The sequence below is a fragment of the Cryptomeria japonica genome, chromosome 11 (genome assembly GCF_030272615.1).
Source record: "Cryptomeria japonica chromosome 11, Sugi_1.0, whole genome shotgun sequence".
In the NCBI taxonomy this organism is placed as follows: domain Eukaryota; kingdom Viridiplantae; phylum Streptophyta; class Pinopsida; order Cupressales; family Cupressaceae; genus Cryptomeria; species Cryptomeria japonica.
This window is the reverse complement of record NC_081415.1, coordinates 543,802,829-543,947,007: the sequence shown is the minus strand read 5'-3', so window position 1 is coordinate 543,947,007 and position 144,179 is coordinate 543,802,829.

The following is a 144,179-nucleotide window of genomic DNA, read 5'->3' as shown; positions in this document are numbered from 1 at the left end:
TCTTGTATAAATTCTCCTAAACAACTCTATAGATAATTAACTACCAAGAACTAAAAAAAATACTAACAAAACATTTTGATACTAAAACTAAATAACTGTAATGAATTTATTAAAAAAAAACTAAACCTTTCATTTTCTAAGATGAAATGGTTACAAGATAACTTTTTGAATGGAAACAAATTGCCAACTTAAATTGGGTTCATCTTATGTGACATTACCGAGAGAAGCCAATGCAGTACAAAGTGGGAGAAAGTAGTTGGCATACACCTTTACGACTAAAAGTTTGTAGGATAAATGGCTCATATTGCATTGCCTTGAAAACTATGGCACACATTGAATTGGACAAGGGAAGCTATAAGGTATTTGGTATGACCTATAGGTTGAAGACATTTTAAACTCTCTGTTAAACTATGCAAATTTCCCACAACTTTGAGAAATAATTTTGTCTCAAGTTTGAATGGGCTAAGCCAAAGATGATGGTCATAAGCTCAACTATACATTGGGCATGGCTTCATAAATATGGTAGGTTCACTATTGAATTCATCAATACATGTGGTGTTATTCAATTCATTCTCCATTCTTGAAGGCTCACTATTAATGCTCACACAGGACTTGATTAAGTGCATTAGACTAAACCATCAAACCCAAGCAAGGGTCAATGGTGCACGTTGCATGACTCATGGTGTAAATTGTAGGGTGAATAACCCACCCATTGTGTCAAGATGAATGACAATGTGACATATAGCTGATTTAAAAATGTTACAAAAACAAGGTTATGGAGACATCAATAGGATTAGGAGCATTTCAACTAGGCCTATACTTAGGAGGCATGAGCTAATTGCCGATCATTTTTTGGTAGTTGAGAGGAATCGATAGGTTAGTGTAGTGACTTAGAGCTTAGCTCTTTGATGAGGTGAACTACTGAGCTTTAGTATGGAAAACAACTTAAATGCATGGAATTTGTAGTTAGTGCTCAAACTCATAGATATAATATAAAGCATGTAATGATGGATTTAAAATATATTGTTTTCTCGACCTCTTTTTTATAATCCAATATTTTGATTAACTATTTTGTAGAAATAAATGTATATGAAATTGATGTTTACTCGATGTTACTTCAATTGAATTTGTGAATTTAAGTTAGCACTCAACTCATTGACATAACATAAACCGTGTAACAAAATATTCAAAATGTTTTGCCCTCATGACTCTTTTTTATAATTCAATGATTTTACCGACTACTCTATATACATGCATTTATATGATCTAGATATTTAACAGATATTATTAAGCTCTTCCAATTTAAAATGATCTCAATTTAAACACATGCAATTTTCAGAATTTTCTGTTCAACACGGCAAGCTTGTTGACCTGTCACTATACAAGTTAGATTCATTCATACCATTGCAGGTTGAGTTTCCTTTTAGAAGCTTCGGTGATAGTGATGTATGTGATATTCTGAATGCTTACGCCTTTCTTTGCCCGAAATTTGTATGCTCGACTAGTTAACGTTAAAGATGTTGACTATTTACATTCAAAATAATAAATAAATGTCTTATATTTAATTGTTAAATTTAATAATATTAATAATTATTTCTTTATACAATTTATTTATAAATTGTTAAGAAAGTTTTGTTAAAATATTCGAAAAAAATAAATTCTAATACGATGTTATACAATAATATAATTAAAAAAAAACTTAAAATTAAATATTATAAGAACATAAATTTATTTTGTGTTTTTGGTGGGTGGTTTAAGTTCTTTGCTTTTTGTTTCTGTGTGTGAATTTCTACTCTCGTTTTATATCCGGTTTAGTGTTTGGTGGACAACTGGTTTTTCTTCCTTTTTGACAATTGTTTCTAGCTTGTGTTGTAGGGAGTTTTTAAATCACATTTTCTACATGCTAAATTTTGGTGAATCGATTATGTTCTTAAGTGCAAGTGTTCTATCTTGGGATGTTAGAAAAATTGTAGGCATTTAAATATTGCAAAAACTAAGCTATTATTTACAAGTAACACCAAGACATAAATATAATATTAATACTTTAGAATTTACAATGTATTGTGAAAATGCTTATAAGACATTACATTCTCGTACAATTTCTCCTATACTATCACATGAAAAATTATTTCCTAACAACTAACACAAAAATAACTAAATATTATATTACTAACACTAAATCAATATGGCGACTTTATTACAAAATATAAACTCTAATTTTTCAACACCCCCTCTTAAGGTTTACATTACAAAAAATACAACAAATAGAGAAATAGCATAAGTGATTGTAATAGCCCATTTGAACATCTATGGAAGAACCTCCAACAACTTTCTCACCATCTTCAACAAGTCATACTACTCATGTCTAGGTAAATGTCCTAGTTGGCCATCAAATTTCTCTGTAAAACACAACAAAAATAAAAAGTGATGACCAATTGTAACCACATATTCTTTAAAAGATTTTCTTTGAATTTTTTTCTTGAACTAGGTAGAACTCCATTATTTTTTCTCATAATCCTTATAAAGGTGCAAATCTCAAGCTAAATACTTGAACTTTTGATTTACCGCCTTCTAAAATCCTCTTCTCTCCCTAGATTCATAAAGGTACAAATCTCCTCATAACTTAGGAAAGGTCCCATGTCCTCTTCTTTCCCTCTTCCTCAAGTTGAGAAAGAGTAGTTTTTTGTTTGGGGTCGACACCATTGTTACCTATCAGTTTGAATCTCCAATTAAAATCTTATTCTTTTCTTTCTATTTGGTTTCTTTGGTAGTCTCGCATATTGTGAGATCCCTCATTTCTACCTAGTTGGCTATTATGTACATGGGTTTGGGCCCTCTCCCGATTTACTTAATCACACCAGTCCATGTTGAGACACACCCATAGTTCTCTGTCAAGTTATCTCATGACCTTTGCAAGTGTATGATTCCCAGGATCAAAAAACCTTGACACAATTTGGGTAATAATCCATGTTGATTTTTATTTACACCAGGTCCCTTCTTTTCTAAAAAAAATAGACTTGTTAATGTATAAATCATTTAACACTATGAACATATAGAGAAATGAACACAAAAACAAAAATAATTTCTTAAACAAAGCACAATCTTTGAGTAAGAATTTGGATTGAGATGATAAGATTCCTTTAACCTTTGGTATTTGCCAACCTCTTCTATGACAAATAATGTTCAAGTAGATGCTATCAAAATGTGTAATAAAAATTCAATAATTGGCTAGAGCATATCCATTTGTCATCCAAAGGTATTTTAATTTGGTTTGAATCATGTCTTGAATTCATTTTTTTGATGCAATTCTTCTTTTTTCTATATTAGATGTGAGTGTGATTCAATTTGGAGTTTATATTTTATGTGTTGAAATATCTCTTTTATTTTGAATTTTATGTTTACGATTGGACATTCCTAGTGGGACATACCTACAATTATTCTAGTTAGTTTTCATAATAAAATTTAGAAGCTTTAATATAGATTTAAGCATTATGTTGGAAATTTATAGCAAGAGATCAAGCACTTCATATCAAAATTTGAACACCCTCTCTCTCTAACCAAGGATTTCTATCACTATTATATTTAAAGATTCTTCTATCTAGGTTTAAGATTTTCCTTTTAATTATTGTGCAATATAGCATACATATGCTCATTCGGTGCTCAATTAGTGTTGTAATCTCTTAAGATAATGGTTGGGCTTGTAGCTTATGTATGATAGTTCGTTAAACATTCATTATGTACTTAAGTATAAGAATTATATACAAGTGAGATGTTAAAATAGCGTGGGCATAAATATTATAAAAAAATAAGCTATTGTTTGCAAGTAGCAACAAAAAATGAATTTAATATTAGTGCTTCGGGATTTATGATGTATTGTGCATTTTTTTTATAAAACACATATTCTTGTACAAATTTTCCCAAATTACCTTATATAAAATCAGCTCCTAACAACAACTAACATAAAATAGCCAAATATTTTAGTACTCACTAAGACACTATGGTGACTTTATTACAAAATGAAAACTTTAAATTTTTAACACCCGCTCTTAAGGTCTTCATTACAGAAAACACAACAAATAGATAAATTAAATGAATGAATATAGTAGCCTATTTGGAAATCTATGGAAGAACCTCCACCAACTTCCTCATGCCCATATTTGACACCCCATATTGCTCATGTTTAAGAAAATGTTTTGGCTAGCTCTCAAATTTCTCTAGAACACAACAAAAAATTGATTATAATTGCATATTCTTCAAAAGATTTCATTTTTTTGAACTAGGTAAAACTCCATCGAGTTTCATAATAATATTCATAAAGGTATAGCTCCCAAGCTAAATTCACTAGCTTTTGGATTATCACCTTCTTAAAAACTCTCAATTTATAGATCGCCTTGAAGTTATTTGACATCAATTCATGTTGAGCTACATATATAATGCTTCGTCAAGTTGTCTCACATGGAAATTCAGAAGTATAATTTCATATCTTGAAAATTGTCCATATTAAGTTTTATCTACACTTGATCCCTTCTTGTCTTCAAAAGGTGACTTCTTAATATATGATTCTTTTAACACTATTAGCTCATCTAGAGAAAAGAAAATACAAACAAAAATAGATTCTTCTCACATTAAGCACAATATTTGAATGATAAGATGGCTTGAGATAACGAGATTCCTCTAACCTCTAATGTTTGCTATGCTCCTCTATTCAACACCTTTATGGTTTATTTTCTGAATAGGTCTTAAGTGTCTTGAAAATTACTATCAAGGGTAACATGGATGATCCAAAAAATACAAGCACTATACATGACCATATTCGAATGCAAAATATTGAGTATTGATTTTGATTGATAAACATCAATTCCTTAATATCTTCTTACAATCATATACATATCTTTAAAAACACTTTTATCACACCTTATAAATCACATCCTTATGGTAGCATATTAATTGGAAATTGGGTCCATCATTGCCAAATGTTAAGTATGCCATTTTGAACAATTTGAATATGCAAAAATTAAGCCAATTGATTGTATGTTCAAATCTAAGCTAATGTTGCATCCAACTACTTCAACACACACTTTTGTGATGTAGAATAAATTATAGAAAAAATTAAGCCATTGAATTTGATATCATGTTCGAAAATAATACAATCACAAATATTGCAAAAACCAAACCATTATTACACATGTAATACCAAAAATTAGATATAATATTTAACATTTTGAGATTTGCAATGTATTGCACAAATATTTATAAAGCATTGCGTTCTTGTATAGCCCCTCCTAAACAACCCTATAAAAACTTAACCACCAACAACTAACATGAAACTAATTAAACTTTTTAATACTAAAACTAAATATCTATAATGAATTTATTAAAAACAACTAAACTTTTCATTTGCCAAGAAGAAATAGTTACAGGATAACTTTTTGAATGGAAATAAATTGCCAACTTAAATTGGGTTCATCTTATGTGGCATTACCAAAAGAAACCATTGTAGTACAAAGTCAAAGCAATTAGTGGGTATATACCTAAGTTATCACTAAAATTTTGTAGGATCTATGACTCATATTGCATTGCCTTGAAATCTATGGCACACATTGAATGGGACAAGGGAAGTCATTAGGTATTTATTTTGGCCTATAGGTTGAAGATGTTAAGCTCTTTGTTAAACTATGCAAATATCCCACAACTTTGAAGAAATAGTTATGCCTAAAGCTTGAATGGGTTAAGCCTAAGATGGTGGTCATAAGCTCAATTGTACATTGAGAATGACTACATAAATATGGTAGGACCACTATTGAATTCATCAATACATGTGGTGTTATTCAATTCATTCTCCATTTTTGAAGGGTCACTATTAGCACCCGTACATAAATTGATTAAGTGACTAACCCATCAAACCCAAGCAAGGGTCAATCTTGTGAATTGCATGGCCTTAAGATCGATAGCTATAGGGTATCACTCATGGTGTAAAGTGTAGGGTGAATAACCCATCCATTGTGTAAAGGCGAATGACATTGTGACACATAACTTTGATTAAAAAATGTTGCAAAAACAAGGCAATGGAGACATCGACAAGGTTAGTGTATTGGGCCTGTATGTAGGGGCATGGATTGATTGCCTATCTTTTTTTTTGTAATTGTTTGATGAGGTGAGCCCCCTTATAACCTCTCGAGGTGACCAAATGGATGTTAGTAAGGGAAACAACTTAAATACATGAAATTTGTAGTTAGCGCCCAAACTCGTAGATAAATTATAAAGCATGTAATAAGGGATTTAAAATATTTTCTTTTTTGTGACCTCTCTTTTATAATATATTTTGATTAATTATTTTGTATATGTGCATGTATATAAAATTGATGTTTAGTCTATGTTATTTCAATTGAAATTTTGAATTTGCAATTAGTGTTCAACTCACGAACATAACTATGGAACAAAATATTTGAAGTATTTTAGGTCCTCATGTCTCTCTTTTATAATCTAATGATTTGACCGACTACTCTATATAAATGCATTTATATAATCTAGATATTTAACAAATATTATTTTCTATGAAGTTGAAATTATAAATAACTTGCGACTTAAGCTCTTCCAATTTAAAATGATCTAAATTTAAACACGTGATATTTCCAATTAGTGCTCAGCTCATAGATATAATAAAAAATTAAAATGTTTTTTATTAAAGGAAAAGCAGGTTTTGAAGGGACTTGAAACCCTTTACAATTAGATTTTGAAAGGATCTGGAACCGACGACCAAAAAGTTGTCCAAACATAAAGAACATGAAATTACAAACAAACAAGGGAAAAAAGACTGCAAAAAGACCAGCTTGCAACCAACCACCCTAAAATAGGGTTGCAAAGAGAACAACTTGCAGCCAACCTAAAGCCAATCCCCAATCTAGAACCATCAAGATTTACCTTTAGATCTACTCTTATGGGAGCAGAGAGTCATGTCGAAAGAAGGCTTAGAAGATTTAGCTTTCTTGCCCTTGACAGAAATCCATCCCTCTTCCACATGCGCTGCCTTGTCATGCCAAACCATCTCACTAAAATTTGGTGACTCAGAGCCAGCAGCCAAAGTCTCAAAATAATCCTTTGCATTTCTCCCAGCAAGCGTGATCATTTCAGAAGAGCCACCATAAATGATAGCCAAATCGCTATCACCAAAAGAAGCCACCTATGGCCCATTCACTCTATTAGGGGAATCAACAGGAGACACTTGCATAGTTTCAATAGCCCCACCAAGAGAGACAACCGAAGGGGATGCCCCAAGATCCTATGGTTCCAAAGAAACCACCTCAGAAAAAATCCTAGGTTGATTAGATTTCTTCGAAACCGTATAATGTTGTTCAGAAGCACCTTTCCACCATGTGGCTTTTGATGCCTTTTTTCTCAAAATTGCAATGCTCAACTGCATGCCCAGTTTTGAAACATTTTCTACATCGAAAGGGAATTTCTTCATAGTCCAAAGATTGGACCCAAGAACCATTTGAAGATTTGAGTAAAATCTCAGCAGGCAGCCCATTTGAAATATCCAAATCAACAAGTATGCAGGCAAAGGTGGAGTGGAAAATATCAAAGAATTCATCATCCAGCATCAGAAAATCACCAAGGGCATTACCCACTTCCTCTAAAAGAGAATCATTCCATAAATAAAGGGGAAGATTAGGAAGCCAAACCCAGATCCAAATCTTATTCAACATTTCAGTAGAAGGGTTGAAATCAAAGTGCCAAGGCTTAATCGTCAACAAAAATTTATCCACCCAGCTAAAAAATGATCACATAAGCTTTGGTTTCTATCCTAAGCATTATCAAACTTTGCAACGAAAACCCCTTAGCCAGGGGAAAACATGAACTTTACCCGTGATAAGAGGCTCCCAATGTTCAGATATCCAAGTGTGCAGCTGAGGAGAGAAGGCCAAAAACCCCTAAACCGGCAGATCACACCATGTAAAGAGAGAATAGAAACATTATAGACAATTTCCTATGCCATATCATCTTTCAGATTGATGGATATGGCATTAGTTACCGGAATGAACCCACCAAACGGTTGTCTAAGCTGTGACTTCCTGGTCACACCATGCCCAGCAGGCCGCACACCAGCAGCACTGGGACGTGAGGAATTGTCCACTGGGGAGGAACCCTTGGCACCCAAATACCCTGCAGAGGCTACGGAGGCCGAGGGCCAAAGGGCTCCACCCCCAGATTTAGCAGACGCCCCCTGGTCGTGAAGATCCACAGCAACGTTCTCATTCCGAGCATCACACAATGTGTCACCATGCGCAGCCAGCACTGCAGAGGAGCCATTGCGAGCAGGGGAGGGAGAATTTGAAAACGCCTGGCCGGAGACATCACGGAGATATTCTATATAATAAAAATTTAAAATGTTTCATCCTATGCCCTCTCTTTTATATTTGATTGACTGCTTTTTATACATATATAAACTAAAACCAAAATTACAACTAACCAGTAACTTAAACTCTTCCGATGTAAAAGAACCTCAATTTAATATTGTGCATCCTGTATAGACTGGATTAAAACAAAGCGAACCCAATGTTTTGTGCAAATCTCATTGATCAAAAGGCTAAGGTATGTAAATGACATGGAACTATGACACAAGGGTGCCAATAAAATGCTTCTGTGTATGCATTGAAAATTATATAATTTGCCATGCATAGGGAATACACGAAGCATTCTTGCACACTTTGATGTAGTAAAAATTTGTGTATAGATTAAAAATGGTTTTTGCAAATATTTCTTGATTAAAAATACACATCTTAACTTACAAAAAGAAAAACAAATTACAGGTTAAGCACTCCACAATTAATCATCATTTAGAAACGTGAACAATTACAACAATAATATGCTTGTTGCAGCAACTAATTACTAAGAAATATCAATGACAGAATTGTGCTGAAAAGATCTGAATTCACAAACAACGAGAAGATTAAATATATCCATTTGATTGGATTAAGACCACGCAACCAACAACGCTGCAAATGGCAAATGCAATCTCAATATACATTAAAAAAATTGTTTCAGAAACACACATTTTCTCGTGAGGATGGCAAAACATGCCAGCAAATTCCCTTGCATTTCCGACCCACAGATGAATGAAAAGTTATGGCGTTTTTTTCACTTCTGGACCTTGCAAACACACGAAACAGAGCCATCCCCACGGCAGAGAACATGGTAATGCCTCCAGAAATCTTCAACAGGCCAAACCCAGAAATTTTTCCCTGAGATAACAATCCAAGATAGACAATCATCTGTATGATTAAAGCATTGATGACCCACATGCTCCTAAATCTAGAAAGCAACAATCCTGCCATCTCAGAGCTTTGCCTCTCCATTTTCTTCTTGATTTTTCTTTGCCCTCAAAGGTTTTTCCTTTTCTTTTTCTAAGATATGAATTTGTTTGCCTGAGAGGGTGCAGCAGAAAACAAAATAGGTAAAATGGTTATTTGTGAATTGGAAGAAGAGAAGAAAAGTTATTTTAAGTTGTGGGTCAATGGGCGGAGAGGGATGCTTTTTCTGCCTTTCATTTCTGTGTAAGAAACGTGTTGGTAGTACGAAGAGAATTGTATCCACTCATTTTTTTTAAAGAGTTTAGAATTTTCTGTTCAACACGGCGAGCTTGTTGCCCATTTTACTATACAAGTTTGGTTTGCTTGACATGGTTTCATTTGAATAATAGTTTGTTTTCTTTCGTTGGTTAGGTTTATCCATACCATTGCTGGTGGAGTTTCCTTTGAGAAGCTTCGCTATAGTGATGTTCTAGATGTTTATAGCTATTTTGACTAGTTAACGGATGCCATTTAAGATGTTTGACTATTTTTATTTAAAAAAATGAATAGTTGTCTTATATTTAATTCATTAACTTTTATACAATAAATATTGTTTTCAACTTGTTTAAGATGGAGCACTTCTAGGGTTTTGGAAGGAGGAGATAGAGGAGATGATGTAGAGGAGGCGGATGAGGAAGACAACGATGGAGATGAAGGGAAGGATGGTGCTAGCCTCGAGTTGCTTGTTTCAACCCTATTCTTTTTTGGGGTTTTGGTATATGGTGTTGTTCTTGGTGGTCCCTGTGTTGCCTCCCAAAGGTTTCTTGCCCTGTTTTGGGTAAGATCTTTTGTGCTTGGGAAGGTTGTTTCCTTTGTCTTTCACATGCTTGTGATTTTATAGGAGGTGGCCCTTTCTTTTCTTGTCTCAACTAGTGAGGTTGTTTGCCCCATGCCATTGTTCTTTGTGAGGTTTGCTGAGGGGGTTCATGTTCCTTTTCTCATGTCTTGTTCTGGGTATTGTTTGTGAGGCCTTTGTTATGTGTGCTATGTGGCTAGGTAAGGTGCGAATTGGGGGCTGTAGCTTGATGACTCCGATGGTTGTTTTTGTTGCATCCCATTTTGTTTTGCCCCAGTCGTGCAATGTTTTCTTGTTTTGGGTTGTGTTAGTGTTTTTAGTGCCTTTGTTTTCTACCCCTATTGGTGGGTTTAGTTCCAAGATGGCATGTTCAATGGATCTTTGGATCTTTTTCTTGAGCAATAGAGCTTCATGGCTATTAAGGATATTGTTCAGGAAGGCTACCTCTATTGGAAGTTTTTCTCAAAAGAGGAGATTGCCTTTTTGTGGTTTGTTTAAGGTCAGTGACATTTTGGGGTCTAAGTATTCTCGATGCAAAGGAGATTTGCTACGGGAGTTGATTCGTTATTGTTAGATGTGGATTGGATGCGGTTGGGTGTTGAAGGCTGGTTAGCATATTTATTGGAAATTGAACATTGTTAAGCCAAATATCCAATAGACATAACTCCACTTGGCCAATGCTGCTTTCTGTTTAAGTTTATGCTTTTGCCTCTACTGCTACTCTAACTCTAGTGTTTCTTCTGGAGAGAATAAGTTTGTGGATTTTGATGGTTGTTTGGGATTCAAAGATTGATAGAACCCATTTTATTGATGTCCATCATGCTTTGGCTATTGGTAGTATAGATTGTAGTCCTATTGAGGTGGGCCAAGATATTTTTTTTGCATGGATTAACTCTAGTAAAAGGTTTAGGGATGAGCTTCAAAACCCTCTTGGTTTGTTTTCTATTATCCATTCTGTAATGATTCTGGTTTTTGTTCATCTAGAATGGATAAGTGTTTTTTGTATTTTGAGGTTTTTGGGTGCCTTACAAAACTAGATGTTGTTGAGATCCTTGTGGTCTCCTCCCTTTTCAAAAAGTGGATCTGGTGGGGAAGGTCCTTCAGGAAAAAGGTTTAGGGATGTCTTTCAAAACCCTCTGTTATCTCTCTAGTTTCTTTACCATGTCTCTATTCGTGCAAGGGTTTTCATTTGGCTAGTTCAAGGTGCTCTCCTAAACCCCTTCCTTTTGAGTATGTAAGCCTTTGAGGGTTTGAGACCCTTGTTCCCGTCGGTTGGGTTCTCCAGTCAAAAGCCTCTCTTTAAAAAAAGAGGTTCCCTCTTTGTTGGTGTTGGTGGTCTCACTGCTTGTGAGTTCCCCCTTGTTATGTTTTGGGTTTGGGCCCTCTCTCACTTTAATTAATCAGAACTATTATACAATTTATTTATAAATTTGTTATGACATTCTTATTAATATATCAATAAGTTTTATTACTATATTTATTTTTTTAAAAATTAGAGATACTATTTTCTAGGTATTTTTCTACCTAAATTAAAAAATAAATACCTTTAAAATGATATTTCTAAACAATTTTACATTGTATTTGTGTCTACCTTTGTTTCTATTCTTTAGATGGTTCTGGATTTTTAAGTTTTTGGCTGGTCTTAATGCTAGTTTTTCTCACATCCTTAGGTTAGCATATTTATTGGAAATTGAACATTGTCAAGCCAAATATCCAATATGTAGTTTTGAATTATATGAACATGTTAAAATGAAGCCAATCAATTATGTGTTCAAATCTTAGCTCATTTTGCATCCAACTACTTCAACACAATTTTTTGTCATGTAGAATAAATTATAGGAGAATTTAAGCCATTGAATTTGATATCATATGGGAGAAAATACAAACATAAATAGCATCAAAACCAAACCATTATTACACATGTAATACCAAAACTTAAATATAATATTAGCATTTTAAGATTTACTATGTGATGTACAAATATTTATAAAGCATTGCATTCTTGTATTACCTTTTCTAAACTATTCTATATAAAATTAACTAGCAACAACTAACACATAATTAATTAAACATTTAATATTAACACTATAGTAACTCTAACTTAAACAATTAAACCTTTCATTTTTCAAGATGAAATGATTACAAGATAACTTTTTACATGGAACAAATTGCCAATTTAAACTAGGTTCATCTTATGTGTTATTAACAAGAGAAGCCATTGTAGTATAAAGGAGAAGCAAGTATCGGGCACACACTTTTATCATTCTAAGGGAGAACTGGCTCATATTTCACTACCTTGGAATGCATGGCACTTGGTGAATGGGACAATGGAATTTGTGATGTATTTTCTTTGTGCAAACATCTTACAACTTGGAAGAGACAATTTTTCCTCAAGTTTGAATGGGTTAAACTAAATATGGCATCGTAAGTTCAATTGTACATTGAGAGGATGGCTACATAAATATGGTGGCCTACCATTGAATTCATCAATATATGTGTTATTCAATTCATTTTCTATTCTTGATATACATTTGATTGTGTTTATTAATTGATTACAAATTGAAATACAATATGTTTTTCTTATTTTTAAGTTATTAATAAATATGATTAAATGTACATCTTGATGTTTGGATAAATGTTGTTGGACTCAATTAAATGCATTAGATTGACCCATCAAACCCAAGCAAGGGTCAATGGTGTACATTGTGTGACCTTAAGATCCATGGCTAGAGGACATAACTCATGGTGTAAAGTGCAAGATAAATGACCCACCCATTGTGCCAAGGTGAATGATATTTCTAATTAAAGATTTAAAATGTTTTATTTTTGTGACCTCTTTTTTATAATATAATATTTTGATTACTATTTTGTGTAAGTGCATGAGTATAAAAGTAAAGTTTAGTTGATGTTATTTCAATTGAATTTAAAATTACAACTAACTAGTAATTTAACCTCTTTCGACTTAAAAGGGCATCAATTTAAATATATAAAATTGGTACTCAATTCTCAATTCATATAACTAACATAAAACGTAAAACAAAAAGATTTAAAATGTTTTGCCTTTACAACCTCTCTGTTATATTTGACTGATAGCTATATATATATATATATATATATATATATATATATATATATATATATATATATATATATATACAATATTGACATTTAAAACTGAAACCAAAATTACATAATAATAACCAATAACTTAATTCTTCCGATTTAAAATGATCTCAATTTAAAATGATTAAAACAAAGCGAACCCAGTGTTTTGTCCAAATCTCATTGATCAGAGGGCTAAGGCATGGAGATGACATGGAACAATGATAGTAAAATCTTATCTGTGTATTGAAAAATGGTTTATGCAAATATTTCTTGATTAAAAATACATAACATAACTCATAAATTATAGATTAATAACACCACAAATAATCATCATTTAAACACCTGAACAATTACAATAAGAACCTGCTTGTTGCAGAAACTAACTTTTGAGAATCATCAATAACAGAATTGCGCTGAAAAGATCTGAGTATAATTACACTATAAATCATCTGTATGATGCCAATGAACAAGTTGCAACTATAACCTTCAAAAATCCCAACTCAAATTGCAATGTTGTTACACGTCGCGGCAAAGTTACCATCAAGGCAGCTCCACAAGGCACCACCTCCATCCCAAAGCAGTACAATCTTGTGGAACAATTAGACAAAACCCCTACACTTATATCCATTTTAGAGCTTCAGCGCCTATCACCCTCTCATAAAACTATCTTGGATCAAGCACTCCAAGAGGCGTTAGTCCCTGCAAATCTGAATACAGACCAATTTCAAGCCATGGTTGGAAGTCTAAAGTCATCACCTTGTCTCACTTTTTCTGAAAGTGACAACTCTTCCTTCCAGCAACCGCATAATGCCTCACTCCACATTGAAGGATTTATTAACTAGCATCGGATCAAGCGAGTCTTGATCGATAATGGAGCAGGCCTAAACATTTGTACACTGCAGTTGGTCACAACATTGGGATATGCGGTCGAATCAGTGGATCCTCATCAGAAGATCACAATCAAAGCCTATGACAATGCGGAGTGTTCATCCAAAGGCACTGTGGTACTATCAATCTGAGTGGGCCCCGTGGTAAAGCACATCATTTGTCAGGTTCTGGACCTTCCTCTGCCATACAATCTATTGTTAGGAAGACCTTGGATACATGCCATGCAAGCCTACCATCAACCTACCATCAATGTATCAAGTTCCCACATAACGGTGTAGAGATCACAATTCTGGGTGACGCAAATCCCTTTGCATATTGCCATAATATCAACCATCAACCAAAGATTACCATTCCTAATAATAGAGAAGCCATTTCCTCCACATCATATATAAGTCCCGCCTCTCTTGCCCGTTCAAACACCACTATACCCAAGCAAGAAAAGCTTAAGATGAAGATCACAGAGGAAGGTCCTGGGGAATACAACTTGAGTCAACTCTTTTGTGTGGGGCAAATGCCCACTTCTCCCAGAACACATGGTAAACCATAGCAGGTACTCCAGCAACCACTAAACATACCAGCATGTGCTTTGACGCTCTTCGTTCTTGGAAAGAGTCAAGAGGAAGAAACACAAGATGAGGACCTAGTGCAATGGATCTATAAAGATCCCATCACCACTGATATACCTCGAGTTACACTTCCTACGGAACAATATGGCAAAGGTCTCCTCATTATGCAACAAATGGGGTATGATGGTCAGAGTGCTTTGGGATATTGCAAACAAGGACGACATGAACCCCTGCTGCAGGCCTAGGCTTTGAAAAAGAGATCTTTCCTAAACTCAAGTTCAAAGGAAAACCCAGCAAACAATTTTGTCCACCTACGGCAAAAAAGATGCCTTTTATCATTAAAGCAGCCTCAAGCACCATCCCAACTGCCCCACTGAGGCTCAAAACCCCAACACAGCCATCACCAATACCACTCATCCCACCAAACGAACCAGTAATCCCATCAGCAACACCATTAGCAGCAACAACTGTATCAGAACCTGCAGCAGCATCTATGGCACCAGTAGTTCTAGCAGAAGCCACTGAGTCAACATTACCAATACTCCCCGTACCAGATCCTTTAATCCCCATCGACCTTCCTGCAGCACCGATCATTACAAAGGTACATCAACCAATCACACCTGTAGTATTTAACTCAAAGGACATCCCAGTATGGTATAGTAATCGAATGCTGGAAAGTGATTCAGAGACCGACTCACATGAATGGGAATTTGATTTGGTACAGCTTAACACTTCAAATGAAGAAGACACATCACCACCTTCACCACATAAAGATATCCCTATTTACGGAGAAGCACAGATAAAGACCACTTGGGTTCCTGAACTGGAAACATCTTCCACAGACCCTACGTCTCATCCTACGCCTGATTCTAACAGGGAAAGTACCATCAACGACCTTCACCATAACGTCTTAACCCTCACTGATACATCCAATGCACTTAACCTAATCGATGAAGTAATGCCCATTATCCACCCTGAACTCATCGAATGGAACCAACCAAATCCCCCATGTCTTGACCTCTTCCAAAATGATGAGGCCATCATTGACTTTTTGGAATTAAGGGATAACCTACCAAGCGGGGATCACAAAGCTGGATTCGCCATTGAACTTAATAGCGTAGCATACTTCGGGGCAGATGCCAAACCTTTCAGCTACAAAAATATAACAATAAAACATGGATCTTCCAGTGAAAACAACACTATGGCACTGTTCGATCCAACAAAAGTAAAAAGAAAGAGCGTATCCAACGGTGAAAACCTCTCTGAGGCGCCTGAGGATGAAGGGTTTGACATTCTCCCTGATAGTACACAACAGGAATGATCAACGATTCTCATTGAGGAAACCAAAGAATACAATGTGGGGACTCCTGAAAATCCTCATCTCATACATCTGGCATCTCTTCTCACTCTAGAGGAACAGCCTAAATTTATAGAGTTCTTCCAGAAGCGTCAGATCAACTTTGCATGGTCATATGAAGACATGCCTGGGCTTGATCCTGATTTAGTCATGCATCACCTCACAGTAGCAGAAGGAGCCAAACCTGTCAAGTAGAAGCTTCATAAGATGCATCCTCAGATTGCAGTGCTAGTCAAAATAGAACTCAAGAAACTCCTAGATGTTGGCTTCATTAGGCCAATTGATTATGCAGAATGGATCTCCAATATTATGCCTGTTGGCAAACCAAAAGGGGGCATCTGCATTTGTACTGACTTCAGAGATCTAAATAAAGCCTGTCCTAAGGATGACTTCCCCCTTCCAAATATCGACATCATAGTGGATCTAACAGCAGGACATGCCATGCTTTCACTCATGGATGGTTTTTCAGGATACAATCAGATAAAGATCGCACCAGAAGATCAACATAAGACCGCCTTCACATGTCCATGGGGCACATATTGCTGGAATGTAATGCCCTTTGGTCTCAAAAATGCAGGAGCAACCTATCAAAGAGCAATGACCACCATCTTCCATGACATGATGCATACTATGATGGAAGATTATGTGGATGACTTACTAGCAAAATCACTCACCAGAGAAGGGCATCTCCACATCTTAGATAAAATCTTTGATAGACTGGAACAATACCATGTTCGACTCAACCCAAAGAAATGTGTCTTTGGAGTAACCTCCGGGAAACTTCTAGGATACATTGTCTCAAGCAAAGGTATTGAGGTCAATCCAGCAAAGGTTAAGGCAATCATGGATATGCCACCACCAAAGAATATCGGCCAGCTAAGGACATTACAAGGCCGACTTCAATCCATCCGAAGATTCATTGCACAATTGGCTGATAAGTGTCACCCATTTACACATCTACTACACAAGAACATCCACTTTTAGTGGGATGCCCGGTGCCAGCAAGCATTTCAGACGCTTAAAGACTATCTCATGAATCCACCATTGTTGATGCCACCAGATCCAAGTAGACCATTGTTACTCTATATCTCGGCAACAAGTACAGCATTAGGTGTATTACTAGCACAACATAATGCAGAAGGCAAAGAGTGTGTTGTATACTACATCTCTCGCACACTGGTTGGCTATGAACTCAATTACACACCTATTGAGCGAGCTTGCCTAGCAGTGATCTTAGCAGCCACAAAATTGAGGCACTATCTGTTGACACACAAGGTACAACTCATTGCAAAGATTGATCCACTTAAGTATTTACTCAGCAAAGCAGCGTTAACAGGTCGCTTGGCCAAATGGGTGATGATTCTAAGTGAATATGACATCGAGTACGTGGACCGTAAAGCTATCAAAGGTCAAGTTATTGCAGATCAGTTGGCCGATGCACCTCTCATAGGCGATCATCCTCTTATTTCCAATTTTCCAGACGAAGAGATATTCATGATCACAACAACACAACCATGGAAACTCTACTTTGATGGCTCGTACACTAGGCATGGCTCGGGGGCAGGTATTCTATTTATCACACCCCAAGGTGACAGTATCCCGAAGTCTTACAGGCTCGCATTTCCATGCACAAACAACATAGCAGAGTATGAGGCATTGATCACACGACTCAGGCTAGCCGTACAATGGAAATTACAAGAACTACAAGTATATGGTGACTCACAATTGGTCATTCGACAAGCAACAGATGAATATCAAACAAAGGATGATAAACTCATGCCATATAAGAAAATGGTGGACACTCTAAAGACATCATTTACTACTATCACTTTTGAGCAGATACCAAGAGATCAGAATCGAGCTGTTGATGCTATGGCTACCATCGCATCTCTCCTAGATCTTCCACAAAATTCAACACGCTACGAGTTCTTGGTAGAACAACTTTGGATCCCCGCTTATGATATCCCTGAATCTGAGATGATATATCGCCTTGTCGGTTTTGAATCCCCATGGTACGGTGAGTTCTACACCTATCTCCGTGATCACACCCTTCCCCCCAACCAATCAAATAAGCAACGTAAAACCTTCATTCGCCAAACTGCTCGATATACCATTATTGCCGAAACCCTATACCGACGCGGTCTTGATGGTACTCTCCTTCGATGTTTGGAACAAGATGAGATAACAAAGGCTTTGGAAGAAGTCCATGAAGGCATTTGCGGGACTCATTCAAGTGGTCCATCACTCGCCAAGAAACTCCTGCGCAATGGATACTATTGGCCATCTATGGAAAAAGATTCCTACTAATTTGTCAGAAAATGCAAGAAATGTCAAGTTCATGGTGACCTGATACATGCACCAGCTCAGGAACTGCAACCAATCACAACACCATGGCCTTTTTGTCAATGGGGCCTTGACCTTGTGGGTAAAATCCATCCATCTTCATCCAATGGCCATAAATTCATTATTACCACCACCAAATATTTCACAAAGTGGATCGAAGCTGTTCCACTTACCCAAGTCACCGGTCAGCAGATCGCCTCATTCATCCTCAACTACATCATCTACCGGTATGGTGTACCCATGTCCATCATCACAGATAACGGTCTTCCTTTCAAAAATCAGGATGTCCACGAACTTTGTGAGAAATTTCATATCCAACACCGCTTTTCCACTCCCTATTACCCACAAGGCAATTGTCAGGCCGAAGCATCCAATAAAAACATATTGAGGATCCTAAAGAAGACAGTCTATGATGCCGGCCGTGACTAGCATGTTCAACTAAATCCGGCACTATGGGCATATCGAACTAGCATTCGAACCCCTACAGGTGCAACTCCTTATTCATTGGTCTATGGTGCAGAAGCTATCTTACCTATTGAGGTTGAAATACCATCATTACGGGTTTCCTTGCATAATCTGATAGATGATGAAGAATACAGAGTATCCCATCTTCAGGACTTGGAGTTACTAGATGAGAAGCAACAAGCTGCATACAACCATCTCAAAGCCTATCAGCAGCACATGAGCAGAAGCTACAATCACCGAGTTAGACCTCGTACATTTGAGGTAGGTGATCTTGTTCTACGAGAGAATCCTCGCAACCAACCAAACTGAGAAAAGTTTGAATCAAACTGGCTGGGCCCATATGTTGTCACTGCTGTGTTCAGGTCCGGGGCATATCAGTTGGCTACATCAGAAGGAGAACCACTTGCAGATCCAATCAACAGCATGCACCTCAAACGGTTTTATACCTAAGCTGTACAGAGCATCAGGCTCCCCTACATACCAAAAAATACCAAAAACATTCAGAAAAATGTCCTGAAGAAAATACAAAAATATTCAAAAAAAGTAAAGAAAAATCATGCATCCAAATGGTGAACAACCACTCCGGTGGCACCTTGGGTAAGTACGGTGGTGAAAACCTGGCAAACAGGCGCCACTTGTAAAGGCTATGGCTCCATTGTCTTTCAGACTTGTTGTGATCACATCTACTTCATACATACATCCATCCATCCAAAAACCATGGCTTGTTATTTCTCTGCAATTATGATAAATACTTCATGCGTCTAAGCAACCTGCTTTTTCATAGTCATGTCTAAAACTGGGGGCAATGCCCTTAACCTATTGATGGAAGTGGATTCTACATTGTATTATGATTCATTAAAGTTCTTCATTTAAAACTATCTCACAAAATCCAAAAAAAATTCAAAACACTTCAAAAAAACAAAAAATTCAAAAACAATACAAAATCCAAAAAACATCCAAAAACATCAAAAATAAAACAAAAACATGGCAACACATTGTACATACTCATCCGCACATATACCAAACAAACATTGTGATATACTCCACAAAATGACCACTTATCAATCGACCACACAATCAACATCAACACTCAAAACTGTCTTCAACAAGGATGCATCCTTCCTTACCAAAACAAAGACAAGATGACATTTTCTTTGACAAGAAAATTCTGTTTATGCTATCAAATACTTGGTTGATTTATGGTCTAGTAATTTATATCAGGTTCCTACGGCATTGTTTGTGTATCTTCGACACATTATTCCGATGAAGTTCTGGGGCATGTACTAATGGTGTCTACGTGGGAAGTTCACTAAGCCACGTGATCATAGGCAAAAATACAGTCATAGATCACTACGGCTTGCTGACTACAGCGTATACCTCGACCATATGAGCATGAACCATTACCAAGGATCCTTATTCTTTATTCTTTATGTATATATTGTCTGTTTGCAGGAACATTGCTCTTCCTTTGGTTCCTCCCCCCCTCATCCAATTTGGATAAAGGTTTTTATCTCTTAGTACGGTATGCACTTGTCTCAGGATATGATCAGCCTAAGATCAAGGAGGATGATCCAAGTCATGCATGAAAGGAGATAATCCTTGTCTGTTCCGCAAGCAATACTCTGGTCAACCTGATCCATTATATCAATTTGCTTGTATTAACTTGCTATATCAAAATTCATGTAAGGAATACATAAGTCATCTTGAATCTTTATGTCAAGTTGCTTGTATTTTCTTACAACATTTTAAAGCTCAATGATGAAAATAGAGCACTATGGATCGTCATCTCATCTCATCTGTATATATTGCATTTTGTTGCATTCCACCCATCCATACATTCATAATAGTTGCATATCATGCATACATAGTCATAATAATGCATACTCTATTTTACTCATCTTCTTCCATAGGACTTGGTCCTAGTCCTCCATATCTTCTATCTAACATCAAATTCCCCCTCACCCTCCCTATCTTGATCATCAACATCATCCTAATCCCTTCATCACTTCCCATCCTCACTCATCCACAAAATTAAGCTAGTTACTCTATCTGCACAGATACATCGACTCACACACATCTAGACTATCAACAGATACTCTGATCAAGTATCTTCGGGTCTCAACAGGTAATCGATTATGGTAATCCTAGACTACATCAGGCATTTATCATAATGACCTAGTCTCAACGAGGCTGCCATGATTCCCCACAACCATCCATCACACGCACACACTATCAATTGATCAACCAATCAAACACAATCCAACAGACAATTACATCAATTGTCTACGTCTCAACGAGTATTTTGCTTCATATACCTTGACTTCATCAGGCAATTATATCAATTGTCTAAGTCACATCAGGTCACTTTGATTCACTTACTCAGACTTTATCATGTCCAAGCGACCAACTGACATCAACTATCACGCTTTGACTTGACTAGGGCAATTAAACTGATTGCACTAGATTGTCCAACCAATTTTGATCAATTGTACAACATCAATCCAAACCCCACACTACATCTGCTATGTATCTCTTGCATGACCTCAGGGTACTCGCTGGCTTGTTGTTTCTTCATATTCACTCCATTTTCTCTCATTCTTTCATTATTAGTTCTAATTTCTTCTATTCTACATCCCCTCCACTTTTCATTCTTTTTCGAGAGACCGCCCGATTTTTCAAAAAAAAATAAAAAATAAAAATTTGGCCCATCTCTCGAGGGGGCATACCACCCATTAAATTTACATTTTATGGGGCATTTCTTCACACCTATTTTTCTTTCTTTGAAACGATGCGATAAACCGCACCGTCTCAAAGAGGGGCAAATGTAGTCACATAAATCTGTCCACTTAATTAAATGAATACTTAGTATTTATTTGATTATTTAACCATCAATTAATAATTAATTAAATTAATATTTAATTAATTCATCTTAACCCTCTTCTCCTATTAATTAAATAAATTATTCAATTTATTTGATTTAATTCACTTGACCAAATTCAGACCATTAATTAAATAAATAAATCATATTTATTTAATTAAATCTTCTCTCACATTTAAATAAATTAATATTTATTTAAATTCCCCCAAAATCCCACCTCTCACATTTAAATAAATTAACATTTATTTAAATCACCTTTATCCTCCACCCACTTGTATTTTCCTACAAATGCAAGTTGCACAATTATTTTAAATTAACATTTATTTAAATCACCTTTATCCTCTACCCACTTGCATTTTCCTACAAATGCAAGTTGCACAATTATTTTAAATAAATTATTTATTTAAATCACCTTTATCCTCCACCCACTTGTATTTTCCTACAAAAGCAAGTTGCACAACTATTTTAAATAAATTATTTATTTAAAATCCTATTTATCCTCACCCACTTGAAACCTTTAATGGTTTCCCTTAAAGTCTTCAAACTTGATGGCTTTAAAGTCTTCAAACTTGATGGCTTCCTTCTATAGTCTTCTTAAGCCTTTAATGGTTTCCCTTAAAGTCTTCAAACTTAATGGCTTCCCTTAAAGTCTTCTTAAGACTTTAATGGTTTTTCTTAAAGTCTTCAAGCCTTTAATGGTTTCCCTCAAAGTCTTCAAGCATTTTAATGCTTTATCTTCCTTTTTCTCATTTAAATAAATTAATATTTATTTGAATATTTATCCAAATGCACATTACACCATTTAATTGAAATAAATGATTTTATTTTAATTGAAAATACCAAAATTCTTCCCACTTGCATTTTCCTACAAAATCCACTTGCATGCCTAAACCCCTTCTAGATTCTTCTAAACCTTTCCTAATTAACCTAATCCATCCCCTAAATATTGTCACATTCCTAAGCAAATTGGAGTCACTTCTCAAAGACTCCAAAGTTTTTGAAAAGCAATTAATGCTTTGTGTGTTCAACAAATTAACCTCTAAAGTCTTCCAAACCACTTATGGCTCTTACATGACCATTAATGGTTAATTCCACTTGCACCCATGGTTAAGGACTTTGACCCCTAACTTAACCCTCATGTAACCCATGTGTCTCTTCAAAGCATTTATTTCTTTGACTAGGGTAACCATCATGTCCCCTCAAGCATTTAATGCTCCTTATCACTCCTCTCAAGCCTCCTCATGGTGACACTTGTCAACATGGGATTGGGTTGAAAGTCTCACATGGATTGAATATCTTTCAATCCTAACCCTTGTTAAGATTACTCAATCTTAACCCTTCATTTCCCCATTTCTTCTATAAATAGAACCCTTCTCCTCAAGCAAAACAAAAGCATTAGAGTATTGTTGTTATACTGGTATTAGCATAGAGCTTTTTCATAGCATCACTATCTACACTTGCATAGCATTTTCTTATCATATTCAACCATCTTGAATCTCCATATGGCATCCATGGCTAGTGCTAAAAGTTGAGAGCTACACTCATTTGGGACTTGGAGAGGAGAGGAACAAGGGAGGAGCAACTATGAGCATCTTGATTAGCTATTTTATTCTATGTTTATATGCTTTCTATTTCATGCTTAATATCTCTCTTGATATGCTTGTTTAGGATAATCTTTTGTTGCTAACACTAACATTTGTTTCTTGTGCTCTTGTGTGTGTTGCCATCAAACAGATTTTCTAATCCTTTTTGAAGAGCATCAATATATATATAGGCACAAGGGAGGGAGAGGAAAGGAGAGAAATAGAGAGAGGAAAAAGAAGTGGAGAGATATAAGAGGGATATAGAGAGAGGGAGACAATGAGAGGGGGAGATGGAGACACAAAAAGATAAAGATACAAGAAGTGATATATAGAGAGAGGTAAAAGGATATATTAGAGAGAGAGTATGAGAGATGGTGTGAATAAAAGAGAGAGACAAGGAGATATAGATAGAGGGGGGGAGGGAGAGATGGCAAGATACAACTAGAGAGATAAAATAAGAGATAACTGAGGTAATAGAAAGAATAAGAAAGAGGGAGAGAGATAGAGATAGAGATAGGGAAGGAGAAACAAGGAGCATGCGTGAAAGTGTGAGAGATATTGAGATAGAAATGAGGAGGAGTAACAAGGAGTGTGTGGGCAAGAAAGAGAGATAGATAGATAGAGGATAGAGAAATAAAGAGATATAGAAAGAGGGAATGACACACAAGAGGGATAGATAGGGATAGAAAGCGGGAGTGATCGAAATAAGAATAGTGGGAAAGATAGATGGAGAAGAGAGAGATATAGATGTACGAAGAGGTAAGGAGATAAAGATAGGAGAGAGGAATAGAGAGGAATGTGTAGATGGAGAGGGAGAGGAAAAGGACAATGTCTATGTAGCACCTAAGATGCACTTTTGACTACATTTATTAATTAATTAAAAATTAGAATAATTTTTTTTTTAATTAGTTACTAAATACATTCAAAGGTGGATCCTAGGTGCTACATAAACATTTTGGAGGAAGATGAATAGGAGAAGATAGAGAGATAGAGAGAAATGGAGAGATAAATTTATTATATAAATAAAAATAAAAATTCAAAATATAGCTATTCTACAACAAATTAAAATTTAAATAAGATAAATAATTGTAAATTAAATTAATTCTAATTTTTAACTATTATTTGTAATTTCACAAAAGACAAATAATTAAAAAATAAATTTCAAACTTAAATCTAAATAAAAAATTAAAATATAATAAATCAAATGCAAACTCAAAATATATAAAAATCTAAATATTAATAAAAATAATAATTAAAGGCAACACCATATTTTTAATGTATAAGTTCCTTTTATTTTCAATATAATGGGTGCTGCCGGTTAGCATCTATTTGACTATTAAAAAAAATTAAAAATATTTAAAAAACTTTTAGTCAATAACAAAATATTTTAAATTAAAAATGTAACCTTTTTAAAATTTATTATAATTAAAATATTAATAAAATATGTACCTAAAAAATATAATTAGTAGATTACAAACAACATTAACATTAACTGGATTACAATCCAGATTCTAACCCTAAGATTTATCATATCTTGAATATTGTATTACGTAGTTAGTTAGGGTATGTTCTCGTATTGTTTCAGATCTTTGGGTATTATATTTTGCCTAATAACATAGATATAATTGTGTTTTTTATTTATTTTTCAATTGCTTAAAATTCCATTTCTTATAGAACTTTTTTTGTGCACCTTAGGCTATAATATTACCATAAGTAAGTATTATAAGAGTTATGGTTAGAATTATTAATCTCTTAATATCAATTTATAAATTTGACATTAATAATAAATATTTTTTAAAAAATTAAGTAGTTTTAAGTACAATTTTATTTATATGTGGGATTAAGTATTATTGAATTTAAAATTATTAATCAAATCACCACAACATATATAAAGCTTACAATTAACTCTAAAATCATACTAAATTGTAATTTTTAAAATTCATACAATATTTATCATCTAATACAATTAAATTAAATAAAACAAACTGTTCATTTAAAACATTTCATAGATAAGCGGTCAATCGATCTTTAAGGTCCCTTGGAACATCCAAAAAAACTTCTCCATTGGTTCTTGAAACTTTGATCTTCTTTTGTGCATGTGTCTGCAAATGAGTTAATTCTCACTCTTGTGTTCACTAAAGATCCTTAGCATCCTATATGACTAGCTACGCAAAGTATTCTAACTTTAAAAGCATCCCGAATAGAGCCTCGCTGCCAGCAAGCTTTTAGAGCTCTGATGAGGTTATAGACTGTAATTTCTCAAATATTGCTCTATTACCAACAGGTGTCCATAGCCCTGATGGAGTTACTCACATATTCCCATAGTCAAGCTTTTTGTCGCACTTTGTATGCATGATATTTCAATTATATATCATTTATGTTTTGCCTTGAGATGAATATTTGGCATGACACTTTTTCTTTTTTATTTTCTTGCCTTGACTTGTAAGTAATGAAACCTACTTGGGTGTGACAATTACAACGGCGGTGAAGTAGAATTTTAGGTTTTTCACTAGTCATATGATCAACTAGGTGTCTAGAATGAATTAGAGATTTTGTTAATGTGTTTGAAATATAGAAATTGATAGATTTTGGGTTAACAAGTCTCAAATAGTGAAATCACTACCCAACCATAAGTAAAGTGTCGTCAGAGGGTAACGTTGAAAATGAATGACCTTAGGACCTCAAAGACTCTATGTCTGAATATCTAAGAAAGGAGATGACCCTTGTTTCTCTTGAATGCAAATAAATGATAAACTTGGACAGTTGCCTAGTTTTATTAATGCTGCTAAATGCTAATGCAGATTTTTTATGCCATGAAATTTGTGAATGGGATGTTCTTGGAAAGAAACTATATGTGATGCAGTTCTTTGAATAAAATGAGATGCAATGCAGAAAGAAAAACATAAACTAACCCGACCCTTAGATATAATATTTTTTAAGGTGCATGTTGTTCATTTTGTGTAGGTAGTTCATTGGTCTTTGTTTGAAGAGTCGGATAAAGATGTCTTTTCTAATAGGATATAAGGATTCAACTAAGTGTACATGTTCAGCATCTCCAATGTTGATTTCCTTACCTTTTGGATTTTGTGGATCATCAAATGGAAATCCATCTTTGGAACCCATGATTTCAGCTATAGCCTTATCATTTTTACAGAAATCCAACTGTGGTAGATTCTCTTGCCCCTAGTCTATCAAGTGTGCGTGTATAAGACAAATTGATTTTGGTTTCGAAGTTGTGACATGAGCGGGTGCTATGCCTATTTTTATTGATGCACTTGAAGAGTATGATGAAGCCAACCAGGTGTCAATCTCATTAGCTGGTATTATGCTTGTGCATGAAGAAGATGATGAAACAATTTGGGTGTTGATTTCATTAGCTGGTGCCATGCTTGTTTATGTCACCACATTGGCATGTGATGATGTCTCACATGTACAATTGTTAATAAATTTCTCTATGTAGTATGATCTGGACTAGTGATTTTATTGATAAGGGGTTCATGAACAACTTGTGTAGAGGGATTGGGATCACTAGGAGAAATGGTAAATTCATTTGAGATGGAATCTTGTGAGGACCATGGAGGATTATGGCATGGAGATGAAGGGATGGAGGGATCTTCATTAGGATCTAGAGAAATAATGGGATCTTGCTTAGGACATGAAGGTAAAGGTATGTTTTGGTCTTGACTAGGAAAGGGATTATTAGGAAGGATGGAAGGGATGTCCTGATCTTGTTTAGGAGGTGGATGTTTGATGGGAATTGAAATGACACTTTGTTCTTGAGACAAAAGGGTATCATTATTAATGGAATAGAAAAGAGCGAGGGGATCATCATAAGATTCTTGGTTGGTGGGATCTTGATCAAAACTTGGGTAGGATGGAAGGGTTTTGTCTTGATCTTTATTTGTTTTGGGACTCATTTCTTCTGATTTTGGATCATCCTCTTGACACGAGGAAGGAGTTTGGATATGCATGGGAGATTCTTGGAATGTTTCAACTAATTGGCCTGATGAGAAAGTATTTTGAATGGGACTCTCTATGATAGGAGTATATGATGTGATTGAGTCTCGAATTTCTGAAGCATGGAAAGGACTAGCATCATGACTTGGATTGGATTGAATTTGTATTATGAATAGCCCTTGGGAGGTTGCATTATTGAATAAAGATGGTGTGGACTACTCTTGTGTGACTTCAGGGTATGAGGAAATGATGGAAGATATGGAGGCTACTTGAGGTGGAAAGTCTTGATGGGAAGAGTCATTGCTAGACATGGGTGGATGACCTTGTTGCATGATAGGTTACACATTGACCATGTTCGATTGATGTCCAAAGGATGACATGTTTGTAAATACACTTGCATTCATTTGGGAGACCCTTGGTGGTGTATTTGAAGATATAGGAGGATATTCACAGACATGTGATGTGATCGAAAGCAAAATTGACTGTGCGATTGTGTGTGACTTTGGTAGTGGTTGACTTGTTTGCATAATTTGTGGTGCTGAGAGTTGTGTTGTTTGTTGTATTGGTTGTTGGATTTGCATTGTTGGATGTGTTTGCTATTGATATTGGTTTCTCATGTTTATTTGTGTGAGAATAGTTGGTATGTCTGATTTGATAATAAGAGGTAGTTTCTTGAGCTAGTTTCTCTTCATGTGATGAAGAAATAGGTATGACACTTGTTTGTTCTTGATAGGTTTGATGCACATTTTGGAACATGTATATGTTGGATTGAGATAATTGATTGTTTGGTTGCAATGACATGGTCCCATGAAAGCTGGAAGTTTGATAAGGGTAATATTGTCTACTAGAAGTTTGAGAGTTTGTTTCAACCATTGCACTACATGCCATTTTGTTTTATTTTTTGAAGTTTAGGGATGAAATGCAATGCTACTAAAGGATGAAAATGCAACCCTATTTTTGTAATTTTGAGAATTTTGAAAATGGAAAAATGCAACTGAGGATGACAAATGTAACCTATGTTTTTTAATTTTTTTTTGACAAATTGGATTAAGGAATGACAAGATGAAATCCTAATGAACGACAATGCAACCTATGGACTTGGACTAAGGAACAATTTAATTTTTAAGATAATGCAAAATGGAGATACTGATTTGACCATGTGTCTTATGAGAATGAATACTATGAAAGGACTAAAATTGGGATTATGACGACTATGCAAAGACTTATGCAAAGATTATGATGACTATGCAAGGACTTATGTTAGGATTATGATGACTGTGCAAGGATATATGTGAAGATTTATGCAAAGACTATGCAAGGACTTATGTGAGGACTATGATGACTATACGAAGATTATGATGACTATGCAAGGAGTTATGCGAAGATTATGATGAATATGCAAGGAGTTATGTGAAGATTTATGCAAAGACTATGCAAGGACTGATATAAATGAGGATGATAACGAGGACTATGTAAGGACTAATGCAAAGCCTAAGGATGCAAATGAGTACTATAATGAGGATGATAATGAGGACTATGCAAAGTAAGGACATAAATGGGGACTATAATGAGGACTAAGCACGGACTTATGCAAATTCCAATGATGTGAATGAGGACTATAATGAGGGTAATAATGAGGACAATGGAAACTCGAAGGACTCTAAGAAAACCTATGGTCACAAGAATGCAAAATTTTGGAGGCTATAGGACCGTCTGATGTTTCAAGTAATTCTATTTGTAGGACGAGTTTGTTATTTTTCAAATCTGAGAACAGTTGTTTGAAGACAAGTATGGCTGGTTGAACTGTATTCTAACCAACTCTGAGAATTCAAAGATATGTAAGATAGGGCCTGAAATAGCCAAAATACTGACTCAATACTAGTCTGGAACAATGATACACATAAAGCACAGAAGACAATCTTAGGTTGGAAAGTGGAAACCATTCAATGAGGCCCCCATAGCAAAATATGGAAACAAGACAAACAGATAGAGAGTTTGGCAGCATTGGCTCCACTCCACAACACACACTTCTCGGACATTCCAGTCTCTCTTACCCTGAAGATCCAAAGATCTTATCACCAAGGGATTGTTGTCTCCTAATGCAAGGTACATGAGGGGTATCTATGGGGTACAATTCGCACTCACAGAATCACTAAATGTGGGATTTGGGCTACTAAGTTGGTTCTTATTGTAAATTTTGAGGGATCCTCATCCAATGATGGATTCTTTGAGAAAGCCACTTAATACTTTAGTTAAGCTTATCGGTGCAGGGAAGACCCCCACATAAGTCTAATCCACTCAACACTCTAGCCGCCTGACCAGTATATTTATATAGCAGCTCAAAAAACCTGCTCGAGAGTACGCTGGGAGAGATGATATCTCCAACGCATCCCAATTCAAAGTACCTCTGTGGGGTGATGAAATCCCCAGTCAAAGATATCCCTCACTACTAAAATAAAAAATTGGGTGTTGATATCACCATCTCCCTTTCTCCCAAGACCTCAAAGGCAGATGGAAAGGTAGTTGATGCAATAGTAGGACCACCCCAAACATGATAAAAAGTTCTTTCCCTTAAAAAAAAAAAAGAAATATGAGTTATTCTATTGAGAAGCCCGATTCACATTTATTTTAAGACACAAACTTAGGTGTGAGATACGCATGTGCATGTCAATTTTAGAACACCAAGCTAAAGTGTGAAAGCATGCATGTCAATTTTAACCACATTTATTTTAAGCCCAAAACTGAAGTGTGAAAGCATGCATGTCAATTTTAACAGTGTTTATTTTAAGCCCAAAACTGAAGTGTGATAACATGAGTGTTTATGATTCAGTAATTATCCGATCCTCTCTATAAATTCACCACATGCTACAAACAGATTATCAGTAACCCAAGAAAATCCACAGAAACTGGAAAACCTAACTATGAAAAAAATGAAGGCGTAATGATACCTGAGCGAATGTGTGATACAGTATGAGCGATTGCATGATCATAACAGAGCGAGTGCAAAATTATGACAAATCAAATGCATGATATTGATAGAGCAATTGCGTGAAAATATCTAGGCAAATGCGTAAAACACAGACAAACCAAACAAAAATAATATAAAAAACATATTGTGATGCCCTAGCAAGATCTCTCATCATCCATTCTATATTAAGCAAATCATATTTTTCTCTATACGAGACAAGTAAGCTGTTGTATCTATCAATAGTTGGTTGGTCCTCTAGATCTTGTATCTTCTTTTCTACCTTTTGGATTCATTGATAGCGTCTGACTTGTATTCTTTGTTCCTTCATCCTCCTGGCACCTAAAATCCTAAATTGTACCTTACATGCCATAAGATGTCATAATTAAAGCATGCAATAAGGGTAAACAATGTTCAGATTTAAGGAATTTAATATAGAATCAAGACAGAACAGAGTGCAGATAATGAGAAAAATAAGATAAATAGAATGCATAAACTAGCCAACGAATACGTAATAGGATTTGATCGATTGCGTGACAGGATCTAGATGATTGTGTGATGGGTTCCGCACGAATGCCTAACCCTGAGTTATTGGTTGCATGATGCTCTCTATGCGATTGCATGATTCTATAAATGAGATTGTCTGATTGTTGAATCTGCTGTGCAATCTGTACAAATCAACAAAAAAATAGAAAAATTTGTACAATCTGCAAAAATCACACAGAAAACAGAGAAGATTAATTAGTTGTTGTTCACGCCAGGTTCACCAAAATGTCGTATGTAAAATTCATCATTATAATCAATTAGAAATAGAGGGAAATCATGAATCCCTATCTAATCAAAGAATTCTAAATAAACTCAATAAAAATAATACAATCAAAGCAATGGGAATGTAAATATTCAATAAAATCTCCCTATCCCATGTCTGCATGTAGCTTCCATTGCTCTTCTTCTTTTTGTGGTATGGTGGCTCATAGATATCGTGCTGACAACCTACAAATGACACAAAGATTCGAAGTTCATGATTCAATTGAAAATGGAGATTGAATGCTCAATTTATAGATAATTGGAGAGGATTGAATGAAAGGTGGAACAGATTGAACAAGAGGTGGAACTCAAGTGAGCTCACATGTTGATTGATAGTTGAACTGCTGATTTAGAAGTGGAACAAAATATATTTGACAAGAGACACTTGCATAGTTTCAGTAGCACCACCAAGAGAGACAACCAAAGGGGATGCCTCAAGATCCTTATATGGTTCCAAAGAAAGCACCTCAGAAAAACTCCTAGGTTGATCGGATTTCTTTGAGACCATATAATGTTGTTCAGAAGCACCTTTCCACCATGTGGCCTTTGATGCCTTTTTCTCAAAACCGCAATGCTCAACTGCATGCCCAATTTTGAAACATCTTCTACATCGAAAGGGAATTCCTTCATAGTCAAAAGATTGGACCCAAGAACCCTTTGAAGATTTAAGTAAAATCTTAGCAAGCAACCCATTTGAAATATCCAGATCAACAAGTATGCAGGCAAAGGTGGAGTGGAAAATATCAAAGGATTCATCATCCACCATCAGAAAATCACAAAGGGCATTACCCACTTACTCCAAAAGAGAATCATTCCATAAATGAAGGGGAAGATTAGGAAGCCGAAATCAGGTCAGAATCTTATTAAACATTTTGGTAGAAGGGTTGAAATCAGAGTGTCAAGGCTTAATCATCAACAAAAAATTATCCTCCCAGCTAAAAAAATGATCACAAAAGATTTTGTTTATATCCTAAGGATTATCAAACTTTGCAATGAAAACCCCTTAGCCATGGGGAAAATATGAACTTTACCCATGATAAGAGGCTCCCAATGTTCAGATATCCAAGTATACAACTAAGGAAGAGAAGGCCAAAAACCCCTAAGCCAACAAATCACACCATGTAAAGAGAGAATAGAAGCATTATAGACGATTTCTTGTGGTTTAGCATCTTTTAGATAGACGGATATGGCATTAGTTACCAGAATGAACCCACCAAATGACTGACTAAGCCATGACTTCCTGGTCATGCCATGCCCAATAGGCCACAGACCAACAACATTGGGATGTGAGGAATTGTCCACTGGGGAGGAACCCTTGGCACCCAAATCCCCCGCAGAGGCTATGGAGGCCAAGGGCTGATAGGCTCCACCCCCAGATTTATTAGACTCCCCCTGGGCGTGAAGATCCACAACAACGTTCTCCTTCCGAGCATCACACAATGTGTCACCATGTGCAACCAACACTGTAGAGGAGCCATTGCATGCAGGGGAGGGAGAATTTAAAAACACATGGGTGAGAGACACCATGAAGATATTCTATATAATAAATATTTAAAAGTTTCATCTTATGCCCTATCTTTTATATTTGATTGACTGCTTTTTATACATATATAAACTACAACGAAATTGCAACTAACCAATAACTTAAACTCAAACTCTTCTGATGTAAAAGGACCTCAATTTAATATTGTGCATCTTGTATAGACTGAATTAAAACAAAGTGAACCCAATGTTTTGTGCAAATCTCATTGATCAAAAGGCTAAGGTATGGAAATGACATGGAACTATGACACAAGAGTGCCAATAAAATGCTTCTGCATATGCATAGAAAATTATATTATTTGCCATGAATAGGGAATACACGAAGCATTCTTGCACACTTTGATGTAGTAAAAAATTGTGTATAGATAAAAAATGGTTTTTGCAAATATTTCTTGATTAAAAATACACATCTTAACTTACAAAAAGATAAACAAATTACAGGTTAAGCACCCCACAATTAATCATCATTTAGAAACGTGAACAATTACAACAATAATCTACTTGTTGTAGCAACTAATTACTAAGAAATATCAATGATACAATTGTGCTGAAAAGATCTAAATTCACAAACAATGAGAAGATTAAATATATCCATTTGATTGGATTAAGGTCACACAACCAACAACGCTGCAAATGGTAAATGCAATCTCAATATACATTAAAAATGTATATTGACTATTGTCTTATATTATTTGGTTTTTGATGAGTTACAGTCAAAGAGTATCTTTAGCTTTTCTCTGGAGCTAAGAACCAATTACAATGTATCGTTCAAATACTTATAGAACATTACAATCTTGTACAAGTTCTCTTAAACAATCATATGAAAAATTATCTCCTAACAAATAATACAAAAATAATTAAATCGACTTTATTACACTCAAGAAATCTCATCCTTATGGTAATGTGTTCAAATCTAAGCTCATGTTACATCCAACTACTTGAGAACACTTTTGTGTCATGTAGAATAAATTCTAGGAGAAATTAAGTCTTGAATTAGATATTATATTTGCAAAAATACAAGCATAAATATTATAAAACCAAACTATTATTATACATATAATACCAAAATATAAATATAATAGTAACATTTTAAGATGTATAATGTGTTGTACAAATATTTATAAAGCATTACATTCTTGTATGATCTTTGCTAAACTATTCTATAGAATTAATTACCAAAAAGTAGCACAAAATTAATTAAATTTTTTAATACTAACACTAAATCATATATATTACTCTAACTTTGAAAATATAAACTTTCCATTTTCCAAGATGATATGGTTACAAGTTAAATTTTTATATGGAAACAAATTGCCAATTTAAACTAGGTTCATCTTATGTGGCATTACCAAGAGAACCCATTCCAGTACAAAGTAGAAGCAAGTTGTTGGTGCACACTTTTATCACTCAAAGGTTGTAGGGACCAATGGCTCACATTGCATTGCCTTGGAAACTATGACACCCACTGAATGAGACAAGGGAATCTATTATGTATTTGGTTTGGCCTATAAGCTCAAGAGGTTAAGTTCTTTGTTAAACTAGCAAACATCTCATAGCTTGGAAGAAACAGTTTTAACTCAAGATTGAATAGGCTAAACCAAAGACGGCGGACATAAGTTCAACTATACATTTAGAAGATGGCTACATAAATATGGCAGGCCCACCATTGAATTTATCAATACACATGTTATTCAATTCATTTTCTATTCTTGATGTACATTTTATTGTATTTATTAATTGATTAAAAATCAAAATACAATGCGTTTTTCTTATTTTCAATTAATTAATAAATATGATCAAATGTGCATCTTGATGTTTGGATAGATGTTGTTGGACTCAATTAAATGCATTCAATTTACCCATCAAACTCAAGCACGGATCAATGATGCTTATTGCATGGCCTTAAGATCCATGGCTATAGGAAATCACTCATGGTGTAAAATGCAAGATAAATGACGCACCCATTGTGCGAAAGTGAATGACATTTCAAATAAAAGATTTAAAATATTTAGTTTTTTTACCTCTCTTTTATAATATAATATTTAGATTACTATTGTAAGCAAGTGCATGTATATAAATTGAAGTTTATTTGATGTTAATTGAAGTTGAAATTACCACTAATACTTTAATCTCTTTTGATTTAAAAGGACCCCAATTTAAACACATGGAATTTGAAGTTAGTGCTCAACTCATAGACATAACATAAAGTATGTAACCACTCTTTTAAAATTTAATGATTCAACCCACTCAATACATGTATTAATGTGATATAGATATTTAATTGACATTATTTCTACTGAAGTTAAAATTACCACTAATATATGACTTAAAGCTATTTTGATATGAAAAGATTACAATTTAAATTTTTAGAACTTATACCCAATACTCAACCCATATAAATAACATAAAAGCCAGAAACAAAAGATTTAAAATGTTTTTGCCTTAATAACTTCTCTAAAAGATTGACTGCTCTATGTACGTAAATCCATACAGATCCAAGATTACAAATAAACCATATGATATACGTGCATATAATATTGACATTTTAAATGAAACGGGAATTACAAAGAAGCAGTAACTTCAACTCTTCCCATTCAAAAGGACCTCAATTTAATATTGACCACTCTGTACTAGACTGGATTAAAACAAAGTGAACCCGGTGTTTTGTCCAATTAAAGGCTTCTGCGTGTGCATTGAAAAATTATATAACTTGCCATGCATAAAGAAGCATTCTTACACACTTTTGAGGAAGTAAAAATGGGTTTTACAAATATTTCTTGATTTAAAATTACACGTCTAAATCTACTTAAAAAAAATAAAAATTATTGATTAAGAACTCCACAATTAATCATCATTTGAACATCTGAACAATCACAATAATAGCCTGCCTGTTGCAGCAACTAATCACTGAGAATCATCAATGACGATTTTACTATACAAGTTTGGTTTGCTTGACATGGTTTCATTTGAATAATAGTTTGTTTACTTTCGTTGGTTAGGTTTATCCATACCATTGCTGTTGGAGTTTCCTTTGAGAAGCTTCGCTGATAGTGATGTATCTGATGTTCTAAATGCTTATAGTTATTTTGACTAGTTAACGTATGCCATTTAAGATGTTGACTATTTCAATTAAAAAAACAAATAATTGTCTTATAAATTTAATTCTTTAACTATTATACAATTTATTGTTGTCAACTTGTTTGAGATGGAGCGCTTCTAGGGTTTTGGGAGGAGGAGATAGAGGAGATGATGTAGAGGAGGTGGATGAGGAAAACGACGATGGAGATGAAGCGAAGGATGGTGCTAGCCTTGAGTTGCTTGTTTCAACCCTGTTCTTTTTTGGGGTTTTGACAGATTGTGTTGTTCTTGGTGGTGCATGTGTTGCCTCCCAAGGGTTTCTTTCTCTATTTTGGGTAAGATCTTTTGGGCTCAGGAAGGTTGTTTCCTTTGTCTTTCACATGCCTATGACTTTATGGGAGGTGGCCCTTTCTTTTCTTGTCTCAACTAGTGTGGTTGTTTAGCCCATGCCATTGTTCTTTGTGAGGTTTGCTGAGGGGATTCATGTTCCTTTTCTCATGTATTGTCCTAGGCATTGTCTGTGAGGCCTTTGTTATGTGTGCTATGTGGCTAGGTATGGTGCGAGTTGGGGGTTGTAGCTTGATGGCTTCGATGGTTGTTTCCGTTGCATCCCACTTTGATTCACCCCAATTGTGCAATATTTTCCTATTTTGGGTCATGCTTGTGTTTTCAGTGCCTTTGTTTTCTACCCCTATTGGTGGAATTAGTTCCAAGATGGCTTGTTCTATGGATCCTTGGATCTTTTTCTTGAGCAATAGAGCTTCATGGCTGTTAAGGATGTTGTTCGAGAAGGCTACCTCAATTGGAAGTTTTTCTCAAAATAGGAGATTGCCTTATTGTGGTTTGTCTGAGGTCAGTGACATTTTGGGGTCTAAGTATTTCTCGATGGAAAGGAGATTTTCTATGGGAGTTGATTCGTTATTGTTAGTTATGTACTGGATGTGGTTGTGTGTTGAAGGTTGGTTACCCCGCGGGCATCTAATTAGAAAGGGCTTCGTTCCCTTCTTACCTACTCTTATGGTGGTTTTCAACTCCTCTTGGGCAATGTTGCTTTCTGTTTAGGTTTATGATTTTGCCTCTACTACTACTCTACCTCTAGTGTTTCTTTTGGAGAGAATAAGTTTGTGGATTTTGATGGTTGTTTGGGATTCAAAGATTGATAGCACCCGTTTTGTTGTTGTTCATCATGCTTTCGCTATTGGTACTATAGATTGTAGTCCTATTAAGGTGGGCCAAGATATGTTTTTTGCATGGATTAACTCTAGTAAAAGGTTTAGGGATGCCTTTCAAAACCCTCTTGGTTTGTTTTCTATTATCCATTCTGTGATGATTTTGGTTTGTGCTCATATAGAATGGATAATTGTTTTTTATATTTTGAGGTTTTTGGGTGCCAAGTACAAACTAGATGTTGTTGATATCCTTGTAGTCTCCTCCCTTTTCAAAAATTGGATCCGGTGAGGAAGATCCTTTAGGAAAAAGGTTTAGGGGTGTCTTTCAAAACCCTCTATTAGCTCTCTAGTTCCTTTACCATGTCTCTATTCGTGCAAGGGTTTTCGTTTGGCTGGTTCAGGGTGCTCTCCTAAACCCCTTTGTTTTGAGTATGTAAGCCTTTGAGGGTTTGAGACCCTCGTTCCCGTCAGTTGGGTGATCCAGTCAAAAGCCTCTCTTTAAAAAAAGAGGTTCCCTCTTTGTTGGTATTGGTGGTCTCATTGCTTGTGAGTTCCCCCTTGTTATGTTTTGGGTTTGGGCTCTCTCTCACTTTAATTAATCAGAACTATTATACAATTTATTTAGAAATTTGTTATGACATTTTTATTAATATATCAATAAGTTTTATTACTATATTTAAAAAAAAAAAATTAGAGATACTATTTTCTAGGTATTTTTGTACTGAAATTAAAAAATAAATACCTTCAAAATGATACTTCTTAATAATTTTACATTGTATTTGTGTCTACCGTACCTTTGTTTCTGTTCTTTAGCTGGTTTTGAATTTTTAAGCTTTTTGTTGGTCTTAATGTTAGTTGTTCTTACTCCTAGTGAGACCCCTTTCATGTGCCACTTAGTTGTTATGTAAAGGTTTGGGTCCTCTCTTGCTTTATCTAATCCAAATACTAAATCATTGTGGTGACTTTACTACAAAATATAAATTTAAATTTTTTCTCACCCATTTTTAACACCCCATACTACTCATCTATAAGATTATGTCCTAGCTAGCCATCACATATTCTTTAGATTGATAATACACTAGTTCATTAATCTCTTCTTACAATCATGTACCTATCTTAATTTTTTTTATTACACCTGAGAAATCACATCCTTAGGCATCCAGCTACTTCAACACAATTTTTTGTCATGTAGAATAAATTATAGGAGAATTGAAGCCATTGAATTTGATATCATATTGGAGAAAATACAAGCATAAATATTGTCAAAACCAAACCATTATTACACATGCAATACCAAAACTTAAATATAATATTAGCATTTTAAGATTTACAATATGTTATACAAATATTTATAAAGCATTGCATTCTTGTATTACCTTTTCTAAACTATTCTATATAAAATTAACTAGCAACAACTAACACAAAACTAATTAAACATTTAATATTAACATAATAGTAACTCTAACTTAAAAAATTAAACCTTTTATTTTTCAAGATGAAATGATTACAAGATAACTTTTTACATGGAACAAATTGCCAATTTAAACTGGGTTCATCTTATGTGGTATTAACAAGAGAAGTCATTGTAGTATAAAGGAGAAGCACACACACTTTTATCATTCTAAGGCAGCAGGGAGAAATGGCTCATATTTCACTACCTTGAAAAGCATGGTACTTGGTGAATGGGACAATGGAATTTGTGATGTATTCAGTTTGGTCTATAAGATAAGGAGGTTAACCTCTTTTTTGAATTGTGCAAACATCTTACTACTTGGAAGAGACAATTTTTCCTCAAGCTTGAATGGGCTAAACCAAATGTGGCATCGTAAGTTCAATTATACATTGAGAGGATGACTACATAAATATGGTGGCCTATCATTGAGCTCATCAATATATGTGTTATTCAATTCATTTTCTATTCTTGATATACATTTGATTGTATTTATCAATTGGTCACAAATTGAAATACAATATGTTTTTCTTATTTGTAATTTATTAATAAATATGATTAAATGTACATCTTGATGTTTGGATAAATGTTGTTGGACTCAATTAAATGCATTAGATTGACCCATCAAACCCAAGCAAGGGTCAATGGTGTGCATTGTGTGACCTTAAGATCCATGGCTAGAGGACATCACTCATGGTGTAAAGTTGTAATAACCCACCATGATTCATCCAACAAAAATTGAGTATAATTTTTTTTTTTTCTTTATTATGTTTTATTCAATTGCATACTCTGGGCATCCATCCAATAGGATTGGGCATTCATCCATTCGGGAGGAGCTTCTAACCATACGGGTTAGGCAATTGTCCATACGGGACGTAAATTCCATCTATCCAATACGGGATAGGCATCTACCCATACGGGGTAGGCATCCATCCAAACGGGATAGGAGATGCTCTGGCCAGAGACTTAGACTCATCGGGACCATTCGGGTCCTGAGCCACTCACTAAGTACTACATTCCTCTAACAAGAATGCACCGAGGTCGCCGTCCTTAGGAGTAATAAGAAAATAATACAAGCTTGAATTCCGCCTCGGAATTTGGCTTAAAGCCTCGGGAAGTCAAGCGAATCCATACGGGATTCCTTCCGAGTATGCATTGGATTAAATTTGATTAACTTATCTTTCAATTAGGATTCTTACTCAACCAAGCCTAGACCCCACCCACGAACGCCTGAGTACGAGGGACAACTCCATCCCAAGACTGCCTACATACCCGCTTCGGCACGGGATCAAGGCGTAAAGTATGTAGTTCTATTTTCTAATCTATGGTTTGATGTAAACTGATTTTTGTGGGTACGCAACCCTTTCTAGGGTCAGTGTCCCAGACAGTTTCTCTGCGGTTGCTACCCACGAAGGTAGCATTTAAGCGAAGGCTCAAGATGGCCCATTGCTTGTGGCCTAACAAAATAACTAGAACCTAATTCTTATCATGAGCGTCACCCAATTGCAAATCACCAATATCCCTTCGAGGTGAATAATTAAATAAAATAAAAAAATAAGTAAATTTCACGAGAGCTCTTAACTTGACCATCCCTAAGAGGGGTTTACTATGGTTTATCTCAACGGATGTGGAATTCAATTAAAAGTTATCTTATTAAATTATCGATCCAAGAGGGATTACCCGCCCCTTGGATTTTTAACTTCCAAATGTCCCTTATTACTCCCCGACGATTTATAGGGACGATGCCACAGACGTCGTTAATGCAGCTTTATTAGGCGTTAAGTGCAGTAGTTCAACACGACGGCATTACCCGTAAGCGTGACCCAGAGGCACCGTATATACCGAACGCTGCTAGTTTTAGTTTTCCAACTCCATTTGTTTAGTCTTCTAAACTAACATCATACTTGAATATAATTATGAAATGGATGTACATAATTTTAAACCTTAAATACTATTTGAACAAAGAATATCATTATTCTACAGTTAATTAGATTAATACATGTATTGGCATGGTAAAGATAATTGTGAACTTACAAGTAATCGCATGAAAATTAAGGAATACGAAATAATCATAATGCAATGCAAAAGTAACGTCATTTATATTCAAAATGCAGAAATGTTTTTCTCTATCGCAAGACTTAATTAGTTATAAGGTTACAAATTTCTCATGAGTGACCAAATTGAATAATAATGAGACTTTACTTATCTCAAAAGTTATGGGTCAAATAATCCATTCATTTCTCTAAGGATTTGAAATAATACATTGAATTCAACTCTTGTTAATTTTAAGGAAATTAAATTTAGCTAAACAAATGTACACAAAAAAAAAGAAATTAATTTAATTTTAATTTAAAACGATACACAAAAAAAATACTTAAATGTTAAATCGAATGTTAAACTTCCATCGAAATTTCCCATAGCAATCTCGTTTTAATTATTGTATATAGAACCGGGGGTGGGGACCACGGGTCCCGCCACTCCCTACGGTCCTGCATGTGCAGGCCCGTAGGGGTTGACGGGGCCACGTGGTCCCCTCCACTCCCCTGCGGCCACTTGCAGTGACCGCAGGGTAGTGGGGGTACCACTAACCCTGCCGGCTTACGGTAACGCCCTTCTGCGCTCGAATGGTTATTTTCGGGGTCTGTGCGTACGTGCGGTTATTTTGGGGTCTGTGCGTACGTAGTGATTGATAATGTATCATTTAAATTGCAAATTGACAATGGGGTTATATAATCTATATATATATATATATATATATATATTTGTATATATATATATATATATATATATATATATATATATATAAATATATATATGGTTTCAAATTCTTTACAGGATAATTTTTATTCAAGAAGGTAAGAACAGGTAAAATAACTGAGTAATTCTTGGTTTGTCTCCTTACAGAAACCAGACCTTTAATGTATGTATATATATATATATATATTTTTTTTATAAATCAGAATCACAGAAAGAGAGAGAGAAAGATTTATCCAGCCATTACAGGAAGGGAGTTGTTCTCAGACTTCTCAGGAAATTGGTTTGTTTCCAGGGTTATTCTCAGAGTCCAGGAGGATTTATTCAACTGGTCATTTCAGTGAGCTCTTTATTCAATCCACAAAGAGTTTTCAAAAAGAAAATAATAATAAGAATACTCCTTAAATGAGATTTGGATAACAATAACCAGAGAGATGAAAGATGGTTCTTCTTAGCCAGAATCAAAAAGAATAAGAGGAACAATTTAAATCTGGATCTAGATTTAATATTACATTATATTTTTAAAAAAAAACAATGAATCTAATTCTTTGTCAAGCAAATTTAATCTACTTCCTTATCAAGAATCTGAAACTATTAATCAACAATTGTTCTATTCTACTCCAAAATTTAAAACTAAATTTTATCAAAGTTTGAAACAATGAATCAACAAAATTTATTTTTCTTTCTATCAAACAATTTAATCTACTCCAAATCTGAACTAAATTTTATCAAAATCTGAATAATGAATCAACAATTTATTTTCCAAAATCAAGAATCCAAACAATGAATAAACAATTTAAAACATTTTAATCTAATTCTTATCAAAGTCTGAAACTAATTTCACGAATGAATTTCATTTTCATAAAATAATCTGATCTAATCTACAACAAGAACAAGATGCACAAACTAAGCTTGAAGGAACCTGGATGCTTGCAAAAAAAATGATGTAGAGTCTTCCTTGATCCTCCAAATTGAAGTGAAATACTCCCAGCAAAACCTTGGCTGCAAATGAAAAATGGACTACAAAGGAGAAATTGCAGAATTTTCTTATGGAATAGCTAGCTTTTCTTTTGAAACTTGTACCTATTTTATAAAGCAAATTTCAAATTCCCACTACCTAATTTTAAATTGAAAAAAAATGAGATTCTCTCCCAATTTGGCCTCCATGCAAATTAATTGGGCTTAGTGGGAGGAGTTACATGCAAGGAGGTGGAGAAGCCTCTAGAAGCTTCTTATTCCTCCTACAACATGTGCCTTAATGTGAGGGAAATTAAATAACTAAATTAAAAATGCATTTTCCATGTGTGTGTGGTTTATTAATTCAATAATTCATCCAAAGAGTATAAATAAAGTTTTGTATTTAAATCAAAAAAAGAAATGATAAAGGAGGGTTGTGACATCCTCCCCCCCTTAATCTGTGCATCGTCCCGATGCACTTATTAAATGCATTCAAAGAGTTATAGTTCATGTTCAAAATAAAAAGGGAAATAGCTGCTGCATCTCCTTAGTATCCTCCCACGTGGCATTCTTTTCGTCGTACTGGTCCCATTGCACCTTGCACTGATCAACCTCTCTGTTGCGCAACTGGCACTGGCACCTCTCCAAGATTCTGAATGGCTCTATCATTATTCCCCCCATTTCTTGGACCTGCAAGGCATCCCAATTCAAAATGTGTTTCTCGTCAGCTACATACTTCTTAAGAAGAGATACATGGAAGACATCATGGATTCGGCTCAATTGGGGAGGCAAGGCCAACCGATAAGCAACTAGATTAATTCTTCCCAGTATTTCAAAGGGTCCAACATAACGAGGTGCAAGCTTAGTCTTTTTCCCAAATCTTATAGAACTCTTGTGTGGCCTAACCCTTAGGAAGACTTTCTCTCCTACTCCAAACTCCCTTGGTGTTCTGTTTTTATCTGCATAACTTTTCTGCCTATCTGAGGCTTCCTTCAACCTTTGCCTAATTTCCTTAGTTTTCCTTTCCATTTCTTTCAACATATCTGGCCCAATAATCACTCTATCCTCAAGACTATCCCAACTCAAGGGTGTTCGACATGGTCTACCATACAAAGCTTCAAAAGGTGCCATTCCCAAAGATGTTTGATATGTATTATTGTAGGCAAACTCTACCAAAGGTAGGTACTCTTCCCATTTTCTCTGTTGGTCCATGCAGTACATACGAAGCAGGTCTTCCATAATCTGATTTGTCCTTTCTGTCTGACCGTCCGTTTCCGGGTGGTATGCGGTGCTAAAATTTAGTTGAGTCCCTAGAGCTGATTGAAGAGTGGTCCAAAACCTGGAAGTGAATCTTGCATCTCTGTCTGATATGATTTTCTCTGGTACTCCATGCAACCTAACTATCTCCTTAATGAAACGTCTAGCCAAGGTGGGTGCATCATCTGTCAGATTTCCTGGTATAAAGTGTGCCACCTTAGTGAGCTTGTCAATTACTACCATTATTGCATCATGCCTAGAAGGTGACATGGGTAGCCCTTGTACAAAATCCATACTAATAACTTGCCACTTATGCTGGGGTACATCGTGCAATTGTAACAATCCAGCTGGGTGCCTATGTTCTGCCTTTACTCTTTGACATTCCAAACATTTAGCTACATACTTGACGATATCGCTCTTCAACCCTTGCCAAAAGTATAATTTCTTTAGATCTGCATAAAGTTTGTTAACTCCTGGGTGGCCTGAATAAGGGGCATTGTGAGCCTCCGATAAAACTACTTCCCTTAAATTCCCTGAATTAGGAACATAGATTCTGTTATTGTATCTGAGTAGTCCATCTTCATCAAATGTATACCCTTCGACCTTAGGGTCGGTCGGGTTGTGTCTTATAGTTAATTTGACTTGCTCATACCATGGGTCATGTCCTTGCTCATCCATTACTTGCCCTTTGAAGGAGGTTTTGAAGGTTGCTATAGTCATCAAGTGCCTTCTCCTACTTAAGGCATCTGCCACCCTATTTTCTTTCCCTTTAATATATTCAATCTCAAAGTCATATTCACTTAGAAACTCTAACCACCTTCTTTGTCTGGCATTTAAGTGAGGTTGGGTAAAGATGTATTTTAGTCCTTGGTTGTCCGACTTAAGCTCAAAGGGCTTCCCTAGTAAGAAGTGTCTCCACTTTTGCAGGGCATGCACAATTGCTGCCAACTCTAAGTCGTGGGGTGCATAATTGACTTCATGAGTTTTTAGCTTCCTAGATTCATAAGCCACTACCCCTTCATCTTGGACAAGTACTCCTCCTAACCCTTCAATAGAAGCATCTGTTACAACTGTGAAGTGTCCATTTGGGTCTGGTACCTTTAGAATGGGTGCTGAAGTTAGTTTTCCCTTCAAGATTTGAAATGCCTTATCACTTTGCTCGGTCCATACAAACCTTTTGCCCTTCCTTTGCAACGAGGTGATGGGATTTGCTATCTTAGAGAATCCTTCCACAAACCTCCTATAGTAACCTGCTAGCCCCATAAAGCTTCTTACCTCTGAAACATTCTTAGGGATTGGCCATTCTACTATCGCCTTTATTTTATCTGGGTCGACTGCTATTCCTTCCTTTGATATTATATGCCCAAGATAGTGAATCTTTTCCTCAAAGAAGGCGCATTTGGACAATTTTCCATATAACTTATGTTCTCTCAATCTTTGCAAAACAATTTGTAGGTGTGCTAAATGTTCCTCTTCATTTCTAGAGTAAATCAAAATGTCATCCAAGAATACCAAAACAAACTTATCCAAGTAGTCATGGAATACGCTATTCATCAGGTTCATGAATGCAGCTGGGGCATTAGTTACTCCAAAAGGAACTACTGTGAATTCATAGTGTCCATATCTCGTCCTGAAAGCTGTCTTCGGAATGTCTTCTTCCTTAATTCTGAGTTGATGATACCCTGACCGAAGATCTATTTTCGAGAAAACTGCCGCTCCTTTCATTTGGTCAAAAAGGTCCTCTATGCGAGGTAAGGGATACCTATTCTTTATGGTAACTTTGTTCAACATCCTATAGTCGATGCATAGCCTTAAGGTTCCATCCTTCTTCTTAACAAATAAAACTGGCGCTCCCCATGGTGATACACTTGGCCTTATTAATCCCTTAGCTAAGAGTTCCTCTAATTGCATTTTGAGCTCCTGTCATTCGGTTGTGTTCATTCGGTAAGGTGCCTTTGATACTGGTTCAGCTCCTGGGAGTACTTCGATAGAAAAGTCAAACTTTCTCTTAGGGGGTAACCGGGTAGTTCTTCTGGAAAAACATCCCTAAACTCCTTTAAGAAAGGGGTATTTTCAAAAGTTGGGGTATTTTCCTCCTTTCCTTCATCAATTTCAACCATAAAGATTTGTCCTCCTCTTCTCCTTTCCTTCTTTAATTGCATTGCTGAGATAGTTTCTATATTAATGGGTTTAAACTTTCCTTGGATTTTGACCCTTTTCCCCCCATCATCCAAACATTCCACAATTTTGCTATAACAATCTACATTAGCTTGGTGGTCTGCTAACCAACTCATTCCCATAATTACATCATATAGTCCTAAGGGTGCCACATAGAGATCTACCCTTGTTTCGAACTCAGGGAATTGTACCTTTGCCCTTGGTAAACACTTGGTTACTTCTCTAGTTGCCTTATCCCCATATTGAACCGTCCATGATGACTCCATTTGATTAACTTTTAATGCATATTTGTTCACTAATTCAGGTGAGACAAAACATTCAGATGATCCAGTGTCAATTAGAATTGATATTGGTTGTTCAAATAGTGTACCTGTAGTTTCCACGGGAACATTCTGGTATCTCCTTCTTTGGTTCCTAACTGCTGCATGAATCCTCTGTTGGGGCCCTTGTTGGGGTTGATTGGCTCTAATTTGTCCTTGCATCCTGGGGCAATCTCTAGCAAAATGGTTTTCCCCGCACATAAAGCATCCGCCTGGAGGACCTCTCCTACCTTGATTTCTAGGGGGATCATTCCTTGTTTCATTTCCCCTGGGTGGATAAGTTATCCTGTTCTGCTGGTCATTCCTGTTATAGTTGCCTCTGTTATCATTGCCCCTGTTATTATTGCCCCTGTTATCATTGCCCCTATTATTGTTACCCCTGTTATTATCATTTCCATTCCTCTGATATTGATTAGGTGGTGGTCTCCTTTCGGAAGAGTTATTCCTTTGACCCCTGTTGAAGTTAGTGTTTCCATTGAATTCTTGCTTCCTTTTGAATGAGTGATTCCCATTATAGTTCCGTCCTGCTAGTGTCTGAATCTTCCTCTCTTGCCTTAGGGACTTTTCAAGTACTTCATTCATATTTCTGGGTCCATGCATATCAACCTCTGCCCCTATGTTGGTATTCAGCCCCAAAATGAACTTCCTTGCTTGGCCTTCTTCATCCCTTTGGTACATAGGCACATACTTAAGCAACTTGGCGAATTTATCCCAATATTGTTGGACGGATAGGGACCCTTGACGTAGGTTATGGAATTCTGTCACTTTCTCATCAAAGAATAATTGAGGGAGCCACCTATCTCGAAAATGGTGAACAAATTGATCCCATGTGATTGTATCCTTGTTATACCCATTTTGTTCCTTGGTGTTGGTCCACCAACTAGCCGCCTCCCCTGTGAGTTGATAGGAGCCCCATAAAGCCTTAGTTGTTTCGCTAAAATCTCTTAACTCAAAATATTTTTCCATTTCATTTAGCCAATTCTCAGCCCCTTCACCAATTTGCCTCCCATCGAACTTAGGAGGGGTGATTTTCTTTAAATCCTTGGAGAGTTCCAATATGTTATTTTCCTTCCCATTACCCATCACATTTCCTTGATTGCTACCAGGGTTTCCATTCTCGGTACCACTTCTGTTCTCATAGTCATTCTGCCTTTCTCTAAGGTCCTGCAGTGATTGTTCCAGGAAGTTGATTTTATCTCTTTGTTCGGTTAGAAGGTCGATTATAGCTTGGACCCCATCTCCATTATTCCCTAGGTTGTGTCGAGCCTCTTCATGGTCTTCCTCATGGTTCCCTTCATGGTTTTCCTCATGGTTTTCCTCATGGTTTTCCTCCCTTTGACTCCTAGTACGTCTTCCATTACCCATTCCTATTCCTCTTCCTCTTCCTCTTCCTCTTCCTCTTCCTCTTCCTCTTCCTCTTCCTCTTGCCATTCTAGGTTTTACCTGAAAGTTAAATTATGTAGTTAGTTTTCTTTTTGTGGAATAAAATTTAATTTCTATTATTGTAAAACATTCCCTTAGTTGAATAAATTGAAGTGAGCACAAGGCCTAGATTTGAAACTTGGCTCCGATACCACATGTAATAACCCACCATGATTCATCCAACAAAAATTGAGTATAATTTTTTTTTTTTCTTTATTATGTTTTATTCAATTGCATACTCTGGGCATCCATCCAATAGGATTGGGCATTCATCCATTCGGGAGGAGCTTCTAACCATACGGGTTAGGCAATTGTCCATACGGGACGTAAATTCCATCTATCCAATACGGGATAGGCATCTACCCATACGGGGTAGGCATCCATCCAAACGGGATAGGAGATGCTCTGGCCAGAGACTTAGACTCATCGGGACCATTCGGGTCCTGAGCCACTCACTAAGTACTACATTCCTCTAACAAGAATGCACCGAGGTCGCCGTCCTTAGGAGTAATAAGAAAATAATACAAGCTTGAATTCCGCCTCGGAATTTGGCTTAAAGCCTCGGGAAGTCAAGCGAATCCATACGGGATTCCTTCCGAGTATGCATTGGATTAAATTTGATTAACTTATCTTTCAATTAGGATTCTTACTCAACCAAGCCTAGACCCCACCCACGAACGCCTGAGTACGAGGGACAACTCCATCCCAAGACTGCCTACATACCCGCTTCGGCACGGGATCAAGGCGTAAAGTATGTAGTTCTATTTTCTAATCTATGGTTTGATGTAAACTGATTTTTGTGGGTACGCAACCCTTTCTAGGGTCAGTGTCCCAGACAGTTTCTCTGCGGTTGCTACCCACGAAGGTAGCATTTAAGCGAAGGCTCAAGATGGCCCATTGCTTGTGGCCTAACAAAATAACTAGAACCTAATTCTTATCATGAGCGTCACCCAATTGCAAATCACCAATATCCCTTCGAGGTGAATAATTAAATAAAATAAAAAAATAAGTAAATTTCATGAGAGCTCTTAACTTGACCATCCCTAAGAGGGGTTTACTATGGTTTATCTCAACGGATGTGGAATTCAATTAAAAGTTATCTTATTAAATTATCGATCCAAGAGGGATTACCCGCCCCTTGGATTTTTAACTTCCAAATGTCCCTTATTACTCCCCGACGATTTATAGGGACGATGCCACAGATGTCGTTAATGCAGCTTTATTAGGCGTTAAGTGCAGTAGTTCAACACGACGGCATTACCCGTAAGCGTGACCCAGAGGCACCGTATATACCGAACGCTGCTAGTTTTAGTTTTCCAACTCCATTTGTTTAGTCTTCTAAACTAACATCATACTTGAATATAATTATGAAATGGATGTACATAATTTTAAACCTTAAATACTATTTGAACAAAGAATATCATTATTCTACAGTTAATTAGATTAATACATGTATTGGCATGGTAAAGATAATTGTGAACTTACAAGTAATCGCATGAAAATTAAGGAATACGAAATAATCATAATGCAATGCAAAAGTAACGTCATTTATATTCAAAATGCAGAAATGTTTTTCTCTATCGCAAGACTTAATTAGTTATAAGGTTACAAATTTCTCATGAGTGACCAAATTGAATAATAATGAGACTTTACTTATCTCAAAAGTTATGGGTCAAATAATCCATTCATTTCTCTAAGGATTTGAAATAATACATTGAATTCAACTCTTGTTAATTTTAAGGAAATTAAATTTAGCTAAACAAATGTACACAAAAAAAAAGAAATTAATTTAATTTTAATTTAAAACGATACACAAAAAAAATACTTAAATGTTAAATCGAATGTTAAACTTCCATCGAAATTTCCCATAGCAATCTCGTTTTAATTATTGTATATAGAACCGGGGGTGGGGACCACGGGTCCCGCCACTCCCTACGGTCCTGCATGTGTAGGCCCGTAGGGGTTGACGGGGCCACGTGGTCCCCTCCACTCCCCTGCGGCCACTTGCAGTGACCGCAGGGTAGTGGGGGTACCACTAACCCTGCCGGCTTACGGTAACGCCCTTCTGCGCTCGAATGGTTATTTTCGGGGTCTGTGCGTACGTGCGGTTATTTTGGGGTCTGTGCGTACGCAGTGATTGATAATGTATCATTTAAATTGCAAATTGACAATGGGGTTATATAATCTATATATATATATATATATATATTTGTATATATATATATATATATAAATATATATATGGTTTCAAATTCTTTACAGGATAATTTTTATTCAAGAAGGTAAGAACAGGTAAAATAACTGAGTAATTCTTGGTTTGTCTCCTTACAGAAACCAGACCTTTAATGTATGTATATATATATATATTTTTTTTTTATAAATCAGAATCACAGAAAGAGAGAGAGAAAGATTTATCCAGCCATTACAGGAAGGGAGTTGTTCTCAGACTTCTCAGGAAATTGGTTTGTTTCCAGGTTTATTCTCAGAGTCCAGGAGGATTTATTCAACTGGTCATTTCAGTGAGCTCTTTATTCAATCCACAAAGAGTTTTCAAAAAGAAAATAATAATAAGAATACTCCTTAAATGAGATTTGGATAACAATAACCAGAGAGATGAAAGATGGTTCTTCTTAGCCAGAATCAAAAAGAATAAGAGGAACAATTTAAATCTGGATCTAGATTTAATATTACATTATATTTTTTAAAAAAAACAGTGAATCTAATTCTTTGTCAAGCAAATTTAATCTACTTCCTTATCAAGAATCTGAAACTATTAATCAACAATTGTTCTATTCTACTCCAAAATTTAAAACTAAATTTTATCAAAGTTTGAAACAATGAATCAACAAAATTTATTTTTCTTTCTATCAAACAATTTAATCTACTCCAAATCTGAACTAAATTTTATCAAAATCTGAATAATGAATCAACAATTTATTTTCCAAAATCAAGAATCCAAACAATGAATAAACAATTTAAAACATTTTAATCTAATTCTTATCAAAGTCTGAAACTAATTTCACGAATGAATTTCATTTTCATAAAATAATCTGATCTAATCTACAACAAGAACAAGATGCACAAACTAAGCTTGAAGGAACCTGGATGCTTGCAAAAAAAATGATGTAGAGTCTTCCTTGATCCTCCAAATTGAAGTGAAATACTCCCAGCAAAACCTTGGCTGCAAATGAAAAATGGACTACAAAGGAGAAATTGCAGAATTTTCTTATGGAATAGCTAGCTTTTCTTTTGAAACTTGTACCTATTTTATAAAGCAAATTTCAAATTCCCACTACCTAATTTTAAATTGAAAAAAAATGAGATTCTCTCCCAATTTGGCCTCCATGCAAATTAATTGGGCTTAGTGGGAGGAGTTACATGCAAGGAGGTGGAGAAGCCTCTAGAAGCTTCTTATTCCTCCTACAACATGTGCCTTAATGTGAGGGAAATTAAATAACTAAATTAAAAATGCATTTTCCATGTGTGTGTGGTTTATTAATTCAATAATTCATCCAAAGAGTATAAATAAAGTTTTGTATTTAAATCAAAAAAAGAAATGATAAAGGAGGGTTGTGACAAAAGTGCAAGATAAATGACCCACCCATTGTACCGAGGTGAATGACATTTCTAATTACAGATTTAAAATGTTTTATTTTTGTGACCTCTTTTTTATAATATAATATTTTGATTACTATTTTATGTAAGAGCATGCATATAAAAGTGAAGTTTAGTTCATGTTATTTTAATTGAAGTTAAAATTACAACTAACTAGTAATTTAACCTCTTTCAACTTAAAAGGGCATCAATTTAAGCACATGGAATTTGTAGTTAGTGCTCAACTTAAAGACATAACATAAAACAACATAAAGCGTTTTACAAAAGATTTACAGTGCTTTGCTCTCATGACCTCTCTTTTATAATTTAATGATTCAACTAACTATTCTATACACATATTTATATGATATAGATATTTAATTGAGATTAAAATTATTACTAATATGTGACTTAGAGCTCTTCAATTCAATAGGATTTCAATTTAAATATATAAAATTGGTACTCAATTCTCAATTCATATAACTAACATAAAACGTAAAACAAAAAGATTTAAAATGTTTTGCCTTTACAACCTCTCTGTTATATTTGACTGACAGCTATATATATATATATATAATATTGACATTTAAAACTGAAACCAAAATTACATAATAATAACCAATAACTTAATTCTTCCGATTTAAAATGATCTCAATTTACTAGACATGATTAAAACAAAGCGAACCCAGTGTTTTGTCCAAATCTCATTGATCAGAGGGCTAAGGCATGGAGATGACATGGAACTATGAAAGAGTACCAATAAAATGCTTCTGCGTGTGCATAGGGAATACAACAAGCATACTTACACACTTTTGAGGTAGTAAAATCTTATCTGTATATTGAAAAATGGTTTTTGCAAATATTTCTTGATTAAAAATACATAACACAGCTCATAAATTATAGATTAATAACACCACAAATAATCATCATTTAAACACCTGAACAATTACAATATGAACCTGCCTGTTGCAGAAACTAACTTTTGAGAATCATCAATAACAGAATTGCGCTGAAAAGATCTGAATTCACAAACAACGAGAAGATTAGAAGATTTCAATCTATTTGATTAGATTAAAACAACGCTGCAAATGGCTTTAAACTGAGAAGATTTTTTAAAAGCCGAAGAGGTTTCATAAGGTTTAATGTTTATGAGATAAATTTATCTTCATTCTAAATCTAGAATTTTTTTGCGACCTTTGGAATTAGTTTCTCTTTCTGTACATACTCAGAGATTTGATTTCATACTGTCTGTCCTAGATCCTCTGCGCTTTTAGAAACCTAGACTTTTATGCTGTAATCTCTTTTATTAATCAATATATAAATATGACCCTGCTTTTATGATTAAAAAAACAACGCTGCAAATGACAAATTGCTTAAAAACACTTTTCTTGTGAGGATGGCCAGCAAATTCCTTTGCAATTCCGACCCACAGATGAATGAAAAATGACGGCTTTTTCTATACTTGTTGACCTTGCAAACACACGAAACATACCCATCCCCACAGCACAAAACATGGTAATTGCTCCAGAAATCTTCAACAGGCCAAATCCAGAAATTGTTTCGTGAGATAACATTCCAAGATAGACAGTGATCTGTATGAGTGCAGCATTGATGACCCACATGCTCCGAAATCTAGAAAGCAACAATCCCGCCATCTTAGAGCTTTTCCTCTCCATTTTCTCCTTGATTTTTCTTTGCCTGAAAGTTTTTTCCTTTTCTTTTTCCAAGATAAGAATTTGTTTGCCTGATAAGGTGCAGCAGAAAAGAAAATAGGAAAATGGTGATTTGTAAATTGGAAGAAGAGAAGAGAAGTTATTTTAAGCTGTGGGTCAGTCGGTTTCTTCTGCCTTGCATTTCTCTGTAAGAAACCGAGTTGGTAGTACAAAGAGAATTTTGTCCACTCAATTTTTTTTCAGTGTTTTTGAATTTTCTTCTCAACGCGGCGAGCTTGTTGACCTGGTTATCATACAAGTTTGGTCTCATTTGAATAATAGTTCGTTTTCTTTCGTTGGTTAGATTTAATCATTACCATTGCTGGTGGAGTTTCCTTTTAGAAGCTTCGCTGATAGTGATGTGATGTTCTAAATGCTTATATCTTTATTTACTGTGAATTGGTATGCTTGGCTAGTTAACGTATACCATTGAAGAGACCATTTTTATTAAAAATATTAAACAATTGTTGTATAGCAAATTTTTAAGATTAAAAGATTTGTTTTTTGGATTTTTTTATATTTAAAGAAATGTCTATTTTAAATAGTTTTTAAATATTTTATATTATTTATAATATTGTAAACAAAGTGATTTTTTTATATAAATATATTAGCAGTTGTATTTTGATGTGCAATGGGTACAACGAAGAGGTCTGAAAGGTCAATTAAGGAAAATTTGGTATATTTTGTCTACATTTTTTTGGTGCAAAAGTTTAATTGGTAGGTCATTTAAAAAATGGTTTTGTTTGTGCAAGTAAGGTCTTAATTGAGAAGATATAGCTTAAAATCAACTATGCATCTAGTTATAGCGATCCAAACATGATGTGAACATGACTAAATCAAAAAATTTGAATGAAGAAGATAACCAAGTTCCATTTCCAATAAGATCATGTTATTTTTGCAATAGCTAGAGAGAGATATATATATAAATACGCAGATAGGGAGGGAGATCATGAAAGGAGAGAAATAGAGAGAGGAGAGAGAAGTAGAGAGATATAAGAGGGATAGAGAGAGAGGGAGACAATGAGAGGGGGAGATGGAGACACATAAAGCTAAAGATACAAGAAGTGATATATAGAGAGAGGTAAAAGGATATATTAGAGAGAGAGTATGAGAGATGGTGTGAATAAAAGAGAGAGATAAGGAGATATAGATAGAGAGCGGGAGGGAGAGATGGGAAGATACAACTAGAGGGAGAAAGTAAGAGATAAATGAGGTAATAGAGAGAATAAGATAGAGGGAGAGAGATAGAGATAGAGATAGGGAAGGAGAAACAAGGAGCATGTGTGAAAGTGTGAGAGATATTGAGATAGAAATGAGGAGGAGTAACAAGGAGTGTGTGAGCAAGAAAGAGAGATAGATAGATAGATAGATAGATAGAGGATAGAGAAATAAAGAACCAGAGCCAACTTGAAGAATACATCCACAAACCAAGAAACCAAGGTCACAGAGGCCAAAGTTTGTACTAGTTTCTTCCTCTTTGCTATCTTTTTGTTGGTCTTTTGCCAACTCTTGGCTGCTATTTTAAAATGGGTATATCTTTATGCAGCTATTTGTGGTAGATCTTTGTTAAAGGGTTTTGGGTCCCCTCAAAACCTGTTTGTTTTGTAATGAAAAAACATATTAATTATATTTATAGGTACACATTTTTTTAATATTTCAATCCTAATAAATTATAAAATTAGATTTACTTTTTCATTTAATTATTTGTTAACTTAATAAATTTAATGTATTATCAATTTTTTAAATTATTATTTTTGATGTATTTTAACTTTACTTTTAGTTCAATCTATTTTACTTTTTAACATAGATTCAAGTTTGATTTTTTTAAAATTATTTTCTTTATTTTATTTTATTTGAGAACTAATCTAAACAAATGATAGCAATTTTTATGTATTTGTCCACATCCCTCTTACTGTCCCCTTGTGCACATCTCTCGCTTCTTCTATCAACTCTATTGCTAGGAACTTGACACATTGTGTCCCTTGTTAACAATTAACATGTTCATGCTATCACACTCCACCCTATACTACCACTATAATTATGCCTCTCCAATTCATTATATTATTAAGCGCAAACATTCTATGCTTGGGATGTTAAGAAAAAATATAGGCATAACTATTGTAAAAATTAAGCTTTTGACAAGTAACACCAAAACATAAATATAAAATTAATAGTTTAGAATTTACAATGTATAATGCTAAGCTTATAAAACATTTCATTCTTGTACAACTTCTAAATTATCGTATGGAAAATTATATCCTAATAACTAACACACAAATATCTAAATATTATATTATTAACACTAAATCACTATTTAGATCGTCGGTTCATGTCTTCTTGGGGTGGTCTTTTTGTTGTTGTTCATGGCTGGGCTACTTTTTGTTTGCGTCTATCTTTGTTTTTTTTTTCTTTGGCTAGTTTTGGTTTTTTGAAGTTTTTGGTTCATATTAATGTTGGATGTTCTCACTCCTCATGAGACCCCTTTCATGTGATTCTTGGCTATTAAGTAAGGGTTGAATCCCTCTCTTGCTTTATCTAATCTAAACACTAAATCACTTCGATAACTTCATTACAAAATATAAATTTTAATTTTTCCTCACCCATCTTAAAGACCCCATACTACTCATGTCTAATAAAATGTCCTAGGTAGTCATCACATATTCTTTAGATTGATAATACACCAATTCCTTAATCTCTTCTTACAATCATATACCTATCTTAAAGAAAAAATTTATTGCACCTAAGAAAACACATCCTTAGGTTAGCATATTTATTGGAAATTTAACATTGTTGTCAAATATTTAGTATGTAGTTTTAAACTATATGAATATTTAAAAATTAATCCAATCAATTGTGTGTTCAAATACAAGCTCATGTTGTATCCAACTACTTCGACACACTTTTTTGTCATGTATAATAAATTATAGGAGAAATTAAGCCATTGAATTTAATATCATATTAGAGAAAATACAAACATAAATTTGTAAAAACAAACCCATTATTAAACATGTAATACCAAAAAACTTAAATATAATATTAACATTTTAAGATTCACAATGTGTTGTACAAATGTTTATGAAGTCATGTATTCTTGTATACCTTTTTCTAAACTATTCTATAAAAAATAACTACCAACAACTAACACAAATCTAATTGAACATGTAATGTTAACACTAAATCATATAATTACTCTTAACCTCAAAAAAAAAATTAAGATGAAATGATTACAAGATAACTTTTTATATGGAAACAAACTACCAACTCAAACTGGTGGCACAAAACCCATTGCAATACAAAGTAGAAGAAAGTAGTAGGCACACACCTTTATCGCTCAAAGGTCGTAGGAACCAATGGCTCATATTGCACTACCTTGGAATGTATGGCACTTGATTAATGAGATAAGGGAATATGTGATGATTTTGGTTTGGCCTATAAGTTGAAGAGGTTAAGCTCTTGTCAAATTGTGCAAACATTTCACAGCTTGGAAGAAGTAGTTTTTCCTCAAGTTTGAACGGGCTAAACAAAAGATGGTGGTCATAAGTTCAATTGTAGGTTGAGAGGATGGCTACATAAATATTGTGGGCCTACCATTGAATTTATCAATACCTGTGTTATTCAATTCATTTTCTATTACTGATGTACATTTGATTGTATTTAAATTAATTGATTAAAAAAATTAAAATATGTCTTTGTTATTTTCAATTAATTAATAAATATGATTAAATATGCATCTTGATGTTTGGATAGATGTTGTCGGACTCAATTGAATGCACCAGATCATTCCATCAAACCCATGGAAGGGTCAATGGTGCGCATTGCATGACCTTAAAATCCATGGCTATAGGACATCACTCATGGTGTAAAGTGCAAGATAAATGATCTGCCCATTGTGCCAAGGTGAATAACATTTCTAATAATAGATTTAAAATGTTTTATTTTTGTGACCTCTCTTTTATAATATATATTTTTGATTGACTATTATGTGTAAATGCATATATATATAATTGAAATTTAGTCCATATTATTTCAATTGCAATTACAACTAACTAGTAATTTAACCTCTTTTGATTTAAAACAACCTCAATTTAAGCACTTAGAATTTGGGTGAGTGCTTAACTCATAAACATAATATAAACAAGTGCTGCAAAGCAACGAATTTCCTGCCAGAGTGAAAAAATGATTTTTCTTTTATCGGAGAAGATTTTGTCAAGCTTTTAATTATGCATTATAATTAGTGAATGTGGATAGTTGAACTTCACCAGAATCTATAAAATTTGTGATATTATATTGTGCAACATATATCTACTAAATAATTTACCTTGAAAATGAAATACTGGATTATTAATTAGTATGGACTATGGAGTTCTTTTCAGGCATCTAATGTGAATGGATTTCATAGTTTTTTTTTTAAGAGACTTTAGTTGTAGCTGTAATGAGAAGCTACTCATGCTAGAAAATATGTAAATATTAGTAAATCATTTTTTTGTAATAAGAAGGTTTTTTCTGAGCTGCAATTTGAGGAGTTTTCAAATTAGGGAGATGATTGTCATTTCATTAACATGGTTTTGACCTATAATTTGGAAAAATTGTACATTAGTGCTAGGGACAAACCGAAGTGGCATTGATTGAGATTAAAAATCATTTGTTGACCTATGGATGGCCCATGTTTATTGATGGTACTATAGAATCTACCAAGCATATATTATAGAGTAGTTTGCTTAAGGAAAATCAAACAAACCATTATCATATTGTGTAATAGGGAACATTGTATAATGAATCGATAAAAGATAAGAGGGTTTACTATAATAGAATATTATCAAGTAATAGACGAATGCATGATTATGGGCAACACTAGATCCTAAGATATTTTGTGGGGATGATCTCTTGGTATATAGCCTTGGAAATTTAAAGACTAAATATATTGCCTTGGAAATTGTAAGATTGAGCTCATATCCTTTTGACATTTGTGAATCTAATTATCAATGATGTAAATTCTTTAATGGTTTAACTTGTGGAAACATGGTAAATCTATCTTTAGGGAGCTTCTATGAGAGGTTAGTGAAACAACTCAATCACTTGATTTCTATCATGTTAGGATTATATACCTCTTAGTCATCATTTGTTGACCATGCTTGTCATCAAAGTTAGAGGACATAGTTTCAAGGAAGTTGAATCAATCATGGTTAGAAAACCAAGACTTGTCAAGCCTATTTTTTATTTAGATTTAGTGAAAAAATTAGATCATTAAAGAAAAAACACAAAAAAAATAGATTTTAGGAAAAAAATAGTTTCAATATGCAGTCCATATCAAAAAACCAAGGCTAGTCTATTCTGTTACTTTTTCCATAGTAAAATGTACAATAACAACATAATATGAAGGAAGAGGTAGAGAAATATAGAAACAAGGTAGAAAATAACCAGACAAAATAGAACAGCAAAACACCAAATATTTTACATTTCTAAACTGAAATTTATACAAAAAAGATCCATATTAAAAATAACAGAGAGATTCTGCTCCTTTTCTCATGCATATACAACCAAAAAAAAAGAGAACTATAACTCCATTTTCATTTTAAAATTTTTAACAACAACAAAATCCCCTATTTTTTATATACCCTTCAAAATTGCCACAACAAACTGAGATTTTTTTGCCTTTCTTCTTCTACAATATCCTAGAAAATTATCCCCTATTCGTATGCCCAACAAAAAGATAATAAAAAACACAAAACATTTAATTGCATTTAATTCTAATTCTTCTTCCAATGAGGGAAAATCTCAAAATGAAAATTTGGCAATTAATTTTTAATTGTTAAACTGTCCTAATACTGTGAATGAGGGAATAAGAAAAATGATGCAAAGCTAGAGAAGTGTAGTATTGCATGTGAGAGAGGTTGGAACGAGTTGTCAATAGAAAGAGAGGAAGATGAGTATACGAAGGGTGGTAATGGGTAGTAGTTGGGATTAATCCCAACACTCCCCCTTAATCACAACTACCATCATTTGTGATGCCCAATCAGTCTCTTTGATGTTCAAGATTTTATTTCCCTAATGCCTTGATAAAAATGTCTGCACATTGATCTTCAGACCTGGAAAATTCCAAAAATGTTTCTCCATTGTTAATTAGTTCTCTAATGAAAACATAACTTGTGTCAATATGTTTACTCCTTTTGTTAACAATTGGATTCTTGAACAATATTATAGCTGAGTTGTTGTCACAATAGCTCTGCATTGCCTCTTCTTGTTCATGCCTGAGATTTTGTAACATCCTTCTCATCCAAACTACTTGAAATGATGCACTTGTGGCTGCTACATACTTTGCTTTAGCAGATGAAAGAGTGACAATTGGTTATTTCCTTGAAGCCCATGATACTACACCTGTCCCAAAGTGAAAAACATAACCAGAATTACTCTTCCTATCATCAATACTTCTTGCACAATCGCTATTTGTATAACCAATGAGTTTGAACTCATTTGATTTTGAATATTGAATGACATAGTTCCTTGTTCTACTCACATATTTGGGAATTATTTTTCCCGCTTGCCAATGAGACTCTTTCGGAGACTCCATGAACCTTGAAATGAGACTAAATACATACATTATGTTAGGCCTTATGGCTGTTAAATACATGAGGCTGCAAAAAAGTCTTTTATATAAAGTAGAATCAATATTGGCTCCTATATCATTCTTTCATAATTTTAACCTTGTGACAATTGGTGTTGGAGCTGATTAGCAATTTTCCATGCTAAATCTTTTCAAATGTCATTTGCATACTTAGATTGGGAGATGAATATTCCATTTTGATTTTGATTCACCTCTATCCCAAGAAAATACTTCATGAGTCCTAAATCAATCATTTCAAATTCATTTTTCATAGCTCATTTGAACAAATCAATTGCTAAAACACTGGTGAATATCAAATCATCAACATATAAGCAAACAATTATGATTTCACCTTTTTCATTGATCTTGGTGTACAAAGTAGGCTCACTGTTGCACCTATTGAAACCATTTTGCAAAAGATATGAATCAATTCTTCTATGCCAAGCTCTTGGAGCTTTCTTGAGTTCATATAATTCCTTTTTCAATTTGTAGAATTTATCTTCATGACCCAAAATCTCATACCTAGGTGGCTGCTCCACATAAACTTCCTCTTCAAGATAACCATTCAAAAAAGATGATTTTACATTCATTTGGTAAATTTCCCACTTGTTTGAGTTGCTACTGCAAGTATAGTTCTCATAGTGTCTAAACAAGCTACTAGAGCAAATATCTTATTATAATCAACCCCAAGTTGTTGTGAATAACCTTTTGCCACTAGTCTTGCTTTATATTTTTGCACATCACCATTTTCATTCATCTTAGTTTTGTAAACCCACTTTACACCTATGACATCCTTGCCTTTTGGAAGACTTACTAGATCCCATGTGTGATTCTCTTCTATTGCATCAATTTCATCATCCATTGCTTTTACCCATTTTTCATGCTTAATAGCATTTACATAATGAATTGGATCTTCTACTTGTGAATAAAATGCAAAAAGAGAAATCATACTAGCATTGTTCTCACCTTCATTTTTCTCATATATATCTCTTATAATTCTGATTTTTTGTCTTCTTAAGCTTGCTAATGTGGGGTTTGACATGTCACTTGAACTTGAACTTGTGGAATGTGGACTTGATGGTAATTCACCTTGATTGTTACTTGTAAATGGTGTTTGTTGTCCATTTGAAGGAGTAGTTGCTTGAATGTGTAGGCCTGTCCTTAAACTTGATGATGGTGTCATTTGTTGACCACTTTGTTGACCTTGAATGAGTGTGGAAGGAGTCACATTTGATGGAATACTTGCTAGTATAAAAATTTCTTTGTCCTCTTGTGGTAACTTGGCTACTATATTCATTGTTTTTCTAACCTTTCATCCCATGCTTCATCTTCTATAAACTACAATCTCTGTTGATTATATAACCTTTTTGGTTAAATTGTATTGTATAGTTTGTATGCCTTGGATTCATCACCATACCCAACAAAAATAAACTTTTCTCCTTTGTTGTCCAATTTTCTTCTTAATTCATTCAGCACATCCAAATACTCTCATGTGAGCAACACTATGCTTCTTACCTATCCATGCTTATTCCAAAATCATATTTTTCACACTTTTGGTTGGACATCTATTCATAATATATGTTGCACAAGCTACAACTTTAGCCCAATATTCATTTGACAAATGTTTTTCCTTCAACATGCTTCTTGCCATTTCCATGATTGTTCTATTTTTCCTTTCAACTACCCCATTTTTTTGAGGCGTGTATCTAGTTGTGATTTGTTTGTGAATTCCATGCTCCTTGCAAAAACTTAAAAATTCCTTTGAGACATATTCTCCACCTCTATCTGTTCTCAATGCTTTGATGTAGTGCCCACTTTGCTTCTCTACAAGAACCTTAAATTGACGGAAAAAATCAAACACTTCATCCTTTTTCTTGAGAAAGTAGACCCATGTATTCCTTGTATAATCATCAATAAAAGTCAATAAATATAATATTCCACCAATTGAGGGTGTTTGCATAGGTCCACAAAAATATGAATGCACAATCTCTAAAGGTGCCTATACTCTTATTGACTTGCTTATTGGAAATGTTTCTCTATGTTGCTTGCCCAAAATACATCCTTCACATACTCTTTCTAGTCTCTCTATTAATGGCAAACCCTTTACCATATTCTTCCTATGTAGTAGATTTAAACCTCCAAAGTTGAGATACCCAAATCTTAGATGTCATAACCAATTTTCATCTTTTATTTTTGCTTGAAAGATTGTTTGTGTGGCTACTGCAACATTTTCTTCCACTTGTGGATTCATTGTGGGGTGTACTTGAGAAAAATTTACATTTAAATTCGCCTTATTTCTTGGGGGAAACATTCTATTGTTTTTCATTTGGAATTTGGCAATGAGTTTTTTTCTTGGAAATTTATCTAAAATTACGCATTCCCTGTTTTTGAAAAAAAACTCTATACCCCTTTTGAACAAGTTGTCCAATGCTCATTAGATTGTCTTTTAGACCAGACAGAAAATATACATCAAATATATATATTTCTTCTCCTCCTTCTTGGTTATAATATTGATGTTTCCTTTACCCATAACCGACACTTTGTTGTCATTCCCTAATGTGACATCTGAGTTTACATTTTCATCTAAACTTGAAAACATTTGTAAGTTCCCTTTCATGTGATTGCTGCAACCCGAGTCTAAAATGTTAAAACCATGTCTTTTTTACTCTCTTGTGCTACATTGTATGCTATAAACATATTGCCCTTATTTTGGTTTTCTCTTGTGAAGTTTGTATTTGATTTGTTAAAATCATATCATTTCTTTCTACATTCATTTGAATAATGCTCATACTTCTTATAATAATGGCATTGAATTTGAGACTTGTCATACCTTTTTCCTTGTAATTTATTTTGACTTGGATTTGGGCTTGAGTTTTGGCTACTGCCTCTTCCACTTGAACTTGATGGGCTTCTTCTTCCACCTCTATATGAATTTCCTCCTCTACCTTTGGAAATTGACCTTCCTCTGCCTCTACCATGGTTGGTTGAAACTTGTGACTTGAAATCATGCTCCAATGGTGTGTTTGTTGACCTACTTATCTTATGTTCATGTAAAATAAGAGATGCATGGAGCTCATCAATTGAAAATTGTGAGAGGTTCTTTGTTTCCTCTATGGCAACAACAATTGATTCAAACCTTGTTGGTAAAATCCTTAGAATTTTTTCAACCACTCTCCTATCTTCAAGTGTCACCATGTGATCTGATTTGATTTGCCAATCCAATAATTCAAGTGAAGAATGAATCTATTGATTCAAAATCCTTCATGTAACTTTTTTCAAAATATCTTCTCAACATTTGCAACTTAGTTGTTTTAACCTTTGCCATGCCTTGTTATGTTGTTTGTATAATATCCCATGGTTGTTTGGACTTTGTTGTTGTTGCGATTCTTGGAAAAATAATCTCATGCACTGCTTGGAAGAGAGCTTTGGAATCTTTCTTCCTATTAGCCCTCAACAAATCTTTCTCTACTTGTGTCAAAACATTGTATGTTGTTGCATCTACTGGTTCTGGAAATCCATTTTCAACAAGATCCCAAATATCTTGAGAACAAAATAAATCTTTCATGGTGATTTCCCAATAGTCATGATTCTTTCCATTAAACTGTAGAATTTGTGGGTTTGTCAAGCTTGTGTTGACTGTCATTATTGATTGTGAAAAACTTTTGCTTCAATTTTGATAAACTTTGTTTGAGGATACCTTGACTTCTTAACCTGCTCTAAAAAACCTGTTCTTGATGAACTCATTTGAAACAACTTGCTTGAGAATCTTTGGCTCTGATATCAGGTGAAGGAGGAGGTATAGAAATATAGAAACATGGCTGAAAATAACCAGACAAAATAGAACAACAAAACACTGAATATTTAACATTTCTATACTGAAATTTATACAAAAAGATCCATATCAAATAACAGAGAGCTTATGCTCCTTTTCTCATGCATATACAACCAAAAATAATGAGAGCTATAGCTCCTCTTTCATTGCAAATTTTTAACAACAACAAAATCTCATGTATCCTTCAAAACTACTACAACAGACTGAGCTTTTTTTTTTCTTTCTTCTTCTACAATAACCCAGAAAATTGTCCCTTGTTCATATGCCCAACAAAAAGATAATTAAAAACATAAAAAATTTAATTAATCTCAAAATGAATATTTAGCAATTAATTGTTAATTGTTAAACTGTCCTAATATTGTGAATGAGGGAATAAGAAAAATGATGCAGAATGAGTTGTCAACGGCAGGAGAGGAAGATATATATATATATATATATATATATATATATATATATATATATATATATATATATATATATATATATATATATATATATATATATATATATATATATATATATATATATATATATATATATATATATATATATATATATATATATATATATATATATAAGTATATAAGTATATAACTATATATATACATACATATATGTATATAAGTATATATGTATATCTATACATACATGTATATATGTATATTTATATACATCTATACATGTATATAAGTATATCTATACATACATGTATATATGTATATTTATACATATATGTATATATATCTATACATATATGTATGTATATGTGTATATGTGTATATGTGTATATACATATGTATATATATGTATATATGTATATATATATACATGTATATATAAATATACATATACACACACACACATATATGTATATTTATCTATATATATATATATAAATATACATATATACATATATGTGTGTGTGTATGTATATATACATATGTATATACACATATACACGTATACATATACACATATAGATATATACATATGCACATATATATACATACATATATATACATATACATATATGCACATGCGCACACACATACGTATACGTATGCATATGCACATGCACATATACACACACATGCACATATACATACATACATACATACATACATACATACAAATACATATACATATACATATACAAATACATATACAGATACACACACACACACACCCACACACACACCCACACACACACACACACACACACACACACACACACACACACACACACACACACACACACACACACAAATCATGACAGACAAAAACCTGAAGCTGCCACATTCAATAAATTTAACCATATAAGCACATTTCATAAGGACTAATTTCCTTTAATATAGAAATAAATTGCAATGTAGTAGCAAGCTTCGATATGACTCAAGAATTCCATAAATGTAGTTACCATATCTATTTCAATTGGTACTATTTTGACTAGAATCCAGATGGAATTTTTTAATTCTCTGCAGTTTCCATCAATGTAGAAATTATTCTCAACCTTTTTGAAAATTCTAAATTTCCAATTTTCTTTAACCCCTTAAATAAATCAATTTTTTAAACCTACGTAAACTACCAATCTTAGTGTTTTTTATTTACTGTTAATTAGAAATAAAAAATACTAATAAATAAACTACAGATAATTAAGAAAACACTAGAGTTAGAGGAAAGCACAAATAACATCATTGATTGGCCAGAAATATGCTCATCCCCAATTAATGAATATAATACCAAGGCCCTACTTGATATGGCATTTCCAACACTCTTCCCAAATGGAATTGGATTACAAATGTAACCAAGAACTAGGGAAGTAAAGATGCATGAATATGTATTGCACTTAATGCGATTCCATGATCAAAGATTTGGACAACATCCAAGATTCTGATACTAAATCTATAGCCTTATGATGTGCCATCAGAGCCAATCTCTTGCAACAGTTTTCATTAAAAAAAATGCAGAGGAGTACTTACCAACCACTATTGAGAAATTACGTGCACACTTAAAAGATCTCCCCGACTCACAACTAGCGGAGGAATTACTGCACTTTGGCTCTTCCATGAGAGGAACCAGACCATATTGGAACAAGTGTCGTCTTGAATTAAGAAACATGATTAACCAAATAGGATCTCCCACCCTATTCTTCACACTAACCACATCTAATACAAAGTGGCCAGACCTCCAACAACTCCTCTGAGATAATATAGAGCTTTCCATGCATTCAAATAAGCACCATCTTAAAAATGTCATTAATAACTTGCATAGAACATCATTATACCTACATCAAAGATTCACCATATTTTGTGATGAAGTTATTGAAAAACTCCTTGGTGTTAAAGATTACTGGTACAGATATGAATGGAAACACTAAGGAACCCCACATGTACATGGGTTCTTGTGGCTCCAGAAAGAACTAGACATGGACAAGCTAGATTGGGAAAATAACGAAGATGTTGTTAAAGCAAGAAATTTGTTTGACTAGTATGTAAGAGCTTGGAACCCTCATGCCACAACACATAGGAACAACCAAATATATCAATCTCCGTGTGATAATCCATGCCTCCTAAACACAATAGAGATAGTAGCCACAAATCCATTGGATGATTATGAAGAGTTAGTGAACCGTGTGTAGAGACACAAAATGCAGAGAGGGCACATGCTTGCGGAAGAAGGGTAGAAAACTAGAATGTCGATATAAATCTCCATGGAAATAATATCCTACCTCGATCTTATCATGTGATGAAAAGGGTACAAAGAAATATGAAACTGCAAGAAATAATGATATGCTTAACATCCACAACCCAGAAATGATTTCAATATGGAGAGCTAATATCAATTGCCAACCTGTCATATCATGCGAACTTGTACTGAAATACATTGCCAAATATGCATCAAAAGCAGAGAGAACATCTGAAAGTTGTACTACTATGCTTACAAGAAAATCCACAACTCAACAAAGAAATGACCCAACACTAGTGGCATATCAAAAATTCATGATGGAGATTGTAGTAGAACGTGATATCAGTGCACAAGAAACTTTCCATATGCCTCAAAAATTACCCCTTGTTGTTTGTAACAAACCATTTACAACTTTAAATGTTGGACAAAAAATGCTACACCTATTAACTAAAACACAAAATTAGACTATACTAGAAAATAGTTACTTACGCTCCTATATGACCCACCCTCAAGAGCTAGAGACAAACACATTACTCGAATCTACAAGATCTTACACCTATGTTGCAAGTTGTAAATCATGCAAACGGGAAGAGAGACCAATATAAGCCATTGTTAACGTTTACCCAAATTCTACAGTATACCCAAAGAAGAGTCAAAACATTTTGAAATATTTTGCTGGAGTGAATTACTATTATAAAAACACTTTCAAAATATTGAGACCGATATAGGAGTTACCAAGGACACAATAATCACCAATTGGCATCAAATGCATGTAAACAAATATGAGATATGACACATCATCCGATATATAGAAGAAAATGCTTACCCCCAAGAAGAAGAAAACAACGAAGATGAAAGGAATATAACTACCACATCAAAAATGAATGAGTGGGAACTACTCTCAAGAATGAGGTATACAATCAATAGCAATGTGGAGGAACTTGAATTACTAGGCCGACGTAAATTTGACACCAACTATAATTGGGGCAAAACTAAAATACCACATGAATTGCACGATACTGCATCACAATTTACAAACATAAAGAAAACAACCACCCAAGATGAACATGTACCAACAATAAAGTTTACACTCACTGATACGCTATCAACGAAACAAAATAAATCACTTTAGATAGTCTTGAATCATAACACCAGTGTGTTCGACAAACCATTACACATGATCATACAAGGAACTGCGGGTATAGGAAAATCATACCTGGTCAATTGTATAAAAAATATGCTACAAGAAAATTCGCCACAACAAATAAACCCAATACTTATACTAGCTCCTACCGAAATTGTTGCATTTAACATTCATGCTACAAAAATTCATTCAACACTACGAATCCCTATCAAAGAAACGCAACAACTACATGGCCAAATACTAACAATGTTCCAAGAAAAGTTGAAGGACATAAGATATATACTCATTGATGAGATGAGCTGTATAGGTCCTAAACTATTATTGAAAATAGATAGTTGGCTTCGTGAAGCTTTCCCTCATCATAAACATTCATACTTTGGAGGCGTATCTATGATTCTAATTGGAGACCTCGCCTAGCTACCACCTGTAATGGATAAACCAATATACACATCACACTCAAATGCCATAACACTTTGGAACCAATTTACAACAATTATCACCCTACAAATTATGTTTCGCCAACAAGGGGGATCTCTAAAGAAATCACAATTTTGTCAAACATTACTAAACATACGCAATGCACACCCGACCCAAGAAGACTAGCAAAGGTTGATGACATGAACAAAAGAACAATTAGTGCCAATTGAAAATAAGCAATTTGACATTACAGTCCACCCCTTTGCTACTAATGACATGGTAACCCTTCACAATAAATGAATGCTAAAACAATTAAATCATCCAGTTGCAATAAGTAGAGCTACAATGACTACAAGAAAAACAACTATTGATGCTGACGATGAACAACTTGAAAAGCAAGTCCCACTGTCATCAAGACAGCGAATCATGCTCACAACATATGGACACAAACAAGCCTTGTCAATGTAGATCTTGGTGAGATAATTAAAATAATTTATATCCTTGACTCCAAGCCACCTGACATACCAATGTATATCATGGTCAGATTTGATAACTATAGTGGTCCCCTGTGACACCCAAATGACTCGAAAGTTGTACCCATAACACCAGTGTCACTAGGAAACCTTAGGCAACTACCAGTAAAAATGGCATGGGTTGTGACCATACATAAAGCCCAAGGTTTAACACTATAGAAGGCAACCATCAATATCGGTGCAATAGAAAGACAAGGACTAACATTTACTGCAATCTCCAGAGTGAAATCCTTGGAAGACCTCCAAATTGACCCAACATTCTCTTAGGCGAGGTATGCAAAAATGGAGAACAATCCATACACAGTCATAAGGAAAAAAGAAGAAGCTCGGCTGCAACAACTCTCCTTATAAAAAATAAGTATGCTTCTTTAATCTATATACCATCCATGTAAATTCTTAACAAGTTTCTATGTTGCACATATGCCTCACAACCAAAGGAAGAACTTCACCTATAGTAGCTCTCCTTATAAAAATAAAGTATGAAAAGTTGAAGATGTTCACGCAACATATTGTGCTCTTCTGAAGCACAACGGTATTGATATAATTAGTTTTCTTGTTCCCATAAATCATATAATATACTTTTAGTTCTTTAATTTTCTTTCAATAATTTCACAATTATGGATCTAATGAGAAAAAAACTAGTTACCTATGATGGGAAAGCACTAAAAAATCTTCTAGGCATTTGAAGTTGTTAAATCAATTACCTATGATGGGAAAGCGCTAACAAATATTCTAGGCATTTGAAGTTGTTTGGCAATTGTGGTGACCATATGCTTTTCTTTGTAATCATTTGATTTTATAAGTTTTTATCCTTGAATTCTGATTGAAATGAGCTCTATTGTCTATGTCAGGATGAAGATGCTTTTTTTGATGATTATCTAGAAGCCCACTTAAAGCTAACTGAGCTTCGGTAAGCATTGGATGGTTTTTATTGCATCATGACTTTGTTATGCCAACATTAATGTCTACAATCTTTTTGCTTGTTCTCAATTTTTCCAACAACAAGAAATGGAGGGTAGTTGAATTCAAATCTCATGCATTCTTGATGCATTCCCATGGATTATGGAGAGTGATTCATAACACTGACTCAAAAACTATTACATAGCTCCCTCCAAAAAAGGAAAAAAAATGTGTAAGTTCACTATTTTGAATTGTATATTTTGTAGCACCTTTCAACAGAATATTGTCTCGGCCGATAATAAACAACTTCTAGTTAGCTAAAACATTGCCCACTTCCATCCGCATCACTTTCAAAGATTAAAAATTGTATTTAATGCACTTTTGTCGCTTATTGTTATTTACTCTACAAAAATATATAGAAAAGATATCTACTGATATTATCTTGTTTTAAATGCTCAATCTAATTCAATTTTCCTAGCTGATAGAATATCATATCAGCTCCCAATATCAGATTTCTAGCTATTAATGCATTCATTGCACCTGCGAAATATATCAAAGATCGTCGCTCAACTGTTTCTTTCGTTCAATAACTCTACAAAATATTTGATATGCAGAATTTGCCATAAATTTGATCTTTATTAATTGCAATTGTTAATGCATTTTTGTATTATACTACATACCACCACCTATTGTGTCTACAAATAGAATGGATACCTAAATAAAAATACAAACTTACAGCATCCAACTAAAGTAGATTACTGAAAGGACTTTCCAACCATAGGAATTTGAAGAATCCACAGTACTTCCATGCAAACTCTACTCATTTTTTGCACAAATACTGATACTCAGAAAAATAATTGTATACTTGTTAGTTAATAGATTTGCCTTTTACATATTCTAATTCTTTGACTTTCGTATGCCCATAAACAAAAGACAAACTCACACCAGCAATTGGATAATTGCTTAAACAGTTAACGTCTGTATATGGGTACAACTCCCCAAGAATGATTTTCAATAAGCTTCAATTACAACAATTTCCATGCACACTTTTTACCAGAAAGCGTTAAAGGCATTTAAGCATTCATATGTCAACACAAAATGAACACTGTAATCTTTTAAGCATAGTTTTCTTCTAAAAGCTCATATATTTTCATTCTCCTAATCGACAAGATAGACAAGTTCAAAAAATTTCCTTTTACACACTCATATACACTGCATTAGAAAGATAACAAATTCCGCAATCAAATCCTCACAAAGATTCACACTTCAATTCATAAACACACAGATTTATAAGACAAAAAATGTTGCAATTTCATTCACAGACCAAATTGTCTTTCTTTTTTAGAGTATATAGTATTACAAAGAAGAATATAAAGCTTTCTGTTCTATCTTAACCCAAAAATTCTCAGACCTTTTACAAGGCTTTTAGTCAAGTATATATAGCCGCTAGGACATCATAGTTTGTTACAATTAGACCAGAGTAAAAAGATGAACTCTTCGTGAGAGTTAAAAAAGTCTATCCTAAAAATTGAAAAACAACTACTAAACAGGAAAAGCGGCATAAGTCGCGAGCAACAGTGATGTGATCAGGCTCCTACAGATGACGTAGCCTCCACCTGTTTGTCCTGAGACGAAGGAGTGCTTCGAATATTTTGCCATTCCAAGTGAGCTGAGGAGAAGTTGAGAATAAGCTGATAATGTGGAAGACCGATATGTAGAATTCGTTGCTTCCACATTTCTTTCTTTTTGCTCACCTACGCAACCTTTTCCTTATGCATCTCAAGATGATCAAAGCAAACCACTAACATGGATTCAATTCTTGCAATTTTCGAGAAATCCTCTATTGTCAAGGATTTTGCTTCTATATGTGAACTGTGAGCTTTTTTATTGTGTATTATACAAGTGGTGGTTATGTAATCTGGTTTAATGTTTTCAGTGTAATTGTGTTTAATATCATTATATAATAGACATTTAAAGAGAAATGGTCTCATCTTCTATCAATGACACACACACACACACACACACATATGTGTGTGTGTGTGAACTGCGCTTTTTGATTGTGTAGTATACAAGTGGTGGTTATGTAATTTGGTTTTCATTTCATCCTATTTATGGTGAAAACAATGTTCATAGTGGTTCAATGTTATAGTCCATCTGTGATCATATCATGACACACTTCTCACACATCTTTTGTATCAAAAGATTTAAATCTGTTACCAACAATTTTGTATAGGAGTTTGATATGTTTCAGACAGGATGTTCTTCATCTTCATCTGATAAATTGTTATCGACGTTACACATTAGACCTTTGTCAGGTCCAACCGCTAGTTTAATGATTTGACTGACTCTTCTATATACATGCATTTATGTAAATAGATATTTAATTGATATAATTTCTGTCAAGTTAATCTGTGACTTAAGCTTTTTCAATTGAAGCCGACTGATTGCTCTACATATATACACGTATATAATATTGACATTTAAAACTGAAACCAAAATTACAACTAACCAGTAACCTAAACTCTATTGATTTAAAATGACCTCAATTTAATATTGTGTACTCTGTACTAGACTGGATTAAAACAAAATGAACCCAGTGTTTTGTCCGAATCTCTTTGATCGAAGGGCTAAGGTATGAATATGACATGGAACAATGATACAGATTGCCAATAAAACGCTTCTGCGTGTGCACTGAAAATTATATAACTTGCCATGGATAAAGATCAATACAAGAAGCATTCTTACACACTTTTGAGGAACTAAAATTTTGTGTGTATTAGAGAAAAATGGGTTTTGCAAATATTGCTTGATTTAAAATTATATATCTTAACCTACTACCAAATTTTTTTTTAAAAATTACAGATTAAGAACTCCACAATTAATCATCATTTAAACATCTGAACAATTACAATAATAACCTGTCCGTTGCAGCGACCAATTACTATTTACAATTGTGCTGAAAAGATCTGAATTCACAACAACGAGAAGATTAAAACATTTATATCCATTTGATTAGATTAAGACCACGAAACCAACAACGTTGCAAATGGTAAATACAATCTCAATATACATTGAGAATTTTGGGAGCAAAAAAATTGCTTCAGAAACACACATTTACTGTGAGGATGGCAAAACATCCCAGCAAATTCCCTGGCGATTCCGACCCACAGATGCATGAAAATTTATGACCCACATGCTCCTAAATCTAGAAAGCAACAATCCTGCCATCTTAGAGCTTTTCCTCTCCATTTTCTCCTTGATTTTTCTTTCCCTGAAAGTTTTTTCCTTAGACAGCAGAAAATGAAATAGGAAAATGGTGATTTGTGAATTGGAACAAGAGAAGAGAAGTTATTTTAAGGTGTGGATCAGTGGGCATTGGATGCTTCTTCTGCCTTGCATTTCTGTATAAGAAACCGAGTTGGTAGTACGAAGAGAATTGTATCCACTCAATTTTTTTCTCTGAGTTTTTGAATTTTCTGTTCAACACGGCGAGCTTGTTGATCTGTTTACTATACAAGTTTGGTTTCATTTGAATAATAGTATGTTTTCTTTCGTTGGTTAGATTTATTAATACCATTGGTGCTGGAGTTTCCTTTGAGAAGCTTCGCTGATAGGTGATGTGATGTTCTAAATGCTGATATCTTTGTTTACTCTTGAATTGGTATGCTTGACTAGTTAACGTATACCATTCAAGATGTTTGACAATTTTTATTAAAAATAATAAGTAATTGTCTTATTAGTACACAAGCAATATGATTGCATTCATTGAATTGACTCAATCAAAAATAATAATTATTTTTATTTTCAAAATAATCTTGATTATAAAGTTGAGATTTATATTTTTAAATTTAATATATTAAAGAAATTATTTATCTATGAGTATATCTGTTTTTTGAAAAATTATATGTAAAGTACATATGGAGATATCTTATATTCAAATCTAACTTTTATTCCAATGTTATTGTTATTAAATAGTTAACCTAATTTTGATGATTTATATTTTGGGTTAGAGTTGATGGTTTATGATTTAAGGTAAGAATTTAATTAGGGTTTGGAGTTAAGATTATAAATTTTAAATTCAGACTTTATGATTTAATTCAATTAAGGTTAATGTTCAAAGTGATTTAGATTAGGGTTTGATAAAGATTAGATTATGATTAGATTTAATAAGAGTTAGAATTCAATTGAGCTTAAGGATTAAGATAAAATGAAGATCTATTAATATTATTTAGTTTGCTATGCAAGATATGAAGAGCGGGAGTGGGAGACACGCATGTGGAGGTAGAGTTTTTGGTTTCAAGGGAGTTGCCGACGAGGGCAGTGGTGACGATGATCCTCTTGGGCTTTTTTCTGGGGTTATTTTGTCATTTCAGTGGCATTTGTCCATGTTTTTTTGCCTCTCCTTTTGTGGTTTCTAGTGCAGTGTGCCCTGCGGAGGCTTTGGCTCCTTCTCTGCTTTCTTTAAGTCAGAGCCACAATATATACTATTGAATAGTTCTCTATAATCTGTGTTTGCCTTCTTTATCCTACAAAGTCTAACTATCCTAGAATGTTATGAAAATTGTAACTCTTATTTTGGGTGTCAGAAGTTCAACCATCTGTTTTTTCATTCAAGAAGATATTTTATTGGAAATTGAAAATTTGGATTTTGGTAGAACAATTTTTGGAAGTCATTAGTTTTGATTTGACTTTTGAATCTTCAATTATCATATATAGTTGGAAAGCTCATAAAGATATCTATGATCTAAATTGTGTGAAGAAAAATCGTGCAACTTTCAAACCCGTATGAGACATCTCTTGGGCCTCAAATTTGAATTTGAAACTATATTGGAGAAATTTTGGATAACAAATATTTTAATATCTATCCAATGCCATAGGATATTGAGATAGTTAGTTTGTCATTCACTTCATATTTCAGTTTCACTCTTTGGGGGTAAGTTTTTAGGTTCATGTCATAGGATATTGAGATAATTATTTCACCATTCACTTTATATTTCAGTTTCACTCATTGGGATAAGTTTTCAGGTTCATTACTAAAAATAGTAACCCTACCATTTTAGTTCTTATTGAAAAAAAAACAAAGTACAAATTGTAAGACACATCCCTTACTTAAGAAAACAATGATATAGGAAAAAAATGAATAGGATTAGTATTTCTTGACTATCACTCATGTAAAATCCTTGGAAGGGATCATAATTTTTCTATCATTTTAAGGCATTAAGAAAATTAAAGTTGTAAAAATAACTTGTTCAAAGGAATGCTAAAGAAAGAGGCTTGAGTCCCTAGAACTACAATAGTTTTTGTACTATTATTTTCAGGTTTATTATGGGGCTCTAACCCTTAATACAACCATGAAATATAAATTACAAAGAAAACAAAAGCTTTATGTTGACTACCTATTCAAAGTTGTAATAAGATAAAGAAAAAACATCACTAAAAAATACTACACAGACCAACCACACTAAATAATTGTAGATATTACAAACCCTATATCAACAAACTTACAAGGTCCAATAAAAAAGAACAATAAACAATTATTACACTAAAACATAACAATATCAATATTAAACTTGGTATTACAATGATGTTTTGTATATGTTTCATGACATTGAAATAAAATTATTCTTTTAAATACCCTATAATGCCTTAATGTGATGCATATTATACATTTACATGAATATGAAAAACTTTATTGATTGTCAAAAATAATTTTTTATACAATATAAAAAAAAGTTCTGATGTTATATTACATGCTATATCCATAAATACTATTAATATAGATATTTTAAATACTTCATCCAAAAATGAAAAAAAATATTGAAATTAAATAAATATTTACCACTCTTTTAATTTAAAACACTTGAACTATCTAACAAATTTAATATAAATACATGTTAAAAAAAACTTTTAAAAAAAATCATTTGATAATCATCAATTTAAAAAATTAAAGATAATAACTTCTTTCAAACACGTAACGAAGTTGAATTATGTACTCCCATTGAGAGGGCAATACCCAGTATTTTTGACAAGTTGAGATTGAAGAAAATGAATGGAAAGAAAATGCAGTCGTTCAAATCCATTAAAAAAAGTTGATTCACACACTCCCACTGAAAGAGAAATAAATGCAAAGGATATAATCAAAGCAAAAAGAAAATTATTAAAAGTTGGCCTGGCCAACTTTGCTTGTGGGTGGATGCAGTGTATAAGAGGCTCCTCTGTAAGTAGACCTGCAAGTTGATTTCTTAAAAAGGTCGTATTTATTTGTAGTTGGAAAAGTGTGTGGATGATGAATGCTGCAGTCACAAAGCTTATGATATATGGTGGCATATTATCTAAGGAGAGTGACATATTCAAGATATCTGGAGGGTTCACTCTGGTTTTTGTTTTTTTATTGGTAAAGAGAGGGTCAGATTTATATTAATTATGCATGACATAGCTAGTAGATAATTAACAAAATTCATGCTGGAAGCATTTGTGTGCCTTGAGAAATCAAGAAGGAAAGCAACCAGGCAAGCAGACCATAGTAAACATATAGTGTCCTTCCCAGTATAACATATGAAATCTTAAGATTGTTTTAAAAAAACTATGAGAGTCTGAATGGCAGATGCTTTACTGCCCTATTAACAGAGATTATACTTATTAAAGCTAAAATTACTCACTTGAGAGTCTAAAACAATAAAAAACTTTATACAGAACTCAGTGAGGAACCCAGCTTGCAGTTTCATTGTTGGCATCAGATTGAAGGGTCGCGTTCCTCGCTCTCCCACGGCCTCTTCTCGTAGGGTGGCCCCTGCCACGGCCACGTCTAAACCTGCAACGATCCCTGCTCGCTCCTCCCCTGCATGCCTCCTCCGCCTGAGGATTCTCATCTTTTGCTTTCATAGGCAAAATGCCGTTAAGTCTAGCAAATTGAATTAGGTCGTCCTCTCTACTTTGGTCTTCTTAATTTGTGGGTATGGGTATACTTCGTTTGTTTGGAAAAAGTAGGATTGCTAATGGCTTCAAATTATCTTCAGTTGGAGGGAAATGAAGGGAAATTTGCCGGCCTGTGAACCCAACTTCACATGAATATTTAATCTAATTGTGACAAATTCTTTCAAGCATGGTTTTCACAGAACTTTGGAGATTGCATTTGTTTACAACTGGTTTTCTTGTTTGCTGCATGCCTGAATTGTAGATTATCTCTCCTTGTTGGACATATTTATGTGAATACATTGCATGTTCATTTCGTTTCTTGTGTTCATTCTTTGTCCATATGAAATATTGTGATTAAACAAGCAATAATTTTATGGACTTGGGAAATTAATGTTAATGTATTAATCATTAGGGGTATATCAGTTAGTTTCTATATTTCAGTTTGTATAAGTTTTGGCAGTTTTGTTCGACAGTTTAACTGTTCATCGCTGTCAAATAAGACATACAGTTTTCCTGTTTCGCTATTTTCATTGTAATTGTCGGCCTAACAGTTGTAACAGAGAGGGTGATATAATACAAAGAAGAATGATGAATCTCCTAATACAATCGCCACAGAAGCTACCTAATTAAGTCTGAAATAAACCAGTCTTAAAGAAAGGAAAGGCTAGCATGAAGATTTCGACCAGTCAGAAGATTTTTGGATGTAATAAAGTTGAAAATCAGAGCAGAATATTACGCTGAGGCATTCAAAATGTTTTAAATTGCAACCTGAAATGTGGTGCGCTTCATTCTTTGAGCATGGTCAGATTTGTTGTTGACAGTTTCAGATTAACAGTAAATCGAAGTTATTTAGCAATCCAAAGTTTATATGGGTTCTGTGTGACATCCAGAAGATGATGATCGAACTTGGATCAAAGAATCTAATTGTAACGTATTTCAGTTTCCTTTTGTTATCTATGTGAATGTTATCTAGGAATAATAGCGATTGTCGTAAATTGTGGTTGTGATTGATGTTTGAGTAGATTAAACAAGGATAGGTTTGAACTATTACATAACTGCATCAAAACAGTAAGCGATAAAAATCAATGATGTATGAGGAATTAGGGTTTAGGATCAGAATGTCTATTGTCAAAAAGGAACAAAACCCAACAGCCATCCAGCATCACAAACTAAATCCAAACTACAGGCAAGCAGAACCTACAGACCAAAAAACCAGAACAAAGTACACCCCCTACCGAAAGCACGAACCGATGGCCTACTTAGTGGGGAACATCACCAGCTTCCTATCTTAACTCATCTTTAACTTTTTCCAAAAAGGAGAACCTCCTGTTAGATCATCTCTGAGAAGAGATGACCGAGGAATCACGTCCCCAGCCCAGTGGTAGTGATTGATGTTATAAGATGTACCAAATTGTTTATTTATTTACAATCATGCCTACAATCTACATTGATGGTATCTCGTCTTTACAAATTCATGCAAGCATAATAGATGAGGTATGTAATAACCCACTTAACTTAATCCAAAAATTCAACTGATTTTTTTTTTATATATATATAAATATTGCTTTCTTATTCTTACTTATTCTTATTTATTTTTTATTCAATCACATACGCAGGTACATCCATCCAACGAGATAGGTATCCATCCAACCGAGATGGGCATCTAACCATATGGGTTAGGCATCTAACTATACAAGACAGGAGGTTTCATCTATCCAATCCGGGATAGGCATCTACCCAAATGGGGTAGGCATCTATTCATAAGAATAGGATATGCTCTGGCCAGAGACTTTAGACTTGTTGAGACCATCCGGGTCCTGAGCCACTCCCTAAAGACTACACTCCCCTACTAGGAGTGCACCGAGGTCGCCGTCCTTAGGAGTATAAATATAATTACATAAACAAGCTTGAGATCCGCCTCGGAATTTGGCCTAAAGCCTCGAGAAGTCAAGCAAATCCTTACGGGATTCCTTCTGAATATGCATTGAATTAATTTTAACATTTCAATTATTATTTGCACCATCTGATTAAAAGACCAAGGAACTTCAAGAACCAACTAGTCACCCAAAACCAAATCCTAATCCCCATCAACACCTAAGTACAAGGGACAACTCTGTCCCTAAACTGCCTTCATACCCATTTCGGCATAGGATCAAGGTGTAAAGTATGTAGTTCTGGTTTCTAACTATGGTTTAATGTAAACTGTTTGGTGGGTACGCAACCCTTTCTAGGGTCAATGTCCCAGATAGTTTCTCTGCAGTTGCTACCCACGATGGTAGCTCTATAGCAAAAAGGCTTAAGGTGGCCTTTTACTTGTGTCCTGAAACAATTAAATCCTATTTTCTATTAAATACATCACCCTTAATCCGTTATCATCCGTTGAAATCATCAAGATAAAATAAATTTTCAAGATCTTCACACACATCCAAACCCTAATGGGGTTATCTAAAGTTCAACTGATCGGATGTAAATTCAATTAAAAATTCATCTTTTTAGATTATCGATCCAAGAGGGATTACCCACCCCTTGGATTTTAACTTCCAAATGACCCTTATTTCTCCCCGATGATTTAGAGGGACAATACCACAAACACCGTTATTGCAGCTTTATTAGGCGTTAAGTGCAGTAGTTCAACACGACGGCACCATAGACACCGAATGTAATGCCCCGCCAGGAAACCTCGAAGGGATTAAGCCATAACACAAGAATAGAGTGCAAATTTTTTTTTAAAGTTACAACACATAAGATACAACAAGATATCCAAGATTCAGATTACATAGCAGAAGACTTCAACTAACTCCTAAAGAGTTTCCCAACGAGATTACTTAAATTTCACAGTTCACTTAACTCACACAATTAATCCAAAAGCTGAATATTTTAATAACGAGATAATTCATAATCAGGATAATTTCTTTCAAAAGATGGAAATATAAATCACAAGCAATGACTCATCCACTAAGATCCATTCATAATCCTCATTCAAGCTTTTCATTTAAAATTACAACCATACATCTAACATTCTAATACACTAGGATTTCATCGAAACATAAGAGATCTTTCCAAGCATATTTAAATTCCTTAACAACAACTGAGTGTAATTCATTACTCTAAGATACATTCTTTCATATTCCAACTTATTGCATTTCAAAAGACGATTGCATACTAGCATCTATGATAAATCTCATCAAACCACTTATGCATTCAATCAGCATGGCATTCAAGAAAGAACTGAATAAAAGCATTTATAGTTAATTCCATTTATCCACTTAACCATTCTAACATAAGTTAATCATACATGATAAAGCTGAATAAAGGAAACATAAGAGAATACATCACATAACACCATAATGATCTCGGAGTTCACCCCTAAAGGGCTACATCTCCGGGTCTGCGCAACTGCAAGACCCCTCTGATAAATAATAAAGTTAAGAATACAAGAGGTTTCACCATACAATCCAGCCATCAAGGCGATACTTAAACAATATACAAATGACCGCATCGGTCCATAATACATAAACGATCCTTAAAAAGAACAGGATCCAGCTGAACATAATCAAGCTAATACAAGAGGTCCATGAGAGCATCCATAAAACTAAGCCATCACCACCCCAGGTCTAACATGAAACCGACACTCACAAGGGCAGAGACAAAAGGACGACTCACAAAGGTACTCCTAACAGGACAAAACGACACACACACTAGCGAACGTAGGGACAAGTGTCATCACACAACTTGGTATGGATACCATGGCAAGTCTTCATAGGTCCCGGCCCCATACACTGGGTCACCCTGGCACCCTAATCCGAACTTCCGGCCCATCCAAGCCTCGTGTGGACCCACACATCCTCTCGTGATGACAAGGATGGTGGTTTGCCATTTCAGGCCTTCTCACAGCATGTCGAATCTATGATAGCACTCGTCTCATGTGTGAGGCACATTATCTTATTTAGAGATTACATTCTAATCTACTTAAAGGTTATCACTTATTAGACTCACTTTCGACGGGTTACCCAGCAGCCACTTTGGGCGCGGCCCCCAATCGAAAGCCACTTTCCCATATGACACTAGACTAAACTCAGACGAACTCAAAACCAAAGGAATACACATGGTCAGACGAACGGAGTTCGAGAAGAGAGATACAATCATCTGGTCAAACACGACTCAAGGGTAATCACTTACTGACGGTATTCTAACTAGAGACCTGACAACTAAGGTTAACCACGAATCATTATTCGACTCACTCAAAGAGGATTTGATCAAAATGACACTATCACAATACCATAGTCAACTCAAAATTCAAGGACTGAAACAGGTACCCCAAGTCAAACCATACTACAGGGTCCTACTAAACAAAGCAAAACATGCCATTTCATAATTAAAGGCGAATACAGAAATCAAACTCGCAAGGCAATAATCAGAAAAGACAATATTTCCTCAAATTGATTTAATCATTAAAATCGATCAAGTTTTCTACAAGATCTAAAAACAGGTTACAGTTATCTACCTCATCAAGGGATAAGTTGTTCTTGGTTTTCTAACTCCTAAGGTTCAAAGCATCGAACAGGCAATTTAAGCCATTAGGAGTTTTTTTTTTAAACCAAATTCATAATACTCAAATTCAGACAATCATTAAACAATTAAAATAAGATATTTAATCTCCAACAAGCATCATAGACATACTGGTCTAAAATTAATCTCTACAGATTCATAATTTCAATTCCAGTTACATAATACGGATTACGGAAATAAAAATGTAGGAAGAGAATCTAAATGGAGATAGTCATTTCCAATACATATCGTTAAATTCTAATGCCCAACGATAAATATTTCACTACTTTACAGTTACTCAAATGATATGTTCTACGATAAAATTTAACGTCATCAAGCAGTAATTACTTCGTATTTCAACGATCAAGATCTAGATTCATTAATCCAAGATCGATCAGAATATATACAACAATATTCAATTGCAAAAGTTCACAGTTTCAGAACTTGATCAGGAAAAGAGCAAAAATCATGAAATGAAATTGAATAGTTAATTCACCTATAAACTCCGTTATAACACTAATCAATATCCAAATATCATTTTCCAAGATTAATGCCACCATATTCCTAATTAAGAAACTAACTAAAACTTAACATTAAGATAGCTTACATTAAAAAGATACTAATATCATATGCATTTTCTTTTCTTCCTTTTTTTCTTAAATGATAAACAAAAAAATACATTAAAAACAACCATGAATCAACAAACTATGTTTTCATTTAACAAAAAATGCATTTTAAAACATGCATTAGAAAACGCCTAACACAAAGACAAGGCGCGGCGCCCATGCCCTAACCCTAGCCGAGGGAAAGGGGGGCGGCGCTCGCGGCTGTGCTCGCGGCTGTGCCCGCAGGTGCCGCGGCGCCCTGCGGCCACCGCCGTGGGCCGCAGCTGCAGCCACAGCATTACACAGCGAGCGGAGGTAAGGGGGGCGCGAGCGGGGAAAACAGGGGACACGCGGGGGAGGGGAGGAGTAGCGGGTGGAGCTCCGCTCCCCGCCTCCAATCCCCAAAACACAGTCCGAAACAGTTAAAAAAAACAACGCCCAGTTTGGTTCCGAACCAAAAACGCCCAGCGCTAAAAAAAAATATAAACACAGTATGAAAAAGATATGTATTTCCTTTTAATAAAACACCCGGGTTCAAAATTAACAAGTTCATTTTAAACGAACTGTGTATTGGGAAACAAGATATTTGATGATAACCATTTCTTTCCCAAACACAAACAGGTTTTAACACCCAAACGATAAGAGGAAAACAACATCTCAAAACACTTCCAGCCAAGCTGGTTAATCCACTAAATCAATCAAAAACATGAAGACATCCAACTCCCATTTCCATTTTAACCAATAACTAAAATTGGGAATTGAATCCTACCTGATCTCGCGTTCCTGGCAAGATCTGCTGAGGAGTCCCAATCTCCAGCTGTCCAAAACCATCTTTCTCCAACCAAAAATTTTCCCAAATTTGTCCATCCTTCCATTTTTCCCCAAATTTGGGTTATATGGAAGAGTTGACCCAAAAATTCCATTTTTGGAATTAAAACTTTTATTTACAAATAATTCATAAAATTAATCCTTTACTAGCTAGCAACAAATTAACTTGCCTTTTCAATTCAAAATTCGATTTCTCATCTAATCAAATTTATCCTTTCGATTAATAATCCAACAGAATACAATTAATCTGTTGCGATAAAATATAAAACTTCATTTCATCAGCATATATAAAATGCATTAAATATTCGAAAACAATCATTTAATCGAATTCACTCCCAATTTAAAACGAGCAACCCAATATCAACGAAAATCACATAACGGAAACCAGATTAATCTAATCCATTAATCATCAATGCACAAATGCATATTTAATCAAGAATTTACTAAGGACTAATTAATCAAATTAACCAAACACACCAAGCACGCAAATCGAGAAAGTCAACCAAACAGACGACTCGCAAACCCAAACAAAAAGGGGTAACCGACGACGACTGACGATGCTCACTTGAGCACGACTAAGGTCGACCAGGGTCTTACGACCACCTAATCCAACTCTAAGGATTAAAAGGTATGCTCAAACCTGCAAAACCAGGTGACGACGAACCTCGCACTCATGCGACTTCGTACCTGAAATCTCTTGCAACCAACGATCATACATGCATACATATATAATAACTTAATGAATGCGTTAGCTCGATGAATACCATGAAATAAGAACACTAAACAACTAGCATAAAACTAGTGTGAGAACCACATCAATAGCTATGCATAAAATCAACATCTGACTATAACATAGTATTACGATTAACTAATCAATATTAAACCAAGGTTAGAAGTAGATTAGGGTAGGGGTACTACACCGAACACTACTAATTTTTTGTTTCAACTCCTCTTGTTTAGTTATCTAACTAAGAATTTAACTTTGAATTCATGAATCTTAAATGAAGCAATATACCAATACAATTATGAAAAAGAAACTATTATATACAAGGAATTATCGCTTGAATTTAAAAACTAAAGTATGAATTTTACGTAATTGAAAGGAACATAAACAAATCAACTACTTGGAATAGTATTTTCTCCAAAGGAAAGTTATGATAATTAAAAAGTGAAAACTTGAACTAAATACATGAAATTACTAATTGCTTGGAAACCATGATACTTTCAAAGATAACTTATGAAAATGATTTGAATCACTTGAAAAATATAATTGTTTTGGACAAACCATTACACAATAAGTATGAATCCTAGTACTGATTTGCTTGAAAGAAAATTAAATGATTGAATAGCAAGAATTTGGAAATGAATTTTAACACCTACTTGTTTGAAGTGAAAAGTACTTAATAATAATCCCAACTAATTCTTCCATATGAAGTAATACAAATTTCATCTACAAATGATAACACTACTTTAAATTTGAATCCTAATACTTGAAAGGTACTAAATTGCTTGAAATATAATTTAAATTATCAAATAATTATACTTTGGAAATGAATTAATACTCACTTGTTGAAGGGAAAAGGAAACAACTATTCAATAATAAGCTTCAAATTAACCACATTGTTTTTAGTTACTAATTGTTTGAAAAAGAGATTAGACAAGAGTGTAAACACTTGCTAGTTAACCAAGTAAATAATACTAATCTTCTAATAAACAATTCTAATCAATAAACTTCAAGGTGCTTTTGAACTAATACCTTTGCAAGATTATAAAGTGATAATTAATTACTCCTTCCACTTGAAATAACGTTAACTTTATCATTGGATACATTCTACAAATAATAACTTTATCAATTTCAAATACTTCAAAGGGGGCCAATGTTTGCTCCTTAAATTAACCTCAATTAGAGTTGCTATTTAATTTTCTAAGTGAACACGGAATAGGTTTCTTGAAACTCATTTGCTAAAACAATTTCAGTTTGAATAAACTCTCTTTGCCTCCTAATTAATACCATTGCCATATGAATATTTAACTATGCAATTTACCTCTAAATTTAATGTTAATTAAATTTATCCTTACTAATTACTTGTATTATTAAGTGTAACTTTTCTTTTTTACTAGTCTTATGTTTCTTTTAGCTAGAGGGTAAATGTTTTTAACTATTAAAAGAAGTGACTATTCTCAATGCCTTATATACTCATATCTTGGAATCAAATAAAGAAACAAATCAAATAATCAACTTTTCGAATTGAGGAAAAACTTTGTCTAACATTAACTCATATTGCTGAAATACCTAAAAGGGTTACTATGAATCTAAACACAGTTACTTGTTAGGTAAATTCCTTTAACCTTTGATACTTGTACTAATTGAAATATATAAAAAATAGTTTTGAAATCCAATAATTAAAGAACTTAAATATTTGAAATGTATTGAATGTCTTGAGGGAACCCACTTACTATTAGGATTTAATTATTTGATGAAAAGATCCAAAACTATGGAATAAGTGTATCATTGGTGCAATAACATTTGCCTTTGTTTTGTTTTTCTTTGGTCAAACTAATTTGTTTAATAAGAAGATTTAACTATTATATCTACATCCTAAGAAGGATTAATTCAAGATGATAGATCTCTTAATGCTCGATTATCTATTGAAATTCTCAAGTGTTAATTGACCCTTTTGCCTTATGCAATATTTATCTTTTCAAAACCCAAGCGACTCTTTTCCCATCATTGAGGAGATACTAACTCTTTAGGGTTTAAAAAGAGTTCAAATTTGCAACTTAATTCTCCATAATAAAACTCCAATAAGGTATCCATTAATATGGGTTAGACTCTTTTCGCTTAAATTTTCCTTTAATATTTTAATAATCTAATTCCTAAAACTTATAGATGATATTTTAAACATATTTGCATTAATTTTAATAAGGTTAAATTATAAATAGGTCTCATTAATCCTTTTTAAATAGATATCAATAAATAAAACCGTTTTTCATTTAATAGACCTCAATAAATAAATCCATCACTAAATTTGATTAATTTTCAATTATTAAAATTTATAATTATAAACTAATCCTAAATGATTTTTTTAATCACCAAGTGCATAATTAAATTTCAAAGAACTATAAGCTTATTAATTTTAATCATTCAAAAGAACTTTCAATATTCTACAACATTTTTTAATTTTAAAGTAAAATTAAAAAATAAATAAAAATAAATTTGAACTACTTATTTTAACGATACAAATAAATTTCAATTACCTAAACAACTTAGAATATATATAATTTTTTCAATTATTTGACTAACACATAAAATTTAATTACAAATTTTAAAGTATAATTCAATTTTAATAAAACAATTCCTAACTCAATATATATATATATATATATATATATATATATATATATATATATATATATATGTGTTTTTTTTAAATAATTGGTAATTAACTCAAAATCTTTTAATAATATAATAATTATATTTATTTAATCTTAAATAAATAAGCTAAAATTTTAAAAAAATAAACATAAATCTACAAACAAATTTAGAACATAAATTTAATATGACTTTAAATAAATTTGATATATATGCTTATATAATATATATTTGAAGGGAAATTTACTAATTTATTAATCAAGGCAAGATTTACTTTTTTTTTTTTTTTTAAATTTCATACATGCACAGGGAATAATATTTTTTTTTCTAAAAATCCAAAGAGATGAATATGTTTCTAAAAAGTACAGAGATGAACTTTTTTCCTATAATGCACAGAGATGAATGTTTTCCTAAAATTCATAGACATGAATATTTTTCCTATAATTCATAGACATGAATATTTTCCTAAAATCCACAGAGATGGGTATTTATCTAACATACACAAGATGAATATATTTCTATTTTTGTTTTCTTTATTTTGATTTTAGATTATTTTGGCAATAGATTTATTTTTGTTCAAGTTATTCTAATATATATAGTCCATTCTAAAAAAAATTGATTTTTTGTAAACTAAAGAAAGTTGATTGAGGAAAAGATAACGGATTAAACAATATTCGAATTTGTATATGCATATTTTGAAAGAAATCAATTAACCAATTTATTTCCTACATGCAGAATAAAAAAGAAGATTTTTTCTTTTCTTTTTTGGATAGAAAAGCAATTTATTACGTGTATTTGATTAAATCAATCAACAAAACCTGAAAAAGATTTCCTTGCAAAAATTTGAAATGAATAAAATCAAAATATAAACTTTCTTATGTGCAAAATTTTGAAAGAGACGAGAAGAAGATTTTCTTTGAAGAGAAAAAGTAAGAATTGAATATGTAAGAGGGGAACCTGGATTTGAATGAAGAACCTTGTTGACCTACTTCAATTCGTCCTTGAATCTTGGTAATGATCTTCTCCAAAATCCTACAACATATCTACAAAATTTCTCCTACAACTAACATGGTATTGAAAATAACTTCATAAGAATTTCAAGACTACTTTATCATAAAAAATAAAAAATGAACTCCCCTTTTTCGAAAATTTAGAACTCAATATATAGAAAAGAGAGTCATTTTCCCACTACAAAAGAAATTAATTGATTTCCATATTCTTTTCCCAAAATAATTTCATGCAAAATGATTAATTGTCATAGTGGGGGTTACATGCAAAAATTGAATTTAAAATTCTCTTCTAGAACCTTCTCATTTCCTCCTACAACATGTGCTAAATAACATATTGAGAAAATAAACAATTTCTAAATTAATTTCATGCAAAAATGATTGTTGTCATAGTGGGGGTTACATTTGACCATGCATTCAAAATTCAAATTTGAATTCTCCTCCATTTTATCAAAATGTAGTTTGTAATTTCTTTGTCATAAAGATGCCATGAATAGAATTATTCTTGTCATAGAATAATTTTGTAACTCCCATGTCATATATTTGCTAAATATAATATTTATTCCTTAATATTTTAAATCTAAAATTTCTTTTCTAGAATCTTCTTATTTCTCCTACACTATGTGCTCAATTAGGATATTGAGAAAATAAGCAATTTTCAAATAAATTATGACCTCATGTGTGTGTCACCACTTCCTTTTTATTTAAAAACTTCAACCTCATTTCAATTTATCTCTTCTTTCTAACAAACCTATAAAATTAATATTATTATAATAATAATAATAATAATAGCAAGTCATATCAAGTTCGAAAAAGAGGGTTATGACATCCTTCCCCCCTTAAATTGTGCATCGTCTCAGTGCACTAATTATAACCTTAAAAGGATTTTGTTAATTCATAATGTTTATAACGAAAGTGAAAACATCTGTTGCATCATAATTGAGTATTCCCATGTAGTATTCCTTTTATCATATTGATTCCATTGTACTTGCATAAATTAATCTCTTTGTTGCAAAACTATGATTCCTTGCTTCATCAAACCTTAGTGGATAAGTTATCCTATTATAATTGCCCCTATTAGTATTGTATCCATCCCTTTGATTTTGATTATGATGTGGCTTCTTTCAGATAAATTATTCTATTGATCTTTGTTGAAGTTTGCATTTCCCTTGAATTCATGCTTCGCCTTGAATGAATGATTCATGTTAAAATTCTATCTCATTATTGCTAGGGCTTTAATCTTCCTTTCTTGTTCTTTCAGGTACTTCCTTCATGCCTACGAGTCTATGCACATCAACTTCTGCCCCAAGTTGGTATTGAGCCCCAAAAATGAACTTTTTGATTTGACCCTTCTCGTCTTTTGACACATAGGTACGCACTTTAACAATTTGGCAAACTTATTTCGATATTGTTGAACTGTCAAAGCCCCTTATCGAAGATTATGGAATTATGTTACCTTCTCATTGAAGAATAATTGTGATAGCCTCCTCTTATGAAAATGGCGAGTAAATTGATCTCATGTGATTATATCCTTGTTATACCCATTTGTTCCTTAGTATTAGTCCACTAACAAGTTGCTTCTCTAGTGAGTTGATAGGAAACCCCATAATGTCTTAATTGTTTCACTAAAGTCCTTTAGTTCAATGTATTTTCCCTTTCTATTCAACCAATCCTCAGCTCCTTCACTTATTTCTTTCCTTCAAACTTAGGTTGGTTAATTTCCTTGAAATCCTTAGATAGCTCCAACATATTGTTTTCCCTCATTTCTTCAATCATTGCCAAGTTCAAATTTTCAATCCCACTTCTATTTATTTGATGTCATTTTGCCTTGCTCTATGGTCCTGCATTGATTGTTCCATGGAGTTGATCTCATCCCTTTACTTAGTTAATATGTTGATTATAGTTTTTGACTTCTTGTTTCATTATTCTTTTAGTCTAGTTGATTCCATCATTGGTAGCTATGCTTTCCTTTCTTTACCTTCTAGGTCTTCTTGAAATTTGAATTTCTTATTTGGTTTTTGATTTAATATATAGAGATTTACCTCTACAACCTCCAACTACTTCCAAGATACTCTTCAAGATTGCATAATTTGAAGTGAGCTCAAGGCCTAGACTTGAACCTTCGCTCTGATACCACATGTAATAACCCACTAAACTTAATCCAAAAACTCAATTGATTTTTATATATATATATAAATATTGCTTTCTTATTCTTACTTAATCTTATTTATTTTTTATTCAATCACATACTTAGGTACATCTATCCAACTAGATAGGAATCCATCCAACCGAGATGGGCATCTAACCATACGGGTTAGGCATCTATCCATATGAGACTAGGCATCTAACCATATGGGTTAGGCATCGAACCATACAGGTTAGGCATCTGTCCATACGGGACAGGACATTTCATCTATCCAATCTGGGATAGGCATTTACCCAAACGGGGTAGGCATCTATTTATAAGAATAGGATATGCTCGGGCCAAAGACTTTAGACTCTTCGAGACCAGCCGGGTCCTGAGCCACTCCCTAAAGACTACACTCCCCTACTAGGAGTGCATCGAGGTCGCCATCCTTAGGAGTATAAATATAATTACATAAACAATCTTGAGTTCCACCTCGAAATTCGGCCTAAAGCCTCAGGAAGTCAAGGGAATCCATACAGGATTCCTTCTGAGTATGCATTGAATTAAATTTTAACATTTCAATTATTATTTGCACCATTTGCTTAAAAGACCAAGGAAATTCAAGAACCAACTAATCACCCAAAACCAAATCCTAATCCCCATCACCGAACACCTGAGTACAAGGGACAACTCCGTCCCTAGACTGCCTACATACCCGTTTCAGCATGGGATCAAGGCATAAAGTATGTAGTTCTAGTTTCTAACTATAGTTTAATATAACCTGTTTGGTGGGTATACAACCCTTTCTAGGGTCAATGTCCCAGATAGTTTCTTTGTAGTTGCTACCCACGATGGTAGCTCTATAGCAAAAATGCTTAAGGTGGCCTTTTACTTGTGTCCTAAAACAACTAAGTCCTATTTTCTATTAAATACGTCACCCTTAATCCATTATCATCCGTTGAAATCATCAAGATAAAATAAATTTTCAAGATCTTCACACACATCCAAACCCTAATGGGGTTATCTAAAGTTCAACTAATCGTATGTAAATTCAATTAAAAATTCATCTTTTTAGATTATCGATCCAAGGGGGATTACCCGCCCCTTGGATTTTAACTTCCAAATGACCCATATTTCTCCCCGGCGATTTAGAGAGATGATGCCACAGTTGCCGTTATTTCAGCTTTATTAGGCGTTAAGTGCAGTAATTCAACACGACGACATTACCCGTAAGTGTGACCCAGAGGCACCATAGATAACGAACACCGCTAATTTTTGGTTTCAACTCCTCTTGTTTAGTTATCTAAATAGGAATTTAACTTTGAATTCATGAATCTTAAATGAAGCAATATACCAATACAATTATGAAAAAGAAACTATTATATACAAGGAATTATCACTTGAATTTAAAAACTAAAGTATGAATTTTATGTAAATGAAAGGAACATAAACAAATCGACTACTTGGAATAGTATTTCCTCCGAAGGAAAGTTATGATAATTAAAAATTTGAAAACTTGAACTAAATACATGAAATTACTAATTGCTTGGAAACCATGATACTTTCAAAGATAACTTATGAAAATGATTTGAATCAAATGAAAGATATAATTGTTTTGGACAAACCATTACATAATAAGTATGAATCCTAGTACCGAATTGCTTGAAAGAAAATTAAATGATTGAATAGCAAGAATTTGGAAATGAATTTTAACACCTACTTGTTTGAAGTGAAAAGTACTTAATAATAATCCCAACTAATTCTTCCATATGAAGTAATACAAATTTCATCTACAAATGATAACACTACTTTAAATTTGAATCCTAATACTTGAAAGGTACTAAATTGCTTGAAATAGAATTTAAATTATCAAATAATTATACTTTGGAAATGAATTAATACTCACTTGTTGAAGAGAAAAGGAAACAACTATTCAACAATAAGCTTCAAATTAACCACATTGTTCTTAGTTACTAATTGTTTGAAAAAGAGATTAGACAAGAGTGTACACACTTGCTAGTTAACCAAGTAAATAATACTAATCTCCTAATAAACAATTCTAATCAATAAACTTCAAGTTGCTTTTGAACTAATACCTTTGCAAGATTATAAAGTGATAACTAATTACTCCTTCCACTTGAAATAACGTTAACTTTATCATTGGATACATTCTACAAATAATAACTTTATCAATTTCAAATACTTCGAAGGGAGCTAATGTTTGCTCCTTAAATTACCCTCAATTAGAGTTGCTATTTAATTTTCTAAGTGATCACGGAATAGGTTTCTTGAAACTCATTTGCTAAAACAATTTCAGTTTGAATAAACTCTCTTTGCCTCCTAATTAATACCATTGCCATATGAATATTTAACTATGTAATTTACCTCTAAATTTAATGTTAATTAAATTTATCCTTACTAATTACTTGTATTATTAAGTGTAACTTTTCCTTTTTACTAGTCTTATGTTTCTTTTAGATAGAGGGTAAATGTTTTTAACTATTAAAAGAAGTGACTATTCTCAATGCCTTATATACTCATATCTTGGAATCTAATAAAGAAACAAATCAAATAATCAACTTTTTGAATTGAGGCAAAGCTTTGTCTAACATTAACTCATATTGCTGAAATACCTAAAAGGGTTACTATGAATCTAAACATAGTTACTTGTTAGGTAAATTCCTTTAACCTTTGATACGTGTACTAATTGAAATATACAAAAGATAGTTTTGAAATCCAATAATTAAAAAGCTTAAATATTTGAAATGTATTGAATGTCTTGAGGGAACCCACTTACTATTAGGATTTAATTATTTGATGAAAAGATCCAAAACTATGGAATAAGTGTATCATTGGTGCAATAACATTTTCCTTTGCTTTGTTTTTCTTTGGTCAAACTAATTTGTTTAATAAAAAGATTTAACTATTATATCTACATCCTAAGAAGGATTAATTCAAGATGATAGATCTCTTAATGCTCGATTATCTATTGAAATCCTCAATTTACCCTTTTTGCCTTATGCAATATTTATCTTTTCAAAACCCGAGCGATTCTTTTCCCATCGTTGAGGAGATACTAACTCTTTAGAATTTAAAAAGAGTTCAAATTTGCAACTTAATTCTCCTTAATAAAACTCCAATAAGGTATCCATTAATAGGGTATGTGCAAGATCATGGGGGGCCAAAAAGTGGCAATGGAGAAAAAAATGTGTTTTCAAGCTTTCCAAACATGCCAAAATCCACTTTGACTTTTTGTTTGGGTCGGGCGAAATTTGAATTTGGTATGGTAATACCAAACCAAATTGGATATCCAATATTATCGGATATTTGATTTGTGATGTCACTATTGTGATTTCACCATTGTGATGTCACTATTGTGATTTCACCATTGTGATGTCACTATTGTGATATCATACTTTTCAAATCGGATATCCGATTTTATCAACATAAAAAAATATAGTTTACTAAAATGGGCATAACTTTTGTGTTTCTTATCGAAATTTTGATTTTTTATAGGCGTTGGAAAGGTAATTCAGAGACCTATCAAATGGATGAGGTAGTTTGATGATATTATAGACCAAAAATTAATTATAATCATTTGAAGTTAGTCCTTCAATTTTAAAACTTTGAATACTCACAAATTTTGCATACAAAGTCTCATTTTTTTTTTCCTATCACCTCTTTTATCTATCACTTGTCCATCTATACTTATATAATATATTTTATATATCTCTTTCTTCTCTACTTATGTCACTTATTTTCTCATTCCACATAGATAAATAAATTCCCAAGTTACATGCATCTCTGCATATATCTCCATCTTTCTATTCATTTCTCTCCCTCTCCCACTCCATCATTGTCACTCCTTATTTCTATATTTCTCTCTAATAAACTCTCTTATCTCTATTTATCTCCCTCCTTTACCTTATCCTACCTATACTTATATATTAATTGTCTCTATCACCTCCTTTCTCTCCCTATCTTGTCCCCTCTCTCTCTATATCCCTATAGATCTATCTTCATGTATATTTATATCTCATTATCTCTAAATCTCACTTATTCACTCCATCTCTCCCTCCATTTGTCTTACTCTCTCTATCACATTCTATCCATATCTATCTCTATCTCCATCATCACATCTCCATCTCTTTCCCTATCAATCTCTCTTTTTTATGTTCCTCTATCTTTATATATATTCCTCTATACATGATTAATCTACTTCTTTGTCTCTTCCTCTATCACCCTCTTGAAGTATCTTTCCCTTTCTCTACTTTTATCTCTTTATTTACCCCATCTTTATATATCTTTTTCTCTCTCCCCACATCCTTCTCTATAGTGCCTTTATATATCTCTATATCTTCCTCTTTTTCTCTCTCCCTCTCTATCTATCCCTATCTATAATCTCTATCTCTCTTTCTCACTCTCTTGCACTATCTATATATCTCTATCTATCGATATTTATCTTCCTTTATATCTCTCTATCTCTTCCTTTTTTTATCTCTCTCTTTACCCCTCTCTATCCATTTTTCTCCATCTCTTCATATATTTATCTTTGTCTTTACCTCTCTCTTTCTCTATATCTATTCACCTCCCTCTCCCTTTATCTTCATTTTTTATCTGTATCTTCCTCTCTTCTTTTCAATATCTAGATATGTCTACCTCTTTCTATCCATCCTTGTCCTTTAGTTTTTCTCCCTCTCACTTCATACTCCTTAATATCTATATCTTTATTTATGTCCTTGTCCTTTAGTTATTTTCCCTCTCTTTAGTTCTTCATCTCTCTTCAGCCTTATATCTCTCCTTATTTGAAAATTAGTATATATGGTCTCGTAAGGGGTTATATCGTGTCCTAAGGGGTCATAGAACATCATATGATCCCTTAGGACACAATATGACCCCTAATGACACCATATGGTGTCCTAAGGGGTCATATGGTGTCATATAAAACACCATATGACCCCTTAAGACACAATAAGACCCCTAATGACACCATATGGTGTCCTAAGGGGTCATAAGACAACAAATGACCCCTTAGGACACCATACAAGCCCTAATGACACAATGTGGCATCCTAAAGGGTCATATGGTGTCCTAAGGGGTCATACGACACCATATGATCCCTTAGCACACCATACGACCCATAGCACCATATAGTGTCCCAAGCGGTCATATGGTGTCTTAAGGGGTCAAAGAATCTCATATGACCAATTAGGAAACAATGCGACCCATGACGACACCTAAGGGGTCATATAGTGTCATAAGGGGTCATAGGACACCATATGACCCCTTATAACACCATACAATCCCTTACGACACCATATGGTGTCCTAAGGGGTCATATAACACCATATGACCCCCTATAACACAAGAAGACCCATAACAACATGATATGGTGTCCTTAGGGGTCATATGGTGTCAGGAGACACCAAATGACCCCTTAGGACATAATATGACCCCTAACGATACCTAAGAGGTCATATGGTGTCCTAAGGGGTTATCTGATGTCCTAGGAACCTTTAGGACATAATATGACCCCTTAGCACACCATACAACCCCTAATGACACCATATGGTGTCCTAAGGGGTCATAGGACACCATATGACCTGTTAGGACACAATATGATCCCTAACAACACCTAAGGGGTCATAGGACACCATATGACCCCTAACAACACTATATGGTGTCTTTAGGGGTCATATTGTGTCTTAAGGGTTCATAGGAGACCATATGACCTATAACAACACAAAATGACACCTAATGATACCTAAGGGGTCATATGGTGTTCTAAGGGGTCATAGGACACAATATGACCCCTTAGCACACCATACAACCCCTAATGACACCATATGGTGTCCTAAGGGGTCATAGAACACCATATGACCCCTTAGGACACCATATGATGCATACTGATACTATATGGTGTCCTAAGGGATCATTGAACACCATATGACCCCTTAGGAGACCATATGACCCATAACAACATAATATGGTGTCCTAAAGGGTCATAGAACACCATACAACCCCTTAGAAAACCATATGACCCATAACAATGCCATCTAGTGTCTGAAGGGGTCATAACACACAATATTAACCCTTAGGACATAATATGACCCCTAACGACATCATATAGTGTCCCAATGGGTCATAGGACACCATATGACCCCTTAGGACACCATACAACATTATACCACCCTTTATGACACCATATGGTGTCCTAAGGGGTCATATGGTATCCTAAGGGGTCATATAACACCATATGACCCCTTAGAACACAAGAAGACCCACAACGACATGATATGGTGTCCTAAGGGGTCATATGGTGTCATGAGACACCGTATGACCCCTTAGGAAACAATATGACCCCTAACGATACCTAAGGGGTTATATGGTGTCCTAAGGGGCTATATGATGTCCTAGAAACCTTTAGGACACAATATGACCCCTTAGCACACCATACAAAACCTAATGACACCATATGGTGTCTTAAGGGGTCGTTAGGCACCATATAACCCATTAGGACACAATATGAGCCCTAACAACACCTAAGGGGTCATATAACACCATATGACCCCTTATAACACAAGAAGACCCATAACAACATGATATGGTGTTCTAAGGGGTCATATGGTGTCAGGAGACACCATATGACCCCTTAGGACACAATATGACCACTAACGATACCAAAGGGGTCATATGGTGTCTTGTGGGCTTATATAATGTCCTAGGAACCTTTAGGACATAATATGACCCCTTAGCACACCATACAACCCCTAACAACACCATATGGTGTCCTAAGGGGTTGTAGGACACCATATGACCCGTTAGGACACAATATGACCCCTAACAACACCTAAGGGGTCATATTGTGTCGTAAGGGGTCATAAGACACCATATGACCCCTAATGACACTATATGGTGTCTTAAGGGGTCATATTGTGTCCTAAGGGGTCATAGGACACCATATGACCCCTAATGACACAAAATGACACCTAACGATACCTAAGGGGTCATATGGTATTCTAAGGGGTCCTAGGACACCATTTGACCCCTTAGCACACTATATGACCCCTAATGACACTATATGGTGTCCTAAGGGGTCATAGAACACCATATGACCCCTTAGGATGCCATACGATGCATAATGACACTATATGGTGTCCTAAGGGGTCATAGGACACCATATGACCCCTTAGAGGACCATACAACCCATAAAAACATAATATGGTGTCTTAGAGGGTCACAGAACACCATATGACCCCTTAGAACACCATACAACCCATAAGGACACCATGTGGTGTCTTAAGGTGTCATAGGACACCATTTGACCCCCTAGCACAACATATGACCCCTAATGACACCATATGGTGTCCTAAGCAGTCATATGGTGTCCTAAGGGGTCATAGAACATGATATGACCCCTTAGGACACCATACGATGCATTATGACACTATATGGTGTCCTAAGGGGTCATAGGACACCATATGACCCCTTAGAGGACTATACAACCCATAACAACATAATATGGTGTCTTAGAGGGTAATAGAACACCATATGACCCCTTAGAACACCATACAACCCATAACGACACCATGTGGTGTCTTAAGGGGTCATAAGACACAATATTACCCCTTAGGACATAATATGACCCCTAACAACGTCATATAGTGTCCTAAGGGGTCATAGGACACCATATGACCCCTTAGGACACCATACAACCCCTTGCGACACCATACCACCCTTTACGACACCATATGATTTCCTAAGGGGTCATATGGTATCCTAATGGGTCATACAACACCATATGACCCCTTAGAACACAAGAAGACCCATAACCACATGATATGGTGTCCTAAGGGGTCATGTGGTGTCATCATAACATGGTGTCTTAGAGGGTAATAGAACACCATATGACCCCTTAGAACACCATACGACCCATAACGACACCATGTGGTGTCTTAAGGGGTCATAAGACATAATATTACCCCTTAGGACATAATATGACCCCTAACAACCTCATATAGTGTCCTAAGGGGTCATAGGACACCATATTACCCCTTAGGACACCATACAATCCCTTGCGACACCATACCACCCTTTACGACACCATATGATTTCCTAAGGGGTCATATGGTATCCTAATGGGTCATATAACACCATATGACCCCTTAGAACACAAGAAGACCCATAACCACACAATATGGTGTCCTAAGGGGTCATATGGTGTCATCAGACACCATATGACTCCTTAGGACAAAATATGACCCCTAACGATACCTTAGGGGTCATATGGTGTCCTAAGGGGTTATATGATGTCCTAAGAACCTTTAGAACAAAATATGACCCCTTAGCACACCATACAACCCCTAACAAAAACATATGGTATCCTAAGGGGTTGTAGGACACCTTATAACCCCTAACAACACCATATGGTGTCCTAAGGGGTTGTAGGACACCATATAACTTGTTAGGACATAATATGACCCCTAACAAAACCTAAGGGGTCATATTATGTCCTAAGGGGTCATAGGACACCATATGACCCCTAAGGACATTGTATGGTGTACTAAGGGGTCATATTATGTGCTAAGGGGTCATAGGACACCATATGACCCCTTAGCAGTCCGTATGACCCCTAATGACACCATATGGTGTCCTAAGGGATCATATGGTTTTCTAAGGGGTCATATAACACCATATGACCCCTTAGGACACCATACAACACATAATAATACAATATGGAGTCCTAAGGGGTCATAGGACACTATATGACTCCTTAGGAGACCATACGACCCATAACAACATAATATGATGTCCTAGAGGGTCATAGAACACCATATGACCCCTTAGAACACCATACGACATATAACGACACCATGTGGTGTCTTAAGGGGTCATAAGACATAATATGACCCCTAACAACGTTATATAGTGTTCTAAGGGGTCATACAAAACCATATGACCCCATAGAACACCATATGACCCCTTAGAACACCATACGACCCTCTACGACACCATATGGTGTCCTAAGGCGTCATATGGTATCTTAAGGGCTCATATAAAACCATATGACCCCTTAGAACACCATATAACCCCTTAGAACATAAGAAGACCCATAACTACATGATATGGTGTCCTAAGGGGTCATATGGTGTCATGAGACACCATATGACCCCTTAGGACACAATATGACCCCTAACAATATCTAAGGGGTCATATGGTGTCTTGAGAGGTTATATGATGTCCTAGGAATCTTTAGGACACAATATGACCCCTTAGCACACCATACAATCCCAAATGACACCATATGTTGTCCTAAGGGGTCATAGGACACTATATGACCCGTTAGGACACAATATGACCCCTAAAAACACTTAAGGGGTCATATTGTGTCTTAAGGGGTCATAGGACATCATATGACCCCTAAAAACACAAACTGATACCTAACAATACCTAAGGGGTCATATGGTGTTATAAATGGTCATAGGACACCATATGACCCCTTAGCAAACCATACGACCCTTAATGACACCATATGGTGTCCTAAGGGGTCATAGAACACAATATGACCCCTTAGGAAACCATACAACTCATAATGAAACCATATGGTGTCCTAAGGGGTCATAAGATACCATATGACCCCTTAGGAGACCATACGACCCATAACAACATAAAATTGGTGTCCTAAATAGAACACCATATGACCCCTTAGAAGACCATATGACTCATAACGACACCATGTGGTGTCGTAATGGGTCATAAGACACAATATGACCCCTTAGGACATAATATGACCCCTAACGACATCATATAGTGTCGTAAGGGGTCATAAGACACAATATGACCCCTTAGGACATAATATGACCCCTAACGATGTCATATAATTTCTTAAGGGGTCATAGGACACCGTATGACCCCTTAGGACACAATACGACCCCTTAGGACATAAAATAACCCTAATGACACTTAAGGGGTCATAGGACACCATACGACACATAACAACACCAAATGGTATCCTAAGGGGTCATATGGTGGCCTAAGGTGTCATATGACACCATACGACCCATAGCACCATATTGTCTCCAAGCATATGGTGTCCTAAGGGGTCATACGACACCATATGACCCATTAGGACATAATAAGACCCCTTATGACACCTAATGGGTCATATAGTATCTTAAGGTTTCATAGGACACCATATGACCCCTTAGGACACCATACAACTCCTTGTGATACCATATGGTGTTCCAAGGTATCGTATGGTATCCTAAGGGGTCATATAATGTCCTAAGGGGTCATATAGTGTCCTAAGGGGTTATAGAACATCATATGACCCCTTAGGACATCATAAGACCCATAATGACACCATATGATGTCCTAAGGGGTCATATGGTGTCCTAAAGGGTCATGGGACACCATATGACCTCTTAGGACATAGTATGAGCCCTAACAAAACCTAATGGATCATATGGTGTCTAAGGGGTCATACGATGTCTTGTGACCCCTTAGGACACAATATGACCCCTTAGCACACCATACAACCCCCAACAACACCATATGACCCATTCGGACATAATATGACCCCTAACAATACCTAAGGGGTCATATGGTGTCCTAAGGGGTCATAGGATACCATATGACCCCTTAACACACCATACAACTTGTAATGACACCATATGGTGTCCTAAAGGCTCATAGAACACCATATGACCCCTTAGGACACCATAAGACTTATAACAACATCATATGGTGTCCTAAGGTGTCATATGGTGTCCTAAAGGTTCATGAGACACCATATGACCCTTTAGGACACCATACTCTCTCACACATTATTTCTTTTCCTCAATTACCCTCGATCACCTCTCTCCTCCTATGGGTTTATAGATACTTCCCTCTCCCCCTCTACCCACCCCCTAATTACTCTCTATATCTCTCTTCACCTCTGTCCCCATCTCTCTTCTCTCTTTGTTGATACTTTCCCCTCTCCCCCTCTCCTCCTACCCCCTAATAATCTCAAACTCTCCCTCTCATTCTCTCTTCACCCCAATCACCCCCTCCCTCTCTCTCTTTGCGTTCCACCTAATTACCTATAGCTCTCTCTTTCACACACTCTCTCTTCCCCCTAATTAATCTCTCCTTCTTACCTCTCTCCCCCTCTCCTTTTTTTGATACTTCCCTATGCCTCTCCTTGTCCCCTCTGAATTTTGTTGCTAGAGATGAGAAGGAAATGCAGAGAGACTAGTCTAGATCTTAGGGAAGAGAGAGTGAAATAGAGGAGGAAACTATGAAGAGGTAGAAATATAAGCACCTTGTAGATCTTGAGAGATTTAATGATATTCATTGATAGTTAGAGATATAGGTCTAGAGAGAGATGTATAAATATGGACAAAAGAGAGGGAGGAAGAAACAAATAGGTGGTGTGATAGGTTTAGGAGAGAGAGGTGGAGAAAGGAACAAACATAGATAACATGGTTTATCAAAATTTATCAAACTCAATAAAATTCATAAATTTACTATTATTAATTAATTACTTATTTAGTTTTTTTTTAGATGATTGTTACAAAAATTCATGCAATAGGGAAATCATATGAAAAAGTCATGAGTTTTTTATGTTTTAAAAATGAAGGATGAATTTAAATAAATTATAATTATTTAAAAAAAATAAATAATTGAAAATATACCTATTCCATATCATAGAGCTCTTAATTACCTTTCCAACACCTGTAAAAAATCAAAATTTTGATATAAAACGCAAAAGTTATGCCCAATTTACTTAAATATATTTTTTTATTTTTTCAAAAATCGGATATCTGATTTTATCTAATATTTGATTTTATCCGAGATCCGATTTTAAAACATAAATTTTTCTCTCCATATTTTAGTTCGGGTTTGCTTTGGGATTTGGCTTGGAAGTGACAAGCCTGGAAAGTCAACTGAAAAAACGTGTTTTTCAGTATTCCTTGATTTTTCCAGACTTTACACTGGTGGCTGACCACTTTTTTTATAGACAAAATTGATAAAATGAAAAGGGTTTTTTAAGGACATTCTTAGCTTTCCAACAATATAAGGCTTGTCTTATTTTGACTTAAATAAATAATTATTATTTATTTTCTAATTGAATTTTGACAAAAGTCCTGATTGATAGACTGATTGAAAAATACTCATAACTTTCAAACCACATAACATTTTTTGAATCTGAAATTCACATCACATCCTATGCTTCGTCTACTATAGGGAAAAATTAAAAAAAAATTGAATTTCTTAAGGTTTTGGCCAAGTTAAGGTGGTCAAATGTAGGAGTTTTTGAATTTCTAAAATGTTGTAGTAAAAAATTCATCAATAATTATTTACTTTATAAAAAATTATAAAAAAATATGTGTCACATCCGGACATGAGTCTAATACTTATATTTTAAATCTTATAAAAAAATATTATGATTTGATTGTGATTAAGGTGGTCAGACATACACCTACTTCTTATATTTTTCCTGAAATTTTTATACCACTGCATTGAAATTTGAAATTTTCATCAAATAGGATTTTTTTTTTTCAAAAAACAACTAGTAGCTTAGAAACTACATTCAATTCTCTATAGATTCTCTTCTTACATATTTTAAAAATAATGTTCATAACTTATTCAATTTTTCATGTCAAGTTGCATAACTTTGATTTTTTGAAATTTCATTGCCACTTAAGGGCCTGTTTTGGCACACCATGATTCTGCACATACCCAATATGAGTTAGACTCTTTTCGCTTAAATTTTCCTTTAATATTTTAATAATCTAATTCCTAAAACTTAGAGATGATATTTTAAACATATTTCCATTAATTTTAATAAGGTTAGATTATAAATAGGTCTCATTAATCCTTTTTAAATAGATATCAATAAATTGAACCATTTTTCCTTTAATAGACCTCAATAAATAAATCCATCACTAAATTTGATTAATTTTCAATTATTAAAATTTATAATTATAAACTAATCCTAAATGATTTTTTTAATCACCAAGTGCATAATTAAATTTCAAAGAACTATAAGCTTATTAATTTTAATCATTCAAAATAACTTTCAATATTCTAGAACATTTTTTAATTTTAAATTAAAATAAAAAAGCAAAATAAAAATAAATTTGAACTACTTATTTTAACGATACAAATAAATTTCAATTACCTAAACAACTTAGAATATATATAATTTTTTCAATTATTTGAATAACACGTAAAATTTAATTACAAATTCTAAAATATAATTCAATTTTAATAAAACAATTCCTAACTCAATATATATATATATATATATATATATATATATATATATATATATATATGTTTTTTTTAAATAATTGGCAATTAACTCAAAATCTTTTAATAATATAATAATTATATTTATTTAATCTTAAATAAACAAGCTAAAATTTTAAAAAAATTAACTTGAATCTACAAACAATTTAGAACATAAATTTAATATGACTTTAAATAAATTTGATATATATACTTATATAATATATATTTGAATGGAAATTTACTAATTTATTAATCAAGGCAAGATTTACTTCTTTTTTTTTTTTTTAATTTCATACATGCACAAGGAATAATATTTTTTTTCTAAAAATCCAAAGAGATGAATATGTTTCTAAAAAGATGAACTTTTTTCCTATAATGCACAGAGATGAAAATATTTCTATTTTTGTTTTCTTTATTTTGATTTTAGATTACTTCGGCAATAGATTTATTTTTGTTCAAGTTATTCTAATATATATAGTCCATTCTAAAACAAATCTGATTTTTGTAAAATAAAGAAAGTTGATTGAGGAAAAGATAACAGATTTCACAATATTCGAATTTGTATATGCATATTTTGAAAGAAATCAATTAACCAATTTATTTCCTACATGTAGAATAAAAAAGAAGAATTTTTCTTTTCTTTTTTGGATAGAAAAGCAATTTATTACATGTATTTGATTAAATCAATCAACAAAAACTGAAAATGATTTCCTTGCAAAAAATTGAAATGGATAAAAGAGATTTCTTTTTAAAAAAATAAAATCAAAATATAAACTTTCTTATGTGCAAAATTCTGAAAAAGACAAGAAGAATATTTTCTTTGAAAAGAAAAAGCAAGCAATGAATATGTAAGAGGGGAACCTGGATTTGAATGAAGAACCTTGTTGACCTCCTTCAATTCATCCTTGAATCTTGGTAATGATCTTCTCCAAAATCCTGCAACACATCTACAAAATTTCTCCTACAACTAACATGGTATTGAAAATAACTTCATAAGAATTTCAAGACTACTTTATCATAAAAATAAAAAAAACAATGAACTCCCCTTTTTCGAAAATTTAGAACTCAATATATAGAAAAGAGAGTCATTTTCCCACTACAAAAGAAATTAATTGATTTCCATATTCTTTTCCCAAAATAATTTCATGCAAAATGATTAATTGTCATAGTGGGGGTTACATGCAAAAATTGAATTTAAAATTCTCTTCTAGAACCTTCTCATTTCCTCCTACAACATGTGCTAAATAGCATATTGAGAAAATAAACAATTTCTAAATTAATTTCATGCAAAAATGATTGTTGTCATAGTGGGGGTTACATTTGACCATGCATTCAAAATTCAAATTTGAATTCTCCTCCATTTTATCAAAATGTAGTTTGTAACTCCTTTGTCATAAAGATGTCAAGAATAGAATTATTCTTGTCATAGAATAATTTTGTAACTCCCATGTCATATATTTGCTAAATATAACATTTATTCCTTAATATTTTAAATCTAAAATTTCTTTTCTAGAATCTTCTTATTTCTCCTACACCATGTGCTCAATTAGGATATTGAGAAAATAAGCAATTTTCAAATAAATTATGGCCTCATGTGTGTCACCACTTAAATTCCTTTTTATTTAAAAACTTCAACCTCATTTCAATTTATCTTTTCTTTCTAACAAACCTATAGAGTTAATATAATAATAATAATAATAATAATAATAATAATAATAATAGCAAGTCATATCAAGGTCGAAAAAGAGGGTTATGACAAGGTAGAATTAATTTCTGAATGTTAGAGGCAGTATAAGTCTTTATTCAATGAAAAAAGAACTTAATAGACTACAAGATCAGTTAGAAATCACACAACAGAAAGAGATTAAGCAAGATGTACCTTCTTTTAACATGATTTCAACCAAGCATGTAAGTAAAACCCAAAAATTGAAAAAGAAGGTGTTGTGTCACGAATAAAAAATGTTATGTCTAAACAAAAATAGAAATCTATTGAGTCAAAATGTGCTTCTTCAACTAAACCTATAGTGAGAGTTTGGAAATCTCAGAAACCCAACTTCAAATGAATATTTAATCTACTTGTGACAAATTCTTTGAAGAACAGTTTTCACATAACTTTGGAGATTGCATATTGTTTACAGTAGCTATGTTTAATCTACTTGTGACAAATTCTTTGAAGAACAGTTTTCACACAACTTTGGAGATTGCATTTGTTTACAACAGCTTTCCTTGTTTGATTTATGCCTACATTGTAGATTAGCTCTCCTAGTTGTACATATTTCTATGAATATATTGAATATTTATTTGTCTCCTTCTGTTCATTCTTTGTCCATATGAGATATTGTGATTAAACAAGCAATAGTTTTATGGAGTTGGGAAATTAAATATGCTTTTGGATTCGATATAAAATGGATAAATGATGATATGGGTAGTTCTTAATTGTGGAAAAAAAGAGTATGGACTAAGGTTTAAAGTATTTGATTCGGAGTTTTGAATTCAGCTGTACATTTTCATAATCTTTCTATAAATATGGCTCCCCATTTTGACCTTGACATTATGTTTGTGGTTTATGCTAGTCTATCTAGTGCTCATAGACTTTTGAAAACTTCTTATGCAGTTGCTTGACTTCTGCCAATTTGAAAGTACTATATAAGTAAAAGATGAATTGAGTTTGATTGTTGTGACAGATGTGTATTATGTTATTTAGTTAAAATCAATGTTGTTTAAATTATGAGTTTTGTGAGTGAGATGTATAATATGATATTTGGTTAAAATCAATGTTAAAATAATGAGTTTTGTTATTAAATGATATGTGAAACTTAAAAATGAAATAATTTAATTTAATAGTAGTTAGGTTTTTTAAGTCATTATTATCTTCAGAAAATGGAAATCTCAACAATGATATTATATCTAATATTCCTCCTTTAGTATCTTTGGAAGACAATAAGATGTTGATGTCTCCCTTTGCCTTAGAAGAAGTTAAGCGTGTTGTCTTTTCCATGAGTCCGGATAAAGCTCTGGGACCAGATGGTTTTACTCCTTTATTTTTTCAGAAATGATGGGATTTTGTGGGAAATGATGTTTTATTGGCTCTCAAGGAAGCTAGGAGAAATAGGTCTGTTTTAAAAGAACTTAATACTACAATGATTGCAATTATTCCTAAAAAAGAGGATACTAAGATTTTTGCTGACTTCCGCCCCATTGTTTTATGTAACACTTTGTATAAGATATTTACAAAGGTAATTTCCCTTAGGTTGGCGAAAATTCTACCTAGGATCATTTCATTGGAGCAAGGTGGTTTTGTTCCTGGAAGGGAGACGACAGAAGGTGCAATTGTAGCACATGAGGTGTTGCATTCTATTTCCACCCAAAGAACCTCAGCCATGATACTTAAACTAGACATCATGAAGGCTTATGATAGAGTAGAGTGGGGGGCTGTATGTGTTATTCTTGAGAAGTTAGGTTTTTCCAAGGCCTGGGTCAAATGGATTCGTGCATGTATTTCTTCTGCAAGATTCTCGGTTTTAATTAATGGTTCTCCTTGTGGTTTTTTCACTTCCTGCAAGGGTTTGAGACAAGGAGATCCTCTTTCTCCCTTTTTGTTTATTCTCCTAGCTGAAACCTTTAGTTGGGCTATTAGGGCTACTAAAGTGGGGGGGCTTTGGAAAGGTATAAGGATTCAGAATATTCCCCAAAGTATTTCTCATTGTCTCGTTGCAGATAATACTTTGTTATTTGGACATGCTTCATTAGTTGAGGAAAAAGTGATTAAAGAAATAATACATAATTATGCATCATTTTCTGGTCAGAAAGTGAATGATGATAAATCAAAGATTTTCTTCCTTAATACATCACAACTGGTTCAGCATAGGTTGCAATCCTTTTGGGGATTTTAGACTAGAAATCTTCCATGTACTTACCTTGGGATTCCTTTCTTTGTTAAACAGGATAAGATTGGTTTTTGGGATAAGATTATTTCAATCATTTCTAAAAGAATTCTCTCATGGAATCATAGATGGTTAACTTTGGCGGGTAAAATTGTTCTCATCAAGTCTGTTTTGAATGTTGTTCCCATATATCTTATGTCTGTTTTGAAGTCTCCAAAAGCAGCTATTGTTAGTTTATAGGATACTCTTAGAGATTTTCTTTGGAACAATAATAAAGATGGCAAGAAAAAACTCCCTTTAGTTACATGGGATAAGGTATGTTTGCCTAAGGAACTTGGAGGAACAGGAGTTCAGAGTCTAGAGAATCAGAATTTATCCTTAGGTGTGTTGGGTGAATATTTTGTCACTGGCGTACTAATGACAAAATATATGATTCACACACAGCTATGTTGAGAAATTAATCTCTCCTCTCATCAAGGGGAGGTTCCCTTTGAAATTTGTTCTCTAATTAATAAGAAATCAAAATCTGTGGGTTGGTGTTGGGCATATAACTCTCTTTTTTCATAGTCTATATATTCTCCCTTCACCTTGTTACAATTTCTCTACCTCTTTAGATACTTAAAGAAAAGAATAATGAATCTAACAAACTACGTTAAAAATTACAGTCAAGTACCACAAAGTCTCTCTTGAATGTAATCTTAACTCAAACTGATTATTACAAAAAGTTAGAAATTTAACTCGCAGCTCAAAGTCTTCAAGTATGAATTCCTAATTTTTTAAACTAAAAGTAATTGCAACAATACAAAGCATACCGCTAATTACTTAATTTATCAGAAGATTTCCCAAATATGCTAGGAGCACACAGTCTACTTGCACGATTTAGGAGCTCTTTAACCCACATAACAATATCTTCAAGATCAAAGAAATAAAAAACATATATAATCAATGGACATAAGAACATTAAATCATATAAACAATTTTCTAGACACAACACAAAGTTTGAGATCAACAAAATTGTTTTCTTTATTTTCCATATAGAATTTTCACAACAAAAGCCCAAAGTCTTAGTTGAGGTAAAAATTTTGCAAAGTTTTGCTAAGCATGACAAAGATAAATATTTACAAATGAGGTCCTCCTTAAATAGGAAAAGAATGGAGAAAAATGTGGGCACAGTTGACTTATTCAACTGCACAATCCCACTTTACTACAACTAAAGCATAAGGAAAATGTGCAGCTGCAAGAAAACTAGCAGCATCTAATGATGCAACTATATAAAAAAGAAAAAGACAAAAAGGGGATGTTTTATTCATCTTTGTCCTCTCCTAATTTTTGGAAATCTTTGAACTTGGCTAGGATGGCTTTCATCTCTACTTTGTCTGGCATTGGGGTAGAATTTGTGATCACTCAAATGTGGGAAATTACATCTTCAATCTTTACCTATTTCTTTTTCCCATCCTTCAGCATGGATGCAAGAACTTCAAAACTAACCTGGATCTCCAATAGCTTATCAAATGTATAAAGTGAGAAATCTTGTCCCGTGCAGTGATCTATTAAGGTAAGGAATTTTTGTGTGATATCTTTTCCAGTAACAAGATTCTGATTGCCATCATATAAGTAACAAGGAAGATAAGCAACTTTGGCAAAAAATGAGATCAATCTCGTCATCACCTTCTTTCTTTTCTCAGTTCAGTTCTGCAATCATCAACCTTATTGTCTCTTGCTTATGAGACAATAATGACAAGATCTGGATGTACTTTTCACTTGTGGAAATTGCCTTATTTTCAACAAGGAAATCTATCCTGAAGTCCTCCATTTTGCTCCAAAAGGTAGTTCTTTTCTCAACTTCGTCAATCTCATGTGATAATTAAGTTCTGAGTCCTTGCATTTGACTTTGGATTACTTCATAATCTGCCAATAGCCCCACTATTGAACTTAGAAGATGAGAGCCTTCTAACCTTAGCCGTGAAATCCACTCATCCATCACTCGGCCTTTAGCTCCTACATGGTCAATCTTCTTTAGAGATTCAGTATCCATTGAGGATCCCATGGGCTCAATTTCTTGAGAAGATTGTGTGACCTTTAGAAGAACATTGGTCAGTTGTTCACACTTCTCCTTTAATTCATTTTTCTCATCCCTCTCCTAGTCCAATCTCCTCAACAAAGAATCAAAGGTTGTCTGAGAATCCAATTTAACACTCTCATGTGTTTCCACCCCAAGCTCTATGATCTGCATGGTGTAATCCTCAGGTCGTATGTTGCCTTTGTCCTTATCTAGCAATGGCACCATAACCTCAACATACTTCCTCATAGAAGTCAGGTCTACTAACACCCGAGATACCATCTTTGGCTTCTTTGTTCCCTTCGGCTTTGGAGGAACCAACCGCTCAAAGTCAAACTCGTCTAGAGAAATTACCTATTTTTTCCTCTTAGGGGCCACTACTTCCATCCAAGGGGGTAATTCTGGATTGGCCGATGGAGTAGTAGCTCCCTGCTGATTTTCAATTAAAGTTTCAGGAGCACGCTGACTAGAGCTTGGAGACGTTATGAGTGTTATCGATGGCACCAATGTTGAAGTATCTAGTGGAACACTTGTGGATGTTGTGATAGTTGTTGTTGCTAACACCTCTTTAGTTACTGATGGGAGGGTTGAAGGCATCGTGCATGCAACTTCAGCACTTACCAATGGTGGAATTTCTATTGTCGCTGTAGTAACTAGTAAGTCTACTGAAACTTGTTTTGCAAATGCCTCTTCCAAGACTTCATTAAAATCCATCATCATAGTTTCAATGGTAGATGAAGGGATATCATCCAGATTGGAGAAGTTGGTTAGTGTGAAAAACTATTGAGTGGCCTCTGATTGTGCCATGCCCATACTTAGATCCCCATCTTGAAAATCCTCATCCTCTTAATCAGAGTCGGAATCAATAGAGTGGACGATTACCTGTGAGGTGATTGTGGCATCAAATCCAGTTGGGTGTGATGTTTCTTCAGCCTGTACTTCCTCTTGTTGAGGAATTTCACCTTCTTCAATCCCCCTTTTTCAACTTCACTGGCAGGCAGTTGTTCTAGTCCTTTTGCCACTACTTCCTGTACTGCCGATGATGACTCACCCTTCTTGGAACCTTTAACCGTGAATTTAATCTCGGGCCCTTTCCCCTTAGATTGTATCACCAGAGCTAAAGATAGTGCTTGTGGATCTGCCCTGCTTTTTGTTCTTATCTCAATTGTAGTTGTCTTGTCAACTGGGCCATCACTGTTGTCGTCATCTCCTGAACTGGCAGGAAACTTTTTCATCCTAATATTATTCTTTATCAACCATGCATTGGTGTTTGCTAGGATGGGAGCAATCCTTTGAATGATAGATTTGTTTTCCTTCTTTGACCATTGCACAGGAAGAAGTGGGGAATCAGTAATCTTCTTCTCATAATAAATAGGCTCTATTATGTCATATGTGTCTTCCATGGTCATTGGGATCTTTGCTAAATCCAAGTTTTCAATTGGTTCCAAGGTAAGACAACTGAAATCCATCTTTCTTATATCCTCATCATTCTAACAATCTGCCCAAACATCTTCAAACCTATATACATGGGTATAATTCCTCTTGAGTTTGTTCTTTATGCCATGAAAGTCAAAATTGTTTCATGCCTTGAATCTTCGCATAGTATTCCATTGCATTTCTTCCTCCATGTTCTTGGCTTTAGGGTTGGTTAAGACTGAGTACCTGCCGATTGACTCCGGGAACTTCAACCCAGTCTTTTGTGCTTGTGATTGTTTTTCATACACAAAAATTAGTTGTCTACACAACTCCATGAGAGTGATCTTGTCAGAAGGAAATCTTGGTAGAATAAAAGGCTCACCTGAGAAACATCCAATTCGGATGTAAGTGAAAGTAGGAAATTGAAGAAAAACACATCCAAAGTGAGATACCCTGTTATAAGCAGCCTTTGATAATCTCTGTTTCTGTAGGCCCTTTTCAAATATGCACTTCCATACATCAAAGAAGGCATCATTAACTCCTCTGAAGTGGGTTCCTTGATTCTTGATGGTAAGTTGATCATAATATTCCCAGATAGGGAATAATCTTCTATCACCCTTGTTAGACAAACTTGGATATTGTCTCATTGAAGCAGTTGCATAAACTAGGTATGAGGTCATGTAGAATTTCAGGGTTACTTTGACCTCCTTCAATTGAGCACAGAGCGCATTGTTGATCTGTTCACCCCAATCAATTCTCGCAGCCCCTTTCTTGATTATATTCATATAGTAACACATCCAGGTTTGAAAGTAATGAGAGTCTTTTAGCCCCTTCACTCTTGACAACATGGTAACCATGTCGTTGTATTCCTCATTGAAGTCACTCCTATAGAAGGACTTGGGCCATCATGAGCTAGTAGAATGTCTTGAAGTAGAGAGGTACACAGTGTTGACTACTTTCTTGCATTTAACTTCATTTTTCTCATAGTACTTTTGAGCACTCTCTTGAGAAATGTCAGCTACTTCTTCAACTGGAGAGCCTTCAAAAACACTATTAAAAAATACACTATCTAGAGTCATGATGACATTCTAATCTGTATCCTTCACCTGTCTTGTATTCAGATCAAAGTGATCCACTATTGCAAGTACAAATTTTGGGTCATGAGCTGCAACTGGGAAGGATGCATATTTAAGTGAGTAGGAGCTTTCTCAACTCGGTCAATAAATTCTTGCATAATGACATGTCCAATCTCAATATCTCTAATTTCCTTGATATTTGAGTCCACTGAACTCTCTGGGTACATATTCAAGTACTTATCGTACTTGTACTTCATTTTTCTCGTTGATGTTTTACCCAGAGAAGATTCTAATTAACTCGTGGAAGGCTCGAGTTTATCTTGAGGGAGCTTTGACATTCACGATGACTGCATCCAACACTAAGGATTAGTTATCATCATTATCAAAATCAATTTTTCTCAATCGGATCAAAAAATGGGACTCAAAACAAGCTTGGGAGTAAAACTGCTAAAAACAGTAGGTCGGGGAAAAAAGTCCGACATGCTCTTTTGAAAACAAAACTTGCACATTGGACTTTAAAATCTGATGTGCAAAGATAAACATCTTGATTGGCACATTAGACTTTAAAGTCTGATGTGCAATTTTGGGGTAAGTTTATTAGCACATTAGACTTTAAAGTCTAATGTGCAATCCAGGGAAGATCAACAGCACATCAGACTTTAAAGTCTGATGTGCGAGGGTACAACCATTTGGAAAAACAAGCACATTGGAGTTTAAAGTCCTATGTGCTCACAAGGGGAAAAACCATTCATTGTCATGTTGGGTTTTAAAACATGACATGTCAATCAAATCCTCAATTCTTTGCACACCGGACTTTAAAGTCTGATATGCAAGGATTATCATCCCGCATATCAAACTTTAAAGTCTGATATGCGAGGATTATCATCCCACATATCAGACTTTAAAGTCCGAAATGCAAAGAAGTCTCCATATCGGGTTTCAAACCCCGTCATGCAGGTTGGAGAAGGATAAGACAAGGAGGGCAATCAGAGTTTAAAGTCTGATTACCCTCTTGACACACCAATCAAAACCCAGAGAAAATAAAACAAACGAAGAAAAATTGGGAAAATAAAATGCAAAACAGGAAAAGAAACCCGAAATAAAAAACCCTACCTTTTTCACTACAAGTGATTTAGAAAAATCCGATGATGGAGCGATTGAATCCACAAGATGGCGAGTGAAACAAAGGAGGAGATGTGCAGAGGGAGAAATGCACAAGCAGAAATGAAGAAATAAATTGCAAAAGTGATTTAAATAAACCCCTCAATTAATTAGTAATGTCGCATTAATGACCAACTTGTAGTGCATGTCGGACTTTAAAGTTTGACATGCAGGCTAGAAACCCTTGCAAGTTGGAGGAAGACTACCTGTAGGTCGGACTTTAAAGTCCGAACTATAGGCTAAAAACCAAACATGTGAACATCGGACTTTAAATTCTGATGTGCATAAGAAATTACAAAGAAAGACCCTGCAGCTCAGACTTTAAAGTCCGAACTGTAGGTAAAACTTGTTGGCATTATGTGAACCGCTATGAGGAAATAATGACATTGTATGTTGTCATTGATGTCAATATGCTGAAAAAGTGAGAACCAGCATATGAGAGAACCAGTAGAACACTATGAACCAGCATTTGTGCTAAAGTGAAGTGGTGTGTTTGTTCATGATGAACCGACATATAGTTATGAGAACTAGCACATGGAAGTATTGTATGACTACCAGTTGGTAGTCTCAACTTCAGGGTTTCCAGTTTAAGTGCTTCAAGCCTGTGTGGCTCAACCAGTGACTTTGTGTGATGAGTTAGCATGGTAATAAAGAACAGATCGTGTTGCCACATAAGCCTTGTGTGTGCGAAGGATCTTGCATGAAGGAGACTGTTCCTATCTACCTCAGGAATGTGAGAAGTCTGTAAAATGGTGATAACGTGTGATGGGTTATCAGCCGCCATAAAATCGGTGGAAATGGATGATGGAGAATGTCTTGAGATTGGATCAAGAACTGCTACATTTAATGCAGTGTGCTCAATGGTCAGGATTGAACCATTTGAATTCCTTAACCTAATAGGTTTAGGGTTTAGGGTTTATGTTACCAACCTATCTATTTTCCTATAAGGTCGATGTTGTGTCTCTTTCTAAGGTTGTTGGCAAACGTTGTGTGTGTGTATCCAAGAGAAGAGATACGTGATTCTTGCCAGACCAAAAGGAGAGAAGTGATACCTACAGAGTGTAAGTGCAGAAGGTGAAGAGGAGCTTGAGAAGATTTGCATTGGCATTGAGTGTTACTACCAGATCATTGTAATACTTGTTGATCTCTAACCATCTCAACAGTTGGAAAATCCCTTAACAGGGTAGCCTTAATCGGCTTGCTGTAAATCCTTTAACAGGGTAATTCAAAGCTATTGAGTTCAAAATCCTTTAGCTATTGAGTTCTTGAAATCCTCTTACAAGGTAACCTTTAAGAGGATTTAACTCTTAACCGGGTATTCTAGCCATCCCTTAACCGGGTGATCCCTAATAGGATCGGTTCCTAGCAGAACCTATTGTAATGTCTCTAACCGGACAAGGCTCATAATAGAGTGGACTTCTAAAGAGTTCAAAAATAGATTGTGGGTATTCATCCCCACCGTGTTTTTTCCCAGTTGGGTTTCCACGTGAAAAATATGTGTGTCATGTGTGATGCTTTTATCTTGTGATGCTTTTCTATTGTCTGTCAAGCATAGGATGGCTCTATGTTTTATGCCTATCAATAAAACATGTTGAACTAGCTATTATTATGATCTGATGATAGATTACCTATTTATGCATAAGGGTGAAATGGTAGTGTAGTCTTGAGCTAAGTGAAAAGCTAAGTGAGTAATTGGTTGATTCTTGTCTCAGTCATTCTTAGCTTTACTGGTTGCACTCTATTTCAAACCGGTGTCACTGTTTGCCAGTCATTTGAAGTGTATGTTGTCAAACTGGTTTAGGATTGTATTTTTGTCTGTACTGATTCACCCCCCCCTCTCAGTACTAGGTCAGTACTATCCATTCATCATTGAGTTATCAATTGGTATCAGAGCATCCTCCAAGTCCTTTGTGCTATAAGCTTAACTGCTTGAGGTAAAGATCCCAGTCTAATGATGAAGAGGGAAGGTCCAAAGTTTAACAGAGAAAATTTCAGTATATGGAAAGATAGAATACAGATATACATCAGAAGCATGGGTGCGCAACATTGGAGCTATGTTGAGACTGCCTATGTTGCTCCTACCGGTACTCTCACTGATGACCAAAAGAGAGAGATGCAGGAGAATGGGCAAGTTATGGAAGCCCTAATTAGTAGTTTATCTGACATTGAGTTTATTGATGTTTAGGATAAGGTAAATCCCAAAGAGGTATGGGATACTCTTGAAAATATCTATGGCAGTGATGAGCATGTAAAACAGGCTAAGGAAGAAAGCCTTAGAGGGAAGTTTGAAGATATGCAGATGGTTGAAGGTGAGACCATTCAACAATATGGAATAAGAATCAAAATTGTTGTTGGAGATATCAAGAGTGCAGGTAGTAAAATAGAAGATTCCACTGTGGTAAGCAGAGTCCTGAGATCCCTATTGTCAGTCTATGCAATAAGGGTTGCTGCTATTTAGGAGCTAAGATCAATAGACAAGACTAAGGTATCCCTAGACTCCATCATTGCAAAGTTGACATCCTATGAGCTAAATAGTTTCGATGGCAATGTTCAAAAGACTGAATCAACTTTTAAAGCTTCTGCTGTACCATCTAGAAAAGGAAAATAAGCTAGCACTAGTGGTGAACCAAGACAAGGCAGAGAAATGGATGATGAGGAGATTTTGATGGCATTTGAAGCTCTCCTTTCCAGGAAACTTCCTAAAGGAACCGACAAATACAGAGGTAAGCTACCTTTGAAATGTTTTTCTTGTAACTGGATAGGACATATTTCTGTAAAATATCCTAATGGCGACAACAAGGACAAACCAGAAAGGTTCAAGAAATTCAAAGGAGGAAACCAAAGAAACTATTTTGTGGCAGTTGATGAAGGTGTCACAAATGAAGAATCAGAGGATGAAGAAAATAAAGATATTGTATTTGTTGTTGTCAAGAAAGATGTCTTAGACAAGAAGGCTCTTGTCTTCCAGTTTGATAATTCCGATGAGTGGATTATTGATAGTGGTTCTTCTCACCAAATGACTGGTGACCAAAGAAAGTTTCTATCCTCAGAGGAGTATGATGGTGGTGTGGTTCACTTTGGCAATGACACACCATGCATGGTCAAAGGCAGAGGGTCTATCTCTCTGAATGGAAAGAGTAGTGCTAACAATGTATATTGGGTTGATGGTCTTAGACACAACCTTCTGAGTGTTGCCCAACTGAATGACAGTGGCCTCACTCTGGAATTCAAGAATGGAGTTTGCAGAATCAAAAGAAAGAATGGTGAATTGGTGGCCACTGGCATGCAGACCAAAGGTAACCTATTTCAGCTGAATGCAAATATAAGTACATGTCTTATGGCTAAATCTGATGATAGTTGGATATGGCATAGGAGACTCTGCCATGTAAACTTTGATAACATTGTGAAGGCTAGTAAGATCAAGGCAGTTAGAGGGTTGCCAGTGCTAAGCAAACTAGATAATGCCTTGCGCAGAGAGTGTCAATTGGGGAAAATGTCTTCCTCAACCTTTAAAGGTAAATCTTTCACTACTGACAACTTTCTTGACCTTGTGCATACTGATTTGTGTGGTCCTATGAAAACTAGAAGTGTGCAAGGTGATAGGTACTTCATGATTCTCACTGATGACTGCTCAAGAATGATGTGGGTCACATTCTTGAAAGACAAGTCTAAAGCCTTTGTAAAGTTTAAAGCTTTTAGAGCATTAGTGGAGAAGGAAAGCAGTAAAAGGATCAAGTGCCTAAGAACTGATCAAGGAGGGGAATTCACTTCCGGTGAATTCAACAAGTACTATGAAGAACATGGCATCAAGAGGCAATTGTCTACCCCTAGACTCCATAGAAAAATGGCCTAGCAGAGAGGATAACTGGACTGTGGTTGAAGCAGCTAGAACCATGTTGATTCAAGGAAAGGTAGCTCACACCTTTTGGAGAGAAGCGGTGAGCACTGCAGTCTACACAATGAACTGGGTACTCATCAAGAAAGGTAAGGATAAAAATCCTTATGAGTATTGGACCGGTAAGACACCTATGGTTAGCTACTTTAGAGTGTTTGGTAGCAAATGTTACATCAAGAGGAGTGAACACCAGACCAAATTTGATGCGAAATGTGATGAGAGAATATTCCTAAGATATTCCACCAAGAGCAAAGCTCTCAAGTGTTTCAACAATAGGACTCAGAGAATTATGGAAAGCATCAATGTAAGAGCTAATGAAACCTTTGAGAAAACTAAGGAAACTAGCAGTGAGCAAGCGGTAAATGAATTGGATGCAACCTTTTGGGAACTGGTTGACAGCCAACCGAGTACCAATAACAATGTTCCTACACCGACAAATGTAGATGTTGATACTGATGGAGATGAGGATGAAGAAGAAAAGTAAGAGGAATCTATCAAGACCATTCCTCGGTATGTCAAGTTGAATCATGATCCTAAGCAGATCATAGGAGATAAGGATGTAGGAATCCTTACAAGAAGAAAGGTCAGAGAAAATTCATGTATGATCTCTGAATTTGAGCCTAAATCATTCAAAGAGGCACATAAGGATGAAGACTGGATCAAGAAAATGGAAGAGGAACTTGACCAGATAGAGATAAATGGTGCATGGTCTTTGGTACCCAGACCGGAGCACAAAAATGTCATTGGTACTAAATGGGTTTTCAGAAATAAGCTGAATGAGGATAGCATAGTGATTAGGAACAAAGCTAGATTAGTGTGCAAAGGATATGCTCAAGAAGAAGGAGAAGACTATGGAGAAACCTTTGCTCCCATAGCCAGATTGGAAGGAGTCCATATGCTTCTTGCATATGCAGCTTTTAAAGATTTCAAAGTATATCAAATGGATGTAAAATATGCATTCCTAAATGGTGTACTCGAAGAGGAGGTGTATATTGAGCAACCAGATGGGTTTTCCCTATTTGAAGATAGTGACATGGTATGTAGGCTACATAAAGCCTTATATGGACTAAAGCAGGCACCTAGAGCATGGTATGAACATCTGCATTCCCATCTTGTGAAGATTGGATTTGAGAGAACAAGTGAAGATAGTAATATCTACTTGAAGTCTAAAGGAGATCAGATCCTGATCTGTGAGGTATTTGTTGATAACATTATCTTTGGTGGAGATGACAAGATGAGTCATGAGTTTGGAGATGAGATGAAGAAAGAGTTTGAAATGTCACTCATAGGAGAGATTAAATTCTTCATTGGACTGCAGATCCAGCAGATGAAGGATGGAATCTTTATCACTCATTCCAAGTATGTCAAAGAGGTGTTGAAGACCTTTGGCATGGAAGATAGCAAACAAGTTGGTACTCCGATGGTGACCGGTTGTAAACTATCTAAAGAAGATGACTCAGAATTGGTTGATGAGAAGGAATACCGATCAATGATTGGTAAGTTGCATCATGTAGTGCATAGTAGACCAGATATTGCACATGTGGTTGGCATTACTGCAAGATTCTAGAAAAGCCCAAGAGAATCTCACTTGGTTGCAGTCAAGTGGATTCTTAGGTATCTGAAGGGAACTATTGACTATGGATTGTGGTATCCTTATAGCAAGGATTTCAACTTGAAAGTATACACAGATGCTGATTGGGCAGGCAATATAGATGACTGGAAAAGCACAACTGGTGGTGCATTCTTTCTCAGTGGTAGACTGGTCTCATGGATGAGTAAGAAGCAGAGTTGTATCTCTTAGTCTACAATAGAAGCAGAGTATGTTGCAGCTTTCATGAACTGCACTCAAACAATCTGGATGAAGCATGTATTAAATGGCTTCAAAGTTCCTATATCTGAACCGGTAAGTATATTTTGTGATAACACAAGTGCTATCAATATCTCAAAGATTCCAGTTTTACACTCTAGAACCAAACATTTTGAACTTAAGTATCATTTCTTGAGGGAAAAGGTTCAGAACAAAGAGATTGCACTGGAACATGTTTCCAGTCAGGAGAAATTAGTAGATATATTCACCAAGCCTCTCCCAAAGGCTACATTTATGTACTTAAGAGGTGAATTAGGGGTGTTGCCCCTTCAGGAAGTAAACTAAAGATATATGCTCCACATCAGTCAGGTATTGCATAGTCAAATTTTTCTTCAAGATTGATGTGTTGAAGGATGCTACTCCTCAGGGGGAGCAGCATAATGGAATAGGGAAGCTTGTGCCTCCACTTTGGCATTGTTTTCAAAGGGGGAGAAGATGTGAAGCGAAGAAGATATCTGCAGAAAATGGGGAGAAGATGTGAAGCGGAGAAGATATCTTTGTTTATTGCCATCAATGCCAAAGGGGGAGATTGTTGGCATTATGTGAACCAGTATGAGGACATAATGACATTGTATGTTGTCATTGATGTCAATATGTTGAAGAAGTGAGAACCAGCATATGAGAGAACCGGTAGAACATTGTGAACCGACATTTGTGCCAAAGTGAAGTGGTGTGTTTGTTCATGATGAATCAGCATATAGTTATGAGAATCGACACATGGAAGTATTGAATGACTACCGGTTGGTAGTCTCAACTTCAAGGTTTTCAGTTTAAGTGCTTCAAGCCTGTGTGGCTCAACAGGTGACTTTGTGTGATGAGTTAGTATGGTAACAAAGAATAGATCGTGTTGCCATGTAAGCCTTATGCGCGTGAAGGATCTTGCATGAAGGAGACTGTTCCTATCTATCTCAAGAATGTGAGAAGTCTGTAAAATGGTGATAACGTGTGATGGGTTATCAACAACCATAAAATTGGTGGAAATGGATGATGGAGAATGTCTTGAGATTGGATCAAGAACTGTTGCATTTAATGCAGTGTGCTCAATGGTCAGGATTGAACTGTTTGAATTCCTTAACCTAACAGGTTTAGGGTTTAGGGTTTATGCTACCGACCTATCTATTTTCCTATAAGGTCAATGTTGTGTCTCTTTCTAAGGTTGTTGGCAAAAGTTGTGTGTGTGTATCCAAGAGAAGGGATACGTGATTCTTGCTAGACCAAAAGGAGAGAAGTGATACCTACAGAGTGTAAGTGCAGAAGGTGAAGAGGAGCTTGAGTGGATCTGCATTGGAATTGAGTGCTGTTACCAGATCATTGTAATACCTGTTGATCTCTAACCATCTCAACAGTTGGAAAATCCCTTAACAGGGTAGCCTTAACCGGCTTGTTGTAAATCCTTTAATGGGGTAATTCAAAGCTATTGAGTTTGAAATCCTTTAGCTATTGAGTTCTTGAAATCCTCTAACAAGGTAACCTTTAACAGGGTTTAACCCTTAACCAGGTATTCTAGCCATCCCTTAACCGAGTGATCCCTAACAAGATCAGTTCCTAGCAGAACCTATTGTAATGTCTCTAACCGGACAAGGCTCCTAACAAAGTGGACTTCTAAAGAGTTCAAAAACAACTTGTGGGTATTCATCCCCACTGTGGTTTTTCCCAGTTGGGTTTCCACGTGAAAAATATGTGTGTCATGTGTGATGCTTTTATCTTGTGATGCTTTTCTATTGTCTGTCAAGCATATGATGGTTCTGTGTTTTATGCCTGTCAATAAAACATGTTGAACTAGTTGTTATTATGATCTAATGATAGATTACCTGTTTATGCATAAGGGTGAAATGGTAGTGTAGTCTTGAGTTAAGTGAAAAGCTAAGTGAGTAACCAGTTAATGCTTGTCTCAGTCATTCTTAGCTTTATCGGTTGCACTCTGTTTCAAACCGGTGTCACTGTTTGCCAGTCATTTGAAGTATCTATTGTCAAACTAGTTTAGGACTGTATTTTTGTCTGTACTGATTCACCCCCCCTCCTCTCAGTAGTGGGTTAGTACTATCCGTTCATCATTGAGTTATCAAAACTCCAAACTTAGAAAACACTAAAAATGGAAAGCAAGAAGCTAAATGAGCTAACTGACGGATTCGATCAAGCTCTCTCGAAGGCTGTAAGGTATGAAACGGACCAGTTTCATAGGTTTGGCTCATGATTTTGGCTGTGCTAAAATCAAGGACAACAACTAGATTTGACTGGGGAACAAGTTGCACCACTTGAAGCTTGTAGAATCCAAAGCTTCGAGTGCCTGTATCCATTGGGCTATAGAGTCAAGCAATGAAAAGACTTATAAAGAAAAGGATATACATATTTTACAACAAGTACAACTTCCTTTACATCGCTCTCTATTGAGCAAAGATCTTCAAATGTTCTCCACTATGAGGTAGTGAGAATGGGGTACCATCTGCATATACAAGTAAATAGCTATGCTTGCCACATATTTCATGAATAGTGAAAGGACCTCTCCATAAGGAGTCAAACTTTCCATGCAAACCCTTTGGTTCCCTCCTATTGTCCCATAACAAGACTTGATCACCAACTGAGAACTCACGGGAAGTTGTTTTCTTATCAAACAATACCTTCACTTGGCTTTGGTGTGCAACAATCCTATCTACCACTTCTGCTCTTGTTTCTTCTAGTTGAGAAAGAAACATAATCTTCTTATCCAGTGAATCTTGATATGTTTCATCATAAAGAGCTTTATGCCAAGTCATTTTTCTTTCATCAACAAGCTTCCTCATAATAGTAACCAGATTCTTGTTTCTTGACTCAGCCTGACCATTTCCTTACGAATAATAGTCAGATGAGTGTTAAAGAGTAATACCATGATCAAAGCAAAAGTCAATTATCTCATAAGATGAAAAACATGAAGCATTATCATCTACTATCTTATGAGGAACGATAAACCTTGAAACAATATTTTCCTTCAAAAATTGACAAACCACCGCTGAGGTACATTGCTTAGTTGGGATTGCTTCCACCCACTTGGTGAAGTAATCTGTCATTGTGAGAATGTATATGTGACCCGCACTAGATGTTGGATTGATAGGTGCAATGAAATTGAATCCCCACTGTTGAAAAGGCTCTTCAATTACTACTGGTTTAAGAGGAAGCACAACTAATTTGGGCTTACCAACAAATTGCTGACATTGCTCACACTTGCAAACCCAACTGTATGTATCTTTAAACAATGTTAGCCAATAGTATCTAGCACACAAGATTTTGTGTGCAATAACAAGGGCAAAAAAATGTCCACCACAAGCAAGATCATGAAAAGCTTGAAGTAATCTTACTTGTTGTTGTTTGTCTATGCAACGCAGGAAATTGCCATTCAGACCCTTCTTGTACAAACCATTGTCCCATAGGACAAAATTCACTGCTTTAAGCTTCAGAGTTCACCTTTCTTTCCTTGACAGGTGAGTAGGACAATCTCCATATGTTAAGAGATATGCCAAGTCAGAATACCACTCATCAGTAGTGCTAACAAATAGAACATTGGGAAGATCTTGATTCATACCTTCATTTTCTAGCACCACTTCATCAATTGATTTGTTTTCAGCTATCAACTAACATAGACCTTTTCCATGAACCAACTTAGTGGGCTTAATTTCCATATCATATTCTTGAATCTTGGCAACCCAGTTGCCCCTTTTAGTTCAAAACTCTTGTTGCATCAAAATTGAACAAGAGCGATGACATGTGAATTCAGAATATAGAACCTGAAATGTTTCACCTCTTTCACCACGACAAAAGCATGCTTCTCCATTTTTGAGTATTTCAACTCATGAGCCTTTAGTAGATAACTCATAAATACAATAGGTGATTCCACGCCTTCTTTATTTTTTTGCATCAGTATAGCCGAACAAGTATGATCTAATGCATAGCTATACATGATAAAATCTTTGGTATAATCTGGGCATACTAAGACTGGAGCATTTGCCATGGCTTCCTTGATCTGGTGGAAAACTTCAGGAGTCCACTTGAAAAGAGAATTACCTTTCATCATATTAACTATGTGACGAGTCTGTTCGGCAAAGTCTGGAATGAATCTTCATAAGAAATTTACTTTTCCAAAGAAAGAATGAACAACAGTCTTACTTGTTGGCAAGGAAAGGTCACGAATAGCTTTTACTCTTTCCACATCAATTTTTATACCTTCTTTCAAAACAATATGCCCAAGCAACTTGCCTTTAGTAACCCCAAAAACAGATTTCTTGGGATTGAGGGAAATTCCATGTTGACGACATTTATCTAAGACTTGTTGCAGATGAAAGAAAAGATCTTGATGTTCCTTAGAATAAACAATCAAATCATCCAAATAGACCACAATGAACTTACCAAGAAAATTTCAGAAGGCCAAGTCCATTGCACGTTGGAAAGTTGCTCCCACATTTATTAATCCAAAAGGCATCCTGCAATATGCAAAGGTACCCCAAGGTGTAGTAAATGCGGTCTTATGTTGATCTTGCTCCGGAACTTCTACTTGGTTATAACCTGAAAATCCGTCCAACATGGACGTCATCTCTGCTCCAGTAACAGCTTGTAGGACATGATCCATGACAGGTAAAGGATAATTATCCTTCAAGGATGCCTGATTCAAGTTTTGAAAATCAACACATATCCAAATCTCACCATTCTTCTTACGTACATGCACAATATTGGCTATCCAAGAAGAATGATGAATGGGGAATATTATCCTTGCTTTCAACATCTTTTTCACTTCAACAAATATAGTATCGGAGATCTTTGGGTTGTATTGCCTTTTCTTCTAATGGAAAGGCGTAATACCTAGTTTCAATGGAATGTCATGGCGGAGCTCTTCGAGATGAAAAGACTTTAGATCTTCATAGGCGTATGCCAAGGCATCAACATATTGCTGCAATAATGCAACAAATTTATGCATTTCTTCTTGTGAACAACACTTTCCAATGTTGATCATTTTTTGATTGTCTTTAGTCCCAATATTTACTTGTTCATATTCCATTGATCCTATAGCTGATCTTTGTTGCTTTTTAACATAATGATCATGTTTGTCAAAAAGCTTTTCTAGAGAAACTAGACCCTTGGGGATCTTGTTTCCTATCAATTGTAGAATTTTTTCTCCCATTCTAGCATCAATACTTTCAATTGTATCCTTTGAAGGGCAGTGACTACCTTCAAATTACATATCATCAAAATTGTCAGCGGTTTGCAAAAAATTTATTACATGATGATCAGCATTAAACACCTGCCAATGATCAGAGTTGTCAGGAACACTTGGCCGGAAAACTAACTCAACAACATAAGTTGATCCTAAAAAATCTTTGTGAGCAACCAAAGAAGTTGCAGATATTGCTAATAAATCCACTTATCATTAAATTCATGAGAGACAATGGATATATCAAAGGCATTGAATGCCTCAATCAAATCCCAAACTTGGTTCTAATAATGTTGTAGCCTATCGCTCCCAGTTTGATATAAATTTTGGACCTAACAAACAATTAACTCTGCATCTCCTTGAGCATGCAAGTTCTTGATTCCCTTCTTATGAGCAACATTCATTCCCAAAAGGAGTGATTCGTACTCAGTAGTGTTATTTGTGTTATCAAACTGCAATTAGAAAGAGAAAGGGAAAAGATTACCCTCAAGAGAAACCAAAACAGTGTCAGCTCCTGATCCGATAAAAGAACATCTACCATCAAATTCTAGCGTCCAAACATCATCTGGACTACCAATGCTGACGGTATCAAAATTGAGAATTTCTTGTTGTGAAGTTGAAGATCTTTCTGATTCCGTAACACTACTTTCACAATCATCTGGAACATCATTTAGTGGAATGGCATCTTCACTCTTAGGAGCCACCTCTAAACCATCATCAACATGCATGAAATAATTACCCATACCTGATGATTCAAAAAGAATTTGTGCCTGCTGATCGTCAGACTTGACAATAGTGTATTTTGATTCTTTTTCTAGAAGCAACTTTTGGACAGTTCGTTTAACAGGAATATGAGCCTTAGTCATATCCATGTTTAACTCACCCCCAACATCTCTATAGAAATTTCTTCCCAATAATAGACCATAGGAAGCCGACACATCGGCTACCAGTATTGTCATCTTAATCTTCTTTTCTGGGAATGAAGCAAAAGCAAATTGTGCATCTTTGATCTAACCTATCAAGGGGACTTGTTTGTTATCCATAGAGAAACATCTTCCAAATGTTTTGGTCAAAGTCAAGCCAAGGGAATTGGCAAATTTTGATGGCATAACACTATCAGATGCCCTAGAATCAATTACACAATTACTAAGCTTATAACCATTTATCAACAAAGAGATGTAGAATGGTTCTATCTTCTCTATAGGAGAAGGGGAAGTCAATAAGTTATTTTGAAGTAAGTTAGACCTAGGAAGATTACCAGGGGTAGTACCTTTTTCTTTAACAAACTTGACCAAACAGTCAAATTGATCTAGATTAGATCTCAAAAATTCAACCTCAGACTGTATTTTGGTTTTCTTAGCATGGTCTAAAATATCAAATGATTGAAAGGAATTCATCATCAAAGATGGATTTGGGTTCTCATTCTGAGAACTTAAAATATTAGGTACACTAGTCTTCGATGCATGTGTAGAAGAATTGACAGGTGTAGAAAAATTGACAGCAGTCAAAGAATAACTTACACTTTTATCCTTCGCGGTGCCCATTGAGATAGCATTGTCTTTTGTAGGATTTGGTATGGGAGTTCCATGCTTTGTGATAGAAATTGGAAAATGTTGAGAGTCCTTTATTTGAATAGGATCATCACTTTTCGTAATGATAGGTGATTGAGTTGCCTGTGCTTGCAAACAGGTGAATAATGCAAAGACATCCCCATCATGTGTGTTTGACGTATCATCTTCTTGATATGCATAAACCTGATATTAGAGTCGCCAGCCAACTATGCATCATCTTCTTGATGCGAATTGGCATCTTCTTCACCAAAAGGGGGAAGATCATTATGTTAAGCTTCATAATATCCTGTAGCTGAATTTTGGGATGGTGCTTCAACGCAAGCCTCTCTAGAGTAGGAGGCAATTTATTCTGATTACACATGGCATAATTGGAAGCATTGTTTGGATAAGTCCTTCTTGCAACATCATGATAAGAAGTATTTCCTTGTGAGGAAATTTGCTTCTTAAGTGCCAACAACTCATTTGCTAACTTTTGTATCATGGGGTCAACAGAATTCATTGAAGGAATTGGTAAATCAGCAATTTGATTATTTCTAACCTTGTTGGGATCTCTCCTTATCTTACCAGAGAGGATAAGATCATCTTCGACCGATATAGCCAACTGTTGTGCAGTGTCCAAATTGGCAGGATTATTCCTTCACAAAAGAAAGCTCACCTCTAGCAATTGAGCATTGATGAAGAAGCATTTCAAGTTTCCAACGGTTGGTCATGAAGCAACTGGAATGCGATTGTGCAATCTGTTGAACTTTGCTATAAATTCACACATAGCTTCCTGAGGTTCTTTCTTCATTTGAGTTAACTGAGCCAGCAGTGTGTGATTGTCTTCTGCAGACTTAAACCTTGCTTCAAATAGTGTTCTGAGAGTTGCCTAATTTGTAATACAAGCATTCATGAGATGATAGAACCAATTAGCAGCATCTCCATACAAAGTTTCAATGAATAATCTCACCAAAACATCTTCATGCTCAACACCTAGGACTCCTCATGAAATGTAGAAGGCAACAATGTGTTCATCCGGGTGCTAAGAACGATCCCCCAAAAATTTGGATAAATTTTTTTTGCGTACCTTTGGGAAGTTCATGCAAAGGTGCGGTCAAGTTCAAGGGACCAAAAACAGTGCCCCAAGGTCTAGGAGCAGCCATCCTTAATAGATTATAGGGTGGTATTACAAAATGACTTGCAAGTAGAACAAATAAAACATGCAAACTTGATGCCTCACTTGATATGGGAGATCGTCGTACAGAAGGAGGAAAACTTCATGTCCGCTGCAAAGGAGAACTAGTCCATGGAGGTGTCACAAAAGGAAAATTACGTTGCTACAGAAAGTCAAAAGTAGGATCAACAACTCCTGCTAATTGTTTCCCACGAGTGTAACTTCGATCAGCCAGATTATGATTTTTGAGAAAATCAGCAAAAAAATGATATTACAATGAAAAGAGCACTACAACCCAAAGGGAAAATACCGGTTGCACATCGCTCCCCAACAGAGTTGCCAAAAAACTGTTGGGTGAATATTTTGTCACCAGTGTACTAATGACAAAATATATGATTCACACATAGGTATGTTGAGAAATTAATCTCTCCTCTCATCAAGTAGAGGTTCCCTTTGAAATTTCTTCTCTAATTAATAAGAAATCAAAATCTATGGGTTGGTGTTGGGCATATAACTCTCTCTTTTTAGAGTCTATGTATTCTCCCTTCACCTTGTTACAATTTCTCTACCTCTTTAGATACTTAAAGAAAAGAACAATGAATCTAACAAACTATGCTAAAACTTACAGTCAAGTAGCACAAAGTATCTCTTGAATGTAATCTTAACTCAAACTGATTATTACAAAAAGTTGGAAATTTAACTCGCAACTCAAAGTCTTCAAGTATGAATTCCTAATTCTTTAAACTAAAAGTAACTGCAGCAATACAAAGATTACCACTAATTACTTAAATTATCAGAAGATTTCCCAAATATGCTAGAACCACACAGTCTACTTGCACGATTGAGGAGCTCTTTAACCCACATAACAATATCTTCAAGATCAAAGAAATAAAGAACATATATAATCAATGGAAAAAAGAACAGCAAATCATATAAATAATTTTCTTGACACAACACAAAGTTTGAGATCAACAAAATTGTTTTCTTTATTTGCTTGATAGAATTTTCACAATAAAAGCCCAAAGTCTTAGTTGAGGTAAAAATTCTGCAGAGTTTTGCTAAGCATGAAAAATATAAATATTTACAAATGAGTTCCTGCTTAAATAGGAAAAGAATGGAGAAAAATGTGGGCATAGTTGACTTATTCAACTGCACAGTCCCACTTTACTACAACTACAACATAAGGAAAATGTGCAACTGCAAGAAAACTAGCAGCATCTAATGATGCAACTATATAAAAATAAAAAGCCAAAAAGGGGACATTTTATTCATCTTTCTCCTCTCCTGATTTTTGGAAATCTTCGAACTTGGCTAGGATAGCTTTCATCTCTTCTTTGTCCGGCATTGGGTTAGAAAATGTGATCACTCTAACGTGGGAAATTGCATCTTCAATCTTTACATGTTTCTTTTGCCTGTCTTTCAGCATGGATGCAAGGACTTAAAAACTAACCTGGATCTCCAATAGCTTATCAAATGTATAAAGTGAGAAATCATGTCCCATGCAGTGATCTATTAAGGTAAGGAATTCTTGTGTGATAGCTTCACTAGTAATGAGATTCTGATCGCCATCATATAGTAACAAGGAAGATCAGCAACTTTGGCAAAAATGAGATCAATCTCATCATCACCTTCTTCATTTCTCAGTCCAGTTCTCCAATCATCAACATTATTGTCTCTTGCTTATGAGACAATAAAGACAAGATTTGGATGTAATTTTCCCTTATGGGAATTACCTTATTTTCAACAAGGACATCTATCCTGAAGTCCTCCAGTTTTCTCCAAAAGGTAGTATTTTTCTCAACTACCTCAATCTCCTATGATAATGAAGTTTTGAGTCCTTACATCTGACTTTGGATTACTTCATAATCCACCAATAGTCCCACTGTTGAACTTAGAATATGAGAGCCTTTTGACCTTAGCCATGAAATCCACTCATCCATCACTCAGTCTTTAGCTCCTACCTGTTCAATCTTCTTTAGATCTTCGGTATCCATTGAGGATCCTATGGGCTCAATTTCTTGAGAAGATTGTGTGACCTTTAGAAGAACATTGGTCAGTTGTTCACACTTATGCTTCAATTCATTTTTCTCATCCCTCTCCTGGTCCAATCTCCTCAACAAAGAATCAAAGGTTGTCTGAGAATCCAATTTAACACTCTCATATGTTTCCATCCCAAGATCTATGATCTGCATGGTGTAATCCTCATATCATATGTTGTCTTTGTCCTTATCTGATGATGGCACCATAACCTCAACATACTTTCCCTTAGAAGCCAGGTCTACTAACACCCGAGATACCATCTTTGGCTTCTTTGTTCCCTTAGGCTTTGGAGGAACCAACCGCTCAAATTCAAACTCATTTGGAGAAATTACCTATTTTTTCCTCTTAGGGGCCACTACTTCCATCCAAGGGGGTAATTCTAGATTGGTCGATGGAGTAGTAGCTCCTTGATGATTTTTAGTTAAATTTTTAGGAGCAGGCTGACTAGAGCTTGGAGCTGTTATGAGTGTCATCGATAGCACCAATGTTGAAGTATCTAGTGGAACACTTTTTGATGTTGTGATAGTTGTTGCTGCTAACACCTCTTTAGTTACTGATGGGAGGGTTGAAGGCATTGTGGATGCATCTTCAACACTTACCAATGGTGGAATTTCTATTGTGGCTGTAGTAACAGGTAAGTCTACTGAAACCTGTTCTACAAATGCCTCTTCCAAGCCTTCATTAAAATCCATCATCGTAGATTCAATGGTAGATGAAGGGATATCATCTAGATTGGAGAATTTGGCTAGTGTGAAAAACTGTTGAGTAGCCTCTGATTGCGCCATGCCCATACTTAGATCCCCATCTTGAAAATCCTCATCCTCTTGATCAAAGTCAAAATCAATAGAGTGGACGATTACCTATGAGGGGATCGAGGCATCAACTCCAGCTGGGTGTGATGTTCCTTTAGCCTATACCTCCTCTTGTTGAGGAATTTCACCTTCTTCAATCCCCTTCTCTTTTTCAACTTCACTGGCAGGCAGTTGTTCTGGTTCTTTTGCCGCTGCTTCCTGTACTGTCGATGATGACTCACCCTTCTTGGAACCTTTAACCATGAATTTAATATTGGGCCCTTTCCCCTTAGATTATATCATCAGAGCTGAAGAGAGTGCTTGTGGATCTGCTCTGCTCTTTGTTCTTATCTCAGTTGTACCTATCTTGCCAACTGGGCCATTACTATTGTCATCATCTCCTGAACTGGTAGGAAACCATTTCATCCTAAGATTATTATTTATCAACCATGCATTGGTGTTTTCCAAGATGGGAGCAATCCTTTGAGTGATAGATTTGTTTTCCTTCTTCAACCATTGCATAGGAGGAAGCGGAGAATCAACAATCTTCTTCTCATAATAGATAAGGTCTATTATGTCATCTATGTCTTCCATGGTCATTGGGATCTTTGCTAAATCCAAGTTTTCAATTGGTTCCAAGGTAAGACGGCTGAAATCCATCCTTCTTATATCCTCCTCATTCTCACAATCTGCCCAAACATCTTCAAACCTATAGACATGGGTATAATTCCTCTCGAGTTTTTTCTTTATGCCACAAAAGTCAAAATTGTTTCGTGCCTTGAATCTTCGCATAGTATTTCATTGTATTTGTTCCTCCATGTTCTTGGCTTTAGGGTTGGTTAGGACCGAGTTCCTGTCGATTGACTCCAGGAAATTCAACCAAGTCTTATGTGCTTGTGATTATTTTTCATACACATAAATTAGTTGTCTACACAAATCCATGAGAATGACCTTGTCAGAAGGAAATCTTGGTAGAATAAAAGGCTCACCTGAGAAACATCTAATTCGGATGTAAGTGAAAGTAAGAAATTGAAGAAAACACATCCAAAGTGAGATACCCTGTTATAAGCAGCCTCTGATAATCTTTGCTTTTGCAGGCCCTTATCAAATATGCACTTCCATATAGAAAAGAAGGCATCATTAACTCTTCTAAAGTGGCTGCCTTGATTCTTGATGGTAAGTTGATCATAATATTCCCAGACAGGCACCAATCTTCTATCACCCTTGGTAGACAAACCTGGATATTGTCTCATTGAAGCAACTACATAAACCAGGTATGAGGTCATGTAGAATTTCAGGGTTACTTTGACCTCCTTCAATTGAGCACAGAGCGCATTGCTGATCTGTTCACCCCAATCAATTCTCGTAGCCCCTTTCTTGATTATATTCATATAGTAACACATCTAGGTTTGAAAGTAATGAGAGTCTTTTAGCCCCTTCACTCTTGACAACATGGTAACGATGTCATTATATTTCTCATTGAAGTCATTCCTATAGAAGGACTTGGGCCATCATGGGGTAGTATAATGTCTTAAAGCAGAGAGGTATACAGTGTTGACTACTTTCTTGCATTTAACTTCATTTTTCTTATAGTACTTTTGAGCACTCCCTTGAGAATTGTCAGCTACTTCTTCAACTGGAGAGCCTTTGAAAGCACTATTGAAAAATACACTATCCAGAGTCATGATGACATTTTGATTTGTGTCCTTCACCTATCTTGTATTCTGATCAAAGTGATCTGCCATTGCAAGTACAAATTCTGGGTCATGAGCTACAACTGGGAAGAATGCATATTTATGCAATTCAGATTTGATCAAATTGGTTAAGCGAGCAAGAGCTTTCTCAACTCGGTCAATAAATTCTTGCATACTGACATGTCCAATCTCAGTATCTCTGATTTCCTTGATATTTGAGCCCATTGAACTCTCTGGGTACATATTCAAGTACTTATCATACTTGTACTTCATTTTTCTCGTTGATGTTTTACCCAGAGAAGATTCCAATTGACTCGTGGAAGGCTCAGGTTTATCTTGAAGGAGCTTTGACATTCACAATGACTACATCCAACACTGAGGATTAGTTATCATCATTATCAAAAATCATTTTTTCTCAATTGGATCAAAAAACACGACTCAAAATAGGCTTGGGAGTAAAACTGCCAAAAACAACAGGTTGGGGAAAAAAGTCCAACATGCTCTTTTGAAAACAAAACTTGCACATCAGACTTTAAAGTCTGATGTGAAAAGATAAACATCTTGATTGGCACATCAGACTTTAAAGTCTGATGTACAAGCTCGGGGTAAGGTTATTAGCACATCGGACTTTAAAGTCCGCTATGCAATCCGAGGAAGATCAACAGCACATCGGACTTTAAATTCCGATGTGCGAGGGTAAAACCATTTGGAAAAACCAGCACATTGGACTTTAAAGTCTGATGTGCTCACAAGGAGAAAACTCATTGATTGACATGTTGGGTTTTAAAACCTGACATGTCAATCAAATCCTCAATTCTTCACACATCGGACTTTAAAGTTTGATATGCGAAGATTATCATCCCACATATTGGACTTTAAAGTCTGATATGCAAAGAAGTCTCCATATTGGCTGCAAATCGGGTTTCAAACCCCGTCATGCAGGTTGGAGAAGGATAAGATGAGGAGGGCAATTGGAGTTTAAAGTCCAAGTGCCCTCTTGACACACCAAGCAAAACTTGGAGAAAATAAAACAAAGGAAGAAAAATCGGGAAAATAAAATGCAAAATGGGAAAAGAAACCCGAACTAAAAATACTACTTTTTTGCTACAAGTGATTTGGAAAAATCTGATTATGGAGTGATTGAATCGACAAGATTGTGAGTGAAATGAAGGAGGAGAGGTGCAGAGGGAGAAATGCAGAGGAGGAAATGAAGAAATAAAACGCAAAAGTGATTTAAATAAACCCCTCAATTAACTATTAATGTCGCATTAATGACCAACTTGCAGTGCATGTCGGACTTTAAAGTCTGACATGCAAGCTAAAAACCTTTGCAAGTCGGACTTTAAAGTCCAGTGTGCATTTTCTGATCAAACAGTCTGTAGTTCCGACTTAAAGTCTGAACTGCAGAGGAAGACTACCTGCAGGTCAGACTTTAAAGTCCAAACTACAGGCTAAAAACCAAACATGTGCACATCGGACTTTAAAGTCTGACGTGCATAAGAAATTACAAAGAAAGACCCTACAGTTCGGACTTTAAAGTCCAAACTGTAGGTAAAACTACAAACTTAGAAAAACTTAGAAAACACTAAAAATTGAAAGCAAGAAGCTAAACGAGTTAACCGACAGAGTCGATCAAGCTCTCCCGAAGGCCGTAAGGTACAAAATGGACCAATTTCGTAGGGTTGCCTCATGATTTTGGCCATGCTGAAATCGAGGACAACAAGGTGCTAAGTTGGTTTGGAAATTATATGACAAGCCTAGCTCCTTATGGGCACAGATTATGTTTTCCAAATATTTAAATAATGGACCGAGAGAGTACATTTTTAAAGTGTCAAATTTGCCTTCGGGTTCTGCTATTTGGAATTTCATTTGTAAATGTAGATTAGTTATTTTGCCTCATCTCTCATGGATTGTTCATAATGGTAGAAAGGTCAGATTTTGGGATGAAGTATGGAATGGACACACACCTCTGGTGAATATTAGGGTTTGGTCTCCTCTAATCACTATTCTTTCCTCCCTTTGGGGTGTTTTTGTAGCAGATTATTTTGAAATTGTGACTAGTGGACCCCTTAAGCTAGCTAAATGGAAGTCAATTGATTTTTTAGATGTTGATCAAAGTATGAAATTAGATTTTGAGAAGATTTTGGGGGATAGAATTGTATTTCTTTCTGATTCTGAGGATGAACTTATTTGGACAAAGAGTATTTCTATTAAGTACATTGTTAAAGATGGTTACAACTCTCTTATGGTTGCTAAAGATTTATCATCTTGGCCTTATAAGTTGCTTTGGCATTCATCTTGTCTTCCTAAAGCTAGAGTCTTTGCTTGGTTGGCAATTCAAGATAGATTCCTTATAGGTATGAGACTGGACAGGCTTGGTATTACTGTTGTTTTCCCTTGTGTCCTTTGTAACAAAAATTTGGAATCTTCTTCACACATGTTCTTACATTGTGATTATGCTTATGAATGTTGGCAGTGGTTGTTTGAGAAGTTAAATATATCCTTTGTTATTGGCAAGGATCTCATTTCCCATTTTAGATCTTGGCCCTTTATGTTTGCCTCATCTTTTTATGCATGCCTTTGGATCATATCTCCATCTATTGTGATTTGGAATATTTGGCTAGAGCAAAACAACAAGATATTTAAAAAAACAAGTTCTCATGTGTCTAAGGTTCTATTAAAAATTGAGTCTTCAATCTCTGAGGTTGCTTTGTCGTTTATTTATAAGAATTTGGAAAATCTTACTTCTTTTTCGCATTGGGATAGTAGAGTTACTAGAGTTTGGAAGATGTTGTCGGTTTTACCCTCTCATGGTTCAATTTTAAAAAAGAATGATGCAATAGGTAAGAGATGCTCTGCTAGATGGAAACCTCCTCCACAGGGGCACTTTAAAATGAATTTTGCTGGGGCCTCTCATGGTAACCTTGGGCTAGCTAGGGTAGGCATGGTAATTTATGATCACAATGCAAATTTTATTCAAGCTAAGTGTCATGCTATTGGTTTTAAAACTAACATTTATGCAGAATTTCATGCTTTGTCTTTTGGATTGGATATGGCAGTCTCTTTGGGAATTAAGGACTTAATAATTGAAGGTGATTCTATGGTGATTATTCAATGTGTTATGAAAAAGAAATTGAATTGTTGGAATTTGTAGTATATACTTGATCTCATTTTACAAAAATTGGAATTGTTTGAATCTTTCTTGTTATCCCATTGTTACAGAGAAGTTAATAAGATTGTGAATTATTTGGCAAATTTAGCCATTGATAGAAATGCTAATCAATGAGAGGTGGGTTTTGAGGAAATTCCTTCTAGGGTATGGGAAGGTTTGCAGCAATAGTTATGTGATTTTCTTGAGTAATGTTGATGTAAAATTTTATGATGATAATTATTCCCACTTTCCCTTTTCATTTCAAGTATTCATGTTCGTTGTTTGGAGGAGAGTTCGAGCTCATGGTATTTGATACAATAGTGTTTTTCCAAAGGTTTTTTAATACTTTCTTTTTTGGCAGGAAGGTTTTTGGCTCATGGGATTTGTCATAGGGCTTTGGAAAATTTTGTCTTCTTCCATTGATAACAGTTGTGGAGTCTACATTTGAAAATTATCTGATGGGTTTTTGTTTCATTTTTTTTACAAATTTTCGTATGGGCTCTATGTAAAACTGATATTATATGTGTTGTGACCACATTTTGTATGTGGTTTTGGGCGGGGTGTATAAAATGATCAATTAGATACTATAGGTTTATTTTATGAGCTGTGACCAGAGGTTTTCTTCTCAAGGTTCTTTCCTCTGGTATGCTCTTTGAATCTTGTGTAAAAAATAAAAAATATTAATAAAAAAGTTTAGTGGAATAATCCACTTTTATTGAACCAAAAAAAAAATATTTTGCAGATGTCGATCATTTAAGAGAGGTAGTGTCACACTAGAATTCAAGGTCTAAGTATGACGATTTTTAATCATTATATTCAAGTATGAATGCATTTAATTCTAAGTTGAAGAAAGAAATTAGATTTTGTGTAAATATCGGTAATCTATGAAGTAAATATTTACATAATATACTTGCATTTGTAACATAATTAGATGATTGCTAGACCATGTAAAGATATTTTCTTATATTATGTATTGCCAACCAAAGTGTTCTTTGGTTGAGAGGTATTATGAATCCTAATAAATAATTTATATGAATGAATTTTTCTTTTCAATAATGGAACATAAATAAAATGTAATAGATAATTTTGAACCATTGATCATGCATTTGCTATAGTACGTAATTTGGGATGACTAAATTTACAACATTCACAAATAAGTGGCATTCATTATTGTTGGTTCAAGATAAGAATTCAAGCATATTAAAAAATAATAAAGATCAAGTTTTGTTTGTAAGTTTTCTTTTGCATCCAATATTTGCAATCCATTGCTTCCTAAAAAAATTGTATAGAAGTGGCTATGAGAACATTATTTTTGTTTAGTGCATAACTATCTTTAACAAGTAATTTCTTTAAATAGGGAATAATTCATTAAAAATATTCTATGTATAATAAAATGATAGAAGACATTATAAAAAAAAATTGAAAAAAATGATTATCCCTTAGGAAGAGAGTTTGTGACATATTCATGAAATATGAACACAAATCTCTAAAAGAGGTTTAATTCCACTTACAATCTAAAATTATTACGTGACTAGCTAAAAATTATGTTCCTACTATGTATGATTTAGAATAGAATTGACTTTAACTATCCTACCCTAAGCCAACTAGTATAAAGAAAAGGGATAGGAGGAGGATAGTCTTAGGAAAAAGAGAGGAAAATGATGGAAAAATGAGTGCTAAAGAAGGGTGATAAATCATCCTTCTCTAAAATACATAATCAAATCTCCTTTATGAATTAAAATATCCTTACTATCAAGTTGCCTCAACTTATATTACATGAACCTTCCAACAAGTGGATTGACATTAGTTGGCATCTATTACTAGTGAGAATTTAAATGCATACAAATAATCCATTCTTTGGTCTAGAGATATAAGAAAAACACATAGATGAAACTTATAGTATATAAATAGAATTCATAGTATCAAACTAGGGATACTCTCCAAGATAAGGTGTAAAGAACACATGAACTAAAACATACCCAAATTCACTACAAAATAACAGATCAACGAGAAATTAACTCTTTTGTATAGAAACCAAAATGAGTTCTTATATTAAAAAAAAAAATTATATGTACACAAGGTCTAATTCCATATTTATAAAATCACAAGGAAGACCTCTATAATTGCTACCAAGGGATCAGAAGAGAAATTACAAAGCAAAAAATGAGTGGAGAGGAGGAATGAATATTAGAAGGGAACAACACCTTCCAAATGAACTTCAAATGAAATAATAGGCAATTTAAAGGAGCCACACACTATTAATTAGGAACTTTATCCACTATCAATCAGAGCCATGGTGGATAGATGAATGTGCCTCAATGTAGAGAGCCATGAAATTCAACAAATAATAAATCTCAATAAGAAATAAGAGGTGACACATTAGAGTGTATCATTTCAATGGGTTCATTGAAAGGGAAGAAATTTTTTGCACACAAATATTTTAAATATTTTAGGAGTGTTGAATTTATTTTACAAAGGCAAACCTAAGAAGCTCCAAACTATTAGATCACTTTTTGGAATCCATAGCTAGCATACAAGTAGACAGATGCTAACATGGTGAGAAATTCAAGAGTTCTTGAAGAGAGAAAGAGGTAGACTAGATTGGGGATCACTATGGATTCAAGTCCACTAGAGAAGAAAATAAAGTCACTCATAAAATGATAGCATGGATCAATGGTTGGTAGTTTGAAGAATCTCAACATGGCTAATGTTAAAATAAACCTATGAAAGGAGTAAAAAGATAAAGGGTAAAGTGGGGCTCATCAGAGAAAAACAACCCACATTGAACAATAATTTATTTATAACATCCTTTGTTGTTAAGTCACTAAATGGACAAAGAAAGATGCAAATCCAATTAGAAGAGAATCAATATCCATCAATATCCATACAATTAAAAAGTCTCCAAAGATACTAGATGTACACATGAAATCCTTCTATAGTTGGGTTAAATTCTTATCCAAAACCTTTAATAGATGATCACAAGTGGCAGCAAGGCATCAAGATCTAGAAGGAAGACTTTCTAAAAAATGTGACACTAACATCTCAAATATTATAACAAATTTGGAAAGGATGATACAGGAAGTAAAGAAGGGGATCCCCACATACCTATAAGGAATCTAAAGCTTGAAACAATAATTGAAAATGAATAAAAAAATTCATCTATGATAGCATGGATTAATCAAAAGGAATGTACATAGAAACACACTAAAATTCATCAAATTGTTTGACATATAATTAAAGTGTGACATATTTTTAAGGCATGCAACTTTAGATATTTTTTAAAAATACATTGCAAATGAAATTGATTTGTTCACAACAAAAAAAATTAATTTCATAATATGGAGAATGTTGTTGCTTTCAAATAAATATTTAGAAATCAAGGCGAGAGTGAGAGCTAACAAAGGTTTTATCAAATTATCATAGATTTTAGAGATGTACATATAATCATTGATGATAGGGAGTTATTAATGAGAAAAATGGTAGTATATATTAGATCTACCCAGTAAGGAAGAATTTCAAAAAAAATATTCTTATATATTAAAAAATTATAATATGAATATTAGTCATTTGTTTGCATACATTTAAATGACTAATACACAACATTAAAATCAAAATTAAAAATAAATCTATATATGGAGGTTAGAACATTGAACAGAATGTGGAGTTATTAATTACAAGAGATTTAAGGGTGATGTTAACCTCCAACTTATAATTAGAAGTAGGTCTTATAGATAGACCTTTAAAATACTTGAAGCATATAAGCGATAAATATAAGACACTTGAGAATGAATTTAAGGTTACAATAAAGTACTTAATAACTAAATCTGGTTTGATATATGTAATAAATTAATAATTGAAAATATAAAAAATAGCAATACATAATTATAACATCCACAAGATTATATACAAAGTATAATAGAACTATAGTGCCCCTCCCTAATTACTTATGAGAGGATGTGATTAACTTTTTTTAGATTAGTTCATGTTTATGATGACTATGTTGACTCCATGCTCTATTTTGATTATTGAAGATAGGTGAATGATTAGCTTCATGGTTATTTCACTAGTTAGGACATGAGGTTCATGTTTATTTCCTATAATGAATTACCTTAGACATTTCATATTGACAAATGATACATTATGATTTATGAGGATGATGATACATCCTGGATTATTGTGATGGATGGACTTATGTTTGGTGATCTATATGCACTTATTATACATGTGTGATTTTTATTGCTTATGGTGACGATGGTATCTTGTTAGTGCTAACACCACTTTGTCATTATATTGGATGAGATGATGATGTGATTTCCATGATCATTTTACTATTGTATTTGTGATAGATACGATCACTAGTACATTTGGGGCTCAATTCTGACGGCAGTTCGTCAGAATTCTGACTACAATTCATCGGACTACCGACAAGCAACGTCATCGAAAACTTGTAGTTGGGCATTCCAACAGTGCTCAAGACCATCAGAATTCTGATGCCATCAAAGACTCTTCCGATGACGACCATGACTGTGCTTAGCCATCGGTAAAACTTGATAAGTCATCGGAATTCCAATGACTTCTAGGTAATGTTCTGATAGTGAACATGACTGCTCATCTGGCAAGAATGTGTAGTACCCCTACCATAATCGATCTCTAACCTTGGTTTAATCTTGATTAGTTTATCGTAATATTATGTTATAGTCAGATGTTTGAATTAATGCATAGCTATTGATGTGGTTTCTCACTAGTTGTATGCAGGTTATTCAATGTACCTATTTCGTGATTTTAGTATCGGACTAACGCTTTCATTAGATTTTATAAATGTATGCATGTATGATCTTTGGTTGCACGAAATTTCAGGTACCACGCCGCATGAGTGCGAGGTTTGTCTTCACCTGGATTGCAGGTTTGAGTGTACCTTGTTAATCCCTAGAGTCGGATTAGGTGGTCGTGAGACCCTAGTTGACCTTCGTCGTGCTCTAGTGAGCATCGCCAGTCGTCATCGGTAATCCCTTCTTGCTTGGGTTTGCGAGTCGTCTGTTTGGTTGACTTTCTCGATTTGCGTGCCTGGTGTGTTTGGTTAATCAATTAATTAGTCCTTAATAATTATTTTGATTATTTATGCGTTTGTGCATTGATGATTAATGGATTAAATTAATCTAGTTTCCGTTATGTGATTTTCGTTGATATTGAATTGCCTAGTTTAAACTGGAAGTGAATTCGATTAAATGACTGATTTTGAATGTTAAATGCATTATTTATATATGCTGTCGAAAAAGAAAGTTTTTTTTTTATTTTCGCAATAGATTGACTGTATTCTGTTGGATTATTAAATCTGAACGGCTAAATTTGATTAATTGAGAAAATCGAATTTTGAATTGATAAAGCGAGTTAAATTGTTGCTATTGTTGAAAGAATTAATTTTTAAGTATTATTTTTTTTAAATAAAAGTTTTTATTCCAAAAATGGAAATTTTTGGGGTCAACTCTTCGATATTACCCAAATTTGGGGAGATTGGAAGGGGGGACATTTTTGGAGGATTTTGGTTGGAAAAGATATGGGGAGATAAAATTGGAGAAGATTGGGGATGGAGGAAGAAGGATCTGGGCAGCTCGAGATTGGGATTCTTCAGCCGATCTTGCCAGGAACGCGAGATCAGGTAGGATCAAACTCACAATTTTAATTTTTCATTTGAAATGGAAATGTTCATTTTCCTCATTGCTGTTGGGTGTTGGGAAAACCCCATTGTGTTTGGAGAATTGGAATTTTTATCAAATCCCTATGCTGGGCGTTTGTGGTAATTTCGGACTGTGTATTTGTGTTTTAAAAAAAAAAAAAAAAATTGTATGAGGTGTGTTATCCCTCATTGTAGTTGGGCGTTTTGGTTTTTATTATTTTCGAACTGGGGATTTAGACCGAACTGTGTGTATTAATTTAAAATTATAAACGTACTATGTTTTGGAGCTGGGCGTTTTTATTTCCTTTTGGGCCGGGCGTTTTTAGTTGTTTTAACGGACTGTGGGAATTGGGGTTTGGGAGAGCGGGGAGCGGAGCTCCACCCGCTCCCCTCCCCTTCCCCCCCCGCGTGTCCCCGCTCGCCCCTTCTCCTCCACCCGGTTCCCGTTGTTTTACCCCGCCTTCCGTTGGTGTTAGGGCCTCCGGCCGTGGCTCACTGCGGTGGCCGCAGGGCGCCGCGGGCCTGCGGGCACCGCAGCGGCGCCACCGCCTGGACAATGCCCTGCGGTTAGGGTTAGGGCATAGCCCGCCCTCGCCGCTAAGGGTTAAAAGGCATTTCTTTGTGTTTAAACGTAGTTTTTTAAAAAAAAAAAAACGTAGTTTGTTTCAAACGATATTTTAAATGCGTTTTTTGTTATGTTTTAAATTAGTTATAAAATGATTTTCTTTAAAATGTATTTTCTTCTATCATTCAAAAAGAAAACTTATGATATTTTATATCATTTTAATGATAGTTATTTTAATGTTAGGATAATTAGAATTGTAAGTATGATTAAGATATTATTGCTTAAAAACATAATAGAGAACAATCTGTTATTGGGAAATCGTTTTAATATGATGGAATTACTATTGATGATGTTAAATGCTATATAAGAACATATCAGTTGAGTAATTGAAAAGTAAGTGATATATTTATCGTGGGTGTTTGAATTTAAACGATATGCCTTGGAAGTGATTATCTCCATTTAGATTCTCTTTCTACATTTTTATTTCCGTAATCCATATTATGTAACTGGAATTGAAATTTATAAATCTGTAGAGATTGATTTTAGACCAGTATGTCTATGATGCTTGTTGGAGATTAAATATCTTAGTTTAATTGTTTAATGGTTGTCTGAATTTGATTATCATGAATTTGGTTTAAGAGCTCATTATGGCTTAAATTGCCTGTTCAATGCGTGAACCTTAGGAGTTAGAAAACCAAGAACAACTTATCCCTTAATGAGGTAGATAACTGTAATCTGTTTTGGATCTTGTAGAAAACTTGATCGCCTTGTAATGTTTAAATCAATTTGAGGAAATATTGTCTTTTCTGATTATTGTCTTGCGAGTTTAATTTTTGTATTCGCCTTTAATTATGAAACGACATGTTTTGCTTTGTTTAAATAGGACCCTGTCGTATGGATGATTTGGTGTTCCTGTTTCAGTCCTCGAATTTTGAGTTGACTATGGTATTGTGATGTTGTCTTAGTTGGTTATATCCTCTATGTGTGTGTGTCGAATGATGATTCGTGGTTGACCTTAGTTGTCAGGTCTCTAGTTAGAGTACCGTCAGTAAGTGTGCATCTATGAGTCGTGTTTGACCAGATGATTGTTCTCCTTCTTGAACTCCATTCGTCTGACCATGTGTATTCCTTGGTTTGAGTTCGTCTGAGTTTAGTCTAGTGTCGTATGGGAAAGTGGCTTTCGATTGGGGGCCGCACCCAAAGTGGCTGCTGGATAACCCGTCGAAAGTGAGTCTAATAAGTGATAACCTAAGTAGATTAGAAAATAATCCCTAAATAAGATAATGTGCCTCACACATGGGACGAGTGCTAGCATAGATTCGACATGCTGTGAGAAGGCCTGAAATGGCAAACCACCTTCCTTGTCTTCACGAGAGGATGTGTGGGTCCACATGAGGCTTGGATGAGCCGGAAGTTCGGATTAGGTTGCCAGGGTTACCGGTGTATGGGCCGGGACCTATGAAGACTTGCCATGGTATCCATACCAGGTTGTGTGATGACACTTGTCCCTACGTTCGCTAGTGTGTTGTCGTTTTGTCCTGTTTTGAGTACCTTTGTGAGTCGCCCTTTGTCGCTGCCCTTGTGAGTATCGGTTACATGTTAGACCCTTGGGTGGTGATGGTTCAGTTTTATGGATGCTCTCATGGACTCTATGTTATTAGCTTTGATTATGTTCAGCTGGATCCTGTTCTTTTTAAGGATCGTTTATGTATTATTGACCGTTGTGGTCGTTTGTATATTGCTTATGTATCGCCTTGATGGCTGGATTGTATGATGTAACCTCTTGTATTCTTAACTTTATGATTTATCAGAGGGGGTCTTGCAGTTGAGCAGACCCGGAGATGTAGCCCTTTAGGGGTGAACTCCGAGATCATTATGGTGTTATGTGATGCATTCTCTTATGTCTCTTTATTCAGCTTTATCATGTATGATTAATTTATGTTAAAATGGTTAAGTGGATAAATGGGAATTAACTCTAAATGCTTATACTTAGTTCTATCTTGAAAGCCATGTTGATCGAATGCATAATTGGTTGAGATGCGATTTATCGTAATGCATGTGTGTAATCGTCCTTTAAATGCAATAAGTTGGAATATGGAATAATGCATCTTAGAGTAATGAATTATACTCAGTTGTTGTTAAGAAATTTAAATATGCTTGGAAAGATCTCTTATGTTTATGGTGAAAATCCTAGTGTATTAGTATGTTAGATGTATGGTTTGTAATTTTAAATGAAAAGCTTGAATGAGAATCATGAATGGATCTTAATGATGAATCCTTGCTTGTGATTTACATTTCAATCCTTTGAAAGAAATTGTCCTGCTTATGAATTATCTCGTTATTAAGATATCCAGCTTTTGGACTAATTGTGTGAGTTAAGTGTATTGTGAAAATTTAAGTAATCTCGTTGGGAAACTCTTTAGGAGTTAGTTGTTGTCTTCCGCTATGTAATCTGAATCTTTGATATCTTGTTGCATCTTATGTGTTGTAACTTTTTTTAAAAAAAAATTTGCACTCTATTCTTGTGTTATGGCTTAATCCCTTCGGGGTTTCCTGGCGGGGCATTACATTTGGTATCAGAGCCAAGTTGCAAACATTGGGAACTCTGGTGTCGCGTGTGCCCTCTATTTGTGTGAGGTGTATCGACCTTATGTGTATGCTTGTCCTCCTTTTGCAAGTGAGTGATTGAGCAGACCTTGTCTGGTGTGTAACGTGTGTGTGTTCACACTTTGTTTTCGCCTTCTTGATGTTGGTGTTTGAGTGCTTATTTGTGCATTGTGTACTTTTCCTTATTGAGTGTTGTACTCTTTAGACTAATCCATTTGGGTTGGTCCGTGCTTGACTTGAATCTGAAAGTGCGAATTGCATTTGTTTAAAAAGATTGTGAGCTAGCTTAATGTTGTCTACTTGAAGGACTAGCCGGGCAATTATTGAATGCTTATTTTGTAGAAAATTAAATGATCATCACCATTCCTCTCTCTCTTTCTGGAAATTAAAATGATTAGGATATGTGTAATTATCTTTAATTTGAGTTTCTTGTTTGCTAGAGAGAAAAAGGTGTGACTTCTTGAACCCTTGTGCGAGCCTTATGTCGCTCATGTTTTTAGATTATTAAAAGGGCTATGGGTTTAAAAATTTATTTTGGGTGATGGGAGAAAACTGTATGTGTATGCTTAAAGAATTCTCCATGTGTATGTTGTAGGAGTAGCATGATTTAAAATTCTACCTTGGTAAGGTGCATTGCTATGTGAATAGTTGAATTATGTGAAACTGCTTGGTTTGTAGAAGTGTTAAAAAGGAGCATGTTATTGTAGCTTCGAGAGAGTAATAATGTGTTTTCCGAAAGATTGTCTTATGTGTTTCATTAAACCAGTTTGACTGAAGATTTATTTTAGCACATGCTCCATTGAACTCGCTTTTGGGTATGTGTAATTACCTTAATGTGTTTAGAAAGTGCGAATGAAAAGCTTGTTTGATGTGTATGCATTAATATGTTCTATTTGGTTAATAGCTCTTTGCTTATCTTTGATCGTAATGTGATCTTTTCTAATAGGTTGCAAAGTATGACATGTGTCTATATTGAATTATTATAAGTGAGTGTTCTTATGAGGTCTTGCATTATCGAAAAGATTGCTTCTCTTGATCTCTGTTTTGTTTGGAAAACTAGAACCTCCTGTTGCGACCATAACTATTGGAAATGTTTTGTTAGGCTGATTGTCATTCTTCTAAACGGTAGCGAAATGAAAACCGTGTAATTGAAATGATAGGCTTAAGTGAGAAATTTAATATTGTAGCATGATCTTGATTGATCTTGTGTTTCTGTAGGAAATAGTTTGGCTATCAAACTCTTTTTCCCTTCTCCTTGCCTAATCATAAGAATTTTTAGAAATGATATTAGAGAGTGCATTAATTTAAATAGAATGTTATAAAACATGTGAAATTGTGTGTTTGCTTTTTGGCTTCATGGTGATAGATGAAAGTCTTAAGCTTTAGAAATGAATTTGCTTAGCTAGTAATTTAATTATGAATGCTTAGTGAGATTCGAGAAAGCTATAGGAATGATGTTAATTCCTTATATAAATGTGAATTGTTAATAATTTCAGTATTTGAATCTAGAGTAAACTTGATTCAGTTATTTATATAGAAAGCATAATTGGAATCTTCCTTGTATAGATGTTAGCGTACTGAAAAGTACTCCCCGTATATGTGACTAAACCAGCATTGGTGTATTGTGTGTATTGTAAGAAACCAGTGCGTATTCTATGTGCCCATGGATTGGTGATGTAATCAACCATGGAGGATATGTTGCTTATGAGTATGGGAAACCATACTGTTTATGTGTTGTTGCTTATTTGTTTCCCTATTGAGTACCAACCCTCGGGTTGTGGATAACTCAGTATGTTAAGGGGTAGTATTCGAAGTAACCGTTCCTTGAATAGTATGGATTGGCGTACGAGTAATATCAACGCGAAGCGACTTTAGCTTCTCTACTTCGAGGAATGATATAGTTGTACTACTAAACTGTATCAAGGTGTACTCAATACTTTCCCTTTGATGAACCTATTTATAGGTTTATGTGTGCCAGCCTATTCCTCTCCTTTATTTGAGCATATAGATGGCAGTTTTTGAGCTTTTTGTTGGATTCTATTGGAGGATCCTTTGCCTTGTCTTCATGAAAGGTAGGTTTATTCACCTGTGCTACCAGTTAGTATGTGTTGGTGGGCATGTGGATGGACCATAGTCATGTATACCTCTGACTTACGGCAAGTATCCTTCTAGATACGTCGCTATGCGGACTGTGACCAGGGCGTGCCTTATCCGCGGGGTACACTGCCATGCGGGATATGTCCATTGCGTGTTTTGTCCGCTTGGAGTATTGCCATGCTGTGCTGAGACACGATGCGGGATGTAGTAGACATTTCCATGTGGCCTACCGCTAGGTATTGGGTAGAGCCATGCCACGTGACGATGTGATGCGGGGTGATGTCGAGGTGCACACTGCCATGCCATGGGGATGTGTGACTTGGCCACACCACATGATGAGCTACTAGGATAGCTAGACGATTGTTCCTTCCTTCCTCGTTGGTGGCTAGCTACTAGTCACGTAGTGATGTAATGTGCAATTGTGATATTCTTTATATTCTTTGGGGATCAGCAGTTTATTTTACTTTGATTTTGAAGGTTTGGCCACGATCTTGTGATCTTTTGCACTTTGATTTGGTGTTGAGATTCCGGATTATTTTCTTGCCTTACTGTTGGAATTGAGGATTTATTATCTTTATTCATCTGTACTTTGGTGGCTAAACTGGTTTATCCTTGATGTTTTCGTATGCTGGTCTTGTGTTGCAATGTGAATTCCTCTCCAAGAACGTAGGAGACGGGCTTGGATGAGTGTATACGAGGAAGTAGACGCAAGGAACCTTGAGGATGGAGGTATGTGAGGCTGTGATGCAGCTAGTATCCACTACCTACCTATGTGTGGTGACTATCTCTTGGAGGCTAACCACCTTACACAACAAGGGATATTCACAAAGGTCTTGTATGGAAGGTAGCACCGCTATGGTGTGCCTAGCACCATCAAGCCTTTGAGTGAGATATTGGATTTTTATGATCATATTGTTGTTCTGAGATCAGGCATAGAGATGCTGATCGTGCATGTTACCTTTGACCGAGCATTAGACATGCTCACATGTGGCCTTTTTTGTTATGCATTTCA